Source organism: Aquarana catesbeiana, linkage group LG09 (assembly GCF_042186555.1).
Source record: "Aquarana catesbeiana isolate 2022-GZ linkage group LG09, ASM4218655v1, whole genome shotgun sequence".
NCBI lineage: Eukaryota > Metazoa > Chordata > Amphibia > Anura > Ranidae > Aquarana > Aquarana catesbeiana.
The window spans coordinates 43,042,336-43,186,514 of record NC_133332.1 but is presented as its reverse complement, the minus strand read 5'-3'; the positions used below and the strand labels follow the sequence as shown (position 1 = coordinate 43,186,514).

Below are 144,179 nucleotides of genomic sequence, written 5' to 3'. Positions count from 1 at the left end.
CTGGCGCCCAGATCTCTTTTACATGAAAGTCCATTTCCAGCTCTAAAAATCCATACCAAGCATGCATTAACCCCTTGAATACCAGGATATTTCTAAACATACCTTGATAGACAAGGGCTCATTAAGAATTCTATTGGTCACCTGTCCAGCTGTGCAGTGTGGAAAGTCTCTGTAAATCGCAAAAAACAACCATTCATACTCCTTGGACAGGCAAAACAAATAGTGTAATCTATATATTCTAACTATGTATTTTGCCGTTTGTGTGGAGTTTTTCTTTCATTAGTTCAGATTTTACATCTATTTTCTTGTAGTAAAATGTCAAGCACAGCCTTTTATGGATTACTCATCCAGATGTACTATTAGTGGCTCTTTCAAGCTGCTGTGTTCAACCCGGCAGTAGACACTTTCCTGTTCTATCGAATTTGTAATTGTCAACACTGTTATCTGATAAGTTCCGTCTCCATTGGGTAGAGTCACAGTTGACATCACATCCTCCATTATGTTCTCCTTCCATAAGCTTACGTTGATTGGCTTTGGATAGACTCCAGTCACCATAAAGATCACCTCTGTTTCAGCTTTATCAACTTTCTTGGTTATGTAGACCTGTGGCTGGACTGAGATATATGGAGGAAAGTTGAGAAGAAGAATGATTAGGGCACATATATAACGGTCCTGATTCATAAAGATGCAAAAGAACTTACAGCTAAAACTGGCCTCTCAGGCTGCATTTTATCACAAGTCAACCATCATCAACCATGACCCACCCCTCAACCTCTTGTAATGCAAATGTGCAGCATCAGGAAGGGTGTAACCCTAGGAAATGTGGGGTGCCATTCCAGACAAACATCCTTTAGCTCCGGTGATTCCCACTCAAGGGTGCAGGCAGCTAAGGAGCCCATCCATCAGCTCTGTAGCACACTGGAAAAGAAACACTGCCACACACCAACCCGGCCCGATAGGTGAATCAACAAGATGGTGGAGGCGTGGCCTGGGTGAAATGAGGCTGAAGCTGTCTTGTTGACTTACCTATTGGGCCAGGTTGGTGTGCAGCTGTGTTTCTTACTTATCAGGGAGGGTGTACCTTAAAGGGTTACTAAACCTAAAACAACAATTTTACCTTAATGCACTGTTTTCATTAAGGCAAAAAACCTTTCAGTTTCTCTGTGCCCCCCTTCCCTGAGAGGTCAGTGCTGTGCGCGGCTACATCTATTCTCCCCGCTTTTCCTCTTTACACAGCATTCAAGCAGGAGCCATTGGCTCTTGCTGCTGTCAATCAGATGCAGTGAAGAAGAAGTGGGGGCAGGCCTAAGTCCCGCTGTGTAAGTCCATGGAGCACGGTCGGGAACACACATACAACACTCTCCCCATACCCAGCAGCTGGCTATGGTAGTCCCAAACATAAGAGGAGGAGCCAAGATCGCCGCCAGGGACCCCATAAGAGGAGGATCGGGCCGCTCTGAGCAATACCACTGCACAGAGCTGGTAAGTACAACATGTTTGTTATTTTAATTTAAAAAAAATTGACTTTAGTAACACTGTAATGTCCATGACTGTAATGCGTATGCTTCCATGATGGCCAAGGTTTCTGGGGATGAATCTATTCTCTGACAAAAAAGCCATGATAACCAGTATAGTTTATTAAAAATTGCACAATGTGCCATTTTTGGCTATGGTATACTTTTTTCATTGTGTTACTTACTCTTTCTGGTGAGGGTTTCCTTCCCTGCAGTTGAATATGTGGTGGCCATGGCATTGCACTGGTTCTTCAGCATGTTTTCAATGGAAACCAGTGTGACTGTGTCATTCTGCAGGTGTTTCTGTACAGCTTCAGACTGAGGATAGTTCCCAGCGACCCACACGCCTTCTGTGACATTTAAATGCACCAGATCTTTTCCTTCCACAGCTATCTTAAAAGCATAGCCTGGCGGGTTCTAAACAGATGTGTAGCTATATGTGTTAAGGGTATCGCTATGGTAAAATCATTACAAGTCTTCTTGGCTCTCCAACCTTCATATTATAAAGCAAACCCATAGTTGAAACCTGAATTTTTTAACTTGGTTAATAACACTACAACCAGGGGCATCGCAAGCATTGATCACCCAGGGCACATGCCCTGCTTCGCCTTCAGGATATTTGAGGTGAGATAATTTGTGCTGGTAGGAGGACTTTGGAGGGAGAGGATTTGTGCTAGAAGGGGGGATTTTGGGGCGGTTTTGTGCTAAGAGGTGGGATTGGGGGGGATTTGTGCTGGGAAGAGGGATCTGGAAGGGAGATACAGTGCCTTGAAAAAGTATTTATAGCCCTTGAAATTTTCCACTTTGTCATGTTAAACATAAACATACATTTATTTTATTGGGATTTTATGTGATAGACTAATACAAAGTGGCACATAATTGTGAAGTGGAAGGAAAATTGCAAACAGTTTTCAAATTTTTTTACAAATAAATATGTGAAAAGTGTGGCATGCATTTGTATTCAGCCCCCTTTACTCTAATACCCCTAACTAAAATCTAATGGAACCAATTGCCTTCAGTAGTCACCTAATTAGTAAATAGAGTCCACCTGTGTGTTATTAATCTCAGTGTAAATACAGCTGTTCTGTGAAGCCCTCAGAGGTTTGTTAGAGAACCTTAGTGAACAAACAGCATCATAAAGGCCAAGGAACACACCAGGCAAGTCAGGGATAAAGTTGTGGAGAAGTTTAAAGCAGGGTTAGGTTATAAAAATATAACCCAATCTTTGAACATATCACGGAGCCCTGTTCAATCCATCATCCGAACATGTAAAGAGTATGGCACAACTGCAAACCTACCAAGACATGGTCCTCCACCTAAACTGACAAGCGGGGCATGGAGAGCATTCATCAGAGAAGTAGCCAAGAGGCCTATGGCAACTCTGGAGAAGCTGCAGAGATCCACAGCTCAGGTGGGAGAATCTGTCCACAGGACAACTATTATGCCGCGTACACACGATCGGACTTTTCAGCTACAAAAGTCTGACAGCCCGTCCGACAGACTTTCGACGGACTTTTGGCGGACTTGCAGCATACTTTCTAATGAACGGACTTGCCTACATACGATCACACAAAAGTCCGATGGATTTGTACGTGATGACGTACACCGGACTAAAATAAGGAAGTTGATAGCCAGTATCCAATAGCTGCCCTAGCGTGGGTTTTTGTCCGTCGGACTAGCATACAGACGAGCAGATTTCTGGGTCCGGCGGAGTTACGACGTAAAGATTTGAAGCATGTTCCAAATCTAAAGTCCGTCAGATTTGTGGCTGGAAAAGTCCACCGAAAGTCCAGGGAAGCCCACACACGATCGGATTGTCCGCTGGATTTGGTCCGTCGGCGTCCATCGGACTTTTGTAGACGAAAAGTCCGACCGTGTGTACGCGGCATTAGTCGTGCACTCCAAAAATCTGGCCTTTATGGAATTGTGGCAAGAAGGAAGCCATTGTTGAAAGAAAGCCATAAGAAGTCCCGTTTGCAGTTTGCGAGAAACTGTGTGGTGGACACAGCAAACATGTGGAAGAAGGTGTTCTGCTCAGATGAGACTAAAATGTAACTTTTTGGCCTTAAAGCAAAATGCTACGTGTGGAGGAAAACTAACAATGCACATCACCCTGAACACACCATCTCCACTGTGAAACATGGTGGTGGCAGCATCATGTTGTGGGAATGCTTTTCTTCAGCAGGGACAGGAAAGCTGGTGAGGGATGATAGGAAGATGGATGGAGCCAAATACAAGGCAATCTTAGAAGAAAACCTGTTGGAGTTTGCAAAAGACTTGAGACTGGGGCGGTGGTTCACTTTCCAGCAGGACAGCGACCGTAAATATACAGCCAGAGCTACAATGGAATGGTTTAGATCAAAGCATATTCAAGCGTTAGAATAGCCCAGTCAAAGCCCAGACCTATATCCAATTGAGAATCTGTGGCGAGACTTGAAAATTGCTGTTCAGAGATGCTCTCCATCCAATCTGATAGAGCTTGAGCTATTTTGCAAGGAAGAATGGGCAAAAATGTCACTTTCTAGATGTGCAAAGCGGGTAGAGACATCCCCAAAAAGACTTGCAGCTGTAATTGTAGCAAAATATGGTTCTACAAAGTATTGAGGGGGGCTGAATACAAATGAACGCCAAACTTTTCAGATTTTTATTTGTAAAAAATGTTGAAAACCATTTATAATTTTCCTTCCACTTCACAATTATGTGCCACTCTATGTTGGTCTATCACATAAAATTCCAATAAAATACATATACGTTTTTGGTTATAACATGACAAAAATGACAAAATGTGGAAAATTTCAAGGGGGTATGAATACTTTTTCAAGGCACTGTAATTAGTGCAGGCAGGGGGAAATGAAAGGGGGGGGGGGGGGGGGTGAGGGGATTTATGTTGGGGGTGGGAGATGATTTTATTTGTACTATAGGAGGTGGAATTTGGGGTAACTAAAAGATCTGTGGTAGCAGGGTGAAGTTAGGGAGCGTATTTGTGCTAATGCGGGGGGGGGGATTTGTGCTGGGAGGTGGAATTTGGGGGGAGGGGTTTTGAGCTGTAAGGAGGGAGAATTCTTGCTGGCAGGGGGGATGGGGGGGATTTGTGTTGGGGATGGGGGGGATTGGTACCAGGAGAGGGAATTGGGGGTTCCAACCCCATCAATTGATTACCTCAAGCAGTCACAGATTGGCAGCAGAGAAATGGCCAGGCTATACATAACTGAAATAGAGAAGAGTGAGGTCACCATCCTGCCTTTGCAATATAAATATCAGTACTGGGTGGACAGCCATACAGTACATATCCTTTGGTAGGTAAAACAGCTACCCTACATGTATTTTCCTGTGTATTTAGCTATTTTACTGGAGTTCAGAATTAGGTTCTGATATTTTTAATGTGGTTGCATGTGTCCTATCAATACAATTTCAATTTTACCATTTCAGCAAATCTCTTACCTTTTATGTTCGAGTTCCTTGTTCAATTCATCTATGTGTATGTGAAAATAATATATAAAACTGCCCAGAAACATATTAAAGAACATCCAATCAGTGTTGCTCAGGTTCCCCTTTGACCAGCTCTGCTTGAATACAATGAGCCGAGAATCATTATAGGCTGCCAGTATCTCAATGTCTTCAACCTCCAAGTAGCCCCAGAGGGTCAGTACTCGATCACTGGAGTAGTAGTAATTCTGTAGCCCGTTAATCCTGATATCTGAGAAGGAAGGAGGAACACATATTGTTCGTTATGTGCAGAATAGACAAGAGACTTTAAACACAAACCATTCAATGCAGTGGTGGTGCTGGAGTTATTACTGCTGCTGTAGGTTATGGTTGCTGCTGGGGGTTTTATTATGCTGGGGGTTATTTATCACTTTAAAAACAAGATTGATACAATCCGTGATGAAATCTCCACTCTACAGGTATCTCCCCCAGCTAAGACCCCATGTCAACAGGTACAGCTGACACTCCCCCTATTCAAATCTGCTACTACAGACGAAGTTGCTAAACTCCTTTCTATCGCCCACCTAACCACCTGTCCCTGGACCCTATTCCCTCTCAAATGCTACGATCGCCCTCTGACTCTATCCTACACTCTCTAACCCACATCTTCAATCTCTCCCTCACCTCTGGCATCTTCCCCAATGCTCTAAAACATGCACTGGTCACCCCCATACTTAAAAAGCTGTCTTTGGACCCTACCAATCTTAACAACCTACGCCCTATCTCCTTGCTCCTCTTTTCCTCTAAACTCCTTGAACGCCTGGTTTAAAACCAACTGAGTGACCACCTCATTAAAAACAACCTTCTTGATCCCCTTCAATCTGGATTTTGCCCTCAACACTCCACAGAAACTGCTCTTTTAAAGCTGACAAATGACCTACTAACTGCAAAAACCAACGGACACTATTCTGTACTCCTACTTCTGGACCTTTCAGCTGCCTTTGACACGGTTGACCACCCCCTCCTCCTCAAAAAACTTTACTCCCTCGGTCTCCGTGACTGTGCTCTTCAGTGGCTCTCATCCTACCTATCCCAACGCACCTTCAGTGTCACTTAAAATTCTACTTCCTCCACTCCTCTTCCCTTCTCTGGCGGGGTCCCCCAAGGTTCTGTTCTTGGACCTCTTTTATTTTCAATCTACACCTCTTCCCTGGGTCAGCTGATAGCCTCTCACGGCTTTCAATATCTTTTCTACGCTGACGACACACAAATCTATCTCTCCACCCCTCAACTCACTCCATCAGTCTCCTCACGCATCACTAACTTACTAACCCAAATATCTGTATGGATATCACACCACTTCCTCAAACTCAACTTGTCCAAAACCGAGCTTATAATATTTCCTCCCCCACGTGCCTCTTGCCCTGACTTTTCTGTCAAGAGCAATGGCACAACCATCCACCCATCCCCACATGTCAGGGTGCTAGGTGTTATCCTGGATTCTGAACTCTCCTTTCGACCCCACATCCAATCACTTTCCAAAGTTTGCTGCCTCAACCTCCGTGACATCTCTAAACTACGTCCCTTTCTAACCAATGAAACCACAAAGCTCCTGATTCACTCCCTGGTTATCTCTCGCCTCGACTACTGCAACTCACTCCTCATTGGCTTACCTTTAAATAGACTATCCCCCTTCAGTCCATCATGAATGCTGCTGCTAGACTCATCCACCTTACAAACCGCTCAGTGTCTGCTACCCCTCTCTACCAATCCCTCCATTGGCTGCCACTCGCCCAACGAATTAAATTCAAAATACTAACAATAAGTTACAAAGCCATCCACAACTCTGCCCCCAGCTACATCACTAGCCTAGTCTTAAAATACCAACCTAATCGCCCTCTCCGTTCCTCCCATGACCTCCTGCTCTCTAGCTCCCTCATCACCTCCTCCCATATCCGCTTCCAGGACTTCTCCCGAGCCGCGCCCATCCTCTGGAATTCCCTACCCCAATCTGTTTGACTGTCTCCAAATTTATCCACTTTTAGGCGATCCCTGAAAACTTTCCTCTTCAGAGAAGCCTATCCTGCCTCCATCTAACAACTGCACTATTTTCTCCATTAGCTCATCCCCCACAGCTATTACAATTTTGTATAACTTGACCCTCCCTCTTAGATTGTAAGCCCTAATGAGCAGGGCCCTCTGATTCCTCCTGTATTGACTTGTATTGTAATTGTACTGTCTGCCCTAATGTTGAAAAGCGCTGCGTAAACTGTCCGCGCTATATAAATCCTGTATAATAATAATAATAATAATAATAATAATAATAATTCTGTTGGGGGTTATTATTGTACTGGTGGTTAAAATTAGTGCTGCTGGGGGTTTTATTCTGCTGGGGGTTATAGCTTGTCCTGCCACTTGCTGGGGGTTATCACTAATGGCCCTGACACTTGCTGGAGGTCATTGCTGGGGTTTTTTAGCTGGCCCTGACACTTGCTGGGGGTTATTGATGGCCCTGACACTTGCTGGGGGTTATTGCTGGCCCTGACACATGATGGGCATTATCATTGCTGGGACTGACATCAACAATTATTGCTGGCACTGACATCAACAATGAGGCTTATTTTATGTCATGTTTCTGGACATAAACATGATGGATTGGAGGTAGTCTGATGTAAATGGACTCAAGGACATGAATACGGGTCCAAAAAGTTCTGGATTTAAAATGGAGCTAAACATGGAATAAACACACACAAAAGTGACATTTATCCCATTTTGATCTGATTCAGCAGATGATCTGTTCATGGATCCCCTGCTAAATAGACCAGATCAGGCCCGAACTGGCCATAGGGCACATTGGCTGTTTGCACAGTAGAAATTAAAAAAATCACTGCTCCAGGTGAATGAGCTGCGCCTAAAAAGAACTTCAATCAAGTGCTAGCCCCGGCCCGCCTACGTGGATATATGAAGTAAAGGAGAAATGGCTGCACATCGATGAAGGTCCAATTTGCCAAAGTGGGCCAGGGCCTCCAGGGTGCATGTCCTAAGAAGAGTGGCCCATTGATGACCAGGCCACACAGCAGGAGATAAGCGGCGACCACAGTGCAGAGAGAACTAACACAGACCACGGCCGCCGCTCACCTCCCACTATGCGGCCATTGCTAAAGCAGGGCGGGTGTTCTGTTGATATGTGCCCGCCGTCGAAAAGTGCCCGCACATTGTAGGAGCCTTTTTTTGATGGGATATACCATTTCCCAACCACAATTTAATGCTATGCAAACAGAGGAGGGACGCCGTATTTGTCATTTTGTGCCTCGCTGTTGCACCCCGGGTTTACAGCGAGGCACAATCTGACATGTACGGTGTCCCTTCGCTCTTTCGATAGCTTTCAATTGTGCCCGTGAAATGGTATCGTCCATTGAAAAAACCCTCCTACAAGGTGCGCATGCGCTATGGTGACGTCACTCCAGCTGATTGGCAACTCAGCTGGAGCCCTTTCCGTTCTGCGCATGCACGGGCACTTTTCAACGGAGGGCACATATTGGTAGAACACCGGTGCCAGCAAACTAGACATGCAGAAGAAGGTGGGAGAGAAGTACCTGCAGGGGACAGACACCTCCCTGCTGCTGGAGATATACCTGCACTCAAGGGACGGCCTCTCGCCTAACACCGGCCGGCACACTGTGACAGCTGCACAGGGAGGAAGGTGAGTGCACTGAACTGAACTGATCCAGTGTGTGTTACAGCCAATGTCCCGCTCTGTGGGAAGGAGGGTGGATTGGCACTCTCTCTTAGCTGGTCTGAGGCTCTCTCCTTGCTGGACTAAGGCTGTCGCATTGCTGGACTGGGGATGTCTCTTTTCTGATCTGGGGCTGTCTATTTGCTGGACTGGGGTTGTCTTTTTGCTGGTCTGAGGCTGTCTCTTTGCTGGACTGGGGATGTCTTTTTGCTGGTCTGAGGCTGTCTCTTTGCTGGACTGGGGATGTCTCTTTGCTGGTCTGGGGCTGTCTCTTTGCTGGACTGGGGATGTCTTTTTGCTGGTCTGAGGCTGTCCCTTTGCTGGTCTGGGGATGACTCTTTGCTTGTCTGGGGCTGTCTCTTTGCTAGACTGGGGGTGTTTCTTTGCTGGTATGGGGCTGTCTCTTTGCTGGACTGAGGCTGTCTCTTTGCTGGACTGAGGCTGTCTCTTTGCTGGTCTATGGCTGTCTCCTTGCTGGCCTGAGACTGTCTCTTTGCTGGACTGAGGCTGTCTCTTTGCTGGTCTGAGGCTGTCTCTTTGCTGGACTGAGGCTGTCTCTTTGCTGGACTGAGGCTGTCTCTTTACTGGACTGAGGCTGTCTCTTTACTGGTCTGGGGCTGTCTCTTTGTTGGTCTGAGGCTGTCTTTTTGCTGGACTAGGGATGTCTTTTTGCTGGTCTGAGGCTGTCTCTACGTTGGACTGGGGATGTTTCTTTTCTAGTCTGATGCTGTCTCTTTGCTGGTCTGGGACTGTTCCTTTGCTGTACGGGGGCTGTCTCTTTGCTGGATGGGGGATGTCTCTTTTCTGGATTGGAGAGGTCTCTTTACTGGGTGAGGGTGTCTCTTTGCTATATGGGAATGTCTTTTTGCTGAATTGGGATGTCCATCAGGATGAATATCCCCTTGCCGTCACCCCATCTCTACCCAGCCCGGCTGCCCAGTCTAAAATGCCCGGGACTATTTTTTGTCCCAGAGAGCCTCCATAATGTGGAGAATTTATCAAAACTGGAGCAGCCAATTCTGGAGCATCAGTGCACAACAACCAATCAGCTTCTATCTTCAATTTGTTCAGTTAAGCATTAAATGAAGACTGATTGGTTGCCATATGGCACTGATGCCAGGGCATTTTCTACTTCCACTGACCCCAATCCAGCTCCTCTAAAGCCTGAAGGACAGCAAACTGGCCGTTTGCTTCAAAAGTTTGGAGACCCCTGGTTTAACACATTGAGCGAATAACATTAACCTAAAATAAACATTTTCCCAGTAAATTATTTGTTAAAATTATTATCCCAGCAGTTTAAAAACTTTAAACACTGCTGGCTCCTGCTCTCAGTGCTGCTTCCCTGAGCTTCTGGTCTTCACAGGAAAGAGTTAACATTGGACAGCCAGTCTGCTAGCTTGGGGAAGTTTGTGGGGGTAGGAGGAGAGAAGAGCAGGGGAGTATTTTGCCATCCTAGGCTATGGAGTAGCGTGTTTGTATTGATGCACACAGTGTAGGGAGACACAATTTTAGTTTCTGCATGCAAGAGTGGCTCCATAGGATTCTGTAAGAGAAAGTAGCCACCCTGAAACAGGAAACCTGGGGGAAGTGATCTTGGCACCAGCTTATACTGGAACATAGGCAAGGATTAAAGGATAAAGAAGCTGCATACTCAGTAAGTGATTAAATCAGCTTAAAGCGCTTAAAAACTGAGGGTTTAATATCACTTTAGGGTTTAAAATTCCTTAAAATAGGGGGGCGCATGCGCGGCTTCAGGGAAGATGGACGCTTGAGTCTGTAGCTCCGCTCCGCTCGGGACTTTAACGGCTTCCGGAGGGCCACCTACAGCGTCAACAACCTTTATCTTAGCACCCCTCAAGCCAACAACTAACGGTGCATGCCTGCGAGGAAAAAGAAAACCGGAGAATCCTCTCAAAACACCCTAACCCACTATCTCCTCCGCACGAGGGAAAGGCTCAGCATGTCTCAAGATGGCGCCGCCGGGAAAGGAAGATCTCCTGCTCCAGCCTCTCCGCCTCGACGCAGTCCCTCTCCTTCCGCAAACAGGACGGGTGAGTCCCATACTGCTCTCTCTAAAGCTGACTTGAAGGTCAGCCTGGAGACCATGTATACCAGATTGGCCACAAAATTTCAAACAGAGCTGCATAAGACTTCCCACACGTTATCCCAGGAAATCGCGGCCTTAGGCTCACGCACTGAGCTCCTTGAAACAAAACATGACGAGCTGGCCTTAGCGTACAACAATCTCAGTCGTGAGCATGAATCCCTGACCCAGGCTCTGTCAGCCATCCAAACACAAGTCGAAGACCTCGATAATAGAAATAGGCGCAATAATTTGCGTCTGAGAGGTATCCCCGAGTCCGAAACCGATTTGATCCCAACCGTGATCAGACTGTTCAAATCACTTCTTCCAGAACGGGACTCTGCAGCGTTCAAATGTGACCGCATTCATAGGGCCCTGCGCCCAAAACCTCCAGATGATAAACCCCCCAGGGATATCGTCCTCTGCATGAAGGACTTTCTCATCAAGGAGGAAATCTTAAGAGCTGCCCGGAATAAGCCCAGGATAACAATGGACGACCATCTTATCCAGATCTACCCGGACATTTCCCCAACAACCCTGGACAGAAGAAGAAGTCTGAAGGAAATCACCACTGCACTACAATCTGCTCATATCCGCTACAGATGGGGCTTTCCTTTTAAATTACAGGTCCCACATAATGGCACCACTTTCTCAGCCACCACCCTACATGAGGGTCATGAGATCCTAGTAAAGCTTGGTCTCCTAGATGCAGCTGCGATTCGACGCCCTCCTTCTACTCCCCGCCAAGCACCCATCTGGCAAACACCACCACCCAGAAGAGACAAAAGAAGGATTCGATATGACATCGGAGAGGATCCCGTCATCCCACCACGTGGAAGAGTTGCTGACGCACAGGTTCCCTGATCACCTTGCACCCACTCTGCTCCGCAACATTTTTAGTGCGACTGTCCCTTGGAGCTGTTCGATGTGTTCCCCTCCCAGCAAGAAAAGATTTTTTTATTTTTGTAGTTTCGCTGGGATCGAGACCTAGCTGTCTCGCTAGTTGCTGTTTTTTGTGTCAGGAAGAGAATTTTTTTTCCTTCTCTTCACCTGACCCAGTTTGGATGTGGCCCACCATATCCTTGTTTCATCTTCCTTGCTGTTATTTTTTATTTTTTTTGTTTTTTTGGTTTTTGAGTATTAATAGCTCTTACTTACTAGCTAGTCAGCTAATTCACAGCCTGAAACTTTTTTCCATCATATGGTACCCTCATGAAACTACCAAAGCTGCTGTTGTTGTTTCTCAAATTTTTATGTTTGCTTTCTTGGTAGATGGTTGGCCATACGGGACCGTTGAGGTACCCCTGCTGGATGCGCGGTATCCTAACTTAAATATACAATTTCGCCCCCTAGGATGGTACACTCTAAGCCCCCTCTCACCGGATAGGACCCAAATAATTGATAATGGCTATTACATGTATTTCACATAATGTGAAGGGATTCAATCCCCCTATAAAGAGACGTAAGGCTTTCGATATGTATGGGCAGATTGGTGCTAAGATTCTCCTGTTACAGGAGACACACTTTGCCCATACCTCACACCCTAAATTCTTCCATAGAAACTTCCCTCAGTCGTTTTACTCCCTCTTCTCATCCAAAAGCAGGGGTGCCGCCATCTTCTTGCATGCTTCTCTTCCCATGGAGGTTAAACAATGTTTTAAAGACAAAGATAGCAGATTTGTGATTATAAAAGGTGTGTTACAAAATAGAGAAATAACTATCGCTAGTGTATACGCCCCGAATGACGCGCCCGCCTCCTTTTTCAAATTATTTTTTGATAAATTGACATGCTTGAATTCTCCTCATATCATAATAGGAGGAGACTTCAACCTAGTAGCTAATCCTACTCTCGATAGATCCTCTTCCACTAAGATCTCCAAAGCGTTCCCCAGGTCTCTTACCCAAGGCCTCTTGGATCACCAATTGGTTGATTCTTGGAGAACACACAACATAGGGCTCAAGGAATTCACCTTTTACTCGCACCCCCATAAGAGCTATGCCAGGTTAGATTACATATATACCACCCCTATTATATTGGCGAACTCCACCAATGCTACGATTCACCCCTGTGCTTGGTCAGACCACCATGTGACATCTTTTACCACTGAATTTATAGGGTTGGCCCCAACACCATACATTTGGAGACTGAATGAGGCATTGCTGTCAGATGTCCTGGTCGAATCTGAGACTGCCAAATCAATAGATGAATACTTCTCCCTTAACGCCCTCCCCGACACCCCTCTCCCCATTTTATGGACAGCCCATAAAGCCGTCATAAGGGGTAAATTAATCAGCATAGCCTCTTCCCACAATAAGATCCACAGACAAAAGATCTTGACTCTCACCACTGATCTTGATCGCATTTATAAAAACACCAATTTGTTAGGCTTAGAGTCCACTAGGAAAATAATAGATCAAAAGCGCCTTGAATTAGATTCCCTTTTATCCTCTAAAATTGAAAAAGACCTCCGTTGGTCCAAAGCTAAAGTTCTATTACACAACAACACCTCCTCCACCTTATTCGCAAGAAAGCTGAACCAGTCATTCCGCCCCACGCATGTATATAAACTCTCCTCAAGTACAGGTTCACCCACCTCTCATCCCAAAGAAGTTCTCCGAATATTCGAACAATTTTACTCCTCCCTCCTCTCTCCTAACCTAAACCCCCCTTCTCCTGCAGATGACGCATGGTTTCAAGACCTGCACATCCCCTCCCTCTCAGCATCGCAAGTTGAGAAGCTCAATGCCCCCATCACCCCCTCAGAGGTTCTCAACGTCATTAAATCCCTAAAATCTGGCTCTGCCCCGGGCCCTGACGGCTTTTCAGCCATTTATTACAAAAAATTCGCCACTTTTCTCTCCCCCGGCTTGGTCCAATTATTTAATTGGATTCTACAAGGAGGTGACTTCCCGGAGGAGATGTTATTGGCAAACATGTCCCTGATCCCCAAGCCTAACAAAAATCATTTACTCCCCCAAAATTATAGGCCAATTTCAGTCATGAACATTGATGTAAAAATCTTTAGTAGAATTCTTGCAGACAGGTTGGCTTCTATAATTTCCTCCCTTATCTCACCATTCAAGTCAGGTTTCATCCCCCACAGATTTATAACAGATAACATTAGATTGGCCTCTAACATCATCCAAGACTCCAAACTAAACTCCCGTCAATTATTTTTACTTAGCCTAGACATACATAAGGCGTTCGACAGTGTCTCCTGGAGCTATCTGAATACGCTTCTGCAACGAATGGGATTCCGAAAGGAATTCTTACAGGGATTCCGTGCCCTCTACGTAAACCCAAAAACACGAATTAAAATCCCGGGATGTAGTTCCGAGTTCTTCCCCATTGGTAGAGGCACTCGACAGGGTTGCCCACTTTCCCCACTAATTTTTGCCCTCGCCCTAGAACCCCTGGCCATTGCGATCCTAAACAATCAAAACATCTCAGGTTACACCAAGGGCCTATCTTCCTATAAGTTCTGTATGTACGCAGACGACGTCCTTCTTTTTCTAACGAATCCTCACATCTCCCTTCCAAACCTCCTCCAAACTCTATCATACTTTGCGGGGATCTCCGGCCTTAAGATCAATGTCTCGAAATCGATCGCCCTCCCTCTGGGTTTTTCTCCAGCTGAGGTGCAACAATTTAAAAATACCTTTCACTTTGTGTGGAAGGAAACCTCTCTATCATACCTAGGCATTGATCTGGCAGGAGACTTCAGCAAACTTTTTGACTACAATTACCCCCCCATGATCTCTAAACTGAAGAAAACACTCCACTCATGGTCTCAGCTGCGTATCTCTTTTTTAGGCAGAATCACAGCCCTTAGAATGGTGATACTTCCTAGATTGTTGTACCTTTTTCGTTCCCTCCCTATTAGAGTTTCTAAATCTTACCTCCTCACCTTTCAAGCATATATGAACAAATTTATCTGGGAGAACAAACCCCCTAGATTTGCCAAGGAGGTTCTCTATCGTTCCCCTAAAAGGGGAGGCTTAGGAGTTCCCCGTATTTGGCTTTACTTTATTGCTTGCAGATTTGCACAACAAGCCCAATGGAACATCAGAAACTCCAGGGTCCCTTGGGTAAAGTTCGAACAAGACTCTATCTCCCCATTATATCTACCGGGTTTGATGTGGTCTTCCTGCCCTCTTCTTACAGAACTCTCTAACAAAAACCTAATAGTTGCAGTCAGTTTAGCACTCTGGAACACTTATAAGAAAAAATACAATCTCATCTCCCAACCATCCCTGAGTGCCTCCTATATAGGTGACCCAAGATTCCCAACTGCCTTTACTCATCCGGAATTGTTTGAAGGATGGACCCAACACAACCTGATCACATTAAATGACTTCTTAGAAAACTCTAAACTTATTTCATTTGCTTCCTTTAAATCCCGTTTTCTCATCCCCGATAAGGAATTTTATCATTTCCTTCAGATAAGACATTTTTTTCAACACCACTACCCCTCCCCCCACTCAGAACACTCGACTCAGTATGAGGATGTGTGTCGTACTGCTCCTCGTCAAAGGGGCCTTATCTCACAGATCCATAGCTCCCTGGTCTCAATTGAAGACTCTCCAACCCTGAAATACAGATCACTATGGGAACAGGACCTAGCACTTGATCAAGATGTCATAGACTGGGATAAAGGATGGTTGAACATATGTAAATGCTCAAAATCCCTTTCTATAAAAGAAACAGCCATTAAACTCACAACAAGATGGTATCATACCCCTACACGCTTACAAAAAATCTTCCCGCAGTCCTCTCCCTACTGCGTCAGAGGTTGCACCAAGTTAGGCACATACATTCACACCTTTTGGGAATGTGAAAAATTACAACCCACCTGGAAAGAGGTTCTAAAACTGATTGACAAATTAGTGGGAAACCCTGTCAACCTCACCTTATATCATTGCATCCTATTTCAAGATATTCCTGAGACTACCAAACCCCAGATGAGGTTAATTCACTCAATATGTATTGCTACGCTTTGGGGTATTGCTCTTAACTGGAAATCTTCTTCAATTCCTTTTGCACAAATTATTTCTCGTATAGATTCTATGAAGAAAACGGAGAAAATATTTCACACCCTACATGACTCTATACCTATTTTTGATGCTAAATGGAACCCATGGTTCCTTTTCAGGCTACAAGACTGACCATGCTACATTTGATTTGACTAAGCTACATCTTATTTCTGCTATCCGGATTTGGTTCTCTATTTTTTAGTTTTTCTTTTATCTGATTTTTCTTTTTATTTAGTTTATGTTTAGTTTCTGGTCCCCTCCCCTTTGGTTCTATTATGTTGTTTTTGCTGAATTATGATATCCTACTAACACTGAATGTAATTCAATTTATTTCTGCTGTTATATATGCTGCTCAAAGGCTTCACTGTGAATATACATTCTAGATCTGACTTACTGTGGTTGTCATGTTTCATTATAGGATTTTGTTCCTAATGCAACCTTACATGTACATGTTATCTTTTCAATAATCTCAATAAAAACCTTTTGAATACAAAAAATTCCTTAAAATAAACTAATCAAAATTCATTAAGTTAACTTACCTGTAGCTGTGACAATAAGGAATAAATGAAGAGATAAAGTCAAGGACATGACCAGGATTTTTATCATTCTTCAAAAATATTTCAAAAGCCCAACCAAGTGATTAGCCAACTATAATAATAGGAAGGAGAAGGAAAACCGAGGCGTGGAAAAAAGGCCGGTGTATTCTTGCAGAAACTGTTGAAAACTCTCATCCCCTGCTAATATAGGAAAGCCAGACAACACAGATGTGGAACAATACAGCTGCGGTGGTTAAATGGTAACCAGTGCGCTACTGACAAGGTGGTTAGGAATATGTTTAAAGAACAGGATGCAGAAGACTCCCATGAATAACTACCCAAAAATGGTAACATACACTATGTAGCAATTACTCTCGGCGGAGCTGCTGGTTTAAGCGGGCTTGTTACCTTCACTCTCCTTCCCTCTGTTTCACCGGCACCGGGTCTAGGGTTCCGTTGAGTTTACCTCCGGACGATACAAGCACCAACACTTGAGTGCGTTTTCAATGCTTTATTGAACAATTAACGAAGGAAGTAGCAGGAAAGAGGCAGAAGGGAAACTGCAGGGAAAGCTCAGGAAACGATGGTCGGACCTCAAATTATGAGAACATGAGCAGTACAGAAAGATCCGGAGAGTACTGCAAAAAAGTAAGTAGTTGTGCTGTGTTCCTATTCTTTATGTTTATTACGTTCGTGCTGCTCCATGTGGTTTTAGGAACTGTTGTACAGTTTAAAATGGCAACTTTCATGTTCATGGGCACATTATTCGTTCGGATCAAACATTTTTCGTTCCAACTATAAAATACCATTGTTTAGCCCATATGCATTTGGCCACCATTTTGACGCCCTATACTTGTCTTCAAAGAATTGGGTTGTGTAGATGGCTTTGTTACTAGAATGAAAGGCAAACTAGATTGTGTGTAAGGAGAGGACACTCAGCAGCTGTTTACACATCTGGACACTGGAGCACTAGTGTGGGACAAAAGAACACCATTTTTATTAGGGGGCCACACAGGTGCTCCAGTGTATACTATAGGGGGGGCTACATCTGTGAAGCTTGTACAAAACAGGTAAAGTATTGCATGTTGACAAAGGACACTAAAAAAGAGCTACATCTTGGAACTCTGCTAAAATTGACAATTGTACCCCACTTCCAAGCAATGTTTCATCTTTATAGTTCTGCCATCAAATATCTGTGCGCTAAGTATACCATTTTTGTTTTACATAGGGGATAAAAGACTCGGAGGACACCCCTCATCCGAGGAGACCAGAGCCCCCCCCTCTGGAAAAGGGGAAATCCCCCCAACACAAGCTGAGCAGGAGGAAGAAGATGTGGTGGAACTAGTCACCACAACAGGTGAGTGTCTGCGACCACAGGCTCAGATAAGAGATGGATGGCGGCATTTTTTTGAAACCTAATTTATTTTGGGGTTCCTCTCTTTTTAGGTGATCGTGAGGGTGTGGATCCAGATCCTTTCACATCCAAAAGTGCCCAGTTCCTGATCGGGGAGATCATGGGGTGTAATTTACAATTGGAAATCATCAAGCAAAACATCAATGATGTTATTCCAAAAAATAAAAACATTGATGTTTTGGGGCGAGTTTAAAGCCCCTCCAAATCACTTTCTTCTTTTGTGTGCTACAATGTGCTAAATGTTTTTGTGATTTTTCCCAAAGCCAAATTTGGAGGATGCACACAGTGTGTCAACATGTGCTATCTGCCATCACGGGAGATCAATGGACGCATTTTGGGGGTGCAACCCCTTCCTCAATAATAAAGTAGCTGAGAGGAAGGGCTTGCTCCCCCAAAACACATCCCTTGATCCCCCGTGATGGCAGCTAGCACATGTTGACATTGGTAAATTGATGTGCATCTTCCAAATTTGGCTTTTCCAGGGGTGATTTCCCCCCATCTGAACGCAATATCAAACACATTTCCTAAATACTCATGTCTGATATTGCCTTCAAATTCGACCAAATGTGACGTTTGTAAGTTCAAGATTTGTGTCTTTTCTTGTTGGTTTTACACATGCCTGTTTTATCTAAAATGGACATTTTGAGTTTTGATAATGCCACCACAAAAATTGGTATACCACAAACATGTTGGTTTGTTTGAAAAACCTTTGGTAAATGCACAAGTGATTGTGCAGGTATTAAAAAGATTGTTAATCAAGAATGTGTGGATTATTGTCTCAACGCTACAACACTTTTGAGGTGATGTAATTGTTGTTTTCTGAGAAAATGGGGGTTATTTCCTAAGGGCAAATCCACTTTGCACTACACGTGCAGTTTCAGTGCAGCTGCAAGTGCACTTGTAGTGAAATGTGTTTTTGCATTTAGTAAATAACAGCCAACAGTGCTTTGTATAAGGTTACACAATCACGCCATTTTCTGCACTCAAAACATTTCTGTCAGGGTCAGCTAAAACAAACACAAGCAGTAAATGTCCACAAAGAATTCCTTTTTTTTTTATTATAAAAAGGCTTCACAGATTGTCTGGCATATTGATAGCCCCCCTACCCACAGAGAACTCCAGGTAGCGTAACCGGACATCACGGGCACTCAGGGAGGGCAAGCCAGGACGGCCACTTTCAAGCGCCGTCAGTGTGGTTTGATGTATCATTCCGGCCTCAGGCCCAACTGAGCCAGCATAGTTGGCCGAATGTTTCCTTAAAAAGTTATGGAGAATACAGCACGCAAGTATAATATGGTTCAGTCTATACTCCGCCATATGGATGGGTGTCATAAATAGGCGGAACCGGCTGGCCAGGATTCCAAATGTGTTCTCCACCACTCTTCGGGCTCTGGCCAGCCGGTAATTAAAAACCCTCTGTTCCGGGGTGAGGGTCCTCATTGGGAATGGGCACATCAGGTGGTCCCCCAGCGCAAACGCTTCATCAGCAACGAACACAAATGGGAGTCCTTCAAAATTGTCCTCTGGAGCTGGCAAGTCCAAGCTGCCATTCTGGAGACGCCTATAGAACTCCGTCTGGGCGATGACTCCACCATCGGACATCCGGCCATTCTTCCCCACGTCCACATACAAGAACTCGTAATTAGCCGACACCACCGCCAACATCACTATACTATTAAACCCCTTGTAATTATAATAGTACGACCCCGAGTTGGGTGGTGGGACGATGTGGACGTGTTTCCCATCAATTGCCCCTCCGCAGTTAGGAAAGTCCCACCGCTGGGCAAAGTGGGAGGCCACAGTCTGCCATTCCTGTGGCGTGGAAGGAAACTGTTGAGGAAAAAAAAATAAACCTTACTATTTTTTCACAGAAACATGGCAAGCAGATTAGACACAAACATTATGGGGCAACCTCCAGATAGCATTTACTAAGGGGAATTTAACAAGGCCAAAGTATAAGGTACGCCTATCATATTCCCCCTCCCCCCTCTCATGGGCCATTTCTAACATTATAGGGGGGGAACTCTTGGACAGGTAACCCTCTTCACTTCATTGAGAGATGAATGCCTAAATACAGGGTATTACTTGGAACAGCCCCTCCTTAGTTACACTATTGGCAGACCACTGGACAGGTAAGAAGTGTCATAATACAAAGATATAAATACACACTGTACACATTTGAGGACATTTGAACATTCTGCTATTACCTATCAAGATAATAATAGGATACAAAAACTTTAAACAGTACCATTGGAAAGTATACAGGCAGGCCCTTGCACTACATGCTTTGGGGAATTCATCCCTAAATCTGACCAGTAAAGAGGTGGGTATAGTGTGTATGGGTTTGGCAAAGTCAGCAGATAGATGATTGAGGATAGATAGAGAATTGGGATCAGCTGACTTAGCAGTTGGGGGGGGGGGTTAAAAAAAATTTGGGGACACCACAAAAAAAAGCCTCTGGGACTCTGCCTGAATTTAAATCAAAAATAACATTTCCAAACATTTTAGGGGGTGTTTGGGGTAAAGCACTACTATGGAGCTGATAAAATACATTGTTAAGTGACTACATGAGGTGAATATAGGCCAGGAGACACCATGCTGGGGAGGTTATTGAAGGGCAAATATGTATGAAGGACATAAAATAATAATTACCTAAAAATCCAGCATGCATGAGAACAAAGGGGACATTCACAGCATATTACAATCATGGTAATTAGGGAATGAGGGAAGAAATACAATATATTATCAAACATTAAATACAATAAAATGGGATATAAAAGGATAAAAATCTTACCTTCATATACTCCTTCGGCAGGACCTGGATGATGGCAGAACAGGTCTCTGGGATAATGATCCCCAGAGCCTGGGGGGAGATGCCTGTCGAGAACTTCAAGTCCTGCAGACTTCTCCCTGTGGCCAAATACCGCAGGGTAGCGACCAACCTCTGCCCTGGAGTGATGGCTTGCCTCATGCAGGTATCCTGCCTGCTGATATAGGGGGTCAGCGAAGCCAACAAACGGTGAAACACGGGGTCCGTCATCCTGAGAAAGTTCCTGAAATCATCAGGATTATTCTCACGGATCTCACGGAGCAAAGGCATATGACAGAACTGGTCACGCTGAAGCAACCAATTCTTGGTCCATGAACTCCTCCCCACCCTGTTCATGGACTGGACTTGTGTCAAGGTCAGGACCCCAACACCAAGCCCCCGCACAGCACGAACTCTACGAGGAGTACGCATACGAAACATGGCTAGAAAACGGTCGGCTGCTCAGAACGAAGTAACAGAACGCACTGAAGAACAGCAAGGCCTGTGAAGAGCAACCTGAAAAACAGCAACGAGCAGGCAAGATCACACAGAAAACTCCGATACGAACTGACTGCACGCACTGAAGAGCAGATACAAACCCACAAGCACAAACTGAACGTCAGAAAACGATCTGAAAGCCACGAGTCTGAAAAAGCACGAATCGTCTCTCACCAAACTTTTACTAACACGAGATTAGCAAAAGGAGCCCAAAGGGTGCCGCGCTTGGTTCTGAACCGGCCTTTTCTAGTCTCGTCGTACGTGGTGTACGTCACCGCGTTGTTGGCGATCGGAAATTCCGACAACTTTGTGCGACCGTGTGTAGGCAAACAAGTTTGAGCCAACATCCGTCGGAAAAAATCCTAGGATTTTGTTGTCGGAATGTCCGAACAAAGTCCGACCATGTGTACGGGGCATTAGGCACAGACAAATAGTCCCAAACAGCTTCACTGTACCAAAGTTCCCGGTTAAGTTCAATCACTTGCATTATGTCCTGGGGCACATAGGGGAATTCCAAACCATACTCTGCAGCCACACGCTTGTTTAACATTCTCTACAAACGTGCAAGTTTGGGCAAAGATCTGCCTTTCCCTATACCAGGAGGCACACAGGAATCCAATGATTTGCTCACCATAGACCCAGCCGGTGTCTGTAGTGAACTAGCAACTTTCGATAAAGTCTCAGTAACAGCACTGTGCGGCTCCACACAGGGTGACGTCTTCCCAGAACTCAGGGCTCTCCTTTCAGGGAAAGTCCTAGCAGAAGCGACGTCTTCGCCTTGTGACCACAACAGCTCTTGTGACATAGTCTCAAATAAGTCATCATCACCGGAAAGATCCGACATGGATTCTGTTTCCAAATCTCCCAACTCTTCCGCTGGCAGATATTTATTTACAGTCCCAGATACATTCCCCATCAGTGGCTTACCCGTTCCTGATGTGGACTTTGATAGCTCCGGTTCAGGTAACCTCTGAGGCAGGCCTCGACCACGGCCGCGGGAAGCCTTCACATATCCCACCTTCCTCTGCACAGACACAACAGGAGTAGGCGTAGTGGATGCAGAAATCACAGTAATGTCCCCTGATGAGACGGCAACAGCAGTGTCTCTCTCCAGAACAGTATCAGTAACAGGCAAAGTGGTGGCCCGCCGTTCTCTCCCTGTAGTAGTAGCAGCTTCTACTGTGGCGATACCTGTTGCCCAATTCATCCGATAAGCATGGGGCGACGTGGTAGGTTGCTCCACCACAAACAAGTACTCTCCACATTGCGGACATCGGCCAAACGGACGAAGATGCACGGCCAGTCCTTCACATCGATGGCAGATCATGCCCAGTCCCTCAATATCTCCTGAGGTATACAGAACAAACCTCCCCTGCGGCTTCAAACAAACTCCAGTATCTGTAAGCAGGGTTCCGGTCAGCACAGTATCAACGTAGTGTTTGCTGGGAACATTCTCGGTCCCATAATTGGCTGTATCGCCGGAAAAGACATAGCCACACTCAGCTCTTCTCAGCACGATCACGAGGCTTCTCTTTTCCTCTGGTGCCAAACACATACACGCGTCCCACGCGGTATCAAGTAGGGTAGACTCCTCCCACTTGTTCTTCTGATCACGTAACTCCCGGGATTTCACTGGCGCCCACCGTCTTCGCACTCAGAAATAAAGTCCTGCAGCTTTAACCCCTTCTCTTCCTGCAAAATTTTGACAAAGTCCAGCTCTCACTGTAAACTCCCGGTGAAACACTTCTCTGGGTTGCGAGAACTAATGGTCAACAAATCCCGGACAACGCCCTCACATGTAGCAATTACTCTCGGCGGAGCTGCTGGTTTAAGCGGGCTTGTTACCTTCACTCTCTTTCCCTCTGTTTCACCGGCACTGGGTCTAGGGTTCCGTTGAGTTTACCTCCGGACGTTACAAGCACCAACACTTGAGTGCATTTTCAATGCTTTATTGAACAATTAACTAAGGAAGTAGCAGGAAAGAGGCAGAAGGGAAACTGCAGGGAAAGCTCAAATACCTTTCTGTAGGATTCTTGACAAATGTCCTTTAGAGTTGAATATTACAGTAGAATGCGCTCCCCTTGTGGGACACACTCTTTGCTCGCCTGGATAGGCCTCTCTCACTTGCCTAGCAGCCAGAACGTAGCACGAACAAAAGTCTCTGCCACAGACTTGCTTGGGATGAACCCATACGATTCTCTGCCACAGGATGTATTGGTTTTGCGGTGAATGTCAGTCACAGTGCTTGAACCTTTAAGCCAAACCCGGCAACACTATTCTGTAAAGTTACTTTAGGATACGTCCTCCAACCGAGTCACCAGGCCCCTCTCCAGACCAGCACTCTGCATGATCCTTCCATGACGGGTCCTCCCCTGGGATCTCCTCAGTTGTCCAGCTTCTTAACTCTGGATAGACAGCTCAGGACCATTCCGCGGCTGCTGTGGTAGGCCCCAGACAAGCTTCTGGGCCCACCCATGCGCTGCAGCGACGCGGGCCTCCGGAACGGAGGACCACGAGGTAGCACTCTAATGCATACCTGTCGGCCAGGAGGGCCAGCAGGTGACTGTAAAAAAACCCTAAAACATGGCGTCTGTCCCATAAATACCCTCTCCCAGAATCCCACTCGGAGGACCACCTCCACCGAGTTGTCTCCGGGACAGAAGAGCATCCATACGCTTTGGTATGTTGCCTTTCCAACACTGACCGATAGTAACAACGACACCCACTGGCCCAGTATGGAAACACATGCAACGTCAGTCAAGCTGGAACAGAGGCAAATCTAACTTCCCCTAACGAGCAATTTACTAAATTTACCTATCAGATGGTAGATCACAAATCTACCAGCGCTACAACTACATACTATTTTTCTCTGGCCAATACATTTTTTTAGATAATTTACATTTTTAAGTGTACCAAAAATGCAAGGTCCGCTTTAATGACTGAACTCTTATCCCCCAAAAATGAAAGACCCTTACAAAAAAGGTTTTCAAAAAATTAGTTTATGGCATTTCTTTTAAAATAACTACAATATTACGTACAGTGCCTTGGAAAAGTATTCATACCCCTTGAAATTTTCCATATTTTGCATGTTACAACCAAAAACTTAAATGTATTTTACTGGGATTTTATGTGATAGACCAACACAAAGTGGCACATAATTGTGAAGTGGAAGGAAAATGATAAATGGTTTTCAACATTTTTTACCAATAAATATGTGAAAAGTGTGGCGTGCATTTGTATTCAGCCCCCCTGAGTCAATACATTGTAGAACCACCTTTTTCTGCAATTACAGCTGCAAGTCTTTTTGGGGATGTCTCTACCAGTTTTGCACATCTAGAGAGTGACATTTTTGCCCATTCTTCTTTGCAAAATAGCTCAATCTCTGTCAGATTGGATGGAGAACGTCTGTGAACAGCAATTTTCAAGTCTTGCTACAGATTCTCAACTGGGCCATTCTAATGCCCCGTACACACGGTCGGATTTTCCAATGGAAAATATCCGATCGGAGCGTGTTGTCGGAAATTCCGACCGTGTGTGGGCTCCATCGGATATTTTCCCTCGGATTTTCCGACACACAAAGTTGGAGAGCAGGAGATAAAATTTTCCGACAACAAAATCCGATCGCGTCAATTCCGACCGTGTGTGGCCTGTTCCGACGCACAAAGTGCCATGCATGCTCAGAAGAAATTCCAAGACGGAACAGCTCGTTCTGGTAAACTTAGCGTTCGCAATGGATACAGCACTTTCGTCACGCTGCAATGTTAAAAATGGTTTAATACAGCGCACTCTCTTCTTCTTTATAATGTGACAAGAATAAAGTAGTTTTGCTGCTCATATTCACACACACTTCTCACAAACTTATTTTGTTACTATTTATCGTGATTCCCTCAATATATTTTGATTTCTCACATCTGACAACATATTTTTGTATATTTTTTATATATTTTTTGGCTTTAATGTAGATTCTTTTTTTGTGTTTGTATTTTTTTTATTTATTTATTTTTTTGGGGGGGATTTTGATTTGTATTTCCAAAAATGTTTGTGTGTGTTTTTTGTGACAAGTTCCCACAACACCATTGATATGTTGTTCTATTTAATCTGTAGGAGATTGTTTGGTGTTGGTGTCCCTTGTTATCTTCACATTTTATGTTAGAAATGTACCTGAATCGTCACCAACAAACTGTCCTTTTTGGATGAAAACACACACAGGAGAGTATAATTTCCCAAAAAAAATTTTATTAAGGGCTCACAACTAAACAAAGAGGGAGGCAACGCTGGAGAAACTGCAGAAGTGGGTGAAGCCTTGGACCCCCAGGGCAGACATCAACTATTTTTACGCAAAATTGGTGGCCTGAGGAGTCCTTATCTAAGGGAGAGCAGTCTGGTCCAGAAGTCCCAGAGATCATGAACAGCAGCAGATGACATCTGTGTCCCCAGGCTGTGGTCATACGAGAGACTGCAGCTTTTGTCAGACCAGACTGAACCCAGGGCCATCACTTTCTTGCCTTCCTTCCACGCTTCCTTACACGCGGTGGCTCTGGTGGTGGAATTGTGGCAGCAGGAGGAGGAGGATGGTCCAACTCAACCACGTCGGTCTTGGGTGTTAGTTCACCACTCACCCCCTTACGTAGGACTTTGTACAAAAGGTCCTCACAGAGCTTGCGTTGACCCTCCTGCATGCCCTGCAATTTGGTGGCAGCCATGCAGGCAAAGGCCTCTTCAGGAGTTGGTAAGGCTCGTAGGGACGCCGAAGCCTCCTGGATCAGCCTGAACGCTGAATCCTGCACGGGACTCGGAGTGGCCTTCCTGGCTCGTTTATATGGCAGGCGGAGGGGAGGGACCTAAGACTCAGTCAGGCTGCGACTGGTCCCTGGCTTCTCCTGGCTGACACTTAGCCCCGCCTCCTTCTGGCTGCCACTAATCCCCGCCTCCTCCTGACTGCCACATTCCACAACCTCCTCCTGGCTGAGGTCTTCCTGTGTATGAAAAAGGGACATAGTTTTAGTATTTTCTTCATCAATCACACACAATTTTCACCTCCTGACTGCTGCAAATTTAATGTTAACAAATATAACAGACTATCCTTCTGAGCCCAGCTTTTTTCATTCTTGTCCCAATTTTGGGTGCCCACTACTGTCTATTGATATGTAAAACACTTTCAAGCAGCAATTAGTGATCAATAATAACATCTAGTAAACATAATTTCTTTATTGACCAGAAATCTGTAGAAGAATGCTATACCTGACTCCAGCTGGGCTCCTCCACTTCTTCCTGGCTGGAAGGCCCAGGTTGGACATCGGAAGCCTCAGCTGGGGTGGAAGGAAGCGTGGAAGGAAGAGTTGAGAGGGATTCCCTGACTTCAGTGTGGTCTGACAGAAATCGCAGTCTCTCATAGTACCACAGCCTGGGGACATAAACATCATCTGCTGCAGCTCCGGATCTCTGGGAATCTGTGACCTTCTTGCGCTCCCTCAGATAAGTTCTCCTCAGGCCACCAATTTTGGCTTTTAAATAAGGGATGGTTGCTGTGGGGACCACCGGCTTCACCAACTCCAGCAGTTTCTCCAGCGCTGCCTGCCTCTTCTGTTTGTGATTATACTGGGGGTGTCTCACCTGCCACAGACAGGGCAGCTCCCTGTATTTGTCAATGAACAGGGGCAGGAAATTGTGGTCGTTGAACCCATCCATTTTCTCTGCAAGACACAACACAAGACAAACCCTAATGTCAGGCAAAACTCCCCTAATCTTGTTACAATATAGGTTTCCATTTCGAAGCAGTATAGGCGCAAGTTTAGATCTTACCTTCGTTATCACGATCGGCGTCTCCGGTGCTCCTTCCTCCGCTCACAGATCGTACGTAATACGCACGTGTGTTACGCTTTATACACACTGCGCATGCGTATAACTCCGCCTGCCCCTGACGTTCTTTCTAGTCTATTCCCCGCCCCTTTTCGTTCGGCGCAGTGGGGGAAGAGCACATGGCGGATAGACAGCAGGTGCGTGCTAATTGTAGCAACGAGGACGAGGAGGAAAGGCCGGATCCGGACACGTCCCGATCCAGAAGGAGATTTAAGGACTCAAATATGTCCTTTGGGGAGATGTTGGAGATGGTGGACATCCTGAAGAGGGCCGACTATGATGGAAAGTATGGGCCTTACCCCAACCCCAATGTCCGAAAGGCCAAGATCATGGCGAAAGTGGTCAGGAGTCTGCACCGGAAATTCGGGGTACGACGATCGAAAGATCAGCTCAGGAAACGATGGTCGGACCTCAAATTATGAGAACATGAGCAGTACAGAAAGATCCGGAGAGTACTGCAAAAAAGTAAGTAGTTGTGCTGTGTTCCTATTCTTTATGTTTATTACGTTCGTGCTGCTCCATGTGGTTTTAGGAACTGTTGTACAGTTTAAAATGGCAACTTTCATGTTCATGGGCACATTATTCGTTCGGATCAAACATTTTTCGTTCCAACTATAAAATACCATTGTTTAGCCCATATGCATTTGGCCACCATTTTGACGCCCTATACTTGTCTTCAAAGAATTGGGTTGTGTAGATGGCTTTGTTACTAGAATGAAAGGCAAACTAGATTGTGTGTAAGGAGAGGACACTCAGCAGCTGTTTACACATCTGGACACTGGAGCACTAGTGTGGGACAAAAGAACACCATTTTTATTAGGGGGCCACACAGGTGCTCCAGTGTATACTATAGGGGGGGCTACATCTGTGAAGCTTGTACAAAACAGGTAAAGTATTGCATGTTGACAAAGGACACTAAAAAAGAGCTACATCTTGGAACTCTGCTAAAATTGACAATTGTACCCCACTTCCAAGCAATGTTTCATCTTTATAGTTCTGCCATCAAATATCTGTGCGCTAAGTATACCATTTTTGTTTTACATAGGGGATAAAAGACTCGGAGGACACCCCTCATCCGAGGAGACCAGAGCCCCCCCCTCTGGAAAAGGGGAAATCCCCCCAACACAAGCTGAGCAGGAGGAAGAAGATGTGGTGGAACTAGTCACCACAACAGGTGAGTGTCTGCGACCACAGGCTCAGATAAGAGATGGATGGCGGCATTTTTTTGAAACCTAATTTATTTTGGGGTTCCTCTCTTTTTAGGTGATCGTGAGGGTGTGGATCCAGATCCTTTCACATCCAAAAGTGCCCAGATCCTGATCGGGGAGATCATGGGGTGTAATTTACAATTGGAAATCATCAAGCAAAACATCAATGATGTTATTCCAAAAAATAAAAACATTGATGTTTTGGGGCGAGTTTAAAGCCCCTCCAAATCACTTTCTTCTTTTGTGTGCTACAATGTGCTAAATGTTTTTGTGATTTTTCCCAAAGCCAAATTTGGAGGATGCACACAGTGTGTCAACATGTGCTATCTGCCATCACGGGAGATCAATGGACGCGTTTTGGGGGTGCAACCCCTTCCTCAATAATAAAGTAGCTGAGAGGAAGGGCTTGCTCCCCCAAAACACATCCCTTGATCCCCCGTGATGGCAGCTAGCACATGTTGACATTGGTAAATTGATGTGCATCTTCCAAATTTGGCTTTTCCAGGGGTGATTTCCCCCCATCTGAACGCAATATCAAACACATTTCCTAAATACTCATGTCTGATATTGCCTTCAAATTCGACCAAATGTGACGTTTGTAAGTTCAAGATTTGTGTCTTTTCTTGTTGGTTTTACACATGCCTGTTTTATCTAAAATGGACATTTTGAGTTTTGATAATGCCACCACAAAAATTGGTATACCACAAACATGTTGGTTTGTTTGAAAAACCTTTGGTAAATGCACAAGTGATTGTGCAGGTATTAAAAAGATTGTTAATCAAGAATGTGTGGATTATTGTCTCAACGCTACAACACTTTTGAGGTGATGTAATTGTTGTTTTCTGAGAAAATGGGGGTTATTTCCTAAGGGCAAATCCACTTTGCACTACACGTGCAGTTTCAGTGCAGTTGCAAGTGCACTTGTAGTGAAATGTGTTTTTGCATTTAGTAAATAACAGCCAACAGTGCTTTGTATAAGGTTACACAATCACGCCATTTTCTGCACTCAAAACATTTCTGTCAGGGTCAGCTAAAACAAACACAAGCAGTAAATGTCCACAAAGAATTCCTTTTTTTTTTATTATAAAAAGGCTTCACAGATTGTCTGGCATATTGATAGCCCCCCTACCCACAGAGAACTCCAGGTAGCGTAACCGGACATCACGGGCACTCAGGGAGGGCAAGCCAGGACGGCCACTTTCAAGCGCCGTCAGTGTGGTTTGATGTATCATTCCGGCCTCAGGCCCAACTGAGCCAGCATAGTTGGCCGAATGTTTCCTTAAAAAGTTATGGAGAATACAGCACGCAAGTATAATATGGTTCAGTCTATACTCCGCCATATGGATGGGTGTCATAAATAGGCGGAACCGGCTGGCCAGGATTCCAAATGTGTTCTCCACCACTCTTCGGGCTCTGGCCAGCCGGTAATTAAAAACCCTCTGTTCCGGGGTGAGGGTCCTCATTGGGAATGGGCACATCAGGTGGTCCCCCAGCGCAAACGCTTCATCAGCAACGAACACAAATGGGAGTCCTTCAAAATTGTCCTCTGGAGCTGGCAAGTCCAAGCTGCCATTCTGGAGACGCCTATAGAACTCCGTCTGGGCGATGACTCCACCATCGGACATCCGGCCATTCTTCCCCACGTCCACATACAAGAAGTCGTAATTAGCCGACACCACCGCCAACATCACTATACTATTGAACCCTTTGTAATTATAATAGTACGACCCCGAGTTGGGTGGTGGGACGATGTGGACGTGTTTCCCATCAATTGCCCCTCCGCAGTTAGGAAAGTCCCACCGCTGGGCAAAGTGGGAGGCCACAGTCTGCCATTCCTGTGGCGTGGAAGGAAACTGTTGAGGAAAAAAACAATAAACATTACTATTTTTTCACAGAAACATGGCAAGCAGATTAGACACAAACATTATGGGGCAACCTCCAGATAGCATTTAGTAAGGGGAATTTAACAAGGCCAAAGTATAAGGTACACCTATCATATTTCCCCTCCCCCCTCTCATGGGCCATTTCTAACATTATGGGGGGGGGAACTCTTGGACAGGTAACCCTCTTCACTTCATTGAGAGATGAATGCCTAAATAATGGGTATTACTTGGAACAGCCCCTCCTTAATTACACTATTGGCAGACCACTGGACAGGTAAGAAGAGTCATAATACAAAGATATGAATACACATTGTACACATTTGAGGACATTTGGACATTCTGCTATTACCTATCAAGATAATAATAGGATACAAAAATGTGAAACAGTACCATTGGAAAGTATACAGGCAGGCCCTTGCACTACATGTTTTGGGCAATTCATCCATAAATCTGACCAGTAAAGAGATGGGTATAGTGTGTATAGGTTTGGCAAAGTCAGCAGATAGATGATTGAGGATAGAGAATTGGGATCAGCTGACTTAGCAGTTGGGGGAGGGAGGGTTACTAAAAATTATTTGGGGACACCAACAAAAAAAAGCCTCTGGCACTCTGCCAGAATTTAAATCAAAAATAACATTTCCAAACATTTTAGGGGGTGTTTGGGGTAAAGCACTACTATGGAGCTGATAAAATACATTTTTAAGTGACTACATGAGGTGAATATAGGCCAGGAGACACCATGCTGGGGAGGTTAGTGAAGGGCAAATATGCATGAAGGACCTAAAATATTAATTCCTTAAAAATCCAGCATGCATGAGAACAAAGGGGACATTCACAGCATATTACAATCATGGTAATTAGGCAATGAGGAAAGAAATACAATATATTATCAATCATTAAATACAATAAAATGTGATATTAAAGGATAAATCTTACCTTCATATACTCCTTCTGCAGGACCTGTATGATGGCAGAACAGGTCTCTGGGATAATGATCCCCAGAGCTTGGGGGGAGATGCCTGTCGAGAACTTCAAGTCCTGCAGACTTCTCCCTGTCGCCAAATACCGCAGGGTAGCGACCAACCTCTGCTCCGGAGTGATGGCTTGCCTCAAGCAGGTATCCTGCCTGCTGATATAGGGGGTCAGCGAAGCTAACAAACGGTGAAACACGGGGTCCGTCATCCTGAGAAAGTTCCTGAAATCATCAGGATTATTCTCACGGATCTCACGGAGCAAAGGCATATGAGAGAACTGGTCACGCTGAAGCAACCAATTTTTGGTCCATGAACTCCTCCCCACCCTGTTCATGGACTGGACTTTTGTCAAGGTCAGGACCCCAACACCAAGCCCCCGCACAGCACGAACTCTACGAGGAGTACGCATACGAAACATGGCTAGAAAACGGTCGGCTGCTCAGAACGAAGTAACAGAACGCACTGAAGAACAGCAAGGCCTGTGAAGAGCGACCTGAAAAACAGTAACGAACGAACAAGAACACAATGACAAGTCAAGGGTACTCGCTGCACGCACTGAAGAGCAGATACAAACCCACAAGCACAAACTGAACAGCAGAAAACGATCTGAAAGCCACGAGTCTGAAAAAGCGCGAATCGTCTCTCACCAAACTTTTACTAACACGAGATTAGCAAAAGGAGCCCAAAGGGTGGCGCGCTTGGTTCTGAACCGGCCTTTTCTAGTCTCGTCGTACGTGGTGTACGTGACCGCGTGGTTGGCGATCGGAAATTCCGACAACTTTGTGCGACCGTGTGTAAACAAAACAAGTTTGAGCCAACATCCGTCTGAAAAAATCCTAGGATTTTGTTGTCGGAATGTCCGAACAAAGTCCGACCATGTGTACGCCCTATAACACATAAATATGCTTTGATCTAAACCATTCCATTGTAGCTCTGGCTGTATATTTAGGGTTGTTGTCCTACTGAAAGGTAAACCTCCGCCCCAGTCTCAAGTCTTTTGCAGACTCAAACAGGTTTTCTCCTAAGATTGCCCTGTATTTGGTTCCATCCATCTTCCCATCAACTCTGACCAGCTTCCCTGTCCCTGCTGAAGAAAAGCATTCCCACAACATGATGCTGCTACCACCATGTTTCACGGTGGGGAGGGGGGTGTTCAGGGTGATGTGTTAGTTTTCTGCCACATATAGCATTTTGCTTTTAGGCAAAAAAGTTACATTTTGGTCTCATCTGACCAGAGCACCTTCTTCCATGTGTTTGCTGTGTCCACCACATAGCTTCTCGCAAACTGCAAACAGACTTCTTATGGCTTTCTTTCAACAATGACTTTCTTCTTGCCACTCTTCCAAAAGGCCAGATTTGTGGAGTGCACGACTAATAGTTGTCCTGTGGACAGCTTCTCCCACCTGAGCTGTGGATCTCTGCAGCTCCTACAGAGTTACCATGGGCCTCTTGGCTGCTTCTTGGCTGCTTCTCTGATTAATGCTCTCCTTGTCCGGCCTGTCAGTTTAGGTGGACGGCCATGTCTTGGTAGGTGTGCAGTTGTGCCATACTCTTTCCATTTTCGGATGATGGATTGAACAGCGCTCTGCGAAATGTTCAAAGCTTGGGATATATTTTTATAACCTATCCCTGCTTTAAACCTCTCCACTACTTCATCCCTGACCTGTCTGGTGTGTTCCTTGGCCTTCATGATGCTGTTTAATTTAACTCTTGAACTTCCGTACCTCTGTGGAGTGAATCCACTCCTGTTGCTCTGGGAGACAGCCTGCTGGCTGAAGGAGTGCCCACAACATCTCCCTCACTACTAGAGGCCATTCCACCTATAACAGGCACACGCTTCCAACAGGGTGCTGTAAAACTTCCGTTACCCTGGGTAACCACTTGTGTCTTCACACTACTCCACTCGACACTGATGTCTTCATACCCCAATGTGTTTAAGCTCAGTAAACTATTACTTGCATTACACTCTTTTCAGTAACTTCAGACCAGGCATGGCAACATTTCAAGTGCTTTACTTAGAAAAGTGCAAAAGAGCAATTACACAGTCCAACATTCAAAGGCATAATTCTTCCTTAAAGCTGTGTGCTGCCCAGCATACTTGCGGAGGTAGTGTCCATGAAATACAGAGTCCATTTGAGGCATTCTTCCAGTGGCCTGTGTCTTCGGGGTGAACCCCAGGTTCTGATGACTTTATATCCAGGTAGTAGTGCGCAACATCCATCTGCTCCTCACAGGTGTAATTTTCCATCTCACTCCCTTATTGCATCGGTCTTAGCTCTCCACTAGGCCTTTTTCGTAACATGCTGTTCGAGGGAACTTAACCCAAACCGACATAGTTTCGGACCACCGTCCCTTATTTATATCACGGGATTAGTGGGCAGGGCCACTAACTCACCAAAAGACCAAAGAACCGGGAAAGGCATTAACTCCTACCCTCCTGTCTGGGATAGCACCTAACTAGCTTACAGGCTCACTTTTCAAAAAACATCCTTATTGGCCTTTCTATTTCAGCGGACTTACATTACACATACAGTATATTATGGTTACAAAAATATCAGTCTGGCATATTCCTGCAAGTTTTGCCTTAGATCTCATCCTTACTCTGAGTTAGGATGACCTTTTCCCCTTTCCTTTTTTGAGGCTGGTCTTTCAACAAAAACGGAACTCCATGATTGTTGCAGTCCTCTTACAACCAACTCCCCTCACTTTCCATACAAAAGAAAAAAAAAAACATATTTCCGCAGTCTTTGAGTAGGTACTATTACCTCAGAAGAGGCTCTGGGCAGAGGAGAAAATCCGGGTCAGTGCTGGAGTATAGAGAGGGTAGGTAGTAATTGGGATTTTTTTAACACTGGGTGCAAGGGAGCAGGAAAAAAAGTTCCTAGAGTTCCACTTCAAGGAACTGACTCCTTCAAGAGTAGATATCATTAGAAATAATTTCATCATGCCAAAGTGAAAAGGAAGCAGATCACACAGCGGTTGTGGTTAAATTACGAGCATTATCTACTGGGTGAAAGGCCAGGGCTGTATTTATAGATTGGGCTTTCCTTGAATTAGGTAGATGATAACTATATTGGAGTTAAGATGAAAGACAATAAAACATGTCCTTAGGCATTGTTTTCATAGAGCTTTTTTTTGACTCAGCACTCTCTCTTCCCTCCACATTGGAATATCAAACCACTCAGCCCCATCTATTAATATTAATACCAGGCCTTTTCTGGCACTTAAATAGGTTTAAATGCTATTTTTTTTTTGATTTGCTGAACTTCCTGTGATCCAAACTTTTCTAGGTTTGCTCATCCCTGGTTTTTAAACCTCATAGGTTACCGGTATTTTTTTACAGTTAAAAGTTATCTTTTTATATAACCTATATTCCATCTTTCTGCAGGCCACTTACCTGTACCTCAAGTTCTTTGTGTATTTGATTCAGGTGTAACTGGAAAGCAGAGAAGTATTTGTGTAGAAATACATTATATAGGCTCCAGAAGTCGTAGGTTACATTTCCCTTTGCCCAGCTCTACTTGAATACAAACTCCGGTCTGTTGTAGGTAGCCGCTATCTGAATGCCTTCCATCTCTATGGAACTCTATGGATGTTATATGTCCATTGGTGGAGAAGTGGTAAATCTGTAGCCAATTCATCTTGATAGAGCCTGATGTGTATAAAATGGACTTCTTGTAATATTTTTAATAATTGAAATGAATGGTGTTATCCATATATTTTCTTCATGTTTTATCAAAGTGAAATATGGTGCTTTTTTTAACCCTTTCGCTGCCAGGGCTGTTTTTGAATTTTTTTGCACACATGTTTAAAAAAAATCATTTTAGTCTTGAAGATTGTTAACATACCCCCCCTCCCAAAAAAATATATTTTCTAAAAGCAGACACCCTAGAGCAGTGGTCCTCAACCTGGGGTCGGGACCTCCTTGGGGGTCGAATGACGATTTGCCAGGGGTCACCAAATCCTGGGCTGTTCCTGAAGCCCGCACCAGCTATTTCGTGGCTGCCCAGCAGGGCTGTCCCTGGAGCCCGCAGCCGCCCACTCAGCCACTTCACAGCCACCCATTCAGTTCACGGCATGGCTGGGGGCAGAGACTAGAGGTCAGCTGACTGGTGAGGAATGTGAAGTGGGAGGGGCTGGAGGAGACCCTATCTCCTGATTTCGGCATAGGTGTCACTGCTTCGAGACACCACAAAGTCGGAGACACAGTGAAGCCCGGGATACAGTGAGTAACACTACCTGTGATTATAGTAGTCATTAAAAGTCCCCACTACAGTACTTAGATCAGCAGATGACCTAAGTTGCCTGATGAAAAACTCCCCCCAGCACTGCCACTCATTCCACCCCCCACCAGCACTGCCACTCATCCCCCCCCCCCACTAAGGAGTAAGAGAAGGAATAAAAATAGAGAATACATGGAAGGGAGAGGAAAATAGGGGAAGGAACAAAGAAAAAGGGAGAGAAAGAATAAGTGAAAGAACAAGAAAAGAAGAAAGACGGCAAGAGAGGAATGGGGGAATAAAAACAAGAAATTAGGATAGAGAAATATAAAGGGGAAAGAAAGGATAACAAAAGAGAAGGAGTGGTAAATCCTAAAATATACCATAAGGGGTTTTAATACTGTACAAGTGGAAGGGACTCAGGGGAGCGCTAAATGTCCGTGGGTTTGGGGCGCAAATTACTTGTCTTGCCTTGGGTGCTGACAACCCACGCTACAAAAATAATTTTACTGTTAGGGGTCCCCACAGCTTGGGAAATTTTATCAAGGGGTTATGGCACTAGACAGGTTGGGAACCACTGCCCTAGAGAATAGAATAGTGGTAGTTCCAATTTTTTATGTTACATGATATTACTGCAAAGTTCTAGGAAATACAAAATTTCAGTTAAAAAAATACACTAATTGTTCACTTTAGGACACGCAAACACAACAAATTACCCATTTGAGGTTGCACTTAGTACATAGATACCCAAAATGTCAAACCTTAAATTTGCGTGCGCCTATGAAATAACGACAAATTCAGTACCCTATATTTTCTATAGGAGATACTTTAAAATCCCCCTATAGGTCATAAGTTCAGCATTAATGAGGAGGTCTCTGCAACAAATATTGCTCTCGCAGTGATATGTAACATGTGTATCACAGATGAAGTTTTCATGCGTAGGCACCCCCCTCCAATGCGTGCGTTTATGTTTACATGCGCATATATGTTGGGATAGGGGGGCCTCAGAAAAAAAAATTTGGGGGAGGGTTACGGGGATTTTATGTGCTTTGGTGTACATTTCATATTTTACAATTTAACATTTTTTTTTGTTTTTTTTAACTTTTTTTTGTTCGTCACATAGGGGACAAAAAGTCCACTCTAGGCATGCATGGTGAGTCGTATAACACAAGCAATATCTTGGTAACACATCCCCCCAAATATACCATAATAGCAGCAAATGAATGTGGTCTGTAAACAGGCCATTCCAAAACCCAAGGCCATGGGATAGCTCACAGCAGCTGGCAGCCACCCAGTATTTAGGACAACAAAATTAAGGTCCCATGTATTCAGAATTACTAAAGCACTGATGGGCACTGATAGGCGACACTGGGCACTAAAAGGCTGCACTGATGGGTACTCATGGGTTGCACTGATAGACGGCACTGCTGGGCACTGATAGGGGGCACTGATGGGCACTGATGGACACTGAAAGGCGGCATTGATGGGCATTGATGGCTGGCACTGATATAATTAACTGATAGGCATCACTACTGGCACTGGCAGGCATTTTTCTTTGGCACTGATTGGCAGCTGCCTGGGCACTGGTTGGTCTATGGTGGCATACCTGGTGGTCCAGTGTGGTGGCCATCCCTGGTGGTCCTGGTGGCATCCTGGTGGTCCTGGGCGGGCATCTGAGGGGGAGCTACACTGATAAACAATCGGCACAGACCCCCCTGTCAGGAGAGCAGCCGATCGGCTCTCCTCTACTCGCGTCTTTGAGACGCGAGTGAGGAAAAGCCGATCAATGGCTCTTCCTGTTTACATCGTGATCAGCCGTGATTGGACATGGCTGATCACTTGGTAAAGAGTCTCTGTCAGAGACTCTTTACCTAGATCGGTATGTCAGACTGACGCGCCGCAACAACGATCGCCACGATGTGCGCCCCCGGGGGCGCGCAGCGGCTTGATATCCTGAAAAATGTCATATGACGTCTGGCCAAGGATGCCAAGGATATCGCAATCACTTTGCCGACGTCATTTCATTATATGGCGGGCGGCAAGTGGTTAAGGAGAAAGGGATTATTATAGAAAAAAAAGAATATTATTATGCCAATGAGAGAATCGCATATTAACATAAAAAATTCAGTGACAGAAAAAACAAAATTCAGCACCAAATTTTTATACTGTCAATCTAGGAAATCAGTATGGTGCTCAAGGAGCACCTTTTACAGGCTTAGAACGACTAATGTTAAACAACAAAGTGGACATGTTCACAGCTGCTGATATCAGGACCCAATGCTTATTTCCCATGCTTATTTCTCTTTTCAACTTTATTTGCCTGCCAGCATTCTGTATTTGGTAGTCTGAGTATGATCCTGTTTGACAACAATGTAATGTAAGCCAGGAAATCCCCTTTCAACTTTACTCCAGACCCACCCAAGCTCCTCCATGCAATTCTTTGAAGACGTCCACCAACATTAGGCAGATGTAATCCCTGAAATGCAATAGGTTATAATCATATGACCAGATCTTTGTACTAAACTAAAACAGGTTCATGAATTGTACTTACCTGTAACTATGAAGCTCAGGAGTAAGTAAGGACAAGTAATCAATGGGATAAGCACTTTCATCCTTCTTCCTTTAAAAATCCCAGAGATAAGTAACTGGACCACTTTGGTAAGGTAAAGGAAAATGGCAGCACAGAAGATTAGAACTTGTACAAAAACTGTATCCGAAATAAAACTTCCTGATTACATAGATGGCTGCCCACACAACAATGGAGAAGTATAATCCTTGTGGTTAAATTGTGACCGAACGTCATCTACTCCCACCGGCTCTATTTATAGATCAGGTCACCCTAGATTCTCATGAATGATTGTTCCCTTTTATAGCATCATTACACCATTTTTACATAGTTACATAGTTACATAGTAGGTGAGGTTGAAAAAGACACAAGTCCATCAAGTCCAACCTATGTGTGATTGTGTGTCAGTATTACATTGTATATCCCTGTATGTTGCAGTCATTCAGGTGCTTATCTAATAGTTTCTTGAAGCTATCGATGCTCCCCGCTGAGACCACCACCTGTGGAAGGGAAATCCACATTCTTGCCGCTCTTACAGTAAAGAACCCTCTGCGTAGTTTAAGGTTAGACCTCTTTTCTTCTAATTTTATTGAGTGGCCACGAGTCTTGTTAAACTCTCTTCTGCGAAAAAGTTTCATTCCTATTGTGGGGTCACCAGTACGGTATTTGTATATTGAAATCATATCCCCTCTCAATCGTCTCTTCTCCAGAGAGAATAAGTTCAGTGCTCGCAACCTTTCCTCATAACTAAGATCCTCCAGACCCTTTATTAGCTTTGTTGCCCTTCTTTGTACTCGCTCCATTTCCAGTACATCCTTCCTGAGGACTGGTGCCCAGAACTGGACAGCATACTCTAGGTGCGGCCAGACCAGAGTCTTGTAGAGCGGGAGAATTATCATTTTATCTCTGGAGTTGATCCCCTTTTTAATGCATGCCAATATTCTGGTTGCTTTGTTAGCAGCAGCTTGGCATTGCATGCCATTGCTGAGCCTATCATCTACTAGGACCCCTAGGTCCTTTTCCATCCTAGATTCCCCCAGAGGTTCTCCCCCCAGTGTATAGATTGCATTGATATTTTTGCCACCCAAATGCATTATTTTACATTTTTCTACATTGAACCTCATTTGCCATGTAGTTGCCCACCCCATTAATTTGTTCAGATCTTTTTGCAAGGTTTCCACATCCTGCGGAGAAGTTATTGCCCTGCTTAACTTAGTATCGTTTGCAAATACAGAGATTGAACTGTTTATCCCATCCTCCAGGTCGTTTATGAACAAATTAAATAGGATTGGTCCCAGCACAGAACCCTGGGGGACCCCACTACCCACCCCTGACCATTCCGAGTACTCCCCATTTATCACCACCCTCTGAACTCGCCCTTGTAGCCAGTTTTCAATCCATGTACTCACCCTATGGTCCATGACAACGGACCTTATTTTGTACAATAAATGTTTATGGGGAACTGTGTCAAATGCTTTTGCAAAATCCAGATACACCACGTCTACGGGCCTTCCTTTATCTAGCTAGCAACTCACCTCCTCATAGAAGGTTAGTAGATTAGTTTGGCAAGAACGATTCTTCATGAATCCATGCTGATTACTGCTAATGATACCTTTCTCATTACTAAAATCTTGTATATAGTCCCTTATCCCCTCCAAGAGTTTACATACTATTGATGTTAGGCTAACTGGTCTGTAATTCCCAGGGATGTATTGTAGGCCCTTTTTAAATATTGGTGCTACATTGGCTTTTCTCCAATCAGCTGGTACCATTCCAGTCAGTAGACTGTCTGTAAAAATTAGGAACAACGGTCTGGTAATCACTTGACTGAGTTCCCTAAGTACCCTTGGATGCAAGCCATCTGGTCCCGGTGATTTATTAATGTTAAGTTTCTCAAGTCTAATTTTAATTCTGTCCTCTGTTAACCATGGAGGTACTTCCTGTGATGTGTCATGAGGATAAACACTGCAGTTTTGGTAACTGAAGCCCCCTGATTCCCTCGTGAAGGCTGAGGAGAAGAATAAATTCAATACCTTCGCCATCTCCCCATCCTTTGTAACAAGATGTCCTTCCCCAATCTTTATGGGGCTAATATGGTCTGTCCTTTTTTTATGCCCCGTACACACGGTCGGACTTTGTTTGGACATTCCGACAACAAAATCCTAGGATTTTTTCCGACGGATGTTGGCTCAAACTTGTCTTGCATACACACGGTCACACAAAGTTGTCGGAAAATCCGATCGTCCTGAACGTGGTGACGTAAAACACGTACGTCGGGACTATAAACTGAGCAGTGGCCAATAGCTTTCATCTCTTTATTTATTCTGAGCATGCGTGGCACTTTGTGTGTCGGATTTGTGTACACACGATCGGAATTTCCGACAACGGATTTTGTTGTCGGAAAATTTTATATCCTGCTCTCAAACTTTGTGTGTCGGAAAATCCGATGGAAAATGTGTGATGGAGCCTACACACGGTCGGAATTTCCGAAAACAAGGTCCTATCACACATTTTCCATCGGAAAATCCGACGGTGTGTACGGGGCATTACTGTTTATATACTTAAAGAATTTCTTGGGATTTTTTTTGCTCTCCTCCTCTTTCATGTTCTATCTTAGCCGTTCTAATTGCACCCTTACATTTCTTGTTGCATTCTTTATAAAGTCTGAATGCTGATGATGATCCCTCAACCTTGTATTTTTAGAAGGCCTTCTCCTTTGCTTTTATATGCATTTTTAGATTGGAGCTAAGCCATCCAGGACTTTTGTTCGCTCTTTTAAATTTATTACCCAATGATAACATTGACAATGGCTAATGCCCTTATTTAATATGCTCTTAAAGCAAAACCATCTCTCCTCCGTGTTCTTTGTTCCTAATATTTTATCCCAATTTATGCCTTTTAGCAAGGTTTGTAATTTGGGAAAGTTGGCTCTTTTGAAATTCAGTGTCTTTGTATTCCCTTTATGTTTCCTATTTGTGTGATTTATACTGAAACTAATTGACCTGTGATCGCTGTTACCTAAATTGCCCCGTATTTCCACATCCGTGATCAGGTCTGTGTTGTTGGTAATCAGTAGATCCAGTAATGCTTTATTTCTAGTTGGTGCGTCTACCATCTGACCCATAAAATTGTCCTGCAAGACATTAAAGAACTGGCAAGCCTTAAATGAATGCGCGGTTCCCTCCGCCCAGTCTATGTCTGGATAATTAAAATCCCCCATTATGATAACACTTCCCATCTTTGCTGCTAATCCAAATTGTGATAGGAGATTTGTCTCCACTTCCTCCCTCAGGTTAGGGGGCCTATAGCATACTCCCAGTATTATTTTCCACTTAGCTTCATCCCTTTGGCGCTCTACCCATAAGGATTCCACCTCCTCCCTAGCTCCCTTATTGATGTCATCTCTCACATTCACTTGTACATTATTCTTGATATATAGGCATACCCCTCCCCCTTTTTTACCCTCTCTATCCTTGCGGTAAAGGGTATACCCTTGAATGTTTGCCAGCCAATCATGAGAGCTGTTGAACCAGGTCTCTGAAATTCCCACAAAATCCAAATCCTCCTCGTACAACAGTATCTCTAGTTCATGCCACATAGTTTAGACTGGTCACATATTGTCCTCGTATTGGGTGTTCCGAGATTGCAACTAGGACTTGCTACTATACTTACCTTGGGTTTATGTGCTTTGGTCAACCTACCACTAATGCCCCCAATACTGCCCTCTGGAATATGTTCCGTGCTGACTATCTCTACCTCTGGACCCTCCCCCCCATCACCTAGTTTAAAAACCCCTCTAACTTTTTGGCCATCTTAATTCCCAGCTGATCTGCACCCTCCTCATTTAGGTGCAGTCCGTCCCTTCTATAGTACAGGTTATCGACTGAGTCGGCCCAGTCCTCCAGGGACCCAAACCCCTCCTTACTACACCAGCTCTTCAGCCGCTTGTTTACTTCCCTAATCTCCCTCTGCCTTTGTGGTGTGGCTCGATATACTGGTAGTATTCCTGAGAATACTACCTTGGAGGTCCTTTTCCTCAATTTAGCTCCTAAGTCCCTAAAATCGTTCTTTAGGATACTCCATCTGCCTCTGACTTTGTCATTGGTGCCAACGTGCACCATGACAGCTGGGTCTTCCTCAGCCCCTCCCAGTAATCTGTCCACCAGATCCGTGATGTGCCGAACCCGAGCGCCCGGTAGACAACATACTGTTCGGCGCTTCAGGTCTTTGTAACAGATTGCCCTCTCTGTCCTTCTAAGAATTGAGTCCCCTACCACCAGAATCTGTCTTTCCTTTCCCTTCGCTTCCCCCTCACTCTTACTGGAGGAGTTCTTCCCCTGGCAGCTAGGAGAGTCCCTCAGCTCCAGCAGTGCTGGTCCCTGACTGGTTTCACCAATGTCACTCAATGGAGCATACTTATTGAGATGCTCCAGCCCTGAATCAGCCTCCCTGGCACTTCCCCCTCTACTCTTCCTGACTGTCACCCATCTACTCTTTGCTAGTGCCTGCACCTCTTTGTCACCACCCGCCTCTGTGCTGGCCCTTGCCGGCACCTGCCGTGTAAATTCCTGGCTCTCCTTTAGTATGGAGGGACTTCTCAGTGCTGACAGTTGCTTCCCCAGATTCAGAACCTGGGCTTCCAGGGAAACAATGTGCTTACATTTTGCACAGCAGTATTCACCCTCGATCGGATGATCAAGGAACGCATACATGCCGCAAGATGTACAAAGAGTCGCCTCTCCACACCTGCCGGGCATCGTACCTATTAAATTTAATGAGGATTGGGGATTATACCCTGTCCAAATTACCTAACAACTAGCTTCCTGACATTAATACTCAAGACAATACACAGGTACTCACAAACCTATGTGCACTCGCAGAACAGTCGCAGAACTACGTGCACTCGCAGAACACTCACAGAACTACGTGCACTCGCAGACCTACGTGCTCTCGCAGACCTACGTGCACTCGCAGACCACTCGCAGAACTACGTGCACTCGCAGACCTACGTGCTCTCGCAGACCTATGTGCACTCGCAGACCACTCGCAGAACTACGTGCACTCGCAGAACACTCACAGAACTACGTGCACTCGCAGACCTACGTGCACTCGCAGAACACTCACAGAACTACGTGCACTCACAGACCTACGTGCACTCGCAGGACACTCGCAGACCTATGTACACTCGCAGACCACTTGCAGAACTACGTGCACTCGCAGACCTACGTGCTCTCGCAGACCACTCGCAGAACTACGTGCACTCGCCGACCCATGTGCACTCACAGAACACTTGCAGAACTACGTGCACTCGCAGACCTACGTGCACTTGCAGAACACTCGCAGAACTACATGCACTTGCCGACCTACGTGCACTCGCAGACCACTCGCAGAACTATGTGCACTCGCAGACCTACGTGCACACGCAGACCTACGCGCACTCGCAGAACTATGTGCACTCGCAGACCACGCGCAGAACTACGTGCACTCGCAGACCTACGTGCACTCGCAGACCACTCGCAGAACTATGTGCACTCGCAGACCTACATGCACTCGCAGAACACTCGCAGAACTATGTGCACTCGCAGACCTGCGTGCACACGCAGACCACTCGCAGAACTACATGCACTTGCAGACCACTCGCAGAACTACGTGCACTCGCAGACCTACGTGCACTCGCAGAACACTCTCAGAATTACATGCACTTGTAGACCTACGCGCACTCACAGACCTATGTGCACTCGCAATACACAAGTATACAGTACACAATACACAAGTACTAATCATCCACACACACTACTCAGACAACACTCAGATACTCACACTACACAGGTACTATGACCCCTGTTATAACCTCCTGTTTTAAACTCTGGTTTTAACTCACCACTTAGACCAGTTCCACTAACTCTGGTTTTAACTCACCACTTAGACCAGTTCCACTAACTCTGGTTTTAACTCACCACTTAGACCAGTTCCACTAACTCTGATTTTAACTCACCATTTAGACCAGTTCCACTAACTCTGGTTTTAACTCACCACTTAGACCAGTTCCACTAACTCTGATTTTAACTCACCATTTAGACCAGTTCCACTAACTCTGGTTTTAACTCACCACTTAGACCAGTTCCACTAACTCTGATTTTAACTCACCATTTAGACCAGTTCCATTTGGACAGAGTTCCAACAGACTCAATATGAGTTCTACACAAGGTTATATAGGCCTCAAGCACCTGTGAGCAATTAACCACTCCCCTTAATTAGTAGTCTGAAGGAAGCAAAGAAAAAACAAAAAACAAAAAAAAATGTTTTCAATGATTATGAGTCATGACATAAACAAGGATGAAATTTGGGTTTGCTGCCTACTACCATGTGTTCACATTGAGTCCCCAGGATTTCTAAAGGTTGCAAGTTACAGACTTTTGGCCCAAATAAACCCATAATACAGTGCCAAGGCTTTTTCCTGAGTCACAAGAGCTAACAAATTGAAGGAATAGATAACTCAGGCACCTTTCTATGAAATGATGGGCTCAGAGCAGCCATGTTGTCAGTGTGTGTTGCTGCTGTTGGGGGGGCGCTGACCATTTTGTATAGGGAGAGGAAAAGTTTTTTAAAATGTAAATTTTATTTTTTAGAGTTGGTTCATGTCCCTTGGCAGTGCCCAGCTTCCCATTCCTTTTGTTTGACAATAGCTGGTTTATTAGCCCTACAAACGGCTAACTGTGAAAATGGAATGTGCAGGCCTCAAGAGTATTTGTTGTGCATGGAGAAAACTGTATTTACTAATGTACAGCTTTCTACAGGTTTTGTCATCTCAGATCGGCACTTGGAGCTTGAAGGCCCTCAAAAAGTCTTGGATGGGGTGAAACCTTCAGTCCTATTCAAACTCATAGAAATTCTCACCCCCACTGAGCTATATATGTGTAGCACCCACCTACTTAGGTGTGTGCTAACTAGTTAGTGAAGGTTAGTGTTAGGTAAAAATTCCAGTGCATTACCCTGTTGGTTTAAGCCTGGTTGGGTTTATTTTGGTTGGGAGAAATGACAGAGTAGAATTGGGGGTGTGACCACCTGCATTCTGTTGAGAGTGATGCCTTGTTCGTCCAGTGAGAGGTGCTGGAGGGAAGGTAAATTGGAAACAGGATACAGTTAGTTTTATGGGATACCCTGAACCAATCATTAATTTGAGTGGGCAGGGGCTATCAGGCTCATATAAACTGTGGGTCACATGCTCAAAGGGAGTCTGGCTGATGGGAAAAGATTTGCAGAAGAAGACATCATGTAGAAGTTGGTGCATCTTGGGGTTCTCTCACCTCAGGGGGAGAGGAGTGTGCCATGGAGGAGAGGAACGTGTCATGTGGGAAAGGAGGTGGTTTAAAAGACATTTAAGGAATCTCCAGGAGTCATGGATCAGACATTACCGTATAGGATGGTTCTGAACATGTGGAGCAGGAAGTGACTGTCAAGAGAATGCGGTAGATCTGGGCTATCTCGGACTTTTCCTGAACTGACCAGGGAGGATTGCAGAAGTCAAGATGGGCAGGTGAGGCCTAACACTTCTTAAAAATCTGAGACCCAAAGTGTCTTTCAGAGGGGCGCTGTCGGTTCATCAAGGGAAAAGGTTATAACTACCATTACAGGAACCAAGATTATAAAGGCAGCTCATACTTCCTGATGATACAGATTGTACATATTGCACATTCTTTTCAGCTATGCACAAAGTGAACTTTGTTTCATAAAACGCATTGAGAAGCATTTTGACAGTGTTTGATGTCTACCAGATATCTCTAATATCAATGTGATGTACTATATTGGATGCCAGCATATTTTTTATTAACGTGTTACATTTTTATACAATGTAATGAATAAAATTGCTTACTATTTTTTATATTTTCATTTGTATAATTTTTGGGCAATACCCCTTTAAATCCCTGTGGGCCATGTTTTCTCTACTATTGCATTCATAAACTGAGGCGTAGTAAACATGAATAATAATAATAATAACAAAAAAAAAAAGATGGGTAAAAGGGGGTAAAAAATATGAGGAAAGACACCCATCCCTGGGTGTCTCTTCTTTAATTCCCCCTACCTTACTTTGGGATTATTATTGCTCTGCTATATATAAGGGCTCCTTGTTATTTACAGCCTGAGCATTTGTTTGGTTGCCCACAGCCTTTTATTATTGGTTGAATCTGAGAAGATATCTCTTTGACTACTGTAGTCAAAGATATCTCAGATCCAACCAATAATAACCACTTCAAGATCAGGCCTATTTCTGACATGTGTTGCTTACAAGTATAAAGTATTTTTTGCTATATAATTACTTAGAACCCCCAAACATTATATATATTTTTTTAGTAGAGACTCTAGAGAATAAAATGTTGGTTGTTGCAATATTTTATGTCACACTGTATTTGCACAGCGGTCTTTCAAACGCAATTTTTTTGGAAAAAATAAATTTCAATGAATTAACAAAAATAAAGGAAACAGTAGAGTTTGCCCAATTTTTTTGTATAATGTGAAAGATGATGTTATGCCGAGTAAATAGATACCTAACATGTCATGCTATAAAATTGCGCACACTCGTGGAATGGCAACAAACTACGGTACTTAAAAATCTCCATAACTGTGTAGAGTTACAGAGTAGGTCTTGCACTAGAATTATTGCTCTTGCGCTAACGATTGCTGCGATACCTCACATGTGTGGTTTGAACACTGTTTACATTTTGCGGGCGTGACTTTCATATGCGTTTACTTTGGTGCGCAAGCACGGAGAGATGGGGCTCTTTAAAAACAATTTTTTTCTTATTTATTTAAATGTTTATTTTTACACTGTCCCTTTAAAAGAAATCCCTTGTGACAGTAATAGGCAGTGACAGGTACTCTTTATGGAGGGATCTGGGGTCTAAAAGACCCCAAACCCCTCCTCTGGTCTGTATTCAAAACACCAAGATCAGTGGGATGCAGGGGCGGATCCAGGGGGGGGGGGGCAATGTGGCAATTGCCCCCCCCAAGAAATTAAACAACAAAATCTGTTTCCCCTGGCTCTCAGCTGAGATCAGAACTCCGCCCCTCCATCCCTCTGCACTGCTGCTGCTCCTCCTACTCAGTCTCCCCCTGAATGCTAATCATCCTTCTACCGCCCCCGCGCGCGTCCCCGGTTTTCTGGGGAAACCTATTTCGGTACAGACACTGGAAGTTCTCCCCGCGGTCCCTATTATGTCATCATTATTAGTCCAACAATATCACCTGGAAGGTGGACGCTCACAGTAGCGGGGGCGGTAGAAGGATGACTAGCATTTGGGGGAGAGTAGGAGGAGCAGCGGTGCAGAGGGCTGGAGGGGCGGAGTTCCGATCTCAGCCGAGAGCCAGGGGAAACAGATTTTGTAGGGGAAACCGACATCTCTCAACGCCCGCCCTGCAGTTCTGCCCTCACTGTGCAGGCAGCCGCGGGCAGCAGAGAGATTACATCATCTCTCTGCTGCCTGACTCTAGGACACAGCAAGAGACAATCAACACCTTAGCAGCAAGTGACAATTGGCAACAAGTGACAGGTGAAGTGGCAAGTGACAGTCCGCAACTTGTGGCAGGCGATGTGGCAAGTGACAATTTGCATCTGGTGGCAGGCGACAGTGGCAAGTGACAATCCGCAATGTATGGCAGGTGACGTGGCAAGTGACAATCCGCATCTGGTGGCAGGCGATGGTGGCAAGTGACAGTCTGCAACGTGTGGCAGGTGGCGTGGCAAGTGACAATCCGCATCTGGTGGCAGGCGACGGTGGCAAGTGGCACGCTCGGGGCTCCCACTGATTCTGCATTATGGTGAGTTAAACTATTTAATTTTATATAACAATGTAATAATAGAAATAATGCGCTTCAATCATCCTGACACCATAACAACCATGGTGCCGGGATGATTGAAGCGCCAACACCAGCCATTTCCCTGATAAATTGCCCGCAAAAAAAACATATTTTCTGGCAGTGCCCCTCCTAAAACTAGACTCTGGATCCGTCCCTGGTGGGACGGGAGACCCAGGCAGAGAGGCGAAAGGCGGTAGGAGGGGGGAATCTCCTCCCGCTGCTTGTAATAACAGCCGAGTGGCTGCTTAGCTGCATCAGTTGTTATTACAAGAAAGTTGACCATTGGCTCTAAAAAATGGTACCAGGGTGATACCTGCAGCTTCTGGCATCTCTCCGGTACAACAACCTGAGCAAAATGACGTACAGGTACGTGACTTTGTGGCAAGTGGTTAAAAGAGAAGGCTGCGGGCAACCAATCTGTGGCTCAGGCTGTAAGTGGAGGAACCCTTTGCGATTTCACGGCCACAGTTTAATACTGTAATAGTGGAATTGACTCAGGGTGTACTAAAAGTCCACGGGTTAGAGGCGCAAATTACTTGCCTTTCCCCAGGTGCTGACAACCCATGTTATGCCACTGGGTGCAGCCACATCTTTCAACAGAGTGGGGACAGAAAGAGGAGGTGGATGGGCTGAAGCCCTCTCTAAACTTTCAAACAGCAAATGGACCATTACAAGGACCTACATGATAGAGGAAGTGCCCCTGCTGGAAAAAACAAAAGGAGGGAGCAAAGAAAGAACAGCTGATTATGATAATATTTAATTAATTAGCCTATCCCATACTTCTCCTTTATTTATCTTATACAAACCTATAATTTTAAAAATTAACATTTAATACAGGCTTCAGTTGTAGTTAGATTATGCATGCTTCTTGTTAGCTGTCTTGCAACAGTTTTCTTATCTCTTCTTCAGGAGTGTTGGCCCATAGTCATTCCGGTGATGAATGTATATCTTCTGTTTAATGTGAAAAAGCAACCTGGGTTAGTACATGTCGTTTAGTAGTTAAAGGAATCTTTATAGAACAAAAGAAAATACATTGCAGTGATGCTCAAACAACTCTAAAAAAAGCAAATATTGGATCTTTTTTTCTGTAATACCGTGGGATGTGATTGTACAATAGTATGTGTAGCGATGACTAGATATCTACAGATCTACTCTTATGTCTGTCTGCTGGAATAGAAGCTATGTTTCATGGGGCTGGGCAGTGGCGGAATTACCAGGGTCGCCACAGTCGCACTTGCGACGGGGCCCTGGCTTTCTGTCACTGTGGGAGGGCCCAGCGGGGTTGCTATTCACAGGGCTCTGAGCAGAGAGTGTGTCTCTCAGGTAACAGCAGCACAGAGACACCGGCATTGACAGTTTTATATCCCTCTCCGACGGAGACCGTCCGGTCTGTCCTCTCTCGCACGGGATGACAGAAGACACAACTGATCTGCTCCCCCTTCTCCCCCCTCCCCTCTCCTGTGTGCTCCGCAGGCAGTCAAGTGTGAAGCTAATGAGCTCGCATTTCCCACGGAGCACAGGAGAGGGCAGGGAGAGAAGGGGGAGCAGATCAGCTGTGTCTTCTGTCATCCCGTGCAAGAGAGAACAGACCGGATGGTCTCCGTCGGAGAGGGATATAAAACTGTCAATGCCGGGGGCTCTCTGCTGCTGTTACCTGAGATAAAAGCTCTCCGCTCATAGCTGTGCTGTCCTGAGAAGACAAAGGACTCAGATGGGCACTGATAGGAGGCACTGAGAGGGACACTGATAGAGGACACTGATGGGCACTGATAGGGGGCACTGATAGAGGACACTTATGGGCACCGATAGGGGGCACTGATAGAGGACACTTATGGGTACTCTGATAGGGGAAATTGATAGGGGACACTGATAGAAGACACTGATGGGCACTGATAGGGGGCACTGATAGAAGGCACTGATGGGGGGACGCTGATAGGGGATGCTGATAGGGGGCACCGATGGGAGGCACTGATAGGATTTACTGATGAGCACTGAAGGGAGGCACTGATAGGGGGCACTGAGAGGGCACTAGGGGGCACTGATAGGAGACACTTAGAAGGCACTAGGGGGCACTGAGATGGAACTAGGGGGCACTGATAGGGGGCATTGAGAAGGCACTAGGGGGCACTGAGAAGGCACTAGGGGGCACTGATAGGGGGCATTGAGAAGGCACTAGGGGGGCACTGATAAGGCACTAGGGGGCACTGATAGGAGGCACTGAAAAGGGGCACTGATAAGGCACTAGGGGGCACTGATAGGGGGCACTGAAAAGGCACTAGGGGGCACTGATAGGAGGCATTGAGAAGGAACTAGAGGGCACTGATAGGGAGCATTGAGAAGGCACTAGAGGGCACTGAGACGGGCACCGATGGGAGGCACTGGTGGGCACTGATAGGAGGCACTGATGGGTATTTATAGGTGGCACTGATGGGCATTGATGAGCACTAATAGGCAGAACTCATAGGCTGCACTGATGGGCACTGAAGAACACTGATAGGCAGAACTCAGGCAGTATTGATGGGCAGCATTGAAGAGTACTGATAGGTGGCACGGATGGACACTGTTAGGCAGCATTAATGAGCACTGATAGGTGGTGCTGATAGGCAGATTTGATGGGCACTAATAGGCAGCATTAATGAGCACTGATAGGTAACACTTGTAGGTGGCATTGATGGGCACTGATGATTGGGGGACTGATTATCAGTGTAAACAATTTTCTGACATTCTTGACAGTTAATGGCAGTCCTTTCCTAACACAGACACAGCATGGGAGGAAAGGGCTGTGGATAACCGGCAAGTCTGTTTACATGTAATCAGCTGACATCATATGGTAAAGGGCCACTGTAATTGCGCTGGATGCATGTCCCAGGGAGCATGCGGGAAGCACGGTTTTAGGACAATGTACACGGACACCCTCGCAAAGTTGGAAGCCCAGGGCTCGGATGGAAGGGGGGGCAATCATGGTTTCTTGCACCGGGGCCCTGAAGGTTCTAGTTACGCCACTGGTGCTGGGTAGGGATGAGCCGAACACCCCCCGGTTCGGTTCGCACCAGAACCCGCGAACGGACCGAAAGTTCGCACGAACGTTAGAACCCCATTGACGTCTATGGGACTCGAACGTTCGAAATCAAAAGTGCTCATTTTAAAGGCTAATTTGCATGGTATTGTCCTAAAAAGGGTTTGGGGACCCGGGTCCTACCCCAGGGGACATGTATCAATGCAAAAAAAACTTTTAAAAACGGCCGTTTTTTCGGGAGCAGTGATTTTAATGATGCTTAAAGTAAAAAAAAAAAAGTGAAATATTCCTTTAAATATCGTACCTGGGGGGTGTCTATAGTATGCCTGTAAAGTGACGCGTGTTTCCCATGTTTAGAACAGTCCCTGCACCAAATGTCATTTTTAAAGGAAAAAATCTCATTTAAAACTGCTTGCGGGTTTAATGTCATGTCGGGTCATGGCAATATGGATGAAAATCAGTGAGACAAACGGCATGGGTACCCCCCAGTCCATTACCAGTCCCTTTGGGTCTTGTATGGATATTAAGGGGAACCCCGCACCCAAATTAAAATAAGGAAAGGTGTGGGGCCACCAGGCCCTATATACTCTGAACAGCAGTATACAGGCGGTGCAAACAAGACAGGGACTGTAGGTTTGTTGTTAAGTAGAATCTGTTTGTAATTTTGAACATTTTTAACGTGTTTAGCTCCAGCCAAAAAATCTTTTCTAAGCTTTTTGGAAAACATAGGGAAGGGTTATCACCCCTGTGACATTTGTTTTGCTGTCTTTCCTCCTCTTCAGAAGATTTCACCTCACTTTTTTGTCCCAATGAAAAATGTTTTTTGAAAATTTGGGTTTTTTTGTGGAACAAGGATTGGAAAGCATCAGTGGAAAGGAGAACTTGTTTTCCCATATTAACTCTTACAGGAGAGAATTTCCCTTCCTAGGGGTAGATTTCATCTCACTTCCTGTTGTCTCCTTCCGTTTGCAAGTAGGAGTCGTTTGTAAGTTAGATGTTTGAAAGTAGGGTCCTGCCCTATATACTCAGCAGAAATTTGGGCCTTAGGTGTTGCTGTGGCCACAACACTGTAAGCCCTCACAGGGCCCTGCTGTGAAATATTAGATCAAGAATTGTAATTACATGCCCCTGTTGAACAGGAGCTGAAAAATTAGGCCTTAGGCACTGGTGCTGGTGCCACAACACTGCAACCCCTCACAGACACTCTAGTTGGAACGCAGGAACGAGCCCTGCTGCAAATTATTGCTTCAAAAATTGTAATTACACGCCCCTGTTAGACAGGGGCAGAAAAATTGGGCCTTAGGCACTGGTGCTGGTGCCACAACACTGCAACCCCTCACAGACACTCTAGTTGGAACGCAGGAACGAGCCCTGCTGCAAAGTATTGCATCAAAAATTGTAATTACACGCCCCTGTTAGACAGGGGCAGAAAAATTGGGCCTTAGGCACTGGTGCTGGTGCCACAACACTGCAACAAGCTATCAGCGTGATGATTGAGGAGGAAGAGGATAATTACTCAGGGATAGTCACTCAGCATCAGCATAGGCAGTCTTTGAAGGGATCTGAGATTTCAAAAAAAATTATTCGGTTACATCAGCATCAGGTGCTTGGTAGCTGGTGGTGATCCAAGACTCATTCATTTTTATGAAGGTCAGCCGATCGACCGAGTCGGTGGACAGACGCACCCTGTGATCGGTTACCACGCCTCCAGCAGCACTGAATGTGCGTTCCGAAAGAACGCTGGATGCAGGACAGGCCAGTAGCTCAATTGCATACTGTGCAAGCTCTGGCCAGTGATCCATCCTCAAGACCCAGTAACCCAGAGGATTTTCGGTGGGAAAGGTGTCCAAGTCTGATCTTGCCCCTAGGTATTCCTGCACCATGTAAAACAGACGCTGGCGATGGTTGCTGGAACCGATCATACCTTGGGGCTGCGGACCAAAAAATTGTCTGAACGCATCGGTCAGACGGCCACCTTCTCCACCGCTCCTTCTTTGACTGACCGAAGCCTCAGCAACACGTTGTCCAGAAACAGGAGTTTGTAACCTCCCAGTCTCTGGGAACGCGTTGCACAGACCTTTCTGCAAGGCCTCCCGAAGATGTTTCATCCTCTGCTCCCTCTGCGATGGCAAGATAAGGTCCGCAACCTTACCCTTGTAACGTGGATCAAGGAGGGTTGCCAGCCAGTATTGGTCCTTCTCCTTGATACCACGAATACGAGGATCCTTACGCAGGCTTTGCAGGATCAGGGAGGCCATGCAGCGTAGGTTTGCTGAGGCATTCGGTCCGGAGTCCTCTGGGTCACTAAGAACGACATGGTCCGCAGCCACCTCCTCCCAGCCACGTACAAGTCCATGTGTTTCTTGGGACTGATCCCTTAAAGACTGCTGCTGATGCTGAGTGCCAGGCTCCACCTCCATACTGACACAATCTTCCTCCTCCTCCTCTTCCTCCTCGTCCTCTTCCTGTGTGATCGGCGGGCACGCAGGAACACTGTCTGGATAAAGGGGGCCTTGAGAGCTAAGGAAGTCCTCCTCTTCCTGCCTCTGTTCTGCCTCAAGTGCCCTGTCCATTATTCCACGCAGCGTGTGCTCCAACAGGTGGACAAGGGGGACAGTGTCACTGATGCATGCACTGTCACTGCTCACCATCCTCGTGGCCTCCTCGAATGGTGACAGGACAGTGCATGCATCCCTGATCATGGCCCACTGGCGTGGGGAAAAAAAACCAAGCTCCCCTGACCCTGTCCTGGTGCCATAGTCGCACAGGTACTCATTTATGGCCCTCTGCTGCGTGTGCAGCCGCTGCAGCATGGCCAACGTTGAGTTCCACCTGGTGGGCATGTCACAGATTAGGCGGTTCTTGGGCAGGTTAAACTCCTTTTGGAGGTCCGTCAGCCGAGCACTGGCATTATATGACCGGCGGAAATGCACACAGACTTTCCTGGCCTGCCTCAGGACATCCTGTAAGCCCGGGTACCTGCCCAAGAACCGCTGCACCACCAAGTTAAGGACGTGAGCCAAACAGGGCACATGGGTCATTTGTCCCTGTCGGAGGGCAGAGAGGAGGTTGGTGCCATTGTCGCAAACCACCATTCCTGCCTTAAGTTGGCGTGGCGTCAACCACCTCTGAACCTGCCCCTGCAGAGCTGACAGAACCTCTGCCCCAGTGTGGCTCCTGTCCCCCAAGCACACCAGCTCAAGCACCGCATGGCATCTTTTGGCCTGCGTACTTGCGTAGCCCCTTGAACGCCTACGGAGCACCGCTGGTTCCGAGGAAGAGGCCATGGAGGAAGAAGAAGAGGAGGGGGTGGAGGAGAGAGGTGTGTCACAATCAGCATTTTGGAGGCGTGGTGGCGGAACAACCTCCAACACTACTGCACCTTGTCCTGCATCCTTCCCAGCTGCCAGCAGAGTCACCCAATGCGCCGTGAAACTTAGGTAACGTCCCTGTCCATGCCTGCTGGACCATGAGTCAGCGGTAATATGCACCTTACCGCTGACCGCCCTGTCCAGCGAGGCATGGACATTGCCTTCCACATGCCGGTAGAGAGCCGGAATCGCCTTCCGTGAGAAAAAGTGGCGTTTGGGTACCTGCCACTGAGGAACCGCACATTCCACAAACTCACGGAAGGGGGCAGAGTCTACCAACTGAAAAGGCAGCAGTTGAAGTGCTAGCAATTTTGCCAAGCTAGCATTCAACCGCTGGGCATGTGGATGGCTGGGAGCAAACTTCTTTCGGCGGTGCAGCAGCTGGGGCAGGGAAATTTGCCTGGTACAATCTGACGTCGGTGTACCAAAAGCAGATTGCCCACAAGTACTTGGCTGTGACACACCTAATTCTACACCTTCATTCCTCTCACTGCAGGTCTCAGAGAGGACTGAAGGTCTAGTGGGGTTGGAAATCTCAGCTGATGAGGAGCAAGGAGAGATCCTCTTTGTTCTTTGGTGTGGGTCTTTTAGATACGCTTGCCAACGAACTGCATGGCAGGTCAACATATGTCTGGTCAAGCATGTGGTACCCAAGCGGGAGATATTTTGGCCACGCGAGATACGCTTGAGACATATGTTGCAAATAGCAGCGGTGCGATCTGATGCACTCGTCTCAAAAAAGGCCCACACCAAAGAACTTTTTGAATAACGCGCAGAGACTGCAGCGCCCTGCACATGTGGAGCTTTGGGGTGTGATGCAGTCAATGTGCTGCCCTTAGGCTGGCCCCTGGAGGGCATCCTGCCTCGTTGGTGATGTGCTGCCGCCTCCTCCTTCTCCTCCTCCTCCTCCTCCTCTCTCCTATCAGGCACCCACGTTGAGTCAGTGACCTCATCATCCCCTCCCTCCTCATCACTGGAGCAAACCTGGCAGTATGCTGCAGCAGGGGGAGCATGACTGCCAGATTGCTGTCCTTCTTGGGCACCCCCTCTGTCCGCGCTCATGTTACTGCCTTCATCGAGCTCAGTATCGTCATCAGAGCCTTCCAAACGCTGGGCATCCTCCTGGAGCATGTACCCAACACTGTGGTCAAACAGTTCGAGGGAATCCTCATGAGGACATGGTGGAGCTAGGGAAGGAGTCACTGATGACATTGAGCTGAGGGAAGAGGCCGCTGCTTTGCCAGACAAAGCACCCTGGGCATGGGTGAGAGAGGATGAGGAGGATGAGGACGGCTTGGTCATCCACTCGACCAAGTCTTCCGCATGTTGCGGCTCAACATGGCCAGCTGCCGAAAAAAAGGCCAAGCGTGTCCCATGGCCACGTGCTGATGAGGATGCACCGTCTCCACGACCAGCACTAGACACAGAGCCTGCTTGCCCTCTCTTATTGGCTTGTGACTGTCTGCCTCTCCTTCTTGGCCTTCCAGACATACTAATGGCCTGTAGCTGCACTAAGCTGGGATAGAACACCTGTAATTTTCTTCAAGTAGCTTTATATACTGTAACCAGACAAGCCTGCCTGTCAGTAGGAAGATAAGAGGAACGGATCTAGCTGAACACTGTGAGCAGGACGCACTGTACTAAATGTAAATAGTCTAGCTGCCTGACCGTGGTACTAATAGGATCAAATAGAACACCTGTAATTTTCTTCAGGTAGCTTTATATACTGTAACCAGACAAGCCTGCCTGTCATTAGGAAGATAACAGGAACGGATCTAGCTGTACACTGTGAGCAGGACGCACTGTACTAAATGTAAATAGTCTAGCTGCCTGACCGTGGTACTAATAGGATCAAATAGAACACCTGTAATTTTCTTCAGGTAGCTTTATATACTGTAACCAGACAAGCCTGCCTGTCAGTAGGAAGATAACAGGAACGGATCTAGCTGTACACTGTGAGCAGGACGCACTGTACTAAATGTAAATAGTCTAGCTGTCTGACCGTGGTACTAATAGGATCAAATAGAACACCTGTAATTTTCTTCAGGTAGCTTTATATACTGTAACCAGACAAGCCTGCCTGTCAGTAGGAAGATAACAGGAACAGATCTAGCTGTACACTGTGAGCAGGACGCACTGTACTAAATGTAAATAGTCTAGCTGCCTGACCGTGGTACTAATAGGATCAAATAGAACACCTGTAATTTTCTTCAGGTAGCTTTATATACTGTAACCAGACAAGCCTGCCTGTCAGTAGGAAGATAACAGGAACGGATCTAGCTGAACACTGTGAGCAGGACGCACTGTACTAAATGTAAATAGTCTAGCTGCCTGACCGTGGTACTAATAGGATCAAATAGAACACCTGTAATTTTCTTCAGGTAGCTTTATATACTGTAACCAGACAAGCCTGCCGGTCAGTAGGAATTTAACAGGAACGGATCTAGCTGAACACTGTGAGCAGGACGCACTGCACTAAATGTAAATAGCAGGAACGGATCTAGCTGAACACTGTGAGCAGGACGCACTGCATTAAATGTAAATAGTCTAGATAGAAGATAACAGGAACAGATCTAGCTAAACTGAATACAGTGTATATATATATATGCAACACCTGGGATGCATATATATACACAATACACTGTAAGTGCAGCTAACTGACTGACTGTTCTGCCTAATCTATCTAACTCAAATCAAATGACACTGTCTCTCTCTCTCTCTATCTCTCAGCACACCGGAACACACACTACACAGGGCCGCCGTGCAGGCGGCCTTATATAGTGTGGGGTGTGTACTAAATCCCCTGAGCCATAATTGGCCAAAGCCACCCTGGCTTTGGCCAATTACAGCTCTCTCTACTGACAGCGCTGTGATTGGCCAAGCATGCGGGTCATAGTGCATGCTTGGCCAATCATCAGCCAGCAATGCACTGCGATGCCGCAGTGAATTATGGGCCGTGACGCGCCACACGAATTTAGCGCGAACGGCCCATAACGTTCGCAATTCGGCGAACGATCGAACAGCCGATGTTCGAGTCGAACATGGGTTCGACTCGAACACGAAGCTCATCCCTAGTGCTGGGCTACAATCTACCGGCTTGCTTAGTGAACCAGTAAAAGGGTTGTCTGCGAAGGTTCTCATATATCCAGGTCATGGTATAGTTAGTAGTAGTTGGTAATATTTCGCTGGTTCTGTAGAAGATGTTTCACCATTCGTCCAAGTGGCTTCTTCAATTCCAATAAATTAACATACCCCGGCATTTAAACCACCCAATTACCTTAGCCCAATTTAGAAACTTTTTGAAACCTCACTGTGACCCTAAGAAGATTAAAGTGCACCTCTCCAAGTACAAACATACAACAACCTGGTGGTTTCAATACTGCAGGGTAACGGCATCCAATAGATCTTGTCCAGCCTAGCAAAAATGACTTTACTCAAAATGGAAAAAGTTTTGCCTATAGTTCTACTTTAACCGCTTGCCGATCAGCCGCCGTCATTATACTGCAGCAGGTTGGCGCGATCAAGCGAAACCGTCGTAGCTATACGTCGGTTCACGGGATCGGGATAGCATGCGGGCATGCGCACGTTGTACTGCGGGGGTGCCAATGCTCATGGCCTACGGTCATGATAACCGCCGGCCACGAGCGATCGCGGGCACGAGAGGCAGAACAGGGAAGTGTGTGTGTGTAAACACACAAATCCCTGCTCTGTTCTGTGAGGAGAGACAGATTGTGAGTTCCTAATAGCTAGGAACCATGATCTGTCACTTCCTCTAGGTCAGTCCCCTCCCCCTACAGTTAGAAACACACAGGGAACACAGTTAACCCCTTGATCACCCCCTAGTGTTAACCCCTTCCCTGCCAGTGACATTTTTACAGTAATCTGTGCATTTTTATAGCACTGATCGCTGTATAAATGCCAGTGGTCCCAAAAATGTGTCAAAATTGTCCGATGTGTCCGCCATAATGTCGCAGTCCTAATAAAAATCGCAGAATTGCCGCCATTACTAGTAAAAAAAAAATAATAAAAATGCTATAAAATCTATCCCCTATTTTGTAGACGCTATAACTTTTGCGCAAACCAATCAATATACGCTTTTTGCGATTTTTTTTTTTTTTTTACCAAAGATATATAGAAGAATACATATCAGCCTAAACTGAGAAAAAAAAAAAAATGGGGATATCTATTATAGCAAAAAGTACAAAATATTATGTTTTTTTCAAAATTGTCGCTCTTTTTTTGTTTATAGCGGAAAAAATAAAAACCACAGAGGCGATCAAATACCCCCAAAAGAAAGCTCTATTTCCACAAGCTCTATTTGTGGGAAAAAAGGACGTCAATTTTGTTTGGGTGCAACGTTGCACGACCGCGCAATTGTCAGTTAAAGTGACGCAGTGCCGAATTGCAAAAAAATGGCCTGGTCTTTCAGCAGCCAAATCTTCCGGGGCTGAAGTGGTTAAGAAGAGGAAAGAGAATTTTTTTATTATGCACCACAGAAACGTACAAGGTTAAAAAAATGTAGGTTGCACATAAAATATATTTTTTAAAAACATAGTTTGGGTGGTGAATTAAAACCAAAGGATGATCTTGTGAAGAAGTTTAGGTTTCTAGTGTTCATTTGGTAATGATTGTGGATTTGGTAATGATTGTGGAAAATGTTTTACTGTAAGCTTGCACAACAATATACACTATTTTATCAAAAGTATTGGGAAGCCTGCCTTTACACGCATATGAACTTTAATTGCATCCCAGTCTTAGTCCGTAGGGTTCAATATTGAGTTGGCCCACCCGTTGCAGCTAAAACAGTTTCAACTCTTCAGGGTAGGCTGTCCACAAGGTTTAGGAGTGTGTCTATGGGAATGTTTGACCATTCTTCCAGAAGTGCATTTGTGAGGTCAGACACTGATGTGGACAAGAAGGCCTGGCTCGCAGTCTCCACTCTAGTTCATCCCAAAGGTGTTCTGTTGGGTTGAGGTCAGGACTCTATGCAGGCCAGTCAAATTCCTCCACCCCAAACTCACTCATTCAGTGGCGGCTGGTGCTTCATTTTGTGGGGGGGGGGTGGCAGCAAACAAATCCCCCCACTCGCCCTCCCGCCCGCTCACCAGCCCCGCCCGATCGCCCTCCAGGCATGCTCGCCCACTCGCAAGCCCGCCAGCTCTGAGCCCAACCTTTTTAAAGCCAATTAGAGCCTCTGGCTCTAATCATGTTCTTCACAAAAAAATAAAAACCTTGTAGAACTCTATGCGTCCGGCGCATGGAGATTAGGGGCCAGCGCATAGAGATTAGGCAGCTCGACGCCCCTGCGCACCTTATGGATGGGCCGCCGCTGTCCATGTCTTTATGGAAATCATCAAGTCCAAATCATTTGGTGAAGGGGGATTATGATGTGGGGTTGTTTTTTAGGAGTTGGGCTTGGCCCCTTAGTTCCAGTGAAGGGAGCTCTTAAGGCGTCAGTATACCAAGACATTTTGGACAATTTCATGCTCCCAACTTTATGGGAACAGTTTGGGGATGGCCCCTTCCTGTTCCAAAATGACTGCGCACCAGTGCACAAAGCAAGGTCTATAAAAACATGGATGAGCGAGTTTGGGGTGGAGGAACTTGACTGGCCTGCACAGAGTCTTGACCTCAACCCAACAGAACACCTTTGGGATGAATTAGAGTGGAGACTGTGAGCCAGGCCTTCTTGCCAACATCAGTGCCTGACCTCACAAATACACTTCTGGAAGAATGATCAAACATACCCATAGACACACTCCTAAACCTTGTGGACAGCCTTTCCAGAAGAGTTGAAGCTGTTATAGCTGCAAAAGGTGGGCCAACTCAATAGTGAACTCTATGGACTAAGACTGGGATGCCTTGAAAGTTCATGTGTGTGTAAAGGAAGGTGTCACAATACTTTTGACAATATAGTGTACAGTATTTATATTCCTTGATGATGATGATGTCTTACCTGCGCTTTTTATACAACTTCACAAAGCATGCCAACCCGACCACACACACAATGACAGCAACTGTTATCCCTATGACCAGTCCAATCGGGGTGTCATGTATCTCATCTGCAGACGTGATAAAATTAGGTCATTATTAAAATGTAATGCCACATAAATAAATAATAAAAAACTGCTCCAGCTAAATAGTAAATATTACATAAAATCATATAGAGTGACACATATGGTGCAGTGTGTCTGTCACTAGCATTAGTACAGCTGTCTTTGTTTTTAATCCATCCAACACTACCAGACAATGTTGCTGTCCAAGGGTGTCCTTTCATAGCTAGAGGAACCACCCTTACACCAGAAGTATGTTCCTGGCCAGATAAACAGGTGAAAATAAAGAAAACACCACAACTAAGGATTGATAAACTGCAATATGTTATATTTCTGTTTTTAGGTTTAGATACACTTCAATGCATGTGTGAACCTAATCACTAAAATTCTATATAAACAACGATCAGCTTTTATTTATTTATGTAAAACCTTTATCTCAAAATATCTCAAAAGCAAAAAAACTGTTACTACAACTGCAGTGTGAGCTGGAGTTTGGTTTCAATTTGTTAGTGTATCTAAATCTGGAAGTACATCTTATGCAGCGTACACACGGTCGGATTTTTCGACCGGACTGGTCCGACGGACGCCGACGGACCAAATCTGGCGGACAATCCGATCGTGTGTGGGCTTCAACGGACCTTTAGCGGACTTTTCCAGTCGCAAATGTGACGGACTTTAAATTTGGAACATGCTTCAAATCTTTACATCGTAACTCCGCCGGACCCAGAAATCCACTCATCTGTATGCTAGTCCGACGGACAAAAACCGACGCTAGGGCAGCTATTGGCTACTGGCTATCAACTTCCTTATTTTAGTCCGGTGTACGTCATCATGTACAAATCCATCGGACTTTGGTGTGATCGTATGTAGGCAAGTCCGTTCATTAGAAAGTCCGTCGGAAGTCCGCCAAAAGTCCGTTGAAAGTCTGTCGGACAGGTTGTCGGACATTTGTTGCTGAAAAGTCCGACCGTGTGTACGTGGCATAACACTCCCCCCCCCCCAACTAACAATGCTGATGTCTAAAAGTGCCTCCTGTGCTCTTTCATTCAGAATGGGGGCACTTTAATACAGGAGGTGTGTTGCTGGCCAGATCACCAGGTGGAAACCGGAAAAAAAAGCATAAAAAATTATAATGCATCCACCACATCCAAGGATTGGTAAGCAGCAATATATTACATTGTTGGTTTTGGGTTTAATACAGGGACGTGCAGGCAGGGGAGGCAGGTGAGGCAGAGCCATGAATGTAAAAAACAAAAAAAAGATCGAGCTTCAAGGGTCATAGCTCGGCGACCTGGGGACCCCCAAATTGGGGGGGGGGGGGGTAGGTAGTTGAAGTCCTACCCCACCACTGGTCAAAATTTGGGGCTCCTGGAACCTATGGTTCCGGAGATACGGGGTTCATGTGCAGCCTATGAGAAGCTACATATCAAGCAGCCAGTTTAAATACAAGCTGGCACACTGTTCTCAGCAGACTGAGAGGATGAGCTCACAGTGCCTCTCCTCATTTCTTGTCAGAGGCACTGAGCTCAATGGACAGCTTGGAGCCTTGGACCAATGGTAAAGCACCATTGGAACAAGCTCTCCAATAAAATCAGCATCCAGCTTGTCTAGCCCAAAAAATCTAGCCAAGCTAGGATCCAGCCAGTGGTGAATTCTAAAATGGTTCGAGAGACTGTGTTTGGGAAAACCGTTGTTTATGTTTGTGTGGTGTTCATTGATACGTGTGATGCGGTTTTAGCTTGTTTTTAGCCTGTCCAATACATTTTTGGCTTACTTCACGATGGGAGTTCTCCTTCATTTTCTCCCCATTTATGGTACTAATGGTCTGCAATGACCCATCTCTATTCGGGAGTTCATTTGCATGCATCCAAGTTACCTGAGTTCCAGCCCCTGAATCAAGCCGTGATCGTGTGAAGCTTCTCTGGCTGTCCCTGAAGCGTTTTTGACTCTTGTCATGGGAGTCACCACAATCTGGCGAGTAGGCTGTGTGGTCGGTGATGGTGGTGGATGACTGTTTTCTCATGTTTTGCCGAACTCCAGGAGGATTTATCCAGATGTTTGATTTCCACATCATTTGAACACTTTTTTGAATTTATTCTGAATTTTTATATCTTGAACTGTTGCTTTCACTTGATTTTGATGTTTACATTTTTTGATGTTTGATGCTGATTTCACCCAGTTGAAAGCCATTTCTTGAACTGTTGCTTTCACTTGATTTTGATTTTCCAATTTTTCATATTTTTTGATGTTTGATTGTTTGTTGACTTCTCCCAATCGGAAGTCATTTATGAGTATTATCATTTGACACATCTGTATTTTATTTTTTACACTAGTGTGTGATATTTGCACTTGCACTTTAAAGGGAGCGCGGTTTGTAATTCATTTGTTAATTATTGTGCCTTACTCGTGGAATGGCGCCAAACTTTGGTACTTAAAAATCTCCATAGGAGACGCTTAAATTTTTCTTTACAGGTTACATGTTTTAGGCTTACAGAGGAGGTCTAGTGCTAGAATTATTGCTCTCGCTCTAATGTTTGCGGCGTATGTAACCCGTGTGTGGCTCTGATACTAGCCAGTGCCTCACCAGCCACTAACCTCACCGCATGTCCGTGGTTTAATACCGCTTCAATGGTTAATTTAAAAAATCGCTTTCAATATTTTTAAATCTGCAGCTTTTTCTATAATGCCCGGTGATCCTGCCACAAGGTCTGTGTATGGTGACCATGCTTCTGCTTACAGTATATTGGAAGCTAGGCTATGGATCAGCAGACCTTGACTGCCATATTAAATGGTAATATACATTCACTGGCCGGTTTATTAAGTACACCTTTTCAATTGCTTGCTAACACAAATTGCTAATCAGCCAATCACATGGCAGCAACTCAATGCATTTAAGCATCTAGATGTGGTGAAGACGACTTGCTGAAGTTCAAACCGAGCATCAGAATGGAGAAGAAAGGGGATTTAAGTGACCTTGAACATGGCATGGTTGTTGGTACCAGACTGAGTATTTCAAAAACTGCTGATCTACTGTGTTTTTTTTGCACAACCATCTCTCGGGTTTACAAAGTAAATATCCAGTGATCGGCAGTTGTGTGGAGGAAAATGCCTTGTTGATGTCAGAGGAGAATGGGCAGACTGGTTTGAGATGATAGAAAGGCAACAATAACTCAAATAACCACTCGTTACAGCCAAGGTATGCAGAATACCATCTCTGAATGCACAACACATCAAACCTTGAAACAGATGGACTACAGCAGCAGAAGACCACACCGGGTGCCACTCCTGTCAGTTAAGAACAGGAAATTGAGGCTACAATTTGCACAGGCTCAAAATTGGACGATAGAAGATTGGAACGTTGCTTGGTCTGATGAGTCTCGGTTTCAGCTACAACATTCAGATGGTCGGGTCAGAATTTGGTGTAAACAACATGAAAGTATGGATCCATCCTGCTTTGTATCACCGGTTCAGGCTGGTGGTGTAATGGTGTGGGGGATATTGTCTTGGCACACTTTGGGCCCCTTAGTACCAACTGAACATTGTTTAACCACTTCAATACCAGGCACTTAGACACCTTCCCGCCCAGGCCAATTTTCAGCTTTCAGTGCTGTCGCAATTTGAATGACAATTGCGCGGTCATGCTACACTGTACCCAAACAAATTTTTTATCATTTTGTTCCCACAAATAGAGCTTTCTTTTGGTGGTATTTGATCACCTCTGCGGTTTTTATTTTTTTGCGCAACAAATAAAAAAAGACCGAAAATTTTGAAAAAAAACAAGTTTTTCTTTGTTTCTGTTTAAACTTTTTGTAAATAAGTACATTTTCTTCTTCAATGACAGGCACTGATATGGCTGCACTGACGGGCACTGATACGGCGGCACTGATGGGCACCGATGAGGTGGCACCAATAAAGTGGCACTGACGGGCACTGATGATGGGCACTGATAGGCGACACTGATGGGCACTGATAGGTGGCACTGGTATGTGGCACTGATGGGCACTCATAGGTGGCACAGATGGGCACTTATAGGCGGCACTGATGGGCACTCGTAGGTGGCATTGATGGGCACTCGTAGGTGGCATTGATGGTTACTTATGGGTGGCACTGATAGTTGGCACAGATGGGCATGGATGGGCACTGACAGGTGGCATGAATGGACACTGATGGGTGGCACTGATGGCACTGCTTGTTTGCAGTGATGCCCCTAAGGGTGGCATTGCTGGGCATCACTGCAACATAATGGTGCCAATCAGTGCCCATTTTTGGGCACTGATTGGCACAGATTTGGCACACTGGGCACATGTGGATGGCTATGGGGTACATACCTGGCCATCCACATGTTGCCCCTTCCCTGGTGGTCCTAGTGGCGATCCCTGGTGGTCCAGTGTGGTGATCTGCGGGGGGCTGCGCTGATAAACAATCAGCGCAGACCCCCCCTGCCAGGAGAGCCGCCGATCAGCTCTCCTCTACTCGCGTCTGTCAGACGCGAGTGAGGAAGAGCCGATCAACGGCTCTTCCTATTGACAGCGTGATCAGCCGTGATTGGACACGGCTGATCATGTGGTAAAGAGCCTCCGCCGGAGGCTCTTTACCAAGATCGGTGTAGCGGGGTGTCAGACTGACACACCGCTCCACCGATCGCCGCGATGCGCGCCCCCGGGGGCGCGCTGCGGCATGTTATCCTGCTGGACGTCATATGACGTCCAGTCAGGATAACAGAACCACTTCCCGGACGTCAATCCGCCATAGGGCGGGCGGGAAGTGGTTAAACACCACGGCCTATCTGAGTATTGTTGCTGACCATGTCCATCCCTTTATGACTACAGTGTACACATCTTCTGATGGCTCCTTCCAGCAGGATAATGCACCATGTCACAAAGCTCCAATCATCTCACCACTGGTTTCTTGAACATGATAATGAGGTCACTGTACTCCGATATACTCTACAGTCGCCAGATCTCAATCCAATAGAGCACCTTTGGGGTGTGGTGGAACAGGAGATTCACATCATGGATGTGTAATGGTATCAATGGTATTGCGTGGCGGCACAGTGGTGTATTGGGTAGCAGTAAAAAGGGTCGCTGGTTCAAATCCCAATCACGACACTACCTACCCACACTCACTAAGGTTGAACTGGATGGACTGGTGTCTTTATTCAACCTTACTAACTATGTAACTATTAATAACTGTTAGCACAAAGGACAGCGTAACTGAAACTAAGGATGAATTACTTGTATAAGTCTTTAATTGTATACAGTCTATATACAGTTCATAAACAATTCATCAGTCCATGGTAAGGGATGGTGGGGTAGTAGAGGCAGCTGCTGTCCTCAGGGAAAGCTAACTCTGTATACAGAAAATAGAAAGGGGGAATGCAGGAAGCGCCACCTAAGTGCAGTATTAAAATCAGGGTTTTAATGGCAAGGTACATAAAATCACTCACAAGAGGAAGATAGGACATAAGCTCATCTGTAATCCGGTAGCTTAGGGGTCTCCTAGTGTCCGGAAGCGTGGAACACACGGAAATGATGTCACGGACAGCGAGGATAATTCCGGGGAGCTGTTACAATGAAGCGTCAGCTCCTTCTACAGGCCTGTCAATATTTGGTTGACCATAGCGAGGCCTGTTCTGAGTGAAATCTGTCCTGTTAAACCGCTGTATAGTCTTGGCCACCGTGCCTAGGCTAAAACCGAGCTGCAGCACGGTGGCCAAGACCATACAGCGGTTTAACAGGACAGGTTTCACTCAGAACAGGCCTCGCCATTAGAATACTGCAATCACTGAGCAGCAAATGATATCACCTGTGATGTATTTCAGTTATCTTGCAAACCTGGCCTGTCTTCAGGACCCACTAACAGGCCAAGTTTGCAAGATAACTGAAATACATGACAGGTGATATCATTTGCTGCTCAGTGATTGCCGTATTCTAGTCTGCATCTCCCCAAGGTAATACATAAAACCTGGCCTGTTAGTGGGCCCTGAGGACAGGGTTGATGACCACTGGCCTAGGCCATCGTTATGTAGAGCAACAATTCTTTTTTTAAAGCGGAGTTCCACACAAAAATGGAACTTCCACTTTTCGGAACCCTCCCCCCCTCCGGTGTCACATTTGGCACCTTTCAGGGGGGAGGGGGGTGCAGATACCTGTCTAAGACAGGTATTTGCACCCACTTCCGGCATAGACTCCCACGGGAGTCTATGCCTCTTCCTGTCCCTCCGCGCTGTCTCCTGGGAAACACACAGGTCCCAGTAATAGCGGGGACCAGTTACTATGCGCAGCGCGACTCGCACATGCGCAGTAGGGAACCGGGAAGTGAAGTCGCAACGCTTCACTTCCTGATTCCCTCACCTAGGATGGCGGCGGCAGCTGCCGAGAACCGAGCGGGTTATCGGCGTCGGCTGCCGACATCGCTGGACCCTGGGACAGGTAAGTGGCCATGTATTAAAAGTCAGCAGCTGCAGTATTTGTAGCTGCTGGCTTTTAATATTTTTTTTTTTAGGTTGATGTAGGTGGACTCCCTCTTTAAGTTCCTCAGAGAGTTCTTTGCCATGAGGGGCCATGATGAACTTCCAGTGACCAGTATGAGAGAGTGAGAGCGATAACACCAAATTTAACACACCTGCTCCCTATTCACACCTGAGACCTTGTAACACTAACGAGTCACATGACACCGAGGAGGGAAAATGGCTAATTGGGCCCAATTTGGACATTTTCACTTAAGCCCCATACACACTATCAGATTTTCTGCTGATTTTTTCCTTCAGATTTACCAAAACCATATAATATGAGGTCAAACCTTTGGAGTTTGAATTTGTATGCAATCAGGCAGGCCCTTGTACTACATGGTTTTGGTAAATCTGAAGACAAAAAAATCAGCAGAAAATCTGATAGTGTGTATGGGGCTTTAGGGGTGTACTCACTTTTGTTGCCAGCGGTTTAGACATTAATGGCTGTGTGTTGAATTATTTTGAGGGGACAGAGAATTTACACTGTTATACAAGCTGTACACTCACTACTTTACATTGTAGCAAAGTGTCATTTCTTCAGTGTTGTCACATGAAAAGATAGAATAAAATATTTACAAAAATGTAAGGGGTGTACTCACATTTGTGTGATACTGTAACTCTTACCATATCCTTTAACCACTTGACCTCTGGAAGATTTACCCCCCCCCCCCCCCTTCATGACCAGGCCATTTTTTTCTACTCGGCACTGCTCTAATTTAACTGGTAATTGCATGGTCATGCATGTCAGGAACTATGAATCAGACTGAGACAGAAGTGCAGTAAAAATCACACTATTTAATAAAATGGTATAAACAGAGCAAACATAGTCAAAACATAACCAGGACGGGTATTCGGAACAAGCCAGAGAAACAAGAGTCCAGAGATCAGTGAAATAGGGTGCATCAAACAGGATCAGGAACCAGAAGGGAAGTCAGCCAAGCAAAAGTCTTTCACAGGAAAACACAGCAGAGAGAGACTGGATATGTTGACCAAGGCGAAGGCACAGAAGATCTGATCCATGCAGTTTAAATAGCTAGAAGAGCTAGCTGTTGAGCAGGAAATGAAGACCAGGTGAGTCACTGTGGAATAAAGAGTGCTGACAATTAACTGACAGCTGAGCACAGTGCTCTGAGAAGGAAGGGCTGAGCCCAGCCCTGACAGTACCCTCTCCTCAACGACCCCTCGCCCTCAGAGGATCACCAGGTTTGAGGGGAAAACATCTATGGAAAGCACGAAGGAGGACAGGAGCATGTACGTCCGAGGATGAGACCCAAGAGCGTTCCTCCGGACCGTACCCTTTCTAATCAACCAGGTACTGTATGCACCCACAGAACCAACGGGAGTCAATGATAGATTGTATCTCATACTCCTCATTGTTCTCAACCTGAACTGGGTGAAGACGTGGTACAGAGGTGGTGAAGCGGTTGCATACCAAAGATTTTAGGAGACATGAAATACATTTGAAATACGCATATTAGAAGGAAGGTGTAAAGCGCAAGCCACTGGGTTAATCCTGTGGAGAACACGGAAAGGCCCAATAGACAGTGGTGCCAGAACGCAGAGTCGGAGGTTGCAAGATGAAAGCCAGACCCTGTCCCCAGCTGGAGTCTGTACCTATCATTGGCACATTGCAAGGACTCTTGGACGTGTACCCAAGTGGAACAAAGACCACGGAGATGCTCCTCCAATGCAGGAATGCTCTGAGGAACAAATGAGTCAGGCAAAAAGAATGGTTGTAAACCATAATTTGCCATGAATGGAGACAATCTGGAAGCGGTATTGACAGCACTAATGTGAGCAAACTCCGACCATAAGAGGTGTGACCAGTTGTTATGGTGGTCAGAAATGTAGCAACATAAAAACTGCTCCAAGGACTGGTTGGCTTGTTCTGCGGCCCCATTGGACTGTGGGTGATACGCAGAGGAGAAGGAAAGCTGAATTCACAACTGTGCACAAAAGGCTCGCCAAACCTGGACACAAGCTGGCTACCCCTGTCCGAGATTATAACCTTGGGCAGCCCATGTAAGCGAAAAATCTCCCGAGCAAAAATGGAAGCCAGTTCTTTGGATATGGGAAACTTCTTAAGTGGAATACAATACAATGAGATATTTTCAAGAACCGGTCAACCACCATAAAGATAACTGTGTTGCCCTGAGAGTTGGGTAACTCCACAATGAAATCCATAGACAGGTGGGTCCAAGGCCTCTCTCCATTGGATATGGGTTGAAGGAGGCCCACTGGAAGGTGTCATGGTGTCTTACTCTGTGCACACACAGAACAAGCAGCTATGAAGACGGCTACATCAGCGCATAGACTAGACCACCGGAATTGTTGGGAAATCAGTTGATTCTTCCCAGGGTGGCCAGCAGCCTTGGGAGAATGGTAAGTCTGGAGAACGGCAATGTGGAGACTCTCAGGGACAAAGTAGCAGTCACAAGGATTCTCAGAAGAAGAGTGGATCTGAGCGGCAAGAATTCTGTCCCCCATGGGTGAAGTGAGACTTGTACAAACCATAGCCAGAATACGATCGGGAGGAATCACAGGAACCTACTCCATCTTGGAAGCGGAGGAAGAGTTGCGACAATGCATCAGCCCTTACATTTTTAGTACCGGGTAAAAATGAAACTATGTAATTGAAGCTTGACAAGAAAAGAGACCATCGCGCCCTTCTGGGAGAGGAGCATTTAGCCTCAGACAAGAATGTGAGATTCTTAGGGTCAGTCAGAATAAGAACTGGCACAGTGGTACCTGCGATGAGATGCCTCCATTCTTTAAGTGCTAAAATGATCATTAACAACTCTCTGTCCCCAATCTCATAATTGCATTCCGCAGGAGACAATTTCTTGGAAAAGTAGACACAAGGATGCATAGAGCTCTAATAGGTAGGACATTGAGACAGCAGGGCACCAACTCCAGTCTCTGATGCATCAACCACAAGGATGAAAGGTACCGTAGGATCAGGATGTACCAACACAGGAGCAGAAACAAAAGCAGCCTTGAGACACTCAAAGGCATTATTTGAGTCCGGAAACCAATACTGTGAGTTACTGTTCTTTCTGGTCATATCAATCAGGGGTTTTACCAGAGATGAGAAGTTACGAATAAACTTCCAATAATAATTGGCAAAGCCAAGGAAACGTTGCAATGGACGTAAACCCACGGGTCGGGGCCACTGTAGAACTGCCGAAAGTTGCTCTGGGTCCATCGAAAAACCAGCAGTGGAAATGACCTAACCTAGGAATTTAAGCTGTTCACGATGAAACTCGCACTTCTCCAATTTACAGTACAGGTTATTATCTCTCAGACTCTGAAGCAAAGGACAGACATCTGTGTGGTAGCTCTCTAGTAGATTAGGGTGTTCACCCATTCACCGAATTTAGAACATTATGGGGCGTTCATGGGAAATTTGAGCGCCCGCAGAACACTCCATAATGAACGACGAGACCGTCAATGCACTGCGAGATCTCAGTGGATTGACGGCTGCTGATTGGCCAAAGCATGCACCTGACCTGCATGCTTTGGCCAATTACAGCACACTCTGCTGTGAGAGCCATGATTAACCAATCATTGCTCAGGGGGCTGAGTCCACGCCCCACGTTATGTAAGTATTCTTACGTAGCGGCCGTATATAGTTTTATGAATGAGAGCAGCAAAATGACATTTCTAAAGGAAAAAATGTCATTTAAAACTGCTCGCCCTTCAGGTATGGCATGGATTTTAAGGGGAACCCTGTGCCAAATCTTTAAAAAAATGGCGTGGGGTCCCCCCCCAAAATCCATACCAGACCCTTATCCAAGCACGCAACCTGGCAGGCTGCAGGAAAAGGGGGGGCGAGAGCGCCCCTCCTCCTGAACCAAACCAGGCCACATGCCTTCAACATGGGGTTGTTGTTTTGGGGTCCCCCCAAAACACCTTGTTCCCATGTTGATGGGGACAAGGGCCTCTTCCCCACAACCCTTGCCAGGTGGTTGTGGGGGTCTGTGCGCGGGTGGGCTTATCGGAATCTGGAAGCCCCCTTTAACAAGGGGCATCTGCAGATCCCGCCCCCCCCCCACATGAATGGGTATCGGGTACATTGTACCTGTACACATTCACCAAAGAAAGTGTCAAAAAAGTAAAAATTACAGTAGACACTTTGGGATAATTTGTATTTATTTATTATTTATTTATTTGTCATTTCTAATGACACTAGCTGGGAAAGGGTTAAATAGCTAGCGTGATCAAAGGGTTAAATGTGTGCCCAGCCTGTGCTTTGTTGTACTGTGTGAGGGGCTTTTACTAAGGGAACTGGTGGCTTTTTTTCCCTGCTTCTCAGGGAAAGAAAATCCATCACTTCCCTGCTGACAGGACTAGAGCTCTGCATTGTTAAACCGCTTCAGCCTCGGAAGATTTTATTCCCTTCCTGACCACAGCACTTTTTTGCGATTTGGCACTGCATCGCTTTAACTGACAATTGCGTGGTCCTGCGACACTGCACCCAAACAAAATTGACGTCCTTTTTTCCCCACAAATAGAGCTTTCTTTTGGTGGTATTTGATCACCTCTGCGGTTTTTATTTTTTGCGCTATAAACAAAAAAAAGGAGCGACAATTTTGAAAAAAACGCAATATTTTTTACTTTTTGCTATAATAAATATCCCCCAAAAATATATAAAAAAACAATTTTTTTCCTCAGTTTAGGCCGTTATGTATTCTTCTACATATTTTTGGTAAAAAAAAAAAAAAAATCACAGTAAGCGTATATTGATTGGTTTGCGCAAAAGTTATAGCGTCTACAAAATAGGGAATAGTTTTATGGCATTTTTTTTATTAATTATTTTTTTACTAGTAATGGCGGCAATCTGCGATTTTTATTGGGACTGTGACATTATGGCGGACAGATCGGACAATTTTGACACATTTTTGGGACCATTGGCATTTATACAGCGATCAGTGCTATGAAAAATGCATTGATTATTGTAAGAATGTCACTGGCAGGGAAGGGATTAAAACTAAGGGGCGATCAAAGGGCTAATTGTGTTCCCTAGTGTGTGTTCTAACTGAAGGGGGGGGGACTGTGTAGGGGAGATGACAGGGCGCTGTTCATACTCTGTATGAACAGACGATCTGTCTCTTCTCCCCTCAGAGAACCGGAAACTGTGTGTTTACACACACAGATCCCGGTTCTCCGCATGTCAGCAACGATCCTGGGAGCCCGGCGGGGATCGTGACCCCCGGGCACTCGCATCGGCTACGGGGGCGAGCGGCGGTGCGCGTGCGCCCCTAGTGGCCACAGGGCGAAGCGAAGTAACATAATGTAGTTTCGTCCAGGCGTGCCATTCTGCCGCAGTACCACTGTGGTGGCTGGTTTGCAAGTGGTTAAATAGGCAGACCTCTGTCCTGTGTGTCTTCCCAACAATCGGCCAATGAATGCCCGCTGGCACTCGCTGATCAGCATCTGCTTTGTCTAATTCTTTCACAGCCGGGTCACCGGTGACACGCGTGCGCGTCCCCTACCCAGGGGTGCCGGATCACGTACCTAGTACATGATCCAGCACAGGAGAGCTGCCTTGCTGCTGTATTTGCATGTTATATGGTCAGCAAGCGGTTAATCACTGAGCACCATGACATTCTTTGCATGATATACATTCTTGAGCACTCAGAAATCTGCCCCAACGTAAAAGGATCACTCGGTTGTAATTGCCCCTCTGCCCAAAGGTTCCCAGTTCTCCACTGAACGCTACCTTATCTCCAGCAGAATATTACTTTCCTTCACCCCTTCACCCCCCCTCTTAATTTATCACCAGGAGCTGAAAGAAATAACTGGTCAGCTATTTTTGATTTATGTGTTACTGCTCTCCCAAATAAGAGTAAAAATATCCGCAGGTCAGTCTGTCAGCATGGGACCTGGAAGCTAGTGGAGATCACTGTAATACTGGTGCCTACTGTAGTGATTTCCAGCTTCTAAGGGTATCGCATAGGTATGGCACATACATACTTACACTGGACCAAGCAGGACCAATGTATCTATGTAAAAATTGCTATCCCAAAACAGCTTTAATTACCTCTGATTTTCTATAACTTTTTTTTTCTTACCAAAATTTCACATTGCATCGCATCAAGGATTACTCACCGAAATGTACTATTAGAGGTTCTTTTAAGCTAATGTGATCCACCTGGCAGTAGACACTTTGCTGCTCTATGGAATTTACAGTTGTTGACACTGTTTTCTGGTAAGTCCCATCTTCATTGGGTAAAGTAATGGTTGACAACGCTTCTTCCATTTTATTTTCTTTCCACAAGCTTATGTTGATTGGCTTTGGATAGAAGCCAGTGACCATACAGATGACCTCTGTTTTTGATTGATCAAGTTTCTTGGTTAAGTAGACCTGTGGTTGGACTGAAATAAATGAAGAATAGTTGATTAGAAAAATGACACTGGTGTAGCCATCTCCATGTTACATTAAGCAGGAAGAAAACATGGAGCTGAAAAAACAGGCCACCTGGCCAAATGGTGGTGGGGTGATGGGGGCTGGGTTGCTCTCTGCGTTTCAGCACTCAGCACTAAAATGGAGCCTCTGCTGTCAGACGGAGTAATCTTTGCCAGAAAGTGGAAGTATATTCCAGTCTGACATTATCAGGGCGACTGGTGTAGGAGTGGATGAGCAGGTAAATAAACACTGAGGGGGATCAGTGGGGTGCTTGGGAACACTGCCACGGACCATCAGATGTGTGTAGGGGGGTTAACAGCACTGCCACTGACCATCAATGGGTGCGTGTGTAGGGAGAGTTAACAACACTAACCACCAATGCAAGGGGGAAGAATGAACTAAAACTGCAACTGAACATCAATGTGTGTGAGTGGGTTAGCAGCACTGCCGCTGACCACGGATGTGACTTTCGTGCACATGTGTGGGATTGTTGTCATTGTAGTCCGGCCATTTAAAGTGGTTCTAAAGGCTTAAGGTTTTTTACCTTCATGCATAGAATAGAAAACCTTTTCTGTGCAGCTCCCCCCAGCCCTCTCTAATACCTCTGAGCCCCATCACAATCCAGTGATGTGCACGAGAGCCTCCGGCGTGTTTTTCCCCATTGCCTGCATCTAGGCCTGTGCGCCAATCCCAGGAGCCCGCTGGGGGACCGTTCTGCTCCCTCAGCAAAACGGAGCCAACAGACTGCCGCAGCGGGGCCCAGGCAGGCTACACGCCGCCGGCCTAGCTCGGTGGGCTGGGCCACAGGCCATCATGGTACCACTTTCCCGCCCGCGAATCGTGGGACTATTACACTATCAGCCCCCCGCTGCTCTGACTGCTCCGAGAGGGGAGGCTCAGTGGGGGAGAGTAACAGGCACGGCCATTGGGTCAGTATCAGTCAAGGCCGGCAGCGCCGCGGGTGGGTGTGGCCTACCTGGGCGGCAGGAATCTGGGACGGAAAGGAGGAGGACGGAAAGAACAGGCCGGCCAGGGCCCAGCATAGGAAGGCCGGCGCGGAGCCGCAGCAGGGGGCGGAGCTTTGGGGGCAAGACGGGCCCCACAGCAGAGGGATTCCACAGCCTTCAGGACCTCTTCATCTGGGGGGCTAACAACGCCACCAGTCCCGGTACAAGATGACAGGTCGGAAGGTGAGGTGTCGGAGGAGGAGCCACATGAACGAGAGCTGGCGAGCAAGGCAAGCGTGGCAGCTGTTGGGAATGCTCCCGGTCAGCTCGGTAAGTCCACTAATGCTAATACTGTGTCTCTGTCAGATGCTTTGAGTGATTTGTTAGGGGTAGGAAAAGGGGGTGCATCAAGGGCAGCTGTCCCTCTGCCGCAGACAGCAGGGGATCCCGACCAGCAACTGGCAGACAGTGGGCCTGCCAGTTCACGGTCAGTGGTGCAACTGCGGGATTTGTTGGAGGGCCTGCGGGTCTTGGTAGGCCGTTTTGAAGGGGGGCAGCCCCCCAAGTGGCCCCATGGGCACACACAGAAAGCGTGACCGTGGGGAATGGCGGAGGGCTGACTCTGGCCGGGGTGTCATTGGCCATAGCGGCCCCTGTGGTGACGCCTCCTGGGCTAACGGGAGCAGGGTCTGGCACTGAGAAGGCAGGTGAAAAAGGCGGGGCTCTGGAGGTTACTGTTAGGACAGATGTGGTAAGGATTGTGGACGCGGCAAAATGTGAGGTGTACGTGTGCTTCGAGGGTCCGCTGGGAGCACATTTGAAGCGGGAGGTCCGGGATAAGATTTACAGGGGTGTGTATGTGGAGATCTTCTCGTTATTGCCCTTGGAAAAATTTAACTTGGATAGGGTCAAACCTGACAACTCCAAGAAAGAGGATGAGGAGAAGAGGAGGTACAGGTTGATCCTGAATACGTTCGTTAACTGGCTACAGGCATTCGCCATTATGGCAAGTGTCATTGGAGAGAAGAACCCCGAACATTGTTTGGCATTTTTCTGTTATATGGATGCTATTGGGGAGGCGCACAGGGTGTACGGGGGTTCTGCTTGACTAAGGTATGATGAACAGTTTAAACAGCGCAGGGCGGTTCGTCCGTCTCTTCGTTGGGATCATAAAGTGAGTAGCCTGTGGATGCAGCTTATGTCGTCGGCGAGGGCCCCGCCTCAGTTTCTTCAGGTGGGGCCAGGGTTACACCTTCCTTAGGACTGCTGGCCCGAAAAAAATGGGGGGTGGGTGTGTTGGCAGTACAACGAGGGCTCCTGTAAGTTCGGGGGGTCCTGCAGATTTAAGCATGAGTGTTCAGGGTGTGGGGGAGCCCATACATTGTTCCGGTGCTTCAAAAGGGGGAAGCGTACCGGCGAGCTTGCTCACAAAAGGGACCACACCGGTGAGGGGGGGGAAAGGATGCATCCTTTCCTAAGTAGGTACCAGGATAGGGAGGTGGCTATGCTGCTTGCCTCCGTTTTTCAGGACGGTTTTAAGATCCCGTGTTCATTGGCGGTGGTTCCAACGATGGCAAGGCATTTGAAATCGGCATTGCAGCATCCAGGGGTGGTGGGGGAAAAATTGGCAAAAGAGGTGGCGCTAGGCCACATGGGGGGGCGTTCGCGGTAAAACCTTTGCCAGACCTGGTGGTGTCTCCATTAGGGGTGGTGCCTAAGAAGGAACCAAACAAGTTCCGCCTCATTCACCACTTATCTTTTCCAAAAGGGGGTTCTGTCAATGATTTCATTGACCCTGACGCGTGCACTGTGTCATATACTTCATTTGATGCGGCTGTCAGGTGGTTTAGGGAGTGGGTGGTTAGGGACGTGTATTGATTCCGTCATACATTACTTGGATGACTTTCTTTGCATAGGGCCCCCTTCCTCCGGTGTGTGTACGATTCTACTCTCTATGTTGCAGCACATTGCAGGAAGGTTCGGAGTGCTGTTGGCAGCTGGAAAAACATAAGGCCCGACGACGGAACTTCGTTTTTTAGGCATTGTGATCGATTTGGTGGCAATGGAGTGCCGCCTGCCAAGAGGTAAGTTGGAGACCTTACAGAAGGAAATTCGGGAGATCCAGGGACTGTGCAAGGTACAATTGAGGACTTTGTAGTCATTGCTGGGTAAGTTAAATTTCGCCTGCAGGATCATTCCGATGGGTAGGGTTTTTTGCAGAAGGCTGTCGGCTGCTACAGCGGGGATTAAGGCCCCGACCCATTTTATTCGGATTACCAGGAAACATTGGGAGGATTTGAAGGTATGGTATGAGTTTCTGGCCTCATACAACGGCAGAGCGGTGTGGATGTCTGGCCCGGTGAGTAATTTTGATGTGGAATTGGTCACGGACGCTCCACGGGCTATGAGGCTTTCTGTCAAGGGCGATGGAGCATGGAACCTTGGCCCCAGTCCTGGGTGGAAGCAGGGTTCCTTCATAACCTGGTGCTACTGGAACTTTTTCCAGTGGTGCTGGCTATGGAGCTGTGGGGTAAGTTATGCCGGAACCTGAAGCTGTGATTGAATTGTGACATGGGTGTGGTTCAAGTGGTCAACCGCATGTCCGCGTCATCACAACCAGTCATACAGCAGCGTCATTTGGTGTTGCGGTGCTTGCAATTGAACATTTTTCTTTATGCTGTTCATATCCCGGGCATCGGCAACACGCTGGCTGACTCTTTGTCTCGATTTCAGTGGGACAAGTTCAGAGAGCTGGCTCTGGCCGCGGAGGAGGAAGGAGTTCCTTGCCCGGGCTGGATCTGGGAGCTGTCCTTGGAGTCGCCGCGGGATGGAGTTCACAAGTTTACAAGAAAAAATATGCGTGGCGGCCTGTCATTTTTTCTAATCTACTGTCCATCTGTGGGAAGTTGGGGTTGGTGTGTAACTCCGGTTATGAGGGTTTGCTTTTTACAGCGGCTTTCTCTTTGGCGTTTTATGGGGCATTTCGCATTGGGGAATTGGTGAGCCCATTGCGGCATTTGGCAGGTGGGCTTTTGGAACAGGACATGCGGGTGGAGGATGACAGGGTGTGTTTGCGGCTGCTCAAGTCCAAAACGGACCAGAGGGGTAGAGGGGTGGATGTGTTGTTGTTCGCATTGCGGGGGTCCAAGGTATGTCCTGTGGAAGCGGTAAGGGAATTTCTAAGGGTTAGACCTGCTGGGGGAGGGCCGTTCTTGTGGCATGAGGATGGGTCCTATTTGTCAAATTCCAGTTTATATCGGTGTTCCGAAAATGCCTAAAAGGGGCAGGGTTGAATTGGGCTGAATACGCTTCACACTCCTTCGGCGGCTACTGAAGCTGCCAGATGTGGGTTGGATGAGGCGGCTGTGCGGAGGATTGGTAGGTGGGAATCAAGGAGATTCCGTACTTACATAAGGCCTCAACTGGTGGTGAAATTAAAAAAAAAAATGCAGGGGCAGGCTGGACTCACATGCTGTGCTGTTGTTGATTAGGGGGTACGTTGTTCTTGTTGATGCTACCTTTGTTTTGTTCGTCCTTTCTTTTCAGATGGAGGGCCTATACGCCTTGTCTGGATCCTTGGTCACTCGTATGTTTGTTGGGGGGCCAGGAGAGGAGATATGAGACTGGATGGCAGACAGTTGGGTATCTCAAGGAAAGAGGCTTATGTTCATTGGCTAGAGATACCTGGCATGATGTGGGGCAGGGTGGTAGCGGAAGTGGATCGTTATGCGTGGTTGGAGAGACGCCAGACGTTATGGTTATACATGCTGGGGGGAATGATTTCGGGGTCCGAACGGTCAGGGAGCTGATCTTGGACGTCAAGTCAGATTTCGTGCAACTTCGCACGGCTTTTCCTAACACTTTGCTGCTGCAGTCCGACATTGTTGTGTGGACGACGTGGCGCAGGGCAAGGTCCGTGGCGAGAATTAACAAGGCCAGCATACGTGTTAATAAGGTGGTGGGGAGGTTTGTGGCTCAGAATGGGGGCATGTGTTCAGGCATGTAGAACTAGAAACTAATGTGGGCCTGTATTTGAGGAATGATGGAGTACAACTCTCGGATGTGGGGATTGATCTCTGAGCACTGGGGCTGCAAGAGGGGATCCATCGGGCCCTGCGGGTGTGGAGGGGCCCTTAAGGGTAAGGTGTTTTCCTTGCAGGCTTTGGCAGTGTTTTTGTTGGTCTTTGACGGTGGCAGTAAACATATGTGATGAAAAGGGGTGGGGGGCTCATCGGTAGTATGTGCCCCTCTGGTGTATTCCAGCAGAATGTAATGGTTGAACTGCGGTAAGGGGGTTGTCTCCGAGCGGTTATACAGCTAGAGGCCTATCATGTTAGAAAAAGGTCCCGCAGTGTTTTGGTGGTATATGTGTTGGAATTCGGGGTGCCGTCAAAGACCAACAGACTGGGGTTAAAACAAGTTGTTTACGGATGTTATATTTTTGTTATATATTTTATATTGGAGTTATTTATTTAGATTGTGTTAATAAAAGGCTGCTATGGCCATTTATACTCCAAAATCAAGGTGTGGTCTCATCATTTGAGGAGGCTAAGAAATGGGGTGTTGGAGTACAAGTGGTATAGCAGTAAGAGGGTACATCTGGACTACACTGATCAAGACAGACTTTGTTAACCACTTCAGCCCCAGACCATTTGGTAGCTCAATGACCGGAGGACTTTTTACAATTTGGCACTGCGCTGCTTTAACTGGTAATTGCGCAGTCATGCAATGTTGTACCCAAATGAAATTTGCGTCCTTTTGTTCACACAAATAGAGCTTTCTTTTGATGGTATTTGATTCTGCGATTTTTATTTTTTGCGATATAAATGGAAAAAGACAGAAAATTTAAAAAAAAATGATATTTCTTGATCATACATCACGGAACACAGAGTATTCATTACATAGTGGGTTAGATAGGCACCATCGGTGATTGGACACTGGTTAACCCCAATTAGGGAGAATTCCTCCCCTATATAACCCCTCCCATATGGGGAGGACCTCAGTTTTTTCACCAGTGTCTAAGGTGGTTAGTCATGTAAAACATGTGCTGTGAAGAAAGCTCCAGTTTGGTCCCTGCGGGGGCTTAAAGGGCTATGCTGACCGGATCCATATCTCGGGCCGATATTTTGACTCCCAAGATGATATGGTACCCGGGCCTCATCATCCGAAGAAGTGAGGTTTTGCCTGTAAGTCTCTCTTTGGAGGACTGGGGTCTGAGAAAACCAGGCTTGGTGTACTATTAAAACAGTGGCACGAAAGTTTCTGGCAGAGTCTTTTACAGGTCCAGGTAAAGAGGTTTCTCTGAGTAGGAACCCAAAAAACCCTGAAGGTTGGCACACCGCTACCCGCCGTGATGGGTGATGGCTGGAAACTGTCTGTTCTCAGCAGTTCCTGCGGCGGGGACAGGTAAGAGAAGTTAATCATATATATATATATTTATATTACAAGTGGATTTTCTTCAATGAGTTTATGTCTTACCTGATTTCCACCACTAGAGGGAGTAAAGAGCAAACTTACGTGCTTTTCAGACACACTCCGTGAAGCTGGTGTCCAATCACTCCCTTCCTCCACTGCAGGTGTGCAGATGCCAGGTGGCTAATTTGAAAGCCCAGAGCGTTCAAAACTCTGTAAACAGATGGACACAGAGTCTGGGCAGTGAGCATCTTAAAGTGGTTGGATCCAGGCTAACCTAAGACACCTACTCGTCATCAGGTTGTGCAGTATTAAGCATATATATATATATATTGTGAGACTTTTAGCACAACAGTGATTGCATATGTACTAGTACCTCTGCTTTGTAGCTTGGGACTATGTCTCCTCGTAAGAGGGTCTCGGGGGGAGGTAACAAAGGCACAAGAAAGTCACCGCCTATGTCTAGGGGTCCTAAAGATGCCTGCAGATTACCATCCCCCCTGCAAGACTGGAGCCAGCCTCACAGGATGAGTCAGTGCCCCTGTCAGGTTTTGCAGCCTCTCCTAATGTTACAGCCCCAGCGTATGTCACAGAGGATTCCCTTAGGGCTACATTGGAGGGTTTTGAGGGAAGAGTTATGAATTGTATTTCAGCTTCCTTAAAAGATAGCAGAAAAAGGGGTAGATCCCCTCCCTCTGCTGCACTTTCTCTTTCAGATGGTTCTTCTGACAATGAGGAGAGATCCCTATCCAGAGATAGGGACCAAGAGCAGTCTGAGGTTTCAGAGGAAGAGGAGAGAGCTTCTTCCTCTCAGGCACTCAAGAAGCAGGTCCAGTATTATACTGAACTAGTGCGTTCCACATTTAAAATGCCCTCTGCTGAGGCCACTACATCCTCTGTTTCTTCCCTGGGGGTCAGAAGGATCCCACGAACTGCCTTTTCCTTTCCAATTCATCCTTTAATGGATAAATTGTTGTATGAGGACTGGGGACATACCGATAAACTGTTTACTCCTCCTAAAAGGTTTTCTATACTTTATCCTCTGGAGGAAAGCTTCACCAAGAAGTGGGAGGTCCCATCCGTGGATGCGGCTGTCTCTTGTGTGAATAAAAACCTGATCTGTCCCTTGGACAATGCTCAGGTGTTTAAAGATCCAACTGATAAAAAGGAAACTTTATTAAAAGCCTCCTTCTCCATGGCTGGCGCTGTAGTCCAACCTACAGTCGCAACTGTGGGTTTGTGTGAATTCCTCAAGGAACGGGTTAAGCAGATGCTTGGCCTCCTTCCCAGTGAGGAAGTGGAGAACTATGCAGACCTTCCACAGGTGCTGTGTTTTATGATTGATGCCATTCTGGATTCTGCCCAGCAAGCATCTCGTTTGTCTCTCCTGTTGGTACACATGCGCAGGTCCCTTTGGCTTAAAAGTTGGGCAGCAGAGCTTTCATGCAAAAGATATTTAGCTGGCTTCCCATTCAAAGGGGAACGCCTATTTGGGGATGACCTAGATAATTTTATCCAAAAAATTACAGGTGGTAAATCTACACTCCTACCAGTTAAGAGGAGTAAACGTCCACCATTCAAACGGTCTCTTTCCCCTTCCCCTGGAACATCAGGCTCTAAGCAGTGGCGATGGTCTTCCCAATCTACTTTCAGAGGAAAGGCCCAGGGTCACACCCAAGGGCAGAAAAAGGCTTGGGGGCCCGCCAAGCAGAGCCCCAAAACATCCCTGTGAAGGGGCGCCCCCACTCGGCCGAGTGGGGGAAGGCTCCTACAGTTTTCCGGAGCCTGGCGGGAAGAGGTTCAAGACAAGTGGGTGGTCTCTTCAGTATCTCTAGGTTACAAAATAAAGTTTCCTAGAGCTTCCACCAGCTTGTTTCCTAAGGTCAAGAGTTTCCCAAAGATCCAGGAAAGCGAGAACCGCTACTACTGGCCTTAGATCGCTTACTATCCCAGGGATAGTAGAAATGAACCCAAAAGATCAGGGTTCAGGGTTCTACTCCAAAGCCAAATGGAGATGTCAGACCCATCCTAGATCTAAAGGATCTGAATCAGTTTCTACACATTCGATCCTTCCGAATGCAGTCAATTCGTTCTGTGGTCTCCACCCTGCAGGGGGGAGAATTTATGGCATCAATAGATATCAAGGATGCATATCTTCATGTGCTGATTTTTCCCGCTCACCAAAGATATCTAAGGTTCGCGGTAGACCAGCGCCATTTCCAGTTTGTGGCCCTTCCTTTCGGTCTCCCTACAGCTTCTTGAATTTTTACAAAAATTCTAGACCCTCTCTTAGCAAATCTAAGAGCTCAGGGCATAACTGTAGTAGCTTATCTAGACGATTTGCTACTCATAGAGCAATCGGTGGCACACCTGAACCGCGCTGTCTTCAAGACAGTAAGACATTTGGAAAGACTAGGCTGGATAATCAACCTAGAAAAGTCTTCATTGCAACCTTCAACAAGGTTGGAGTATCTAGGCATAATCATAGAAACACCCTGCCTTGAGCGGTGTCTACCAGAGCCAAAGGTCAAGGCCGTAAGAGCTCTAGTCCGCCTAGTATTAAGCAAAAAGAGTCAGTCCATTCGGCTATGTATGAGACTGTTAGGAAAGATGGTTGCCACTTTCGAGGCTGTTCCATTTGCCCAGTTTCACTCAAGGCCCCTGCAGAGAAGCATTCTCGCAGCTTGGAACAAAAAGACTCATGCCTTGGATCTTCCGATGTGCCTATCCCCAAGGATACGCAAAAGCCTCAGTTGGTGATTACGAACCAAAAATCTTTTGAAAGGCAAAGCCTTTCTTCCACTACAATGGAAGATCGTAAGCACAGATGCCAGTCTGACAGGCTGGGGAGCAGTTCTGGAAGAAACATGCACGCAGGGAAGATGGTCTGCAACCGAGAGACGCTTGCCCATCAATATTCTAGAAATTCGGGCAATTTACTTGGCCCTCATGGACTGGTCTTACAGGCTACAGGGTCATCCTATTCGGATACAATCCAACAATGCCACGGCTGTGGCTTACATCAATCACCAAGGATGCACCAGAAGTCTGGATGCCCGAAGGGAGGTGAATCACATTCTTGCATGGGCAGAAAGCCATGTTCCCTGCCTGTCTGCGGTATTCATCCTAGGAGTGGAAAATTGGCAAGCGGATTTTTTAAGCTGCCGGCAATTATGCCCAGGAAAATGGTCCCTACACCCCGACATATTTAATACCATATGTCAAAGGTGGGGAACACCAGATGTGGATCTATTCGCGTCCAGATTCAACAGGAAGCTGGACAAATTTGTGTCCAGAACAAGGGATGTACTTGCTCAGTGGTCAGATGTTCTGACTATCCCATGGGATCAGTACAATCTAATGTATGCCTTCCCTCCGAACCCACTTCTTCCAAGGTTCCTGGGAAGGGTCAAAAGGGAAGCAAAGTCGGTCCTTTTAGTAGCCCCGGCTTGGCCCAGACGACCTTGGTCTACAGAGATCGTAAAGATGGCAGCGGGCAGGCCTTGGTTCCTCCCATTCCAGCCAGATCTGCTCACACAGGGTCCGATTTGCCACCCTGCTTTACGCAGTCTAAATTTGACGGCTTGGCTGCTGAGACCCACATTTTAAAAGACCGTGGGCTCTCGGAGTCAGTCCTTTCCACTCTGGTCAATGCCAGAAAGCCGGCCTCCAGGCTTATTTACTACAAATCTGGAAGGCATATGTTTCCTGGTGTGAACCCAGGGGATGGCATCCTAGAAGGTATATGATTATCAGAATCTTGACCTTTCTTCAGTCAGGCCTAGAAATGAGATTGGCTTTGAGCACTATCAAAGCCCAAATTTCGGCTTTGTCTGTATTTTTTCAGAAGCCAATTGCTTCACATTCCCTTGTCCGGGCCTTTATTCAGGGGGCACTGCGTTTGAATCCGCCAGTCAAACCTCCAGTATGCCCATGGAATTTGAATTTGGTGTTGTCGGCTTTACAGGGACAACCCTTTGAGCCACTGCACCTGGCTCCTTTAGCGCTTTTGACTAAAAAATTAGTCTTCTTGATAGCCATATCCTCTGCTAGGAGAGTATCAGAATTGGCAGCTTTTTCTTGTAAAGAGCCATATTTAATTATTCACAAGGACAGGATTGTTATGCGTCCTAATCGTTCCTTCTTACCAAAGGTGGTTTCAGGATTCCATTTGAATCAAGATGTAATCCTACTATCCTTTTTTCCAGATCCGCAGTCCACGGAGGAAGAATCTTTGCACACTCTTGATGTGGTTAGAGCAGTCAGTGTCTATCTGCAGGCAGCCGCTCAGATACGGAAAACTGATTATTTGTTTATTCTGCCGGATGGCCATAAGAAAGGCCAAGCAGCATCGAAATCCACTCTTTCTAGATGGATTAGACAGGTTATTTTTCAGGCTTATGATATAAAGAGGAAGGCTCCTCCTTTTCATGTGAAAGCACACTCAACTAGGGCTGTTAGTGCTTCTTGGGCAGTGCATCACCAGGCCTCCATGGCTCAGATCTGTAAGGCTGAGACTTGGTCTTCAGTCCATACATTCACCAGATTCTATCAGGTGGATGTAAGAGGGCAAGAGGATACCGCCTTCGGGTGCAGTGTACTGCAGGCTGCAGTTTAGTTCCTCTGGTCCGTTTGCGGTCTATTTTCTGATCTGTGTCTCCCTCCCCTCAAATGAGCATTGCTTTGGGACATCCCATTATGCAATGAATACTCTGTGTCCTGTGATGTATGATCAAGAAAATAGGATTTTTAAATACAGCTTACCTGTAAAATCCTTTTCTTGAGAGTACATCACGGGACACAGAGCTCCCGCCCTTCTATGGGTTTTACGTAGTTACCTATTGCTTTGCTACAAAACTGAGGTCCTCCCAATATGGGAGGGGTTATATAGGGGAGGAATTCTCCTTAATTGGGGTTAACCAGTGTCCAATCACCTATGGTGCCTATCTAACCCACTGTGTAATGAATACTCTGTGTCCCGTGATGTACTCTCAAGAAAAGGATTTTACAGGTGAGCTGTATTTAAAAATCCTATTTTTCTCCTTTTTGTTATAAGAAAAATCCAATAAACTCAATTTTAGTCATACATTTAGGCCAAAATGTATTCAGCCACATGTTTTTGGTAAAAAAAATGTCAATAAGCGTATATTTATTGGTTTGCGCAAAAGTCATAGCGTCTACAAACTAGGGTACATTTTCTGGAATTTACGCAGCTTATAGTTAATGACTGCCTATCTAATTTCTCGAGGTGCTAAAATTGCAGGGCAGTACAACACCCCCCCAAATGACCCCATTTTGGAAAGTAAACACCCTAAGGAAATTGCTAAGAGGCATGTTGAGCCCATTGAATATTTTATGTTTTGTCCCAAGTGATTGAATAATGAAAATAAAAAAAAAAAATTTTTACAAAAAGTTGTCCCTAAATGATATATTGCTCACAGATGCCATGGTTATATGTGGAATTGCACCCCATTTTGCTGCTTCTCCTGAGTACGGGGATACCACATGTGTGGGAATTTTTATGGAGCCTAGCCGCGTACGGGGGCCCCCGAAAACCAAGCACCGCCTTCAGGATTTCTAAGGGCGTAAATTTTTGATTTCACTCCTCACTACCTATCACAGGTATAAAATGCCAAGATGGCAGCCAATTGAACCCATTTTGGAAAGTAGACACCCCAAGCTATTTTATGAGAGGCATGTTGAGTTCTTTGATATATTTTATTTGCCACAAGTTGCGGAAAAATGACAAACTTTTTTTTTTTGCACAAAGTTGTCACTAAATGATATATTGCTCACACAGGCCATAGGCATATGTGGAATTACACCCCAAAATACATTCTGCTGCCTCTCCTGAGTACGGGGATACCACATGTGTGGGACTTTTTGTGAGCCTAGCCACGTACGGGGCACCGAAAACCAAGCACAGCCTTCAGGATTTCTAAAGGCAGGGCCGTTTTTTCCACTGGGCACGCTGGGCCAGTACCCCGAGGCCCCACTTGTCTGGAGGGCCCCATCCAGGGCCGATCCTCAGTGCTGCAATCTGCTGCTTAAGTTGACTGACTGCACTGGTTGGTCACTTGCTAGAATCGCAGGCCGCCTGGCGTCTAGCTAGCAACCAGTGACATCAGTCAGAGGCCACAGCTGCCCCAGCTACTAGTGCCCCATTCATAGCACGCCGTGGCCGCCCCAGCTACTGGTGAACACGCTCCGCCCACCTCTGCCATGTTCTTAAGACAGCGTGGAAAGGGAGCGGAGCGGAAAGACGGCCCTTGATAGCTGGTGCTGCCTTGCTGCTGTGAGTGACACACTGTACTGCACCAGACCGGCGGCCTCAAGTAAGTCTAACACTGTCTACTTAAGTAAGTTCAAGTTGTGCATCAAACACAGCCACTGTCTGTGCCCCTCAAAAGCTGCCACTGTGCCCATCAAACACAGCCACTGTGCCCATCAAACACAGCCACTTTGTCCATCAAAGCTGTCACTGTGCCCATCAAAGCTGTCACTGTGCCCATCAAAGCTGTCACTGTGCCCATCAAAGCTGTCACTGTGCCCATCAGATGCAGTCACTGTGCCCATTAAATGCAGCCACTGTGCCCATTAAATGCAGCCACTGTGCCCATTAAATGCAGCCACTGTGCTCATTAAATGCAGCCACTGTGCCCATTAAATGCAGCCACTGTGCCCAACAAAAGCTGCCACTTTGCCCATCAAACTCGTGTTATATTGTCCAAATGTTGTGTTAATGTTTAACCGCTAGGCGTCCGCGCTATAGCCGAAAGACGGCTACAGCGCGGACTTCAATTGCCGGGAAGGCGTCCCTGGACGTCCTCCTGTTTACTTCCGCATTGCGCGCTCCCGCGGGCGCGCATCGCGGAAGTTTTGTGCTGGCCGTGTCCCTCGGACACAGCCAGTCACAGATCACCGTAAACGGCCAATGACAGCGGCCGTTTACAGTGCGATCGGCGGTGCCAATGAGAGAGGATCTCATATGTAAACATATGAGATCCTCTCTCATCGCCGGCTCTCCCTCCTCACACAGAGACAGCGTGTGAGGAGGGAGAGCGGAACCGCTGCGGCGGTAAGTGTAAAAGAAAAAAAAAAAAAGGAAAAAAAAGGTGTCCCGCTGTTAACGGTCCCTGCCATCTGCCCTGCCATCTGCCCTGCTATCTGCCCCTGCCATCTGCCCCTGCCATCTGCCCTGCTATCTGCCCCTGCCATCTGCCCTGCCATCTGCCCCTGCCATCTGCCCCTGCCATCTGCCCTGCCATCTGTCCCCAGTGCCATCTGTCCCCAGTGCCACGTATAAGTGCCATCTGTCATCAGTGCCACATAGTGCCATCTGTCATCAGTGCCATCTGTCATCAGTGCCACATAGTGCCATCTGTCATCAGTGCCATCTGTCATCAGTGCCATCTGTCAGTGTCACGTGCCATCTGTCATCAGTGCCACCTGTCATCAGTGTCATCAGTGCCACGTATCAGTGCCATCTGTCATCAGTGTCATCAGTGCCACGTATTAGTGCCATCTGTCATCAGGGCCACGTATTAGTGCCATGTATTAGTGCCATCTTTCATCAGTGCCACGTGTCATCAGTGCCACATATCAGTGCCATTTGTCATCAGCGCCACATGTCATCAGTGCCACATATTAGTGCCATCTGTCAGTGCCACGTATTAGTGCCATCTGTCATCAGTGCCATGTATTAGTGCCATCTGTCATTAGTGCCATCTGTCATCAGTGCCACATCAGTGTCAGTGCCAGGTATCAGTGCCATCTGTCATCAGTGCCACGTATCAGTGCCATTTGTCATCAGTGCCACGTCAGTGTCACGTGTCATTGTCCTGGTTCTCCAGGGCCTTCAAAAGTGTAATAGGTAGTCAACAAATTAGATGTGTAATTTATGCTCCTAGAACACCTGATGGCGCTCCCTGCATGTTGGGGCTCTCTATGTGGCCAGGCTGCGAAAAAGTCCCACACATGTGGTATGGTAATACTCAGGAGGAGTAGCAGAATGTATTTTGGGGCGTCATTTGTGGTATATACATGGCATGTGAGAGAAATAACCATTACAATGACAATTTTGTGGGGGAAAAAAAAAAAATCTTCATTTTGCAAAGAATTGTGGGAAAAAATGACAACATCAAAAACCTCACCATGCATCTTACTAAATACCTTGGATTGTCTACTTTCAAAAAAGGGGTCATTTGGTGGTATTTGTACTTTCCTGACTTGTTCGGGTCGCAAGAAATGAGATAGGCCGTCAGTACATCAGGTGTGATCAATTTTTTATGATTTGCACTATAACTTGTAAACTCTCTAACTTTCACAAAGACCAAATAATATCCACTAATTTGGGTTATTTTTACCAAAGATATGTAGCAGTATAAATTGTGGCCAAAATTTATGAAGCAAAATTACTAATTTGCAAAATTTTATCACAGAAACTAAGAAAAATGCGTTTTTTTTCAAAATTTGCGGTCTTTTTTCATTGATAGCGCAAAAAATAAAAAACCCAGAGGTGATCAAATACCACCAAAAGAAAGCTCTATTTGTATGAAAAAAAGGACAAAAAAATCATTTGGGTACAGTATTACATGACTGAGTAATTGTCATTCAAAGTGTGAGAGCGCTGAAAGCTGAAAATTGGTCTGGTCACGAGGGGGGTTTAAGTGCCCAGTTGTCAAGTGGTTAAACACTGATTTTGTTGGAAGTACCAATAAATATAGCCTTATTGATAATTTGCATTTTATTCTCGTGCGTGATTGTGTAGACAGGGCCCCAGTGCACTGTTTTACCCGGGGGGGCTATAATGCTCTTAAGATGGCCCTGTCTAAGGGCGTAAATTTTTGATTTCACTCCTCACTACCTATCAGTTTTGAAAGCCATAAAATGCCAGGATGGCACAACCCCCCCAAATGACCCCATTTTGGAAAGTAGACACCCCAAGCTATATGCTAGAGGCATGGTGAGTTTTTTGCAGCTCTCATTTATTTTTGAAAATTCAGCCTGTGGGCTGAATGAAAAAAAAAGATTGATCGGTGCATATGCCCACCATTAGAAGACCTCCCTTCATCCACCCACTTCTAATGATGGGCATACATGCACCATTTTGTTTTTAACTGTGGTGGTGAAATCACCTCCGACAGCGCTGGAGTCACGGCTTTATGTATCATGGGAGCAAACGCGGTTGCTGTCAAGATAATTAAATCCACGCTGCAGCTGAATGGCGTACCTGTTAAGCAAATGATGGTTAACAATAAAACAAAGTAACATTACAGTATAACGGTAAGACATACCATATCTGCAAAGCAAATACAAAAAACATAGTAAAAAATAAAACTTTTTTTTAACCCAACCTGTGCCTAAAATATATATATGCCAAGCATGGGGGCATCCGCCCCAAAAGTTAGGAGCAAATCGCTCCTCCACCCCTGCTGCCCCCATGCTTCGGCATAAATGCTCTTTTTTTAAAAATGTATGGGTGAAATCACCTCCAACAGCACTGGAGTCACGGCTTTATATATCATGGGTGCAAACGCTGTTGCTGCCAAGATAAATAAATCCGTGCTGCAGCTGAATGGTGTACCTGAAAACAAAAAAATGGTTAACAATAAAACACAATAAAACATTGCAGAATAGAATACAGTAAAAAAGAGCAGAACAATAGAGCGAAAATAGAGAGAAAACAATAAAACAACTATTTTTGTTTTTTTTATTTTATATTTTTTTGTTTTTTTAATTTTTAATTTTATTTATTTTTTTTTTACACTTTTATTTGTAACTGTAACTGTAATGGTTCGGTTCCAGGTTCGGGTCTCTCAAAATGTGATGGCATCTTGGGAGACCCTGTGAAAGTGTGTCCTAGTCTGTGCAGTGCTGTACCCTACGCTAATACTCAACTAGTGTATGGTAGCGTTCAAAACATTCACCAATGCAAAGACCAGAATTGTCAGGACAGGAGGGACGAAAATAGCGGTTGTCACACCTATATCCGCGCTTTCAGACACAACATTTTCTTTGGGGGGCTTGTTGGGTAGGGGTACTCGGGAGGATATACGGAAAATGCCTCTCATGCAGCCGGCTTACTGCATTTGGATTGGGAAGATGAGGTGGAGCACCGTCTGGAAACAGAAGGGCTCTGATGACCTTTTCCTGGAATTTAAGGAAGGATCCAGTCCGTCCTGAAGCTCTGTATAGCACATGAGCATTCAGCAAAGCCAATTGAAATAAGTATACAGAAACTCTTGTACCAGCGTCTGGCCATATGGGCAATTAGGTACAACGCCAACAACTGGTCGTTGAGGTCCACCCCTCCAATATTAATGTTATATTCATGGACACAGAGGGGTTTCTCCACAACACCAGTCGCCGTAGGAATTTGGACCGTCGTGTCTGCATGAAGGGAGGAAAGAACGAAAACATTCTTATTATCCCTCCACGTCACAGCGAGCAAATTATTACACTTGAAGCAGGCTCTCTCCCCCAGCCTAAGACGGGAATCTACAAGCCTCTGGGGTAAGCCCCGGCGATTAGGTCACGTGGTGCCACATGCGCCAATTTGATGATCAAACAAGTGACTAAAAAGTGGCACGCTCGTGTAATAATTGTTCACATACAAATGGTACCCCTTTCTGAATAAGGGTGACACCAAGTCCCACACAATCTTGCCAGCACTCCCTATGTAGTCTGGGTAGTTCTCCGGCTCTATGTGACTATCTCTTCCCTTGTAAACCATAAAACTATATGTATAGCCTCTGGCCCTGTCACAGAGCTTATACATCTTGACCCCATATCTGGCACGCTTGCTGGGAAGATACTGTTTGAAATACAAGAAAACTTAATCAGGGACTCATCAACGCAGACAATTTGATGGAGTAAACAAGGCTGCAAAACATTGGTTGAAGTGGTTAACGAGGGGCCGAATTTTGTAGAGCCGAATGTATCCAGGGTCTCCACGAGGACAGAGTTCCTTGTTGTTGAAGTGCATGAACCGCAAGATCTGCTCGTATCATGCCCTGGTCATGGAAGCAGAGAACACGGGCATATGGTGAATTGGGTCAGTGGACCAATATGACCGCAACTCACTCTTTTTAGTTATGCCCATGTCCATAGTTGCCAACAGTCCCGATTTTCCCGGGACAATCCCGAATTTGGGACCCTCGTCCCGATTTAAGCTCGTCCCGATAATTTTTCCAGGGTTTTGAGTTTGTCCCGAGAAAATCGGGAATGTTTTTGCTAAAAAATGGCAGCGGCTACACAAACAAGACACGCCCACTATTTAGTGTAAACCACGCCCATTTTTCGCAGCGCGCCACATTTTTACTTTCCCCCTGTGCCACGCCCACAAACGCATGCCCTGCCCCCTAATTATAACAAGACTCCGCCTACAGCCAAAAAAGTGCCCCTAAAATTTTTTTCACAATGTTGGCAACTATGCATGTCGAGGGATAGGCCCAGAAAGGTCTTAAATTCGGAAACTTCGTAATTGGTTTCCAATTTCTGGCAAGGGAGGACTGGGGATTAGTGGCGATGTATTGACCAGCATAAAAATTGCTTTGGTCCACAATAGATCTACAGAGATCTTCGATGAAAAACAGCGAATAAAAATCAAGTGACGTAAAATCAATTGTTTCCAGTGAAATGCCAGGTTGGCCAGTGAATGGGGGAAGTACGGGTGCTGCAGAAGTGGTGGGCTCCCAATTCGGATTGGTGAATTCTGCAGGAAGGACACTATGGGAACGATGGGCCTGTCTTTGTCTTCTTGGTGGCAGCGGGACACTACTTGTGCTTGCCACCTCGCCAGCTTGAACTGCACTTATGGGACTCGCCACGTCACCAAGTGTTATTCCAATACTGGTTGGACTACGACCGGGGTGTACTAGGCCACTGGTGCTTGCCAGTTCACCAGAAGGAATAGCGGCGCTAGTACTTCTCTGCTCCATACGAGAGCCCTGCGGTTCTTGCACCTCAACAGCAGAAGATCGGGGTCTGGTACGCCTGACCTTGGCAAGGACCACAACTCTGTCGTCAGAGCTATTTGTGATGGAGCCGCTGTCGTCTACAGGATCGTATTCTGAGCCTGAATCTGACAGATGAGTGACTTCCTTTTCACTATCTGTCATGCTCAGAAACGTGTAGGCTTCTTCACTACTGTACCTTTGATTTTACATTTTGGTCTCTAAATTTACTGGTACAGTAGTGAGACTCACAGGTAAAAAAGCTCCTAGGCTGTCAGCAACTGTATCAAAATGCTACCAAAAAGACTGTTAGCGATCGCAGGGATCAGGCCTGACTCTGCGAATGCTGCAGTTATGTGTGTTGTGTTTTGTAAGTGATAGTGATCGATCGATAATGCACTTGGGTGGACTGGGCTGGGCATAGGGGCAAAATGCAGGTGCTAGCAGGTATCTGGGACTGGTCTGATGAAGAAGCAGTAACTTCGAAATGCATTACCATTCCTTGCCACTGTGAATAATCACATTTCCTGTTCCTGTGAAGTCACGACCAGCTGCTTTTTGTTTCCTGCTTCCTGGTTCCCAGCCTCCTCTGGATCCCTGTAAGATCACACCAGTGCCCCTGGCTGCAAAGGGAGAATAGGACGCCAAACAGAACGTTTATGAAACTCCAGGACTGGCGATTTTCACCACATACTGAACTCATCTAATTTAACCTTGAGGAGCTATATGTCTGCCATTGAGACCCCAGGCTGGGTTGTTAGCCACTTGCGCTCCTGGGTCCCATTGTCATAAGGGACCACATAGTTCCGGTAAGCGGCAGTGTGTTTGTAGGTGGAGGCATCTTTCCTATTCCCTGCACGATTCTGTGGTGGTTTGATTTGATTTCCTTTCACCGTGATCAAGTATACACATTGTGCATGGACTATTTTGTTGTTTTTTTCATTTGATTTCATATGATATATGGACTCACTTTTATTGTTTTTTATCATCATGATTCATCATTTTTCATATTTATCACTTAATTCTTGCTATTAATTTAGTTATTGGGTTTTATTAACCCATCCTTATATACACCTATTTTTGTTAATATAATTTTTGTGTGTTTTATTCACTTGGTATTACCATTGGGGTTTATCTGCCTCCCCAGTACAGAGTTGCTTTTACCGTTCACTATTGTTACACGCATTGGCCCAATTCTAATGGTCTGTTTTTGCATCATTTATTCTTAGCGCAGCTTCATCTTGTTTCTATATATACAGGTGTGTGTGGGGGGGCTGACATATATACAGGTGTGAGGGGGGCTTATATATATACAAGTGTGTGGGGGGCTGACATATATACAGGTGTGTGGGGGGTGCTGACATATATACAGGTATGTGGGGGGTGCTGACATATATACAGGTATGTGGGGGGTGCTGACATATATACAGGTATGTGGGGGGTGCTGACATATATACAGGTATGTGGGGGGGTGCTGACATATATACTGGTATGTGGGGGGGTGCTGATATATATACAGGTGTGGGGGGGGGCGCTGACACATATACAGGTGTCTGGGGGCGCTGATATATATACAGGTGTGTGGTGGGGGCTGACATATATACAGGTATGTGGGGGGTGCTGACATATATACAGGTATGTGGGGGGTGCTGACATATATACAGGTATGTGGGGGGTGCTGACATATATACAGGTATGTGGGGGGTGCTGACATATATACTGGTATGTGGGGGGGTGCTGATATATATACAGGTGTGGGGGGGGGCGCTGACACATATACAGGTGTCTGGGGGCGCTGATATATATACAGGTGTGTGGTGGGGGCTGACATATATACAGGTATGTGGGCAGGGCCGATCTTAGGGTCACAGATGCCTAGGTGCAGAAATATTTCTGGCACCCCCACATGGGCGTAGTCTTCTTACTAACTTCTCCCCTTTACAAATGTTTCTATGGAAATGTCTCTCTAATGGACACAGAGAGAGGGCCTCTGTTAGAAAGACTGCAGACATGATACAAGAGATGGTCAGAGCTGCAGACATAATATAGGAGATGGTCAGAGACTGCAGACATGATACAAGAGATAGTCAGAAACTGCGGAAGTGATACAAGAGATTAATGCAGCCTACCAGTGCCCACCAATTACAGCTTAGCAGTGCCCACAAAATGCAGCCTACCAGTGCCCACTAAATGCAGCCTACCAGTGCCCACCAAATGCAGCCTACCAGTGCCCACCAAATGCAGCCTTATCAATGTCCACCAAATGCAGCCTACCAGTGCCCACCAAATGCAGCCTACCAGTGCCCACCAAATGCAGCCTACCAGTGCCCACCAAATGCAGCCTACCAGTGCCCACCAAATGCAGCCTTATCAATGTCCACCAAATGCAGCCTACCAGTGCCCACCAAATGCAGCCTACCAATGCCCATTAAATGCAATCTATCGGCGCCCATTAAATGCAGCCTACCGGTGCCCACCAAATGCAGTTTATCAGTGCCCACCAAATGCAGCCTTATCAGTGCCCCCCAAATGTAGCCTTATCAGTTCCCATCAAATGAAGCCTACCAGTGCCCACCAAATGCAGCCTTATCAGTGCCCACCAAATGCAGCCTCATCAACGCCCATCAAATTCAGCCTACCAGTGCCCATCAAATTCAGCCTACCAGTGCCCATCAAATTCAGCCTACAAGTGCCTACCGAATTCAGCCTACCAGTGTCCCTGGATCACAAAGAGCGGCAATCTCCTGCTGTCAGGGAGCATGGATTTGAATTGCCCGGGCGGCCACTGTAACAAAGTCCTTCCTTCCTAGGCCGCCTCACGGCTCCTATGGTACAAGTCACACTGATTCAATTTCTTGGCTTTGAATCAGTGTTCCGTCTATCACAGGAGCCGGTCTAGGAGGGGGGACTTTGTTACAGCACCGCCGGACATTTCAGACCAAAGCTTGTGAGGTGCGTATGACATACACAAGTAGAGAAGGAGGGAGGGGAGCACTCTGGCACTCAGGGCCGGTGCAAGGCTTTTTGACATACATAGGCAAAGATGCATTTTGCTGATCCCCCCCCAGCCCATTCGCACCATCCTCTTGCTACTTCCTGTCTAAAACCAAGCTGGTACCTCCTTCACAGTGCACCTGTAATGTGATGGGGCACAACGTGAAGGACATCACATACCACTGAAAATGGAGCTCTGCTGAACTTCCACTAAACAGCAGTGTGTAATGAGGGGGTGGGGTTATACATTCCTCACTTCCCCTCACTGGCTACAGGCAGCTGAGGCCAACTGAAACTTCCAATGGCTGGGTTCCCCCCATAAGCAAACTCCCAGATCACACCCCCAAATACTCCCACCCTGATCACACCTCCCTAGATACCCCAACCCTGATTACAACCCCAGATACCCCCTAATCTGATCACACACACCCAGATACCCCTACACTGATTACACCCCCAAATACCCCCCACTCTGATCACACCCCAGATAACCCACCCCACCCTTGTCACAACGCCCAGATACCACTACCCTGATTACACCCCTAGATACCCCTCTCCACACTAAATAGCACTCCATCTCTACTAGAGAGAGAGGGGGGCCGAGAGAGAGAAGGGTGGCTGAGAGAGGGGGGTTGAGAGAGAGTGGTTCAGAGAGAGGGTGGCTGAGAGAGAGGGGTGGGTTAAGAGAGAGAGAGAGAGAGAGAGAAAGAAAGAGGTTCAGAAAGAGGGTTGCTGAGAGAGAGAGGTGGGCTGAGCAAGAGGGATGGGCTTAGAGGGGAGGGGCTGATAGAGAGAAGGTGGGTTGACAGAGAGGGAGCTGAGAGAGAGGGTGGTGGGCGGAGAGGGGGGCTGAGAGAGAGGGGCGCTGATAGAGAGGGGGGCTGACAGAAAGGGCAGTCTCAGAGAGAGGGTGGCTGAGTGAGAGGGGGGTCTCAGAGAAAGGTGGGGCTCAGAGAGTGGGAGGGTCTAAAAGAGAGGGAGGGGCTGAGAAAGAGGGAGGCTGGTGGACAGAGAACGGAGCAGAGAGAGAGAAAGGGGGTCTCAGAGAGAGGGTAGATGAGCGAGAGGTAGGTCTCAGAGAGAGGTGGGGAATGAGAGAGAGGGAGGGGCTGAGAGAGAAGGAGGCTGGTGGACAGAGAGCTGCACTTAGAAAGAGGGGGGCTGGTAGACGGGGGGAGAGATAAGAGAGGCCCATAGCCCTGTCCCTATCCGCAGTCCCTCCTCTGCCCCCCTATCCCAGTCTGTATCTGCAGGTAGGTCCGTATTGGTGTATGATGCCCAGTACCTTCTTGATCCAGGAGGTGCTCTGCTGCTTCTTCCAGCAGCTCCCTGGAAGCTTGCGCCTCCCGCTCGTCCTTGTCCTTTAGGCCTCACTGCTGATGCTGGAGCGAAGAGGAGGGGATGCTTCTGAGCGCCACTTCAGGGGTCCAGGAGGCTGTGAAGTTCTTCTCTCTTTCCGGGGGCTCCCAGCTGCCCTCAGTGTTCACCTTCAAGGCGGATGCAGCCTCCTTCCGCAGGGCCACCCACTCACAATGAGGAGATGCCTGCACCCAGAGGGCGGCGTCGCACCACTCACCTGGCATTGCAACAGGGCTGGTGCAAGGATTTTTCACACCCTAGGCAAAACCTAATGGCACATGGAAGGCAGGAAGGAGCACTATGGCACATGGAAGGCTGGAAGACTATGGCACATGGAAGGCTGAAAGATTATGGCACATGGAAGGCTGGCATATGGGAAGCAGGAAGACTATGACACATGGGAGGCAGGAAGACTGGCACATGAAAGGCTGGCAGGCTATGGCACATTTAGGGAAGAGAGTGGGGGAGATCACTCACCCAGGGGTGACATGCTGCATTGTATTCAGAGGCACAGGCAGCGACATCAGGACAGGATCTCTGGCTGCTTTGAAATCTCCCGCCCACACCCCCTTCCAGGCACAGATTGGCTGCACGTTGGGGTTGTGGGTGGGCATAGGGGGACATGGGGAGGAGGTGGGGCAGACCTAGCCTACCTCCTCCTCCCTCCTCATACGGGCTATACAGTGGGCATGGGATGTGCACATTGCAACATAGGAATTGTGGAGCAGGCGAGAAGGGGAATGTAAACTCTGCAGCAAGCACGCTGGCGGGCTGCTGAGTGGGCGGTGGAGGTGCACACTCGGAACTGACAGTGCCCTGGCACTTTGTCGCCCCCTCCTCTGCGGTGCACCCTACACACTCCCCCCCAGGATCGGCCCTGTATGTGGGGGGGCTGACATATATACAGGTGTGTGTGTGGGGGCTGACATATATACAGGTGTGTGGGGGGAGGCGCTGACATATATACAGGTGTGTGGGGGGAGGCGCTGACATATATACAGGTGTGGGGGGGCTGACATATACAGGTGTGTGTGGGGGGGGCTGACATATATACAGGTGTGTGTGGGGGGCTGACATATATATATATATATATAGGTGTGGGGGGGGCTGATATATACAGGTGGGGCTGACATATATACAGGTGTGTGGAGGGGCGCTGACATATATACAGGTGTGTGTGGGGGGGGCTGATATATATACAGGTGTGGGCTGACATATATACAGGTGTGTGTGGGGCACTGACATATATACAGGTGTGTGTGGATGGCTGACATATATACAGGTGTGTGGGGGCACTGACATATATACAGGTGTGTGTGGGGCGCTGACATATATACAGGTGTGTTGGGGGGCTGACATATGGGCTGATATATACAAGTGGGGGGTGGGGCTGACATATATACAGGTGTGTGTGTGGGGGCTGATATATATACAGGTGTGTGTGGGGGGCTGACATATATACAGGTGTGTGGGGGGGGGCTCTGACATATATACAGGTGATAGGAGGGCTGACATATATACAGGATTTAGTTGAGGGGGGGGCTGAGTGCGTAAAGGTGAGGTGGCCGGTGTTGCCCTGGGAAATGTTGGTGGTCAGGCTCGGGGGGGGGGGGCAGGCTTAAAGCTATGTAAGGGGCCCAAAATTTCTGATGGCTGCCCTACATTCACCCTGGAATTCACCCCACTTGGGTACTGACTAGCCAGGCTGCATCCTGCCCCTTGATACAGACGATGTTGGCACTCCTGAGACCTACTGCTATTACTCATCGCTGTACATCCTGTGAGTGTGCCCGGTCAGGGTGTCTTCCTGCCGGGCTTGTTGTGCATTACTGAACTTCAATTTCAATACAGTTCTTTTTTCTGTAACTGGACTCTGAGGGGCTGATTTACTTAAACTGAAGAGTGTAAAATCTAGTGCAGCTGTGATTAGAAGCCAATCAGCTTCCAGGTTCTTCTTTTGTCAAAGCTTTTTCCCCCTGAAGTAGATACAATAGCCCTGTATCGATGCACATTGGGGAGGGGTCAGGACGGCACGGCAGGCAGCTTGTGAGCTAAGGAGGACGCTCATATCATCCCGATACCAACTTGGTATACCTTGTTTATGTTCATTATAGAATGGTGCACGGGCGCATCCGATCTGTGTGAGTACCCCAGAAGGGGATTTTTGCTTTAGTAAATAAATTGTTTAAAACTTTATTGCACTAACGAGTTTTCCTTTCATATATCCCGGATGGATATGCTGAGGAACTAAGGAGCCTAATACTATTAAAGAGCCCAGAGGTGGTTAACATGCGTGCTTTGACTTAGCTTAATTGCAAAGTCGCACGCTCCAAGGTGAGCATTTATTACCTAAGGGGGGCACCTGGATGATGACACCCTAGCACGTCTTGGATCAGATATTAAATTAATTGTTTCTGAATTACACGGACTATCATCACGTTATCAGCAACTCAGTTGGATGTTAGTCATATGCACATGAGCACTTTGTCATATAACCTGAACCACCAATTTTTCCTGTATTGCTGTTGTTCCCTGGACCTCCACCCATGCTTGAGCATCCTGCGCGCCCCCTGCAGGGGGCGCGTGACGCGCTCCGTGATCAGTGAGTCTATGAGACTCGCCTGATCACAGATCTGAGTAAGGGGTCGATCCCGACCCCTTACCACGTCATCAGCTTTCAGCCATTGACAGCTGATCATTTGACCTAAACAGAGGCGGTAATCGGCTATTTTGTCTCCTCACGCTGATAGCGTGAGGAGAAAAAGAAAGCCGATCACTGGCGGCTGCGAGAGGGACATCGGTCCCGATCGCGGAGAGGCTTCTGTGCCCACTAGCCTCACCTACCAGTGCCCACCAGTGCCACCTATCAGCTCCCACAGTGGGTCATCACCAGTGCTGCCTATCAATATCACCTACCAGTTCCACCTACCAATGCCCATCAGTGCCACCTACAAGTGCCCATCATGACATCAGTGCCACCCACCAGTTCCACCCAGTGCCTTCTTATCAGTGTCGCCTTATCTGTGCCCATCAGTGAAGCTTATCAGTGCCCATCAGTGCAGCCTCATCAGCGAATATCAATGAAGGAGAAAAATTACCTGTTTGCAAAATTTTATAACAAACTATTAAACATGTTTTTTTTTTTTTTCAAAATTTGTTGTCTTTTTTTTGTCTGTTTAGCAAAAAATAAAAACCCAAGTGGTGATTAAATACCACCAAAAGAAAGCTCTATTTGTGTGAAAAAAATGATAAAAATTTCATTTGAGTACAGTGCAGCATGACCACGCATTTGTCATTCAAAGTGCGACAGCGCTGAAAGCTAAAAATTGGTCTGGTCAGGAGGGGGGTTTAAGTGCCCAGTAAGCAAGAGGTTAATGACATATTTGTACACTTTATACCAGCACAGGAGTACTTTTGGTGTATTATTTGTTTACGCCTGTTTTGAGCACAGTTATGCACCAGGCACTTTAAATGTAGTTTTTATTGTATGCCATATGCATTTATTTTATGTATTCACTTATCCGATATTTATTTATTTTTTTCCTATTTGATTTGATTTTTGAACTGGGAGGTATTACACATAGTATCAGTGTACGCTATTATTAGTTTTTAGCGCAGCGTATCTAATTTATTATTTTTTCTGTAACTGGACTCTGAGGGGCTGATTTACTGAAGAGTGTAAAATCTGGTGCAGCTCTGATTAGAAGCCAATCAACTTCCATTTTTTTTTTGTCAAAGCTTAATTGAACAAGGTGAAGTTAGAAGCTATTTGGCTAACATGCACAGCTGACCCAGATTCAGAGTACTACAGTTTTAGTAAATCAACCCTTGAGTCTTTACTGATGCCGCACCACACTGGTTAAATATTTTTTGTAATTTTGGATTGGTAGTAATAATGAATGATTGGAACTCCTATCATGTTTTAATTGCTGTATGATTCCCATGAGGAGATTTACCCTCTTTAGATATTCTGGTGACCATTGTAACTGGAGCTAAATGTGAGAAGAAAAATCCAAAATTTTGAGTTGTTTCCATAGTCTTGATAGAGTATGGTAAGTAAACGTTGTCATCCTAGGACAGGAAGTATGTTCATTGCAATCTCAATAGGTGAAAATACGGAAACAGAAAACAGATAAGTTACAAAATATAAAATTTTTGTTTTTGAGTTAAAGCTTTAGGCATACACTATTGTTACTTACTCTTTCTTGAATACGCCTCCTTTCCCACAGCTGAATATGTAAGGGCCAGCAAATGACATTGGTGTTTCAGTATGTTAATAATGGACACCGTTGTGAGTCTGTCCTTCTGCATGAACCTCTGTGCATCCCGAGAGTGAGGGGCACTGCCAGCAACCCAAACTCCCTCTGAAACATTTAAGGATGCCAGATCTTCTCCATCCAGAGCCACTCTGTACGCGAAATCCTTAAGGTCATCCATGGATGAGGAACATACTATCCAGCACTGGATTAGGGTTGCACCTGAGGTGAATTGGATCTCAGTTAATTTAGGTACTAATATTTTCAGACTTCTGAATGTTATGCATTGGTGAAGCTATATATGTTGAGAACAAGTTCCTGACCAAAATATAGTTAAACCTTTTGCTAAAGCGCTATTACATTTTCCCAAAATACAGTCCTGCTGTCCTCCCACCTCTTTCAGTCACTTCCTGGCTATATGCACCTACAGCATTATCATACCTCCCAAATTTTTGAGATGGGAGCGAGGGACACTTATTAGCAAATTATGTTGCATAGGACACACCTCCTGTCACGCCCCCTTAAAGGAGAAGTATACAAAAAAAGTGATTAGTTCAACCCACAAGTGCTTTTTTTTACCACTATTATTCCTTTATAATGGCTTTTGAAATTTACAAATGCAGCAATTTAGAAATTGAATGTAAGGTTTAGCACTGGGAAACACTTTTGAAAGATAAAAAATGCATTTTATATACAACTATATAGATCAGACCAAAAGGAGGGACAAATGAGGGGGGCTGAGGGACAGAGGGACTTCGTTCCAAATCAGGTACAATCCCCCCAAAGATGTTATATCTTATAAAATTTTAGTGATTTGGGTTTAAATCTCCCCTCCAAGGGAGTGAATATTGATGTTGTGACCATAATATATAACGAAATGCATGCAACTAGGAAAAAATATAACTAAATATGCCACACAAATTATATGTAGTGTTCTATCTAGCCAGCAGATAGAACTTCATGCTTCTTTCATGTTTTCTATGCTTCTCTCCAAGTTCTCCTTAACTTTTGGAAAATTAAACAATTGTTTACAGCTCCTGTTAGCTCAAGCTGTAATGTACACACAATGGAATAAGTCAAAACAGTGACTCCTCCCTTATCAGAAGATTAAAGGGTTGATTTACTAAAGGCAAATAGACTGTGCACTTTGTACGTGCAGTTGCACCCTGCAAGTCCAGTTGCTCCAGAGCTTAGTAAATGAGGTAAAGCTTTGCAAAGAATACTTAATCACATGCAAGGAAAAAAAAAAAAAAACAGCATTTTTACTTGCACATGATTGGATGATGGAAGTCAAAAGAACTTCTGTTAATTTATTACTCCCTGGAGCAACTGCATTTGCAGAGTGTGACTGCACTTTGCAAAGTACACAATCTATTTGTCTTTAGTAAATAAACCCCTAAGTCAAAGTTTCAGAGAAAGCCAGTGGGACAGTTTTTCCCCTGCAAAACAATGTCAGTTTCCCTTTAAAGGGCCCCTTGGCCCTCCAACGTTATATTAATGGGCAAGACAAGGAAGCCTTGGGCTGAGGAGTAATGCCAGTACTAATAAGTTATGTTGGGCTGGTGGCCCTGAGTGGTGATACTCCCTCATTAAAATATCGATCAGAGCAGGACCTGCAGTCAGTGACTGGGCTTTTTATGGCTACCTGCTTCCTGTTCAGAAGTACATCTCTACCATCAGAGATGTCATGTGGACAAATGTTGAGCGTTGCAAAGTAAACTGATGCTGGAAGATGTAAAAAGGTGTATCACCATGAATCATGTCCTTCAGAAACACTCAGTTTTCACCATGGCCACCAATTAATGCAGCATCGTGGAACACTTTATAGGCCGAAGGTTCCCAGTCCACCTCTGAACATAGACCAGTGCCATTTTAAACCATACGTGAAAACTACTGTACTGAGTCCAGGGTATTTACTGTAAATAGACATTGTTACCTCCCCATTCAGGGCAGAGTGATAGCCCGCCCTGCTCCAGTTAGGTATACTTGCCTGTCCAGCACTCCCTTGCTGGGTAAGCTCCAATATTGGAGCCTATCTGCATAATTGACCTCTCTGTCCCCTTCACATGATAGAGCTCAGACCTAATGACTGACTGCTCAAGCTGGAAAATTATCAACTGGGCAATATCCCATGCTTCCCAATACCCATAAACTATGCACCATTAGAACAATGCAGCCAAGGCTCTGTCTGAATGGGCAGAGTGGTGGGGTAGCACAGATGGGTGATTGTGGGGTGACCAGGAGGTACTGTCACTGTGCCCAGAATGGGCAATATTACAGTGCCTCTTTAATCACTGGACTTCTGGTCTATGGGAACTTCCCTACATTTTTTGTAGCTGGATACCTTCTCTAAGAGGAATCTAATAATTACAATTTATTTATATAACCATATACTCTGTTACCTTTAATCCCAACTTTGTCAGTGATATTTCCCACGTGGTATTTAAAATTTTTTAAATAACGTATTAAAAACATATTGAAAAACTTCCAGTCAGTGTCATTCAGGTTTCCCTTTGACCATCTTTGCTTGAATTCAATTTGCCTCGAATTATTGTGGGCTGCCAGTGTCTCAATGTCTTCCACCTCCAGGGAGCCCCAGATGGTCATTACTCGATCACTTGAGAAATATGTATTCTGTGTGACTGTTATCCTGACAGAGCCTGGGGAAAAAAGATTAAGTTATATCTGAATATGTCTCTCACAAACATGACGGATACATTTGTCAAATCCTATCCTTACCATGGTACCTCCTAGCACTAAGTAACAATTTGGACTGCTTGACATGGGTTTAAATTGGCCACAGCAGCCCTTTATTTAACAACCATTAACAGTTCAATAAATACCAGTGAACAGATTACATGAACCAACATACATAGGCAATAGGGATGAGCAGAACACCCCCCGGTTTGGTTCATACCAGAACATGCGAACAGGCAAAAAATTTGTGCGAACATGTGAACACTGTTAAAGTCTATGGGACACGAACATGAAAAATCAAAAGTGCTCATTTTAAAGGCTTATATGCAAGTTATCGCCATAAAAAGTGTATGGGGACCCGGGTCCTGCCCTAGGGGACATGTATCAATGCAAAAAAAGGTTTAAAAACTACATTTTTTTCAGGTGCAGTGATTTTAATATTGCTTAAAGTGAAACAATAAAAATGAAATGTTCTTTTAAATATCGTACCTGGAGGTCCCCTAGGTCTGCCTCTAAAGTAGCGCATCTTTCTGATGTTTATTACAGTACCGCAGCAAAATAACGTTTCTAAAGGAAAAAATTTAAAATTGCTTGTGGCTGTAATGTATTGGCGGCTCCCGGCAATATAGATAAATAAAAAATTTAAAAATGCCAACATTCAAAAAAAAATAAATGGCGTGGCCCCCCCCCCAAATCCATGCCAGGCCTTTCAATTGTATATTGTCTCATATACTGTTCTAGACTCTACTAGATTCTTTGAGGTGTGGCTGTATCCCATTGTTCTATTGTTTGTGTCTGCCTTGGGAGCAACCTATTATGAGACGTATATGTCTCTGTGGATTAGCAGTGAGAGGGGAGGGGATGATTTCTCCAGCAGCCCCTCCCAAAGACAGTCTACTGATGAGAAGTTTGAATACACCTGTGTTATGCTACTGGTGGAGGTAAAGTCTACCCTTCCCTGTTTCATTATGCAAAAGAAGGGGGATTTCCCCTGAGTGTATATCTGTGTGCCTTTTGTTCAAATAAACAGTTCATGTTCCATTTCAGCAGCCAAAACGAGTCCTGCCTAGTTCTTGGTTACAAGTGGCTATAATATTCAATATCTATGTTCAGACTGGAGGAAGCGGTATATGATGGAAGCACTCAAGTGGAGTGTGGGTTGTTTCGTTACAGGGGGTGCTACATATGTCATAAGATTTAAATAAACATCAGCATGTACAATGCCAATAGAAAGTGGTGAAAATGGCTTGCTGTGCTTTACCGCAATAAAAGACAAGAATAGCATTGTATAAGAAAAAGGAAGGTGGGACTTTGAATGAGGCTATTGATTTGTGGGGGTGAGATGATTAGAAAGTATATTTAATTGGCATATTGAGTCTGACAATAGATAACAATGATGCACATAGTAGAAAAGTTTTAATATGTATACACACAAATACATGGTATTGACCTCATGGATACATTACATATACATATCAAAGGGACGGCATATAAAATTGACAAGAGATTTAATAGGGTAAAATGAATTGTTGCAGATTCATATATATACACACATCATCTAAATGGCACTATGCAGTGTAAACAATGGTAAAAAACACATGATCATTTGGTTGTAGATAATGAGTCTAAGTAGGTTCCTATCAGTAGGCATGGGAATAGATCCTATAAGCCCGACGCTTTTCGTGGATAAAACCACTCTTCAGGGGCAGATGCATGCAACTCTATAAAAAACAACAAAACATGAGTAGACCAGTATGATCGAACATTATACCCCTCAACGGAGAGAATGTGTACAAGAGAGAGGAATCAGACACCGATAATTTGGACAGCCTCTGATTCCTTTTCCCCCTTTTTCCAGACTTATCATGATGTAGGTACTCAGAGGGATGAGTAACTCTCTCCCTCTTCTCTCGTACACATTCTCTCCGTTGAGGGGTATAATGTTCGATCATACTGGTCTACTCATGTTTTGTTGTTTTTTATAGAGTTGCATGCATCAGCCCCTGAAGAGTGGTTTTATCCACGAAGCGCGTCGGACTTATAGGATCCATTCCCATGCCTACTGATAGGAACCTACTTAGACTCATTATCTACAACCAAATGATCATGTGTTTTTTACCATTGTTTACACTGCATTGTGCCATTTAGATGATGTGTGTGTATATATGAATCTGCAACAATTTATTTTACCCTATTAAATCTCTTGTCAATCTCAAAGGATGAGGTTGGAGTATTATAAAGAACATGGTGCAACACTTGTATTTACTGTATATAATTAAGCTAGCCACATTGTGAAAAACAGTAGGTAATAGATTAGCCTAAGCGGGAAGGAAAGATAGGAGGAATAAAAGGACTAAAGAAAAGAAAAGAAGGAGCAGCGAAGAGAATATCTCCCAAACCTCACTCATTCACTGACAGATATTGTACTGTACAGTTGCCACATCTTTTAAAACTTAGTTTGGTTATCATGGAGGATACAAGAAAGTTTATCATTAATCATGAGTCATGTTAATGTTTGTATGACATAATCGGAGGTTATTACTGACTGGTTCCAACATTGCACAATTGTGATTCTTGCAACTAAAATCCTGTATGAGGCCAAATGACCTGTTTTTCTAGGGACATCAGTATCCAGCTTCTGGAAGAGAGCAATCTCTGGAGATTTGGGAATGTTCACTCCTGTTACCTAGCAAATTACCGTAGGTTAAATATTTAATTCCAAAACCTAGTTACCTTAGGGCATAACCATCAAATATGGATCATAGTACCCATCGGGCCGCAGCTTCCAAAGCAATTTGGAGAAGCTTGTGAGCTTATCTTAGCTACTCTGGATGGGACCATATACCATTTTAATAAAGTTTTTATAGTGTTTGTTATTTTTTTCCTAAAATAATAAACATTGTATACTTACATGCTCTGTGGTGCTCAATTGTATTGCTCAAAGCAGCCCCGAACCTCCTCTTCTATGGTTCCCCACCAACAAACCTGGCTCCTCCTCTTCTGTGTCTAGGAAAACATGCAGGCTCGATCCCAAGACAGTCTGTGTGTCCATAGGCACTATGTGCATTCACAGCCACAGAGCCTCCTTCTTTTCCATCAGAATCCCCCTTTGGAGACTCCTGCACAAAGTGATAACAGGCTGCATGTGTTTTTTTCACAAGGCATATTTATCAATTATTGCTGGCTGCAATTTGTTGTTTTTTTCTACAGACCTTTTTTCTAAATGATGACAAGAGTGGAATATGCCTCTTATCAATAGCCTCTTAACAGAAAGCTCCGTGCTTCAATGGACCTATTTTCATCAATGCCATTTACTTAACCAAACTAACTTCATGGAAATCTACCTCTATACTTGATATGATGGAATGGCTTCTTCATGTAGACCATGAAAACCATGTAGACCACGTATCTTAGATAGAAAAGCTGTTCACGGTAGCAGAGACAGCATATCACTCTACATCTCCACATGGTAGTTGTTGGGTATATATCAGAGCTCACCCAGAGTATCTCATGATCCAAAGTTATGATGCATCTACCCTTTTGCTCAGGAGATCATTGTGCTATGAGTCACCCCAGGAAAGGGAGGATCTGGAGTGCTGTGTATTTCCGAAAAGATTATGACAAAGACTCAACCAGGACCTTACACTCACACTATTTCTTGCACTTTCTCTTCTTAACTCCTTTTACCCAGTTCCCCACCCTCCCCACACCTACTCAGGACGTACTCCATATGTTTATTAAAATAAATAAGCCAACCCTTACTCTACTGTCAGAATACCTAAGTAAACCATGTCCATTCAAAACATTGGTAAAGTGACTACTCCTACTCATGCGCTTTAATTTCATATCTCACAAGGTAACCACTCCACTACCTCCAAACTTGGCCACAATCCTGTGGGTCACTTCCTTAACATTGAACACTGCTTAATCTACAAATATATGTTACCTAATAAGCTGCATATGCAACAAGTATTTCCTATAACCCAACCTCATGATATAACTGTATATTGAAAAATGTTTGTTTACCATGTATTACCTTTCTCTCAAAAATGTAAATCTTTAAATAAGGTTAACAAAAAAGAAAACACAAAAAATTAGAGATGGTGGGTGGGAAAATGTAAATATTGGACTGCCCAGGCCATACACTAAAGGAAGGCGGCTGTTTTTTTCCAGCTGATATAGAAGCAGAAGAATGGAACTGCAAGTTAGCATACAGACCATGAGAAGGTTTGGGGACATTTATTTTCTTTTGATCCAGCAAAAACCTGGCATGGGAAGGTTGTTACTGGAGATGGTGGTGTGGGTGTTGATGAGTGTTGCTTTAAGCTTCAAGGCTTGACTCTCGTATCAGATGAAGTAGGAGAATGTTGCAGGAAGGCATAGATGCAGAAAGTGAGGAATGAGGATGAGTGTGGGCCTTTTCCTGCCTACTTGTCTCATTGAGGTGCTGCTTCCACTGAGCTCTGTGGCCAAGATTTATGTGTTTCCCCATGCATATAGTACCCTAATGGCTGGTACTTTTACCATGGCCGGTAAGCTGCTGGCAGGGGCTGCAGGACACAACGATGCTGAGCCTGGATTGGGACTTTAGAGCCCGCATATGAGACAGTAATCCATGCAATGTATACAAATGAAAAAACAGCTTTGTCAAAAGCAATTAGTGCTCAAATTAAATTCCTTAACGAGTGCAGGAGGTGTTTACAAACTCCAAGAAGGGCACCTAGAAATCCAGTGGAACTAACTCCAGAAAGGTCACCCCAAAAGATACAGAAGAGATAACAGTGAGATTGGGTGCTTACTGGAATCAGATGGCTTTCAAACAAATGCAAAGCCTGCAGCGCTTTATGGATGATCCCCAAACCTGTGGCGAATGATGGAATAGCACTATGATCGCCGGCCTGACTCCAACTTCACTCTCATTCAGTAGGAACATGTAAAATATAAGCACTCATAACGTAGTAATGTATGTCCGTGCCAGCTGGGGATGACTGAAGAAGAGTTCCAGGCAGCACATTGATACTTCATCTGGGATGGAATAGTGATGGGAGGTTGGGGGGGAGCTGTTGGTGGCTGGAAGCTTTCAATATTCCTTCATAGGATGCACAGAGTCCTCCACATCCCAGGATGGTGGGCTAATGACAAGCCCCCTCCTGACCGCTCCTATCTCCAGCCCGCCGCTTGTGCAGATGTCACCTCCATGCGATGTGTCCCTGCCGCATCCCTCTCCTGCCACTGATAACGGATACTGGAATCAGAGAAATTATCCATCTAATTGCAACATTTTTGTACTCAGTGATTAAGATGCAAGATGTATACAGTAATCGGTCAAGCTTTATGTGACTACAGTGCCTTGAAAAAGTATTCATACCCCTTGACATTTTCCATATTTTGTCATGTTACAACTAAAATCGTAAATGTATTTTATTGGGATTTTATGTGATAGACCAACACAAAGTGGCACATAATTGTGAAGTGGAAGGAAAATGATAAATGGTTTTCAAAATGTTTTACAAATAAATATCTGAAAAATGTGGCATGCATTTGTATTCAGCCCCCTTTACTCTGATACCCCTAACTAAAATCTAGTGGAACCAATTGCCTTCAGAAGTCACCTAATTAGTCATGAGAGTCCACCTGTGTGTAATTTAATCTCAGTCTAAATACAGCTGTTCTGCGAAGCCCTCAGAGGTTTGTTAGAGAACCTTGGTGAACAAACAGCATCACAAAGGTCAAGGAACACACCAGACAGGTCAGGGATAAAGTTGTGGAGAAGTTTAAAGCAGGGTTAGGTTATAAAAAAAATCCCAAACTTTGAACATCTCACGGAGCACTGTACAATCCATCATCTGAAAATGGAAAGAAAGTGGCATAACTGCAACTTTTTTTTTTACAACTGCAAACCTACCAAGACATGGCCGTCTACCTAAACTGGGCAAGGAAATTAATCAGAGAAGCAGCCAAGAGACCCATGGTAACTCTGGAGAATCTGCAGAGATCCACAGCTCAGGTGGAAGAATCTGTCCACAGGACAACTATTAGTCGTGCAATCCACAAATCTGGCCTTTATGGAAGAGTGGAAAGAAGAAAGCCATTGTTGAAAGAAAGCCATAAGAAGTCCCATTTGCAGTTTGCGAGAAGCCATGTGGAGGACACAGCAAACATGTGGAAGAAGGTGCTCTGGTCAGATAAGACTGAAATTGAACTTTTTGGCCTAAAAGCAAAATGTTATGTGTGGTGGAAAACTAACACTGGACATCACCCTGAACACACCATCCCCACCGTGAAACATGGTGGTGGCAGCATCATGTTGTGGGGATGCTTTTCTTCAACAGGGAAGCTGGTCAGAGTTGATGGGAAGATAAGTAGCGCCAAATACAGGTCGATCTTAGGAGAAAACCTGTTAGGGTCTGCAAAAGACTTGAGACTGGAAGGAGGTTCACCTTCCAGCAGGACAACGACCCTAAACATACAGCCAGAGCTACAATGGAATGGTTTAGATCAAAGCATATTTATGTGTTAGAATGACCCAGTCAAAGTGCAGACCTAAATCCAATTGAGAATCTGTGGAAAGACTTGCAAATTGCTGTTCAGACGCTCTTCATTCAATCTGACAGAATTTGAGCTATTTTGCAAAGAAGAATGGGGAAAAATGTCACTCTCTAGATGTTCAAAGCTGGTAGAGACATCCCAAAAAGACTTACAGCTGTAGTTGCAGAGAAAGGTGGTTCTACAAAGTATTGACTCGGGGGGGCTGAATATAAATGCACGCCACACTTTTCACATATGTATTTGTAAAACATTTTGAAAACTATTTATCATTTTCCTTCCACTTCACAATGATGTGCCACTTTGTGTTGGTCTATCACATAAAATCCCAATAAAATACATTTATCTTTTTGGTTGTAACATGACAAAATGTGGAAAATTTCAAGGGGTATGAATACTTCTTCAAGGCACTGTAAGTACAATGAGGGTGACCAGTAATTGGACATTCCTTTGTAACACATAGAATGGAAATATAATCAGACAACTTATCCCATCTGAATTTATATTACTGTGCCCAGTAAACAACATCCAAGCTGCATTTAACAGCTAAGAAAATTACAAACAATACACACTAATTGGTCAAGCAGGTGCAACTAAGTATGATAAGAATGATGGCCAGTGGTAAACAGCTGAAATTATTTGTATTATCTATTTCTTGAGATATTTACATTAGTTATATGGTGGTCATTAGGGATGGGCCGAACACCCCCCGGTTCGGTTCGTATCCAGAACATGCGAACGGACCGAAAGTTTGCACGAACATTCGAACACCGTTAAAGTCTATAATGGGACTCGAACAAGAGAAATCAAAAGTGCGAATTTTAAAGGCTAGTATGTCAGTTATTGTCCTAAAAAGGGTTTGGGGACCCGGGTCCTGCCCCAGGGGACATGTATCAATGGAAAAGAAAGTTTTAAAAACGTACGTTTTTTCGGGAGCAGTGATTTTAATGATGCTTAAAGTGAAAAAATAAAAGTGAAACATCCCTTTAAATATCGTACCTGGGGGGTGTCTATAGTATGCCTGTAAAGTGGCGCGTGTTTCCCGTGTTTAGAACAGTCCCTGCACAAAAAGTGAGGCCCGGAGCGACAAAAGAAAAGAAGAATAGTGCAGGGCCGGGCATGACAGTGTGTCTAGTGACACACATAGGGTTAAGCTGGCTGGTGTTTTGGTGGGGAGGAGTCAGCAGGAAACTTGGGGGGAGCGGCCATACATGAGGAGCGGAGCCTGGAAGGGGGTAGTTGGTCAGGAAGAGACACGAGGAGGCAGATTTTCTCTGCTCCTCTACAGCAATGGCCGAGATCGATTTAATTTTGGCGCGTTTGCAGCAGGCAGCGACGTCCAAGGGACTGGAGTGGCTTCATAGCCAGGTTGCAGGACTACTTGAGGACGAAGCAGGCAGTTCGGCGATGGAAGGTGAGGGGACTGTGCGTGCGCGGAGATCGCGGCCTCCGGCGCGGTACTCGCCGGGACCCGACGGCCGAACGGGTCGCCAGGCCAGGAGCCCGAGGGGGGAACAGTCCGCTCCACTGGCCTAGAGAAGCCTCCCGCCGGTCGCTGCTAGGCCCGGGCGGAATACACAACGTGGTCACAGCGCGGTGGGCGGGGCCACGGGCCAGCATGGCGCCGCTTCCCCGCTTACAGTGCCCAGATATGCGTAACGTGCGGATCGCCCAGCAGCTCTCCACGAGCCGAGGGGGGAGGACAGAAGGGGGAGAGCAGCCGCAGCAGTGCCCAGGGCAGAGAGACATGGCTGACACCGCAGGTGGACATCGGTCACCTGGCGTGGGGAGGGACCATCAGGATGGAAGACAGAGGAATGCTCAGGCCGGCCCGGTAGCAGCTATTCCAGGGCAACGTGGAATCCAGTCGGGAGGCGGAGTTTCGGAGGTCAGACAGGTCACACCACAGCGGGTGCATACGGTCTCCAGGAGGAATGCACCTGGGGGGCTCACTACGCCGGCATGCCCAGTTCAAGGGGACTGGTCGGAAGATGAGGAGTTGGAGGAAGGTGAGGAGGAGACACGCCAGCAGGATATGGCGGTGGAAACCAGATTGGCGGCTGTCGGGAATTCTCCAGGTCAGCCCGGTAAGTCCAGCGATAATTTATCTTTTACCAATGCTTTACAAAACTTATTGGGTGTGGTTACCACGGGTACGGCAGGGGCAGTCATCCACTCGCCACGACGGACGGGGCAGGGTCATGACCAGCAAGTGGCGGAAGAAGGATCCGCCAGTTTGGGGTCAGGGGGACAACTTAAAGAGCTATTGGAGAGCCTGCGGGCGCTAGTAGGGCGTTTTGGGGAGCAACCTCCACAAGCGACCACAGGGGCGGTATCCCAGGGAGCGCAAAGAAATGGCGGGGGTTTGTCCACTGGGGGAGAGGTAGAAGTTTCATCAGCCACAGGGGTGTCTACTGACAAGACGCCAGAGTCGGGGGTAGGTAAGGAAAAGTCGGGGAAAAAGGGGCAGCGGAGGCTACGGGAAGGACGGACATTGCAGACGCGGCAAAATGCGAGGTATATGTCTGTTTTGAAGGCCCGCTAGGTGCGCATTTGAAACAGGAGGTGCGGGAAAAAATTTACAAAGGGGAATACGTGGAGATTTTTTCCTTGTTGCCGTTGGAAAAGTTTAACCTGGACAGGGTTAAGCCTGATGACTCCAAGAAGGAAGACGAGGAGAAGAGGAGATACAGCTTGATCCCACTGACGTTTGTTAACTGGTTACAAGCGTTCGCTATCATGGCCAGCGTCATTGGCGAAAAGAACCCCGAACATTGTTCGGGGTTGTTTTGTTATATGGATGCTATTGGGGAGGCACACAGAGTTTATGGGGGAACGGCTTGGCTGCGTTATGATGAGCAGTTTCGACAACGCAGAGCGGTTCGTCCGGCTCTGCGTTGGAACCATAAGGACATTAGCCTGTGGATGAGACTGATGTCCTCGGCTAGGGCCTCGCCTCAGTTTTTTCAAGGGGGGGCCGGGGGTACACACTCCTCAGGACTACCGGCCGGCAAAAAATGGGGAGTGTGCTGGCAATTCAATGAAGGAAACTGTAAGTTTGGGGGTTCGTGCAAATTTAAGCACGAATGCTCAGCGTGTGGGGGAGCCCACACACTGGCCAGGTGCTTTAAAAAAGGGAAATGTACCGGGGAGCCTGTTAACAAGAGGGATGACGCCAGTGAAGGTGGAAAGGATGCTGCCTTTCCTAAGTAAGTATCTGGATAGGGAAGCGGCATCGCTAATTACCGCAGGTTTTCGGGAAGGGTTCAAAATACCGTGTTCCTTGGAGGTGGTTCCTCCTATGGCACGGAATTTAAAATCAGCGTTGCAACACCCAGGGGTGGTGGGAGAAAAATTAGCAAAAGAGGTGGCATTAGGCCGCATGGTGGTGCCATTTGAGTTAAAGCCATTACCGGATTTGGTGGTGTCCCCACTGAGTGTGGTGCCCAAAAAGGAGCCGAATAAATTTCGGTTAGTTCATCACTTATCCTTTCCAAAAGGGGGCTCGGTCAACGATTTCATTGATCCTGACGCATGCGCGGTGTCCTATACTTCTTTTGATGCTGCGGTGCGTTGGGTCAGGAGGTATGGGTAGGGGGCGCTGATGGCAAAATCCGACATAGAAGCGGCGTTTAGGCTACTTCCAGTGCATCCAGACAGCTTTCGGCTGCTGGGTTGCCAATGGCAGAACCAGTTTTACGTTTATGATAAATGTTTGCCCATGGGTTGCTCCATTTCTTGTGCCATGTTTGAAGCGTTCAGTTCCTTTTTGGAGTGGGTGATTAGGGATGTGTCGGGGCTGGACTCGGTTATCCATTACTTCCTCTGTATAGGTCCCCCTTCCTCCAGTGTGTGTGCGCTTCTATTGTCAACGTTGCAACACATTGCGGGAAGGTTCGGAGTTCCATTGGCAGCTGAAAAGACGGAAGGCCCAACAACAGAGATTAGTTTTTTGGGCATAGTAATTGACTCCATGGCAATGGAATGCAGGTTACCGCAGGAGAAGTTAGTGGATTTGCAGAAGGAGATCCGGGAGATTCATGGAATGCGGAAGGTGCAATTGCGGACCCTGCAGTCATTTCTAGGTAAGCTAAATTTCGCTTGTAGGATCATACCCATGGGTAGGGTATTTTGTCGGCGGCTGTCAGCAGCTACGGCGGGAGTAAAAGCCCCCACACATTTTATTAGGCTGAATCTGGAGAATCGGGAGGACCTGAAGGTATGGTATCAATTTTTGTCGGTGTACAACGGAAGATCAGTGTGGATGTCAGGTCCGGTAAGTAACTTCGATGTGGAATTAGTTACGGACGTGGTGGGTTCTACGGGTTACGGAGCATATTTTCAAGGGAAATGGAGTGCAGACCCTTGGCTAAAATCGTGGGGTTTCTTCGTAACCTGGTACTGTTGGAACTGTTTCCAGTTGTGCTGGCCATTGAGTTATGGGGGCGGTCTTGCCAGAATTTAAAGTTGAGACTGAATTGTGATAACATGGGGGTTGTCCAGGTTGTCAATCGCATGACAGCGTCTTCCCAACCTGTCATCAGGCTGATGCGACAGTTGGTATTGCGATGCTTGCAGTTGAATACCTTTATATATGCTGTGCACATACCGGGGATTGAAAATACACTGGCTGATTCGCTGTCTCGCTTTCAGTGGGACAAGTTCAGGGAACTAGCTCCGGCAGCAGAGAAGGAAGGGATTCCTTGCCCGGAGTGGATCTGGGAGCTGGCATTGGAGTCGCCGCAGGATGGATCCAGCAGTCAGTGAGTAAGCACACCTGGATGGCCTATGTGAAGGTATGGAGAGAATGGGTGGGTTTAATCCAGGAAGCTGGGGCGGACAAGGACGGGGATGAGGTGAGATTGCTGGTCCTGTATTTTGTTTCCAGAAATATGGAAAACGGGGTTGCGGTGTCATCTATTGAAAAGAAGATGGCTGCTTTGTCATTCCTTTTCAAGTTAAAAAGGGGGGAGGATTGGACTAAAGACTTTTGGGTTAGGCAAGCCCTCAAGGGGTACAGAAAAGGACAAAAAAGGAAAGATGCACGAAGGCCTGTCACTTTTGCGAACCTGGTGTCCATTTGTGGGCAGTTGGTGTCGGTATGCTCTTCGAGTTATGAATATTTGCTGTTTACGGAAGCTTTTTCATTGGCGTTTTTTGGGGCGTTCAGGATTGGGGAACTGGTTAGCCCGACACGGCGGGATGCGGGTGGCATTTTGGTGCAGGATGTTCGGCCATACAGGGATAAAGTGTGTTTACAACTGTGGCGGTCAAAAACGGATCAGACGGGAAAAGGTGTGGACGTATGGTTGTTCGCTTTGCCAGTATCCACGGTATGCCCGGTAAGAGCGGTCGAGGAATTTATACGGGTTAGGCCGATGGGTGGAGGGCCATTCTTGTGTCATGAGGATGGGTCTTACTTATCTAAATTTCAATTTGTAGCAGTATTTCGAAAATGTTTGACGAAAATGGGTTTGGATGGGAAGGCTTACGCTTCACACTCCTTCCGCATTGGGGCGGCTACTGAAGCTGCCAGATGTGGGTTGGATGAGGCAGCTGTAAGGAGGATCGGTAGATGGGAATCGAAAAGATTCCGCACCTACATACGACCTCAATTAATAATGGAATAAAAGAAAAAAAAAGGGGGGGGGTTTGTTGGGGGCTTTTGGTGTTCAGATACATTGGGATTTTGTTTCAGGTTTGTCATAAGTGATGTCACCTTGGCTTGTGATCTTTTCATTTCAGATGGAGGTGCTCCGCGCCTTGTTTGGATTCTTGGGCACTCATATGTGTGTTGGGGGGCCAGGAGAGGTGATGCGAGACCGGATGGGCGGAAACTGGGAATATCGAGGAGAGAGGCATATATCAGGTGGCTGGGGAGACCGGGTATGATGTGGGGTAGGGTGGTTATGGAAGTGGAACGTTATGCGTGGTTAATCAGACCACCAGATGTGTTGGTCATTCACGCGGGAGGGAATGATTTAGGGGTTCGTATGGTCAGAGAATTAATAGCAGATGTCAAGTCGGATTTGCTATATATCCGCACGGTTTTTCCCAATACCCTGCTGCTATGGTCCGACATGGTGGCACGAACAACTTGGCGCAAGGCAAGGTCTGTTGAACGGCTTAACAAAGCACGTATACGTGTTAACAAAGTGGTGGGGAGGTTTTTGGCGCAGCAGGGGGGCATAGTGATCCAGCATAGAGAACTGGAAACTAATGTAGGCCTCTATTTACGTAGGGATGGTGTTCACCTAACGGATGTGGGGACTGACCTGTGGACCATGGGGCTGCAGGACGGGATCCAACGGGCATTGAGGGTGTGGAGGGGCCCTTAAGGATAAGGTTCCATCCTTTCGGGCTGTGGCTGTGTTTTCTGTTGGTCGGTGATGGTAGCAGTAAACAAAATGTGGTAAAAAGGGGTGGGAGGTCATCGATAGTATGGCCCCTCCGGTGTATTCCCGAAAAGGAATACCGGTATGTTTACACTGTGGGCAAGGGGTTGTCTCCGAGCGGCACAGCTGGAGGCCTATCAAGTTGAAAATGGTTCCCGCAGTGTACTGGTTTTATATGTGGTAAAAAGGGGGTAGCTCCATCATTGACCAGATTGGGGTTAATAACAGGTTGTTTGCACTGAAGTTATATGTTATATATATTTAAGGTTATTGGAGATATTTATTCAGTTTGTTTAATAAAAAAGGCTGTTATGACCATTTATACTCCAGTAGCATGGTGTGGTCTCGTTAATTTAAGATGAAAAGGTAAATGGGGGTTGGAGTAAAATGGTATAGCAGTAAGAGGTAAAATGTGGGTAAGTCTTGAATACACTTGTCATGACATTTCTAAAGGAATAAAAGTCATTTAAAACTGCTTGCGGCTGTAATGTAATGTCGGGTCCCGGCAATATGGATGAAAATTATTGAGAAAAACGGTATGGGTAACCCCCAGCCCATTACCAGGCCCTTTGGGTCTTGTATGGATATTAAGGGGAACCCCGCACCCAAATTAAAAAAAGAAAAGGTGTGGGGCCCCCAGGCCCTATATACTCTGAACAGCAGTATACAGGCGATCCAAACAAGACAGGGACTGTAGGTTTGTTCTTAACTACTTCCCACCCGACCAATGTACATAAACGGCCGGGTGGGCGCTCTCTCCTTCTGAGTGGACGTTCAGGAACGTCCCTCAGAAGGAGCGGGATCGCGCGCGCGTGCCCGCGCAGCGGCGAGATCCCGATGCGCTCGTGTCACCCGGACACGGCGCATCTCGGATCGGCAGGAGGGCTCTGTGATTGGCCCTCCTGATCACATGACGGCCGTGTCCAATCACAGCCGTCATGTGATGTAAACACAGCTGGTTAGTAGGCGATCAGCTCTCCTCTCCTCACACGGAAGTTGTCGCTGAGGAGGAGAGGAGAGCGGATCGCTGCAGCCGGCTGATGATCAGTGAGTATGAGCTGTTTTTTACAGCTTTTTACTCACTGATCACCAACCTAGTGTCAACACACATGTAAATACATACATGTAAAACACACACATGTCCCCACATAATGTAAAACACACACATGTCCCCACATAATGTAAAACACACATGTTCCCAAAACACATGTCCCCAAATTATAAAAAAAGCTGTCCCCCACATATGCCCCACTAAAATCACATGTCCCAGTGGTAATCTGCACACATATGTACGTGATCACCTGCACACATCTGTACATGATCATTTGCGTACATATGTCCGTGATCACACAAACCAATTATTATACACTTAACAGGATTTTTTTATCAAAAACATGTAGCAGAATACATTTTGGCTTAAATTTATGACAAAATTCGATTTTACTGGATTTCTTTTAAAACAGAAAAAAGAAAATATTGTTTTTTTTCCAAATTTCCACTATTTTTGCGCTTATATCGCAAAGAAAAAAAAATGGAGTCGTGAATAAATACCACCAAAAGAAAGCTCTATTTGTGCGAACAAAATGATAAAAATTTCATTTGGGTACAGCGTAGCATGACTGAGTAATTGTCATTAAAAGTGCGAGAGCGCTGAAAGCTGAAAATTGGTCTGGGAAGGAAGGGGGCGAAAGTGCCCAGTATTGAGGTGGTTAAGTTGAATCTGTTTGTAATTTGGAACAGGTAAATTTTTTAAGTGTAGCTCCAGCCAAAAAATCTATTTTTAAGCTTTTTGGATAACATAGGGAAGGGTTATCATCACCCCTGTAACATTTGTTTTGCTGTCTGTGCCCCTGTTCAAAGACTTCACCTCAATTTCTGTCCCAATGACAATTGGATTTTGAAAATTTGGGGGTTTAAGGGAAACAAGGATTGGTGATAAAGCATCAGTGGAGACACCTTTTTCCCATATTAACTCTTACAGGAGAGAATTTCCCTTCCTAGGGGTAGATGTCCTCTCATTTCCTCTCATTTCCTGTTGTTTCCCTCCGTTTGGAAGTTGGATTTTTGAAAATAGGGGACCTCCTGTATATACTATATGGCCTGCACTATACACTCTGTGGAAAATTGGGCCTTAGGTGTTGGTGGTACCAGAACACTGTAAGCCCTCATAGTTACTCTTGCTGGGCGTGGGAACAGGCCCTGCTGTGAAATATTATATCAAGAATTGTAACTACATGCCCCTGTTAAACAGGGGCAGAAAAATTGGGCCTTAGGCAGTGGTGGTGGTGGTGGCACAACACTGTAAAGCCTCACAGATACTTTTGTTAAGCGCAGGAACAGGCGCTGCTGTGAAATATTATATCAAGAATTGTAATTACATGCCCCTGTTGAACAGGGGCAGAAAAAATGGGCCTGTGGTGGTGGTGCCACAACACTGAAAGCCTTCACAGTTACTCTTGGTGGGCGCAGGAACGGGCACTGCTGTGAAATAGTAGATCAAAAATTGTAATTACACACCCCTGTTAAACAGGGGCAGAAATATTGGGCCTTAGGCAGTGGTGGTGGTGGACAACACTGCAACCCCTCACAGATACTCTTGCTGAGCGCAGGAACAAGCCCTGCTGTTAAATATTTGATCACAAATTGTAAATACAGGCCCTTGTTAAACAGGGGCAGAAAAATTGGGCCTTAGGCAGTGGTGGTGGTGGCCAACACTGCAACCCCTCACAGATACTCTTGCTGAGCGCAGGAACAAGCCCTGCTGTTAAATATTTGATCAAAAATTGTAAATACAGGCCCCTGTTAAACAGGGGCAGAAAAATTGGGCCTTAGCCACTGGTGGTGGTGCCCAGAACCAAAAATGTTCTTAGAAGCTATCAACATGAACATTGAGGAGGATTAGGATAGTCACTCAGCATCAGCATAGACAGTCTTCAAGGGTTCTCACATTCATAAAAAAATATTCGGTTACATTAGCATCAGGTGCTTGGTAAATGGTGATCCAAGACTGATTCATTTTTATGAAGATGAGCCGATCAACCGAGTCGGTGGACAGGCGCACTCTGGGATTGGTTACAAAACCTACAGCTTCACTGTGCATTCCGGAAGAACGCTGGATGCAGGACAGGTCAGTAGCTCAATTGCATACTGTGCATGCTCTGGCCAGTGATCCATCCTCAAGATCCAGTAACCCAGTGGATTTTCGGCTGGAAAGGTCTCCAAGTCTGATCTTGCCCCTAGGTATTCCTGCACCATATACAACAGATGCTGGCGATGGTTGCTGGAACCGATCAGACCTTGGGGCTGTGAACTAAAAAATTGTCTGAACGCATCGGTCAGACGGCCACCTTCTCCACCGCTCCTTCTGTGACTGACCGAAGCCTCAGCAACACGTTGTCCAGGAGGACCAGGAAATTGTAACCTCCCAGGCTTTGGAAACGCATTGCACAAACCTTTCTGCAAGGCCTCCCGAAGATGTTTCATCCTCTGCTCCCTCTGCGACGGCTGGATAAGTTCCGCCACCTTACCCTTGTAACGTGTATCAAGAAGGGTTGCCAGGAAGTACTGATCCCTCTCCTTGATACCACGAATCCGAGGGTCCTTTCGCAGGGAGGCCATGCAGCGTAGGTTTGCTGAGACATTTGGTCCGGAGTCCTCTGGGTCACTAAGGACGACCTGATCTGCAGCCACCTCCTGCCAGCCACATACAAGTCCATGGGTTTTTGGGGCCTGAAAATTATCCCTTGAAGACTGCTGCTGATGCTGAGTGCCAGGCTCCACCTCCATGCTGACACAATCCTCCTCCTCCTATTCCTGTGTGATAGGCAGGCCTGCAGGAATACTGTCTGGATAAAGGGGGCCTTGAGAGGTAAGGAAGTCCTCCTCTTCCTCCCTCTGTTCTGCCTCAAGTGCCCTGCCCATTATTCCACGCAGCGTGTGCTCCAACAGGTAGACAAGAGGAACAGTGCACTGTCACTGCTCAACATCCTCGTGGCCTCCTCAAATGATGACAGGACAGTGCATGCATCCTTGACCATGAGCCACTGGCGTGGCGAAAAAAAGCCAAGCTCCCCTGACCCTGTCCTGGTGCCATACTCGCACGGGTACTCATTGATGGCCCTTTGCTGCATGTACAGCCGCTGCAGCATCGCCAACGTTGAGTTCCACCTGGTGGGCATGTCACAGATGAGGCGGTTCTTGGGCAGGTTGCATTCCTTTTAGAGGTCAGCCAGCTGAGCACTGGCATTATATGACCGGCGGAAATGCCCACAGACTTTCCTGGCCTCCCTCAGGAGATCCTGTAAGCCCAGGTACCTGCACAAGAACTGCTGCACCACCAAATTAAGGACGTGAGCCAAACAGGGAACATGGGTGAAGTGTCCCTGTCGGAGGGTGGAGAGGAGGTCAGTGCCATTGTCGCAAACCACCATTCCTGGCTGAAGCTGGCGTGGCGTCAACCACCTCTGAGCCTGACCCTGCAGAGCTGACAGAATCTCTTTCCCAGTGTGGCTCCTGTCCCCTAAGCAGACCAACTCAAGCACCGCATGGCATCTTTTTGCCTGAATGCTTGCATAGCCCCTAGAACGCCTACGGAGCACCGCTGGTCCTGAGGACAAACACAGGAAGAGGCCATAGAAGAAGAGGAGGGGGTGGAGGAGAGAGGTGTGGCAGAATCACCACTACCAGCATTTTGGAGGCGTGGTGGCGGAACAAGCTCCAATACTGCACCCTGTCCTGCATCCTTCCCAGCTGCCAGCAGGGTTACCCAGTGTGCTGTGAAAGAAAGGTAACGTCCCTGTCCATGCCTGCTGGACCATGAGTCAGCGGTAATATGCACCTTACTGCTGACCGCCCTGTCCAACGAGGCCAAGACATTGCCTTCCACATGTTGGTAGAGAGCCGGAATGGCCTCTGAGAGGACTGAAGTTATAGTGGGGTTGGAGATCCCAGCTGATGAGGAGCAAGGAGAGGTTTGCCTTGTTCTTTGGTGTGGGTCTTTTAAGTATTGTTGCCAACAGACTGCATGAGAGCTCGACATATGTCTGGTCAAGCATGTGTTGCCCAAGCAGCTGCTGTTTTGGCCACGCTTGATACACTTCAGACATATATTGCAAAAAGCAACAGTGCGATCTGCTGCATGCGTCTCAAAGTCCCATACCAAAGAACTTTTGGAAAAACGCGCGGAGTCAGCAGTTCCCTGCACATGCGGAGCTCTGCGGTGTGATGCAGTCGGTTGCCTGCCCTTAAGCTGGCCCCTAGAGGGCATCCTGCCTTGTTAGAGATGTGCCTCCTCCTCTCTTCTATCTGGCACCCATGTAGAGTCAGTGACCTCATCATCCCCTCCCTCCTCGGCACTGGAGCAAACCTGGAAGTATGCTGCAGCTAGGGGAACATGACTGCCCGTTTCTTGTCCTTCTTCTGGACTACAATGCAGTGGATATATATTTTATGAACTGCACCTCACTGAGTCACCTGCCTGAAAGTGTCTTTGAACACGTACTCCAGGAATTGCCTACTGTCAGGTATAGGCTTGGCTGGACTACAATGCAGTGGATATATATTTTATGAACTGCGCCTCATTGAGTTACCTCCCTGAAAGTGTCTTTGAACAAGTACTCCAGGAATGACATACAGTCAGGTATAGGCTTGGCTAGACTATATATGTAAATATATATACAAGCCTGTATTTATATATGAAATACACTGCAGCTAACTGAATCAACTGCCTGCCTGAAGTATATTAGAAACAGTACAGCATGAGCAGTCTGCAGTGAGATCTAGCTAAACTGGATCAACTGCCTGCCTGAAGTAGATTAGAAATAGTACAGCAGGAAAGGTCTGCAGTGAGATCTAGCTAACTGAATAAACTGCCTGCTCAAAGTAAATGAAATGACACACTCTCTCTCTATATATCTATCTCTCTATAACGCCAGCAACACACTACACAGGGCCGACGTGCAGGCGACCTTATATAGTGCGGGGCGTGTACGGCGCTGTGATTGTCCAAAGCATGCGGGTCATAGTGCGCGCTTGGCCAATCATCAGACAGCAAAGCACTGCGATGACGCAGTGCATTATGGGCCGTGACGCGCCGCTCGAATTTGGCGCGAATGGCCCATAATGTTCGATGTTCGTCGAACAATCGAACAACCGATGTTCGAGTTGAACTCATGTTCGACTCCAACAGTCAGCCCATTCCTAGTGGTCATTATCATCGTGCACATACAGTACACTATATTACCAAAAGTATTGGAACGCCTGCCTTTACATGAACTTTAATGGCATCCCAGTCTTAGTCTGTAGGGTTCAATATTGAGTTGACCCACCCTTTGCAGCTATAACAGCTTCCACTTTTCTGGGAAGGCTGTCTACAAGATTTAGGAGTGTGTCTATGGGAATGTTAGACTGTTCTTAAAGAAGCCCATTTGTGAGGCCAGGCACTGATATGGACGAGAAGGTCTGGCTCCCAGTCTCTCTAATTTATCCCAAAGATGTTCTATTGGGTTGAGATCACGACTCTGTGCAGGACAGTCAAGTTCCTCCACCCCAAACTATCTCCTCCACCCCAAACTATGGACCTTGCTTTGTGCACTGGTCCAAATAATTTGGTAGAGGGGGGATTATGGTGTGGGGTTGTTTTTCAGGGGTTGGGCTTGGCCCCTTAATTCCAGTGAAGGGAACCCTTAAGGCTTCAGCATACGAAGACATTTTGGACAATTTCAAGCTCCCAACTTTGTAGGAACAGTTTGAGGATGGCCACTTCCAGTTCCAACATGACTGCGCACCAGTGCACAAAGCAAGGTCCATAAAGACATGGATGAGTTTGGGGTGGATGAACTTGACTGGCCTTCTTATCCACATCAGTGCCTGACCTCACAAATGGGCTTCGGAAAGGATAGTCAAACATACCCATAGACACACTCCTAAACCTTGTGGACAGCCTTCCCAAGCTGTTATAGCTGCAAAGGGTGGGCCAACTCAATATTGAACCCTAAGCCTAGGATGCCATCAAAGTTCATGTGTGTGTAAAGGCAGGCGTCACAATACTTTTGCTAATAAAGTGTATATTCAGACACACGGCTCTATCTGATTTCTACATTATTATGCCCAGTAAACGACATCCAAGCTGTATTTAAAAGCAAAGAACCAGATTACTGGAGAATTGCATATACACTATTTGGTCACGCAAGTGTGGTTAAGTATGATGCGGATTTTGAACAGTGGCGGAATTATAAGGGTCGCAACAGTTGCAGGTGCGACTGGGCCCTGTAGTTCTCCGCCACTTCAGGGGGCCCACCGGCCGCCCGCCCGCCGCATGAGGGGCCCACCTGACTGTCCGGGGTGTGTGTCAGTCTCACTGTCGGGTTCATGCCGTGGGGAGGGGGTTTTCACCCGCTACGCCGAGGGGAGAGACAGTGAGAGAGAAGCGCTGAGTTTGTGGGCTCCGCCCCCGCCTGCAGCGGCACTTTGCTGGCGGTTTTAACCCTTTTTCAGCCGCTAGCGGGGGTTAAAGCTGCGCTAAAAATAGCGCCACTTTACCGCCGACGCCCGCCCCAGTCTGAAAGTAGCCTAAAGAAGTTGACATTAGTTATGAATTTAAAAGGCTAATCCCAGAGTGCCATCCTCCTGTGACAGTGTGTGGGGTTTCTTCTCCCCCCCACAGCAACTGTCACTTTTGTAATTGACATGGCTGCATGGGGCTCCACACGCACAACTGCGTTCATTCATTCACAGAGATCAAAGTGCTGCAAGTAAGCATTTTCAATACTAGCTGTTTCTGAGCTTTTACCTGTTTTTTTTTTGGTTGGTGATAGGGTCTCTGTTAGCTAATAAATGCATTTTTCTTACAGTGACCCTATGGAAACAGGGCACTTTTTACAAATTAGGGCATCTGCACAGGAGGAGTTTAAATGCTTAACTTCCAGGTGGTTTATGCATTGAAAAATTGTTTTTTGCAGCTGCATACCAAGCTGCAGCAAGTATTCTAACCTTCCTAGTGTGTAGAGCACTTGTTCCACCGCCGGCTGCAGTGGTTACCTCCCATTGGCTCATATGTCACCACAGGATATTCGAACCAATGGGAGGAACTACAGTGGCCAGCGGGAAAGCAAGCATTTAACTAATTTGAGGGTTGAATACTTGCAGTGGCTGGGGAGTAGAGAAGTGGAGGTTTCTCAATACAAAGGCCGCAGTAAGGTAATTATATACATACTTTTTTTACAGGTGTTTCAATTGTAAAGGGACACTGTGTGTGAGGAAGGATGGAATCACAACAGTATAAGGAAACCAGTGTGGGTTTATGCATACCTCCCAGCAGTCCCTGATTGGGCGGGACTTTCCCACATTTCAATCTTTGTCCCGCGGTCCCGGTGTACAGGGACTTTGTCCCACATTACTCCATTGCTGACAGCCTAGCACAGGGGTCAGCAACCTTTTTCCACTTAAGGGCCGAATTCAATGTATGTGACTGCATGGAGGGCCGCATTCACCTGCTAATAAATGAAAATAATAATACTAACATAGTAATAATAACAGTACAGTTTTACCTCACTTTAAAATGCTTCACTAATACAAAGCCAGTTCACCCTGAGAGAGCATGTGGCTGGGGATTCAGATTTTACTGCCCCCTCCCCAATCCTGGCACCCAAGGGTGGCTGACACCAGCCCTGCCAGCCAGCATGGTCTGGAGATGGGGGTTCCTGTTCCTAGGGAAAATGGGATTCCTGCCCTTAGGGGAGATGGGGTCCCCGTCCCCAGGGAAAATTGGGTCCCATGCCCAGGGGAGATGGGGTCCCTGTCCCCAAGTGAGAAGGGGTCCCTGTCCCCAAGTGAGAAGGGGTCCCTGTCCTCAGGGGAGACGGGGTCCCTGTTCCCAGGGGAGAAGTAATCCCTGTCCCCAGGTGAGAAGGGATCCCTGTCCCCAGGTGAGAAGGGGTCCCTGTTCCCAGGGGAGATGGGGTCCCTGTCACCAGGGGAGATGGGGTCCCTGTTCCCAGGGGGGATGGAGTCCTTGTTCCCAGGTGAGATGGGGTTCCTGTCCCCAGGTGAGATGGGGTCCCTGTCCCCAAGTGAGAAGGGGTCCCTGTCCTCAGGGGAGACGGGGTCCTTGTTCCCAGGGGAAGTAATCCCTGTCCCCAGGTGAGAAGGGGTCCCTGTCCCCAGGGGAGATGGGGTCCCTGTCACCAGGGGAAATGGGGTCCCTGTTCCCAGGGGGGATGGAGTCCTTGTTCCCAGGTGAGATGGGGTTCCTGTCCCCAGGTGAGATGGGGTCCCTGTCCCAAGGGGAGATGGGTCCCTGTCCCCAGGTGAGAAGGGGTCCCTGTCCCCAGGTGAGAAGGGGTCCCTGTCCCCAGGGGAGATGGGGTCCCTGTCCCCAAGTGAGAAGGGGTCCCTGTCCCCAGGGGAGATGGGGTCTCTGTCCCCAAATGAGAAGGGGTCCCTGTCCCCAGGTGAGAAGGGGTCCCTGTCCCCAGGTGAGATGGGTCCCTGTCCCCAGATGAGAAGGGGTCCCTGTCTCCAAGGGAGAAGGGGTCCTTCTCACTAAGGGAGATGGGTCCCTGTCCCCAGGGGTGATGGGGTCCTTTGCCCCCCCCCCATAGCAGTTTCCTGTGCCCCCCCACTGTAGTGTCCTCTGTTCCCCCATAGTGTCCTCTGCCCCCCTGCACCCCACACGCACACAAACACACATTGTGTAGGTAGAACTCTTCTACCTCCACAGATTTACAGCAGAGCAGAGATCGGCCGGTATCACAGGGCTGGATGGGGGCAGGAACTGCTGAAGCTAACTTTTCACATTAACAGGTTGGTGATTGGTTGCTAGGATCGCCCAGCAAGCAATCACCTACTGTTTAATGTGAAAGGTTAACTCCAGCATTTCCCGCCCCCAACCAGCCCTGTGATACTGGCCGCATTCCAATGAAGAGGAGAGCAGTGAAAACATCCGCGAGCCAGATGGGGCAAACTTCATCACGCGCACGGATGGGGTGGACATTTAGCGGTGGCGGGCCGGGTGCGGCCTGCAGGACGTAGGTCACTGATTCCTGGCCTAGCAGAATATGCAGCAGTGTGAACATCCATCCAGCACAGCCAGGGATTATTGGGCAAGTCGGAAGCTTACAGCCGTAATTAGAGTGAGTGCAGTTGTCAAATCGAAGCTCTGATGTCAGCAATGGACGGGGCCAATATGTGAGGCTCCGCCCTTTTGCCCCTTGCATAAGCTAAACAGCCGGCGTTTATACATTGCTGGCCGGGGAAGAAGGTGGCAGGGGGCAGGACCAATTGTAAGCATCGCATGTGCACCTACACAGGTTAATTATACACCACTGTGTGCGCACATACAGTAGTTACAATTGGTCCCGCCCCCTGCCACCTTCTTTCCCAGCCAGCAATGTATAAACGCTAGCTGTTTTGATTATGCACAGAACAATGGGGTGGAGCCCCACGTATCGGCCCTGCCCGTCCCCAACATCAGAGCTTCGATTTGACAGCTACACTCACTCTTACTTTCATTGCCCCGGCTTGTCCACAAATCCCTGGCTGTGCTGGATGGATGTTCACACTGCTGCAAGTTCTGCTAGGCTGCACTCATTTGTTATCCATCAGATGCCTGCATTCTTGCCTAGGCTCCTGTATGCTGTAATCAAGATTTTAGAGCATGCGTTTGCTATGTTTTATTAAATGGTGTTTTTGCAGTTTAAAGCGGGGTTCTGCCGGAAAAAAAAAAGTCAGCAGCTACAAATACTGCAGCTGCTGACTTTTAATATTAGGACACTTACCTGTCCAGGGCACCCGCGATGTCCTCACCCGAAGCCGGTCTGTCCCTCGGCTCCCGGGTGGAGGTGCTAGCATCTTCGGTAAGGGAATCAGGAAGTGAAGCCTTGCGGCTTCACGGCCTCATTCCGTACTGTGCATGTGCGAGTCAGGCTGCGCAATCTCACTGGTCCCCACTGTTTTCTGGGACCTGTGTGTCTCCCAGAAGACGGGGGCGGAGGAGGGGCTGGACGTGGCGTAGATCGCCGCGGATACTGCCTGGAAGTGGGAGCAAATACCTGGATTATACACCATGAAAGGTGCCAAATGTGAGGAGGGGGGGAGTAATCCGAAAAGCGGAAGTTCCATTTTTGGGTGCAGCTCCACTTTAACTAACTCCTGAACCTTGCACCTTGTACGTAACGTACTCCTGAACCTTGCACCTTGTACGTAACGCACTCCTGAACCTTGCACCTTTGTATGTAACGCACTCCTGAACCTTGCACCTTGTACGTAACGCACTCCTGAACCTTGTACCTTTGTACGTAACGCACTCCTGAACCTTGCACCTTGTACGTAACACACTCCTGATCCTTGCACCTTGTACGTAACACACTCCTGAACCATGCACCATGTACGTAATGCACTCCTGAACCTTGCATCTTGTACGTAACGCACTCCTGAACCTTGCATCTTGTACGTAACGCACTCCTGAACCTTGCATCTTGTACGTAACGCACTCCTGAAAGTTACATCTTGTACGTAACGCACTCCTGAACCTTGCATCTTGTACGTAACGCACTCCTGAACCTTGCATCTTGTACGTAACGCACTCCTGAACCTTGCATCTTGTACGAAACGCACTCCTGAACCTTGCATCTTGTATGTAACGCACTCCTGAACCTTGCATCTTGTACGTAACGCACTCCTGAACCTTGCATCTTGTACGTAACGCACTCCTGAACCTTGCATCTTGAAGCTAACGCACTCCTGAACCTTGCACTCTGTACAAAATGCATTCCTGAACCTTGCACCCTGTACGTAACGTATTCCTGAACTTACACTATGTACGAAACGCACTCCTGAATCCTTTCACACTTAGCGTAATGTGCTCTTCCACAGTTTGTGCAAAACCGTTTGTAATGGAAGCTATTCTTTTTTGATTGGACTGGGGTTTGTGTCCATGAGTATCCAGCTTGTGGAAATCAAAGTGTTTTTCATAAGTACAAGGAAGCGTGTTTTTTTATTTAACCCACACCCCTTCCACCACTCTTAAGCATTTCGCCACACCCATATTGCCATGCTACACAAGATGCAGGTCACTTCTTCCCTCAAGTGTCCCTCATTCTGAAGTTCAAAAGTTGGGAGGTATGGTGTATGTGCTAGCGCAGAACTCTGCCCATACCTCTGTGTAGGGAAGATGTGGGATGTGCATTAACGAGTTAGAGTGTGCACAAACATTAGCGTGTATGCTCAGCACTGGTAGGGTATTGCCACCTGGTAGCCTATATAATCTGAAACAATATAAATAAATATCTGAAAAGTGTGGGGTACATTTGTATTCAGCCCCCCTGAGTCAATACTTTGTAGAACCACCTTTCACTGCAATTACAGCTACAAGTCTTTTGGGGGATGTCTCTACCAGCTTTGCACATCTAGAGATTGATATTTTTGCCCATTCTTCTTTGCAAAATAGCTCAAGTTCTGTCAGATTGGATGGAGAGCGTCTGTGAACAGCAATTTTCAAGTCATGCCACAGATTCTCAATTGGATTTAGGTCTGGACTTTGACTGGGCCATTCTAACACATGAATATGCTTTGATCTAAAACATTCCATTGTAGCTCTGGTTGTATATTTAGGGTCGTTGTCCTGCTGGAAGGTGAACCTCCGTCCCAGTCTCAAGTCTTCTACAGACTCTAACAGGTTTTCTTCTAAGATTTCCCTGTATTTGGCTCCATCCATCTTCCCATCAATCCTGACCAGCTTCCCTGTCCCTGCTGAAGAAAAGAATCCTCACAACATGATGCTGCCACCACCATGTTTCACAGTGGGGATGGTGTGTTCAGGGTGATGTGCGCTGCCACACATAGCATTTTGCTTTTAGACCAAAAAGTTCCATTTTGGTCTCATCTGACCAGAGCACCTTCTTCCACATGTTTGCTGTGTCCCTTACATGGCTTCTCGCAAACTGCAAACTGGACTTCTTATGGTTTTCTTTCAACAATGTCTTTCTTCTTGCCACTCTTCCATAAAGGCCAGATTTGTTGAGTGCACGACTAATAGCTGTCCTCCGGACAGATTCTCCCACCTGAGCTGTGGATCTCTGCAGCTGCACCAGAGTTACCATGGGCCTCTTGGCTACTTCTCTGATTAATGCTCTCCTTGCCCGGCCTGTCAGTTTAGGTGGCCGGCCATGTCTTGGTAGGTTTGCAGTTGTGCCATACTCTTTCCATTTTCAGATGATGGATTGAACAGTGCTCCGTGAGATGTTCAAAGCTTGGGATATTTTTTTATAACCTAACCCTACTTTAAACTTCTCCACAACTTTATCCCTGACCTGTCTGGTGTGTTCCTTGGCCTTAATGATGCTGTTTGTTCACTAAGGTTCTCTAACAAACCCCTGAGGGCTTTACAGAACAGCTGTATTTATACTGAGATTATATTACACACAGGTGGACTCTATTTACTAATTAGGTGACTTCTGAAGGCAATTGGTTCCACTAGAATTTTAGTTAGGGGTATCAGAGTAAAGGGGGCTGAATACAAATGCTCGCTACACTTTTCAGATATTTATTTGTAAAAAAAATGGAAAAGCATTTGCCATTTCACTTCCACTTCACAATTATGTGCCACTTTGTGTTGGTCTATCACATAAAATACATTTACGTTTTTGGTTGTAACATGACAAAATGTGGAAAATTTCATGGGGTATGAATACTTTTTGAAGGCACTGTAATGAGGAAAGTGCTTTAGAGGTAATTACCCCTTTGGAAATATCCCTCCGGAAATGACATTTTTGTTGCAGAGGATGCCTAAATTTTGACTTGGTACAGACTTCTGGGAAAAATCAGTGGGCCAATCACACAAGCAGGAACCAACATTTCTGGTGGTGTTCAGTATACCAATTGGGTATGGTTGCCATGTTGCATTGATTTTTATAGAAAATTAAAAGTGGATGAAAATTGAAAAAGGAAAGGTAATTTTTAATAACATTCAATTACAATATGACTTGTGTCACAATAGTATATGCTATATTATTTTTTTTTCTATTTTTCCTTACTAAAGTGGAGATACCATTTAACTTTAGAGGTTAACTTTACATATACAGCAATTCCAGAGCATCTCACTCAGCCCACTTCCCCCATTTTCACTTGTACAGTATTATTTTGGAGCTGCAGTCTCTACCTCAGACTGGAACTAAAGGGTGGGAAGTGAAACTCAATTTTACTTCCTATATTTGTCCTTTGCATGAACTATAGTTTAGTGCAGTATGAAGAAGAGCCAGTCATAATAAACAATTCAAAAATGAAAAGCATAACAAAGCTACAATAAAGCCTTCAAGTATTAAATGGGGTTTTCTTTTTATTTATATTTTTTAATGGATAATTTTATCCATTAAAAAAAAAAATCCCTAACTAAAATATAACATTTGCAGTGAACAAACAAAAGAAAAATCATCAAATAATTACAATGACTCTTTAAATCACCTTTTTCTTAACAAAAACAGCATTATTTTGAAATGGTGCTCTAATAACACACACAGTCTTTGATTTCAGAAATATGTTTACAGTTCAAATTCGAATGGAATTCGATGTAAAATTTTATTCGAATTTCAATTTGAATTTCAGGAAATGTCTGTCGCCACCCGCGATCGCGGGCACAAGAGATGGAACGGGGATCTGTCAATGTAAACAGACAGATCCCCATTCTGACAGGGGAGGAGAGACAGATCTGGTGTTCCTAGTGATTAGGAACAGCGATCTCTCTCCTCCAGTCAGTCCCATCCCCCCACAGTTAGAAACGCACATGAGGGAACACATTTAACCCCTTGATTGCCCCTTAGTGTTAACCCCTTCCCTGTCACTTACACAGTAATTATTGCATTTTTATAGCACTGATCGCTGTATAAATGTCAATGGTCCCAAAAAAGTGTCAAAAGTATCCGAACTGTCCGCCGCAATGTCGCAGTCCCACTAAGAATCGCAGATCACCGCCATTACTAGTAAAAAAATAAATAAATTCCATAAATCTATCCCCTATTATGTAGACGCTATAACTTTTGCGCAAACCAATCAATATACGCTTATTTTTTTTGGATATTTATTATAGCAAAAAGTAAAAAATCTTGTGTTTCTTTTTTTGTTTGTTTTTTTTTCAAAATTGTCGCTTTTTTTTGTTTATAGTGCAAAAAATAAAAACCACAGAGGTGATCAAATACCACCAAAAGAAAGCTCTATTTGAGGGAAAAAAAGGACGTCAATTTTGTTTGTGACCGCGCAATTGCCAGTTAAAGCAACGCAGTGCTGTATCACAAAAAAATGGCCTAATCATTAAGGGGGAAAATGTTCTGGTCTGTAAGTGGTTAATTGAGGATGAAACGAACTGCTCATGTCTACTAGCGTAGGTAATGCCAAGAGGTTTCAAGGCTGTTTATAGCAGTAAGAGATGATATCTGATGTGGAATTCATGTTCTAGAATTGTGCAGTCATATATTCTTTGCAGAGTGGTAACTTTGATACATTGATGGAGTTTGATTTAATAAGTTGCAATTCATAATAAAAATATTGTGGAGTTATATAAAACAGATCCATGTTATTTTCTTACCTGCAGCTGCAATGCTCCGTAGTAAGAGAAGGGTGAAAATAAAGGATGGGATGAGAACCTTCATTTCTGTTCTTTAAAACTCCAGTGAGAAAAAAGAAATCAACTAGAAAAGTATTGTAGAAGGAAACTTGTGTGTTCTTGTTCAGCAGTACAAAGGGAATTCCCCTTCTGATTATCCTGTAGACGAAGATGCACAGTTTTGGAAGTGTACAGCTCATGTGGTTCAACTGTGAGCAACCAATCAGCTACTAGGTAGTGGCACAATACACATCCCAGATAGCAAGGATAACTTGCCACAAATTTGTGGCAGTATTGAATTGTAAGTCTTGTTAATTTGCTGCACATTTTTACTGGGAAGTTATACACTTGCTGAGCATTTGAAGCACAAGTTCTAGTTAACACTTTTCCAATTTGTAGCAAATTTGCGTGGCTAGTCTCTAGCAAGAGCAAATTCAGGGCTGGTGCAAGGATTTTTGACACCCTAGGCGAAGCATCATTTTGCCGCCCCTCCCCCTGGCACCACCCCTGACTCCACCCCCTTTGCCCTGCCCATGTACATCCCACCTTTTTAAAGGCTGCTACTATTTTGCATGCAACACTTTGCTGGACCCATCAATGCTGCCTCACCAGTGCCATCAATGCAGCCTCACCAGTGCCATCAATGCAGCCTCACCAGTGCCATCAATGCAGCTTCACAAGTGTCATCAATGCCGCCTCACCAGTGCCTCAATACAGCCTCACCAATGCCCATCAATGCAGCTTCACCAGTGCCATCAATGCAACCTCACCAGTGCCTCAATACAGCCTCACCAATGCCCATCAATGCAGCTTCACCAGTGCGATCAATGCAACTTCACCATCAATGCAGCTTCACCAGTGCCAGCAATGCAGCTTCACCACTGCCAGCAATGCAGCTTCACCAGTGCAAGCAATGCAGCTTCACCAGTGCCATCAGTGCAGCTTCACCAGTGCCATCAGTGCAGCTTCACCAGTGCCATCAATTCAGCTTCACCAGGGCCATCAATGCAGCCTCACCAGTGCCATCAATGTAGCTTCACCAGTACCATAAATGCAGCTTCACCAGTGCCATCAACGGAGTTTTACCAGTGCCATCAATACAGGTTCACCAGTGCCATCAATGCAGCTTAACCAGTACATCAATGCAGCTTCGTCAGTAAGATCAATGCAGCTTCACCAGTGCCATCAATGCAGCCTCACCAGTTCAATCAATGCAGCCTCATCAGTGCCATCAATGCAGCCTCACCAGTACCATCAATGCAGCTTCACCAGCACCATCAATGCCACCTCACCAGTGCCTCATAACAGCCTCACCAATGCCCATCAATGCAGCTTCACAAGTGCCATCAATGCAGCTTCACCAGTGCCATCAATGCAGCTTCACCAGTGCCATCAATGCAGCTTCACCAGTACCATCAATTCAGCCTCACCAGTGCCATTAATGCAGCTTCACCAGTGCAATCAATGCAGCCTTGCCAGTGCCATCAATGCAGCTTCACCAGGGCCATCAATGCAGCCTCATCAATGCCATCAATGTAGCTTGACCAGTACCATAAATGCAGCTTCACCAGTGCCATCAATGGAGTTTTACCAGTGCCATCAATGCAGCCTCACCAGTGCCATCAATGCAGCTTCACAAGTGCCATCAATGTCACCTCCCCAGTGCCTGAATACAGCTTCACCAATGCCCATCAATGCAGCTTCACCAGTGCCATCAATGCAGCTTCACCAGTGCCATCAATGTAGCTTCACCAGTGCCATCAATGCAGCTTCACCAGTGCCATCAATTCAGCCTCACCAGTGCCATCAATGCATCCTCACCAGTGCCATCAATGCAGCTTCACCATTGCCATCAATGCAGCCTCACCAGTGACATCAATGCAGCTTCACCAGTGCCATCAATGCAGCCTCACCAGTGCCAGCAATGCAGCTTAACCAGTGCTATCAATGCAGCTTCACCAGTGCCATCAATGCAGCTTAACCAGTGCCATCAATGCAGCCTCACCAGTGCCATCAATGCAGCTTCACCAGTGCCATCAATGCAGCTTAACCAGTACATCAATGCAGCTTCGTCAGTAAGATCAATGCAGCTTCACCAGTGCCATCAATGCAGCCTCACCAGTTCAATCAATGCAGCCTCATCAGTGCCATCAATGCAGCCTCACCAGTACCATCAATGCAGCTTCACCAGCACCATCAATGCCACCTCACCAGTGCCTCATAACAGCCTCACCAATGCCCATCAATGCAGCTTCACAAGTGCCATCAATGCAGCTTCACCAGTGCCATCAATGCAGCTTCACCAGTGCCATCAATGCAGCTTCACCAGTACCATCAATTCAGCCTCACCAGTGCCATTAATGCAGCTTCACCAGTGCAATCAATGCAGCCTTGCCAGTGCCATCAATGCAGCTTCACCAGGGCCATCAATGCAGCCTCACCAATGCCATCAATGTAGCTTGACCAGTACCATAAATGCAGCTTCACCAGTGCCATCAATGGAGTTTTACCAGTGCCATCAATGCAGCCTCACCAGTGCCATCAATGCAGCTTCACAAGTGCCATCAATGTCACCTCCCCAGTGCCTGAATACAGCTTCACCAATGCCCATCAATGCAGCTTCACCAGTGCCATCAATGCAGCTTCACCAGTGCCATCAATGCAGCTTCGCCAGTGCCAGCAATGCAGCTTCACCAGTGCCATCAATGTAGCTTCACCAGTGCCATCAATGCAGCTTCACCAGTGCCATCAATTCAGCCTCACCAGTGCCATCAATGCATCCTCACCAGTGCCATCAATGCAGCTTCACCAGTGCCATCAATGCAGCCTCACCAGTGCCATCAATGCAGCTTCACCAGTGCCATCAATGCAGCCTCACCAGTGCCAGCAATGCAGCTTAACCAGTGCTATCAATGCAGCTTCACCAGTGCCATCAATGCAGCCTCACCAGTGCCATCAATGCAGCCTCACCAGTGCCATCAATGCAGCTTCACCAGTGCCATCAATGCAGCCTCACCAGTGCCAGCAATGCAGCTTAACCAGTGCTATCAATGCAGCTTCACCAGTGCCATCAATGCAGCTTAACCAGTGCCATCAATGCAGACTTGCCAGTGCCATCAATGCAGCTTCACCACTGCCATCAATGTAGCTTCACCAGTACCATAAATGCAGCTTCACCAGTGCCATCAATGGAGTTTTACCAGTGCCATCAATACAGGTTCACCAGTGCCATCAATGCAGCTTAACCAGTACCATCAATGCAGCTTTGTCAGTAAGATCAATGCAGCTTTACCAGTAAGATAGATGCAGCCTCACCAGTGACTGTCAATGCAGCCTCGCCAGTTCAATCAATGCAGCTTCACCAGTGCCATCAATGCAGCTTCACCAGTGCCATCAATGCAGCTTCACCAGTGCCATCAATGCAGCCTTGCCAGTGCCATCAATGCAGCTTCACCAATGTCATAAATGCAGCCTCACCAGTGCCATCAATACAGCTTCACCAGTACCATAAATGTAGCTTCACCAGTACCATCAATGCAGCTTCACCAGTGCCATCAATGCAGCTTCACCAGTAAGATCAAGCTTTACCAGTGCCATCAATGCAGCTTTACCAGTGCCATCAATGCAGCTTTACCAGTGCCATCAATGCAGCTTCACCAATACCATCAATGCAGCTTCACCAGTACCATCATGCAGCTTCACCAGTGCCATCAATGCAGCTTTACCAGTGCCATCAATACAGGTTCACCAGTGCCATCAATGCAGCTTAACCAGTACCATCAATGCAGCTTCGTCAGTAAGATCAATGCAGCTTCACCAGTACAACCAATGCAGCTTCACCAGTGACTGTCAATGCAGCCTTGCCAGTTCAATCAATGCAGCTTCACCAGTGCCATCAACGCAGCTTCACCAGTGCCATCAATGCAGCCTTGCCAGTGCCATCGATGCAGCTTCGTCAGTAAGATCAATGCAGCTTCACCAGTACAACCAATGCAGCTTCACCAGTAAGATCGATGCAGCTTCACCAGTGACTGTCAATGCAACCTCGCCAGTTCAAACAATGCAGCTTCACCAGTGCCATCAGTGCAGCTTCACCAGTGCCATCAATGCAGCTTCACCAGTGCCATCAATGCAGCTTCGCCAGTGCCATCAATGCAGCCTTGCCAGTGCCATCAATACAGCTTCACCAGTACCATAAATGTAGCTTCACCAGTACCATCAGTGCAGTTTTACCAGTGCCGTCAATGCAGCTTCACCAGTGCCGTCAATGCAGCTTCACAAGTAAGATCAAGCTTTACCAGTGCCATCAATGCAGCTTTAGCAGTGCCATCAATGCAGCTTTAGCAGTGCCATCAATGCAGCTTTACCAGTGCCATCAATGCAGCTTCACCAATACCATCAATGCAGCTTCACCGGTACTATCATGCAGCTTCACCAGTGCCATCAATGCAGCCTCAACAGGGAGGGGGAGGGACCCTTACCTCCAGGCCATGTGCTCAGTACATAGACACACATCAGTGTGATGGACAGATCAGTCTATATACAGTAATACAATGTCAGTGACAGTGTTTCACTCACCAGGTCCGGGACTCTGCATCCGACGACGTGATCTTGCCAGTGCAAGCAACAATTTCAAACCCTGCCTCAGTGCCTCCTTCAGCTGTCACAAAACCCAAAGCGCCCACTACTCCGATCCGATAGTCGCTGGTGCTGTTCAGGACAGGCAGAACACCGAGAGGGAAAGTGGCCTCTACTACGGGGGGCGGGGTCAGATGACCCGATATAGGAATGGGCAGAGAGGCAGAGCTGGCTGTACTAGGACAGACAACAATCACTGAGAGACTGGTGAGACAGACAAGTCACTGATCATAGAGGTGTGCAGGGGATGTTGTTAGCTTCTGTTCTGGCGTCAGGACACAGTCCTCCACTGCTGCTGCACCTTTGACACTACGGACAGATATAGCGGCTGCCTGCTGAGAGTTAGTTACATGCTGAAGAGCCAGAGGAGAGTAGGAACACCAGTGGCCAGACGCCCTAGGTGGCTGCCAAGTTTGCCAAGTGGTAGCACCAGCCCTGAGCAAAGTTGCAGTGAAGAGTCTACAGCAGGGGTCAGTAACCTTTTTCCACTTAAGGGCCGGAATCAATGTATGTAAAAACATGGAGGGCCGCATTTACCTGCTAATAAATGAAGACAACATTACACATCCCCCCGCACCTCTGACCCCTTTACATTGCACAGCCTCCGCACCTCTGGCCCCCTTTACATTACACAGTCCCCTGCACCTATGGACCCCTTTACATTACACAGTCCCCTGCACCTATGGACCCGTGTACATTACACAGCCCCCGCACCTCTGGACCCCTTTACATTACACAGCCCCCGCACTTCTGGACCCCTTTACATTACACAGCCTGCACCTTTGGACCCCTTTACATTACACAGCCTCGCACCTCTGGACCCCTTTACATTACACAGCCCCCCCGCATATTACACAGCCCCCCCCCGCATATTACACAGCCCCCCAGCTGTGTAAGCACGGAGGGATAGGGTGCTTTACATTTTTTATTTTATTTTTTTTCTTATTTTTTATTTATAAACCCCATCCTGCCTCCTGGCATCTGAAACCCCTAAAAGGCCGGGAGCCACTGGCGCACAGGGGTTAATTTACCAGTTGCCGACTGTCACAGACCTAGCCGGGACAGAGGCTGTTGGAGAGGACTGTATGCAAGCCTGTTGCCTTTTGATTATGGGCCCTGGATTTTCAATGGATTCATTCTGTTGGGACATATCCTGTGAGGAGATGCTGGTGTCATCAACCTGTGTTTATGTTAATTGAATGAGCTAATGACATTGTCCTCTATACAATGTAGGAGACGGGACGACTGCTATTGTGTTAATTAACTGTATGAAGCTCGGTGACCACAAGTCTGGGCGAAAGGTCATGTCTCAGTCACCTAGGCTGTATAAAGGATTAGATAATTAGCTCATGTTAATTAAGTTACAGTTGTATTGTTAGAGGAGGTTCCAACGGCATATAAAGTCTTGTAACTTTGATTCATAATAAACAGTCCATGTTAGCAGTGAAGCAAGTGTCGCCTTGTTTTCTGCTCAGAGAGGTTGGAATATCTGATATCTGTATACAGACTGGGAGGAAGTGGTATATGACGGAAGCACTCAAGCGGAGTGTGGGACATTCCGTGACATTGGTGGCAAGCAGCGGGAAAGCTTCCTACAGACTGGGACATCCAAACTTCCATCTGGATCCAAGGTCCAGATAGCAGGAGAGGAGAGGTACAGATACCAGCCACCATGGATGAGGAATTCAGAAGGAGGTTGCGAGAGATGCAGATACAGCACAGAGGACCAGTATCAGAGCAGGTCCTGCTGGGATGGTGTGATTCTATTCGCTGCAAACTCTGGAAGGAAGCGCTAGCCCGTGAGCAGCGACACCATCGAGGAAAGGTTCTGGTCGCAGTACGGACTGCGGGTGCGGTTTTTGGGAGAAAAACCACACAAGAAGCAGACAGCTGAATTAAGCAGGCTGGTCTGGGCAGAGATAAAGCTGGATGAGAGCTACAGAGCCCTCCGGTGGCATGTATCCCAAGCATGTCCCTGGATAGCGGATGACAGCCCAACGGAAGGCTTAAGCTACGGTGGCGTGGGACTGTTGTTTGTGAAGCTGACAGGGGACCCTAACTTTGGGAGTGATTTGGAGCGGCGGGTGGACGAAATCATGGATTTCAGAGAAGGGCTACTGAACATTTCGGAAGTGCACTGGGCACTGGAAGATTTGGAGTTTCTGGCCGTTCAGGAATGGGAGCTAGAGATCGCCTACAGACGGCTGCTAGACATTGCTCAGTGCCAGGGCTGGGCTCCCTTTGCCTGGGACTATCAGGAAATACCAGCTGACAACCCTGAAATCCTGGCTGAAGAGTCGGCAATGTGGCAGAGCAATAGTGTGCTTTGCCAACCTGCCCCCGCAGCTATGGAGGCGGAGGTCTTATGGCGGATGCAGCAAGTGCTGACTGACCTTGATGATCCTGTTTCTGCATGGGATGATCTTGGATGGAGGAATGTGCCTGTCCAGCAGCATGCCAGAGAATCTGCAGCTGAAAATCTGGAGATTGCCATCCCCACACCTGAAGTGCTGACAACCGGGCAGAGCTCTGCTAACCTCTGCCCAGCACTGATAGCATCTTCTGGATTCCATGGACAGGAGATGGTGAACCTCCATCCCCAGATACCAGTTGCAGAGACGGGGGATTTAATAGACTTTTCTGCTGAGGAAGAACAACCTCATGAGCCTCCAGCAGAAGAGCTGCTATCAGGGCCAAAGTTCACTGTGTTCTGCCCAGCACCAACAGTGGCTTCGGCCTTCTTGAGAGAAGAGGTAGTCGGCCTTTCTCCCACAACACTGACAGGGACATGTGATTTTCTGCCAGCAGCATCTATGGAGTTAAAACAAACTTCTCCAGCTGAAGATCTGGTAACTGAACAGACGGTCCAAGACCTCTGTCCCACACTTTTACCAATTCCAGAGACTGGGGATTTAATAGACGTTTCTGTAGAGGAGGAACCACCTGGCAAACCCCCAGCAGAAGTGCTGGCAACCGGACAGAGGGTCCAAGACCTCTGCCCCACACCTGCAGCAATTGTGGAGGCTCAGGCTGAGAAGATGGCAATCACTTCCCAGCAGCAGATACAGGGGGAGAAGGGAGAGGAGGTGTGTGTTGTCCCTCCCCAACAGTTGGCCAGGGTGGAGGAAGTGGGCTTTCCTCCCCAGCAAAGATCCATGTACCTGGGAGACAGTACCATCGACATGTCGTCCCAGCAGCCAGATGAGGGAATGGAAAAGGAAGCAGCCGGTTCACCTCCCCAATGGCAGCTACACAGTTTGGGAGTGGAGGAAGCCAGCCTCCTGCCCCAACAGTTAGCCGGAACAGATGGTGTGGGGTTTCCAGCAGAAGGGCTGGCAACAGGGCCGAGGACTGCTGGACTCTGCCCTCAACTAACAGAGGATGGATTTCCTGTGAAGGTGGATGGGACTTCAGTCTCCACCTGTATACCCCAGGGATGCTGGGCAGTGGGCCCCGATCCCCAACAGCATGACAGAGTGAGCCCAGACACCCTGTCTTCTCTCCAGCGGCAGAAAGGATTCCAGGGAGAAGAGCCAGTCCAGGCCTCTCCCCAGCGGCAGATATGTTCTCTGAGAGAGGCAGAGGTTGGCTGGGTGAGTAATACTCTGTTTGGAACAATTTGTTTGGGGTACTGTGTGGGTACAGGCAGTAGAGGACTGGAACTATGGACTAACTTCGGAGTCAACCCGTCTGGGGTCTCCTCCTGTGTTAGTCTCCTGCCGAAAAGGGAGAAATGTCACAGACCTAGCCGGGACAGAGGCTGTTGGAGAGGACTGTATGCAAGCCTGTTGCCTTTTGATTATGGGCCCTGGATTTTCAATGGATTCATTCTGTTGGGACACATCCTGTGAGGAGATGCTGGTGTCATCAACCTGTGTTTATGTTAATTGAATGAGCTAATGACATTGTCCTCTATACAATGTAGGAGACGGGACGACTGCTATTGTGTTAATTAACTGTATGAAGCTCGGTGACCACAAGTCTGGGCGAAAGGTCATGTCTCAGTCACCTAGGCTGTATAAAGGATTAGATAATTAGCTCATGTTAATTAAGTTACAGTTGTATTGTTAGAGGAGGTTCCAACGGCATATAAAGTCTTGTAACTTTGATTCATAATAAACAGTCCATGTCCTTGTTTTCTGCTCAGAGAGGTTGGAATATCTGATATCTGTATACAGACTGGGAGGAAGTGGTATATGACGCAAGCACTCAAGCGGAGTGTGGGACGTTCCGTGACACCGACCGCCTAACGCAGATATACTGCGGCAGAATGGCACGGGCAGGCAAAATCACATACCTGGTACGTGATTGCCTTCCTGAGGGCGGGGGGGTCCGACCGGACCCCCCCGGTGCCAGAGGCAGTCAGCTTTTGTTCGTGGGCGATGAGAGGTGAGGGGGAGGCCATCCATTGTTGGCCACCCCCTCCCGATCGCTCCCGGAGAATGAAAATGCTTCCTCTCCCTCTGTAATGTAAACAGAGGGAGAGGAAGTGATGTCATCCCTCCTCGAGCCGGTCTTTTCGATCCGGCGCCGAGGAGAGAAGACATCAAGTAAGTCTGCACAACACTACACTAACAGTAGAACACACCAGGCACAATTGTCACCCCCCTATCACCCCCCTGTACCCCCTGTCACACTGACACCAATAGCATTTTTTTTTTTTTTTTTGCATTGGTGTCAGTTTGTGACAGTTATAAGTGTTAGGGCAGTTAGGTTAGCCCCCTTTAGGACTGGGGTATCCCCATTTAGGTCCAGGGTACCCCCCTAACCCCCCCTAATAAAGGTTAACCCCATGATCACCCCTCATCGCCAGTGTCGCTAAGCGATCGTTTTTCTGATCGCTGTATTAGCGACACAGGTGACGCTAGTTAGGGAGGTAAGTATATAGGTTCGCTGTCAGTGTTTTATAGCGACAGGGACCCCCATATACTACCTACTAAAGGTTTTAACCCCTTGATTGCCCCCTAGTTAACCCTTTCACCAGCGATCACCATATAAGTGTTACGGGTGACGCTGGTTAGTTAGTTTTGTTTTTTATAGTTTATTATAGTTTTTTAGGGCACCTGCCATTTATTACCTAATAAAGGTTTAACCCCTAATTGCCCGGCGGTGATATAAGTTAAGTTTTTAGGGTCAGATAGAGTCTGCGTCGCCCCAGGCAGCGTCAGGTTAGCGCCAGTACTGCTAAAACCCACGCACGCAGCATACACCTCCCTTAGTGCTATAGTATCTGAATGGATCGATATCTGATCCGATCAGTAGTTTAGGGTTCCCAAAAACGCAGTGTTAGCGGGATCAGCCGAGATACCTGCTAGCACCTGCGTTTTGCTCCTCGGCCCAGCCCAGCCCACCCAAGTGCAGTATCGATCGATAACTGTCACTTACAAAACACTAAGCACACATAACTGCAGCGTTCGCAGATTCAGGCCTGATCCCTGCGATTGCTAACAGTTTTTTGGTAGCATTTTGAATTAGTCGCTAACAGTCAGGAGCTTTTTTGCCTGTGAGTCTCACTAGTGTACCCCTAAATTTAGAGCCTAAAATGACAAATCGAAGGTACACTAGTGAAGAGGCCTACACGTTTCTGAGAATGACAGATAGTGAAGAGGAAGTTGATTTTACGCCACTGGATTTTTATTCGCTGTTTTTCACTGAAGATCTCTTTAAATCTATTGTGGACCAAAGCAATTTGTACGCTGGTCAACACATCGCCACTATTCCCCAGTCCTCCCTTGCCAGAGATTGGAAACCAATTACGGTTTCCGAATTTAAGATCTTTCTGGGCCTTTCCCTCAACATGGGCATAAATAAAAAGAGTGAGTTGCGGTCATATTGGTCCACTGACCCAATTTACCATATGCCCATGTTCTCTGCCTCCATGGCCAGGGCACGATACGAGCAGATCTTGCGGTTCATGCACTTCAACGACAATGAACTCTGTCGTCCTCGTGGAGACCCTGAATACGATCGGCTCTACAAAATTCGGCCCCTCGTAAACCACTTCAACCAACGTTTTGCAGACTTGTTTACCCCCTATCAATTTGTCTGCGTTGATGAGTCCCTGATTACATTTTCTGGCCGCTTGTCATTCAAACAGTACCTTCCCAGCAAGCGTGCCAGATACGGGGTCAAGATGTATAAGCTCTGTGACAGGGCCACAGGCTATACATGTAGTTTTATGGTTTACGAGGGCAAAGATAGTCACATAGAGCCGACAAACTGCCCTGACTACATAGGAAGCACTGGCAAGATAGTGTGGGACTTGGTGTCACCCTTATTCGGAAAGGGGTACCACTTGTACGTGGACAATTATTACACGAGCGCGCCACTTTTTAGCCACCTTTTTGATCATCAGATTGGAGAATGTGGCACCGTGCGACCTAATCGCCAGGGCTTTCCCCAGCGGCTTGTAGATTCCCATCTTAGGCTGGGGGAGAGAGCCTGCTTGAAGTGTAATAACTTGCTCGCTATGAAGTGGAGGGACAATAAGAATGTTTTCGTTCTTACCTCCCTTCATGCAGACATGACGGTCCACATTCCTACGGCGACTGGTGTTGTGGAGAAACCCCTCTGTGTCCACGAATATAACCTTAATATGGGAGGAGTGGACCTCAACGACCAGTTGTTGGCGCCGTACCTAATTGCCCGTAAGGCCAGACGCTGGTACAAAAAAGTGTCTGTTTATTTATTTCAATTGGCTTTGCTGAACGCTCATGTGCTATACAGAGCTTCAGGATGGACTGGATTCTTCCTTAAATTCCAGGAAGAGATCGTCAGAGCCCTTCTGTTTCCAGACGGTGCTCCACCTCACCTTCCCCAACCAAATGCAGTAAGCCGGCTGCATGAGAGGCATTTTCAATATGTCCTCCCGAGTACCCCTACCCAACAAGCCCCCCAAAAAGATGTTGTGTATGCAGCAACCCCGGATTTAGGCGTGACACCCGGTATTATTGTCCCTTCTGTCCTGACAATCCTGGTCTTTGCATGGGTGAATGTTTTGAACGCTACCATACACTAGTTGAGTATAAGCGTAGGGTACAGCACTGCACAGACTAGGACACACTTTCACAGGGTCTCCCAACATGCCATCGCATTTTGAGAGACCCAAACCTGGTACCAGTTAAAGTTACAAAAAAGTGTAAAAAACAAAAAAGTAAAAAAGAAGAAAAAAACACAAAAAAATATATAACATAAAAAAAAAACAAAAATAGTTGTTGTTTTATTGTTCTCTCTCTATTCTCTCTCTATTGTTCTGCATTCTATACTGCAATGTTTTATTGTTATGTTTTTATCATGTTTGCTTTATAGGTATGCAATTTTTGTTTTTTTATTGTTAACCACTTTTTTGTTTTCAGGTACGCCATTCAGCTGCAGAGCGGATTTATTTATCTTGACAGCAACAGCGTTTGCTCCCACGATACATAAAGCCGTGACTCCAGCGCTGTCGGAGGTGATTTCACCACCACAGTTACATACTTCAGCATATATGCCAAAGCGTGGGGGCAGCAGTGGGTGGAGGAGCGATTTGCTCCTGCCTTTTGGGGAGGATGCCCCCATGCTTCGGCATATATATATTTTAGGCACAGGTTAAATGTTTTATTTTTTACTATGTTTTTTTGTATTTGCTTTGCAGGTATGGTAAGTATTACTGTTATACTGTAATGTTACTTTGTTTTTTTGTTAACCATCATTTGCTTAGCAGGTACGCCATTCAGTTGCAGCGCGGATTTATTTATCTTAACAGCAACAGCGTTTGCTCCCACGATACATAAAGCCGTGACTCCAGCGCTGTCGGAGGTGATTTCACCACCACAGTTACATACTTCAGCATATATGCCGAAGCGTGGGGGCAGCAGAGGGCGGAGGAGCAATTTGCTCCTAACTTTTGCGGGAGGATGCCCCCATGCTTCGGCATATATATACGGTGCATGTATGCCCATCATTAGAAGTGGGTGGATGAAGGGAGGAATTCTAATGGTGGGCATACCCACCGATCAATATCTTTTTTTTTTGTTCAGCCCACAGGCTGCATGAAAAAAAAGTTTACAATATATGCCCAACAAGGACCAGCAACGTACTGGTATGTTGCTGGATTTTGAGTGGTTATACCAGAATGATGCCTGCAGGTTTAGGTATCATCTTGGTATCATTCTTTTCAGCCAGCGGTCGGCTTTCATGTAAAAGCAATCCTAGCGGCTAATTAGCCTCTAGACTGCTTTTATAAGCAGTGGGAGGGAATGCCCCCCCCCACCATCTTCCATGTTTTTCTCTGGCTCTCCTGTCCCAACAGGGAACCTGAGAATGCAGCCGGTGATTCGGCCAGCTGACCATAGAGCTGATCAGAGACCAGAATGGCTCCAATCATCCCTATGGCCTAAGAAATCGGAAGCTACGAGCATTTCATGACTTAG

At 46.4% G+C, this 144,179-nt stretch overlaps 1 protein-coding gene across 2 annotated transcripts; it reads right to left on the bottom strand.

Annotated features, from left to right (window-relative positions):
- Nucleotides 1-46,874: 46,874 nt before the first annotated feature.
- On the bottom strand, nt 46,875-131,293 carry LOC141107554 (T-cell surface glycoprotein CD1c-like). 2 transcript variants are annotated; one of them, XM_073598377.1, is made up of 6 exons: nt 131,113-131,293; nt 102,303-102,560; nt 99,844-100,122; nt 72,678-72,944; nt 59,959-60,064; nt 46,875-48,566 (listed from the first exon to the last, which is right to left on the bottom strand). In XM_073598377.1, exons 1-6 carry the CDS (start codon nt 131,174-131,176, stop codon nt 48,521-48,523), a joined length of 1,020 nt encoding a protein of 339 aa, XP_073454478.1. In that variant the 5' UTR covers nt 131,177-131,293; the 3' UTR covers nt 46,875-48,520. The 2 variants fall into 2 exon arrangements, with proteins under 2 accessions (XP_073454478.1, XP_073454479.1); XM_073598378.1 differs by lacking the exon at nt 59,959-60,064.
- Nucleotides 131,294-144,179: the final 12,886 nt, after the last annotated feature.

Coding starts and splice junctions, on each gene's coding strand:
- LOC141107554 (XM_073598377.1), bottom strand. CDS start 131,176: ATGAAGGTTCTCATCCCATCCTTTATTTTCACCCTTCTCTTACTACGG. Junction 102,561..131,112: donor ACGGAGCATTGCAGCTGCAG/GTAAGAAAATAA, acceptor TTTTTTCCCCAG/GCTCTGTCAGGATAACAGTC. Junction 48,567..59,958: donor AAGTTGTATAAAAAGCGCAG/GTAAGACATCAT, acceptor CACATTAAACAG/AAGATATACATTCATCACCG.